Here is a 144,179-nt window from a genome sequence, read left to right on the forward strand (position 1 = left end):
TTTGTGTTATCCAAACCTCACTCTCTCACACACTTTCCAGTTGTTTGGTGCATTGCTTCTTCAACTAGTGCTCTGAAAAGAAGTTGGCCATTTTTGTAATGCCTAACATGGTAGGACTCTCAGAATTACCAGAACGTAAGCACTGAATAATAATAATAATGATCATGTGAAGTTAGAAACTGTCCTGAAGCTTTTTGATCTCTTACTAAATGAGGACACAGCTGTAAATGAAGTTGTCAGTTCTTTTTAGCATGGGCCAGGCTACACATAGTAAGTGAGTGTTAGTTTACTGCTGCTTTTAGAAGTAAATCTATGACTGATTTCTGTTCACATTTCTGCTGTTGAGAGGTGTGTTTTTCAAGTATCTAGGCAGATTGCTGGAGAACATTTGATGTAAGTAGTAAAATGGATCAGATTAATATTTCTGCAAAGATAAATATGTAGTCCCTGGTTTCTGTTGAAGTAGCTTTGTAACAATAAAGCAGTTTTGCCAGCTGACAGACAACAGAAATTTAGTGACTTCAACAATGCGATCTTTTATAATTATTCTTCTCCCTTAGTGGTACAATATAGGTTAGGTAGCTGAAAATCCAGACCAGTTGGCCAGCTGACTTTCCAGGCTCTCTTTCTCATGCCGTTAAAAAGTAACAAAATAGCCAGATTTATCTTAAGTGAATCAATAAAATGTTGACATAGTTGAAATTTTTTGACAGGTTTCTTGCTACAATCTAATTGCAGGAAAATTGGAGTCAATAGAATGACACTATGGGAATTGGGATAATAGTTACCTTTCTAGATACCTTCCTTGGCCATCAGTAACGGGATGAAGAATTCTTTACATTGGAGAAAAAGAAGTCTTTGTGTTAGAGATGATCTGTATTTAAGACATTGTGGCATAAGGGAAAAAATTGGGAAAAAAAGGTCTCACAGCTTTCCCAGCAGCTTCAAGGCAGTGAAAGTGGTGTGAAGGCTTTAAAGGCCCATCAGAGAACCATAAATGCCTCTTCCACCTGCTCTAGCCTTGTGGTTCTTTCCACAAGTTCCCCAAAAGGGAACACCGAGTTCTCCGCTGACTCCCTGCAGAGCATCCCTGGCATTATGCTGGTTTTGAGCTCCCACATTTGGCACAGAAATTGTGTCAGTAGGTGGAAGATCAGCAAAAGACCAAGCATATTTTTTAGGTTCTTCAGATGTATACCAGTCCTTTGCATTTGTCTGCACCCACAAAGATGGTGTATGTTTCTGCTACGGTTCTGCTGTCCTGTTACTCTTGTAAGCATATCAGAATGAAGAATTGGGCTGAAGAATGTTATTGACTGTCACATGTGTGTGGCTGGTTGCAGGAAAAAAAGATTAACATTAGTGAAAGTAGAAACTGGGAAATCTGCACAAAATTCTGGAGTAAAAAAGCTATGCTGCCAGACTGATGTTGTGATGGCAGATGCAGCTGGGATTTGTGTGGTGCCCTACAAAACTCAGCACTGCCCATAAGTTTGAGCTGAATTGGCCTTTATCCCACCTAACTGCAGTGGATAAACAATACTTGATTTTAGCCCTCAGTTAGCAACTTGGCAATTGTGTGTCCTTTCATTGAGAAAAGAGATAAAAGGCTCTGCTTACAGCCTTGATCTCCATAGAAGAAGTATGTTTTTCTTTAGTCATTCAATAAATGTGGTAATTTTTCACTTGGAAACAAATTTTTGTAGGTTCAGGAATTTGGGAATCTGTGAAATTTTATTTATGAGCAGGATTAGATGGTAATGATTTAATTGATGGTTGAGCATGCAGACTAACTATGCATACAAGATCTTTTTGATAATTATATCTTTTCACAGAGCTTAGGTCTCAGATAGTAATTACAAACCAGATGCTATTTTAGGCACAGACTGCAGCACACCCATGGTACTTATTTTGAAATTCAAAACAAACACAAAACCACTGTTGGAGCACTTAAGGCAGACAGATGAATTAAAGTCACTTAAGGTAATGTGGCATCATGCATAGATACATGAATTAGTATGAGAGTGCTATATATATTATTATAATAATCTCTACCTGGGTTCACTGTCATGGAGCATGCGGTGGTTTTGGTGGAATTATTTCTTTTAACTTTTGTGTTGAATCTTCCGGGTCAAACCCCTCAGGTTTCATTTGCAGACTGTGTTGCATAAAAATCACTGTGTGTCAGTATTTGGGGGCTTGGAAGAGTCAGGGTGAATTGTTTCCCAATAGAAATTGAGGCTTGTTAACACACTGCGAAAGCCATTCCTGTAATACTATGTTAGGAGAGTCTGTGTGAGACATAATGCAGTTTAGAATCGAGAGAATGTCATACTCTACCTCTGCTCCCCATGCTTCTGCCATATTCAAAGCAGACTGCATTCCCTGGAATAACGAAGGGTAATCAGTTGTCTATTAGACTGCTTCCTCATTTGTTGAGGCAGCAGGAAGGCTATGGTATATCAGGCTGGGAATGGTCCAAAGAGAAAGGAGGGTTTCCTGGCTGAAGGCAGTAACTTGGGTGCTCTGTGCCTGCTTTTCCCAAAGAGTTCCTATACAATGCTAAGCAAGTCATTGATGTTGCAAATTTCACGATTTATCATGTCTTGTATTGTGTCTGTGTCCAGAGTGCTTTCCTTAGAGGGAGCATACGGAATTCCTAGCATACCATCTGGGCTTGTTCAGAACTCTATTTTGAGGAAATATCCTGCTCCAAGATGCTTATTATTACAAACCCACACCCTTAAATTTTGAATTGGCACATGAATGAATATGTTAATATTATTTTCTCTGTGCTCCTGCACTCTGTATATAAAATGGAGATGATATACCAAGGTACTTTCATCCTTCCTCTATAGCAGCTCATTTATACCTAGTGCTTTGAGTGCAGGACAAGTAAAGTGAAATCTATGTTCTGGAGAGCAATGTAGGAGAATTCTCAGAATGTGCTATAGAAAATTGTTATGAACTTAAAAGGCAGGTTGTTTTTATGCTGTTGAGGCTGATCAGAGTCAGCTCATGCAGGAATGGCTTTAAATTTCTTTCCTTCTATTGGCTTATTCTACATGGGAAAGAATTGAGGAAAAGCTTATCCAACATGCCAGCCACTAAGGAGGTAGGAAGATTTTCTTCCACTCCTATATCCCGCTTGATTGTCATCTGCTGCTCTGAATGATGTAGAAAGAAACCACCAGGATGCATTTTTTCTTTATAGTAATACGTTTCTATCTGTAAAACAAAAGACTAAATGATAGGAGATGTAAGCAAAGGTCTGAAACTATATTTATATTCCAACAGGGAACCTATTCAGGAGAAAAGGGCAACAGTGGTTGTAAGCTGGTTTGCTGTTTCTCATTAAATACAGGAGGTATAGTTTTGTCAGTCTTCCTGACTTGGGGTTCCCTGGTTCTGTTTTCCAGGGCTTACTATGTACCCGAATATTTCTCCGATGTACATATGGGGTGTTCTTTTTGTATGGCATATGAGCGTGCATATTGCTGTTTCCATGCATGTTTTCAAGAAGTTATTCAGGGTATACCTAAAATGATGTGTAATGCAGTCTTGACAGCAGAACAGAAAATGAGCTAATTCTTTTACTTCTATGAGTAACTAGCAATCATTAGTACTAAATGCATGATGTTTTGCATTCCTCACACATTGAAGAGCTGCTGACTCGTCTTACCCCCTGAAATGGGCTTTTTACTCAAGCATCCCAAACAAATAATGATTTAGAGATTTCAGGCTTTTTTTGCTTTGTCTCATGTTATTACCCTTTTTGAAACAGTTCATTGAAGGTGCAGGATGTGGCAAAGGGGAAAGGAAATTAATATAGAGCAGTAAATCCAAATCTCCTTTCTTTAGAGGTCCTTTCTCTTAAGGACAGTAACATTAGAAGTTTGCTATGCCTTTGGTTTAAATAAAACTTCTAGAAGGTATTTCTCAATTAATTGTTATTTGGGCAGTTGGATAGCATAAGTATTATGTCAGTTCACCTGAATCCTGTGGTAACACCTTTTCTAAACACAGCTCACTCACCAGTCCGTTTGCTCTCTGTGCTCCTGAACATTACTTTGGACAAGCGTCAGAATGCTCTGACGTTTCAGGCAATGTTTTGGCCTGAAATATTTTATTAATGTACTTTTTCAGACTTCACATGTATTGACAAATGTTTGATGTCTTTAGGAACAGACACGAGTAGCTATTGATTTTGTGATTTGCTGTCACCTTGGATTTTGCAACATTCATCAGAAGCGGTTCAGGCCTGGCTGTTACTATTAACTCATTACATTTCAATCTGGCAATTTATCCTACCATGTTCTGACATTCTATAGCAGCCCTTATGTCCCTACACTTTTGGTCTGTTACCTGAAGACAAAATACACACCTTTCTAGAGAAAATGTTGTTGCTGTGGGTAATAGCAGATGAAACATGAGTAAAGGTTGAAACACCTCATTACCAGCCTTGTCTGTTGGACCTGGCCTCACTTGGAAAACTGCAGGAGAAATCAACGTGCTCAGGAAAGTTTTCTTATATATGAAGAATGAGAGTGATCGAAGCCATCTGTCTAGTAAGAAACACCGAGGGAAAGATGATGAGGGAAAGGTTTTGAGGAAAGAATAGGAGGAGAAGAAAAGGCAGATATCAGAAGTAAAAAAATAAATAAATTAAAAGCAGTAGACAATTAAAATTAAAAACTATTAGGCAGATATCTAGATGCAACTGAGATGTTATTTCTACTTGCAATGGAATTTCCAAGGCAAAGCATCTTAGATCGTGTCTGAAAAGCTCCAGACATTTTGAAGTTTTTGCTGAAATGTGCTGTTCTGCCTGAACAGGGTGAGACCGGAGAGGGGAGTGGGAGAGAATGGCACTCCAGTTCTGACAGATTGGAGGAAACGAAAACGCGATTCAGCAGAGGCCCACACGCAAACCTAAAGATGCTCCTGATGAAAGGAAGGAATTGTTTTTTTGAGTGAGCTCAACCTATTATTTGGCAGTGTTTGGAACAATGATTTTTCATTTGAAGTGGATTTAAAATAAGAGTAGGAGGAAATAGTTTCCTGTCCTTTCTCACGGGGAGGAGATTCAGCTCCAATGTAATACTGAGAATTCCTCCTTCTGTTTCAATCCATTTTAACTTTCAAAGTCATTCAAGTAGTACAGAAAGAGAAGAAGTCTTGGGACATTTACAAACAACTGGGTAAAGGTGCAAGAAATTAATTTGGGAAAATATGGCAGAAAACCTTATCTCCTGCTATCAATAACAAGAAAACCATCCATAGCAGTAAAATGTTTGTTCATGATTACTGCTGCTGGAACTCTGTGGTACTGAACAGAGTATAATCATCATCCCAGGTGTATAATAGGTTTCTGCAGTCTTTGATGCACAGTACCACTTTAGGGAGTCTTCTACCATTTATGATGGCCTAAACTTATTTATTGACCAAAAATGTACTTATGTTTCTAACTGGTGTAGCCATAAGACTTATGGGTGTTTGCAGTTCCTGTAGCTCCCAAATTCCTTTTCTATTAGATTTAAAAGATTTATTTATTTGTAAGATTTTAGTAATGAAATTCAAAATGAAGCAGAATATCTTGAAAAAGTTATTTGAACTTCCCAGTTATGTATGTTGTTGCATGACCTGCCTAAGCTAGAAGCTGGTGAGATTCCTCAAGGGTAACTGAGGTGAGGGGACCAGGGCCAGACTTAGCAAAGACTTTCTGAATACTTCATGTTCTTTTCCGGAAATGTGGTATGTATTAAAACACTTTGAACTGAAAGTAAAATGCCATCATATTTGGACAGCTGTGGTTTTGAAGTGAGGAAATAGCAGCAGTATTATCAAAAGATTGTTTTCTGGAGAAAGGAAGAGATATTTCTATTAGAACAGTAAATATTTGGAATTGAGTTTCACTAAGATACAAGAGCTGATTGATGAGGTTGGCAATGTTTTTTAAGCTAATTTATGTAATTAGTCATCAAATATTACTTAGTGATTTATTTTTTGATTTTATGTAGTGAACTATCACTTTAAAAAAAAAAAACAACAAAAAAACCTAAGGTCATTCAAAAGGTCCCAAACTGTTGCATTTTTAAAAGATGGTTTTTAAAATTAGATTTCATTTTTTGGAGTCCGAATGTAGCTGAATGCTATTAATCTATTGTTTTAAGAATGCTTTTCTGTCAGTTACCAAGATATAAATGATATGTTTATAGTAACATTCTAGAAACAGAATTCTGGCTGCTAAACTGGCTTATTGACATTTCTCAAACTTCTAAATGATTTTTTAATTTTAAAGGTGCTTTAGTTAGGCTCTTTGGACCAGACTGTCTGTTCAGGCACATCTAATGTTATGGAACATTTACAGATTTTTGTGCTTGTATTGGAACATAGATTCACTGAATGTTATTTGCAAGTTATTAAGTGGTTTAAGGCCATGACCTTTTAGATGATGTGGTGGATCAGATTGAAGTGTGTGGTTAATTAATTTGGAAATGATAAATGCATAAGTATAGTCAGCGAATTATTTGATGCTGTTTAAATGGCAATATTAGAATACTGATCAGGGTGATAAAAACAGTGGCCTGAAATAGACTTTGTTCTTGTCACTGCTAAGGGACAATTTTGGCTCTCAGTTCTGAGTGTTGGAACCTCCTATTTGCACAACCCATGCAAGGGAAGAATTCAACCCCGATCATATACTGATTTCTGTTTGAAGGCGGAGAGGTATTATTTATTTTGCTTAGAATTTATACCACAAGCCTTATAAAAATTTGCTTGTTGCTTATATTTGAAATCTCTGTTAGGGCCCACCATGATAAATTTCAGTGACAATACTGTTCAGATGTGAATGGAAGTAGTTTGAGGTACAAGACACTATGTGATTTCCTTCTCTGGAAATGTTACTTTTCGAGTCACGAAGTTTGCCAACTTGATCATGTCTTTAGATGCAGAGGCTTGGCCCTGTTCTGCGTCTCTGCTACTTTCTGAGTTACTGATTTCTTAGACAGCCCATGTCTTCGGCTCTTCAGGGACATCACTTTGCACTCGCGCTCCTGTTCCGTCACTTTAGGCGCTTTTTAGACTTTGTTGCATGTCCTCACCAGGATTCCCCCTGTGGAAAGTCATAGTCAGCTGCTAGTAAAGCTTGTGATTAATAAGGTATCTCCCTTAATTTTCATCTCACTGGATATTAGCTGTGCAGGATCACTAGGCTTTTCAGGTTTAACCTTATGTGGGATGTTTTATTTGCTATGGATTAGGCTTTTTCAGTGAGGATTCTCAACCTTTGGCTTCTCATTTTCAGTTCGTTAACAGGCCGTTGCAATCAGTCTTTCAGCTGTCCCAGTCTTAATGGAGTTTTGTTTCAAGTCTGTAGGCTACTTATAAAGACTTAAAGGATGATTCTGCTGGAAAAGTGTCTTGAAAGGAGAGATGTGTGGGCCTGTTTTGACAGAGCAAAAGGCAGAGAGGGATAATTAGCACTACATTCTTTGCCAGGGACAAAATGCCTATACATGTGTCCTTTGTTAATCTTCATCTCTCTTGTTATCCTAGCACACCAGCTGTCTGAAGCACCATTTACAGGTACCTGTATGTAATGCAGAAAAAAAGGACTCTATGCAGGCCTAAAGGTGTTACCATTATTAAGAATAATATCAACCACAGGCCTGTTCTCATTTGTTTTCTATGTGTCTGTGATATCAAATAGTCTCAAGAAGAGAACAGAACTATATTCAATTCTTTCTTAGTTGAATGAAATTATTGTTTTCTGCCACATTTTGTACACCAGCAGCCCTTTATTAATGCAGTATGTGCAAGTAGGCTAGATCTTCCAAATGAGAAGAGACTGAGCTTATCCCTAAAGAGACAGAGAAACTCTTACTTAATTAGATGTCATGCACAACCCTTGCTGATGGATATATAATTTCAGTTGATGTGAAAAAAAGACAAGAAAAAAGGACAAGAGTATCGCCTTCTCAGGTGTAGTTTGTGTGGTCATACCAGATACATCTGTGTTCTCTTTTCTGTTTGTTTCTGGGCTCCGTCAGGGGACCCCTGGGAATCTGCCTGAGCTACATGTCAGGTGTTGACAGGAGGATTGCTAATTTTGCTAGCCTGCCATGCTAAATACTAATTTTGATAATTTAACACACTGTCACTTGGTAGAAGCACTTCTGTAGCTTCTTTATTTTCTTCTTAATATTAAGTATAGATGATATTCATGTTTGATATCCCTCAAAATCTTTCTGTAATGATGATTGTGGCCATGAGGTGAAACAAGAGGATGTTTCAGTACCCAAACCCCCAAATTACGTTTGAGTACTGTAAAGTAACTGTCATTTTAACAGCTTTGTCTCTCTGGTCTCATTTATTTTATCAACACACAATATCTACGGAGAAAAATTGAGTTAAAACATTTCCAAAGTGTTTGCTGGCTTTCTGAATAATGAATTGAACTTTAATATATTAATACAAAATAGTAATAAATTACAATTGCACAGTTTCTTACAGAGTTTTTATTAAGATCAAAACTTATTTGTTCAGACTAGATTTATATAAATAAATCACAGTACATTTTTACTTGTGTTTAGAAGATTGTAATACGTATTATAAAATTAAGAAATTTTTTGTCCCTCAAACCATCACTGCAAAAGGAATCATGCATTAGTTCTACTAAACAAACAAAATGCCCACCTAATTGAGAGAGCCTTGATACAGGTATGGCTCTACTCTCCAAAATTAGACATGAAACATAGAGATACCAGGACTATTTATTGAACAAGAAATAATAAAGTATAGTACAATGTTCATGTGTTCTTAAAAACAAAAGAATACCAAAACAACACACCTCTCTTCACGCACCTTTGCAATGGGTATTAAAAATGACAGCTGGCCAGCATGCAACTGAATAAAACATTCCAGTTTTACAATGTCTACATCTGAGCAAAAGAAGAAGGAACTAAAAAACCCAGACAAAACAAACAAACAAACAAACAGCTCTGATGCTTACACATCCTCATGTCATCTTCCCCTCTGTGCCATGTGTGCTCTGTTCGGGCAGCAGTTGTGGTAGGTCCTGATGACACCTTTTCCGAATAGTGCCCATCACTGCCATCTGGATTAGTGCTCTTTACGGACCTTCAAGGAGATGGAGGTCCTTTCAGAGAACTGCAGGACCCTGGAGAATTTCCAGCTGTAGTTCCTTGCCCAACCCACTGTATTAGAAATTAACTGGAAATGCAGCTCTTGAAACTACTCAGCCTTGAATGTGCAGTGCCCTTACAAGATAATTCACACCTTGCGTAGCTTGGTTCACATATTCTAAGGCTGTCACTTCAGAACAGAATTATGGTTGCAAGCAAGGCCTGGCACTAATTATAGCAAGATTCAAGGTGATGCTGTTACAAAGTCTGGCCTGCTGCCATTCTTTTCCAGCACAGAGGGCTTCTATTAAATTCTACATTATTGTGGATTACATTCTCTATATACTTTTTTCTTTCTACATAAGAAAGCCATTGTTTTCTCACTCGATACCGAGATGTAATCATTTAACAATGCACTGTTCTAAAGGGAAGAAAGCATATAATTGAAGACACTTCAGATTGAGTTGCCTAGTCTGTTTTTTCACTTCTTTCTGTTCAAACAAAACGCATTAACAGTAAAGTAATTTCAGATAAATTTCTAACTGGGTCAAACAGATTTTTCAGCTGCATTTCCAGTCCTCTTTCTCCCTTCCCTTGTTTGTTTCTCCCTTGTTTGTTACTTTTAAACTAAAAGAGAGTTTGCAGCTTTTTTTTTTCAATGGCAAATAGGTCCCCTCAGTGCTTGAATGTTGCCAAGTCATAAACATGTAAATATGTCTCTTGTACTTCTAACTTTGCGTGCTCATGTTAATATAGCCACATGCCATGTTTGGTCCTTAAAAACACAGAAATGAAACCAAACCAAACAAAAAACCAAAGAGCAAAACCAACAAACACCCCCCCCCCCCCCCAACAATGACTATTCCCTGAAGCCAAGAAGGGTGAACTAAAATAACCTCTTATTTTTTACTCTTTTGCATTGTCCTTTCCTGTTGTCTCACTTTGAATTGAACCAGCTGTTTCCCTACTGGTAGTTAAATTGGACCTCTATATAACAAGTTTCTCATATGTACTGCTTTGATGTTTTATGGATCTGCTGGCATAGAAAGCTAAAATGTGCATCGACTGGTAGGAACAGTTTGAGCACTGGGGCTTTTATGCTACATGTTTGCTTTCTGTTCTGATAGTGCCTGCTTCCCCACATTGAGATGCATGTGTGTTTGTCCACTGCCAGGATTATTTACAGGGAAAAAGGAAACAAAAGAGAACAGAAATGCTTTTAATATCTTGTGATTTCAGTGGAAACAGATAAAGAAATATTTGAGCGCTCAACTGCAGAACGGTGGTGCTGTGAGTATTTTGGCATGGGAATATCACATAACTGCCCATTATACTCTGCCTCAGTGTCAGCAGCTTGGAAGGCTTTCCCATTGACACACTTCTTTTTCATTAAACAACATCTGAAATGGTGGCTTGTTATGGAATACTAAAAGTGACAGTTTAATAGCACATTGTTCATGAGTGAAGTGGGATTAAAATCTTGCTGAGATGCATTTCTAAGGGATTTCCTTTTCTATTTTAGAATTATGATACTTGTCATACAGTTTAATTATGTATTCTCAGGAAATAAGAAAACAAATGAGGGTTGCAGCTTTGAAATTATTCCTGTGAGCCTTCTACTAATTTACCTCTGAGAATCATATTTCAGAAAGAAAGGCTGAACAATATTGGGATCATAGTTTTCTCTGGGTCCTCAGGTGATTTTGTAGCAGTATATCCTCTGTTCCTTCCAATGTGCTTTTCTATTATTGTACTATGGTCCAAAGAGAGCAGCGGTCTACCGGCCCACCAGAACCATAACATGAAAATATTTCAGGTCTAGAGAATAGCATTGGTTAAGTGGAATATAAAGGTGATGAGTGAAGTATCCAAATACAGAGAGTAGCTATCATTCCGTATATGCTCTGCAGTGATAAGGCAGGTATTTGTAAAAGTCACATAGTAATGCCACAGCCTGAATAAACATTTGCAAGTCATGAGTCAGCAAGAATTAGGAGAATTTAATTAAAAATTAGCTTTTCTTCCTCATCCCTAAGCTTTTGAGGTGTGCTGGATTCCACTTTAAATGCTCACTGAACAGTTTTCTTTTCTTTTCTTTTCTTTTCTTTTCTTTTCTTTTCTTTTCTTTTCTTTTCTTTTCTTTTCTTTTCTTTTCTTTTCTTTTCTTTTCTTTTCTTTTTTTTTTTTTAATAGAGCTGTGTTCAAAATCATACTCTTGATGCCAGACCCTTGAGCAATAAATAAACTGAGTATGGTAATAAAATAAAAAAACCACTGGCAATTATAATGATACTACTTTTCAGTTGATGCCCCTTTGAGTTGCTAGAGACAAATCTTAGAAAGGCCTCTGCTCTCTTCCATGGACACAAAATGAGCCTTCTGCATAGGTGTTTTCCTCTTTACAGAAGTTACTGTTGCTAACATTGCAGTGGGAAAGCATGCAGCTGCCTGCTCTGCATTCCAGGCAGGGATGCATGTATAATGATTTGTCCAGGAAATCCAAGCACTCTATTCCAAAGGAAGAGGTCCTCCTTCTTTGCTTATGCCCATCTCCCCATGTGACTCATGGGAGATAAGCCTGGGTAAAGAGGGCAGGATTTTGCATGAAGTGAGGATCATGCATAAACAGGTATGAACGTTGTATCCTATCACTGGCCTGCTGATACAAAACTTCAGTTGAAAGTGTAGTGAAATAGTTTTGCCAGGGCAACCTTATATCCGTATTTTTCTTCTGAAAATGCCCAGTTACCCATCTGGAATTTTGCTCGGGCAAGTTTTGAAGAGTTGTTTAGTTTGCCAAGTGTATCCTTGTATGTGGTAGCTGTATTCTCCATAGCATGGCATGAGAGTTTTGAAAACCACTGTACTCACAGGACTTCTGCTTTATAACTGCAGCACACATTTACAACAGATCCAAGATCTCCTGCAAGTGCCAAGCTGTGCTTTACCCACTAACAATTCTGATTTTCTGGAATATCCTCAATTGATAGGTTATAAAACTAATTTTGCAGATTTTGGATCAAAATTTCAAATATTTTCTTCAATATTTGTGTCAGCAAAATTGCAAATCCAAAATGCTTGGTGAGCATTCAACACATACAAGACATGAAGCAATGTGTGTGCACATAAACTTATCTGACGTATATATAAAGATCAGGGCTCCCTATCTGTAAGTACATAGCAGGCAACTAGATTGTATAAAATACTCATACTTCGAATTTGCATTATTTGAATAAAAATCCCCATGTAAAAGCTTGAATCAAATTATCTCTAGGAAAGTTTGAAGGAAGAATGAACTCCATGCATGGCTAAGTAAGTGGAAAAAATTTATCCTGGGGGTCTTTTTTGGGGGGCATAGATATAATGTGAAAGAGTTCAGTATTTTGATTTTTTTTTTTTTTTTTTTTTTTTAATGGTCAGAATTTGACAGCATTTACAATATATCATGATGTAAAATAGCCCTGTTAATTCTACTACAAATAATAAAGAAAGTCTTCACAGGCACTATATATTTGGAACAGCATTTTAAAATGACATTGTGTGTGTATGTGCACATGCACGCACATGTGTGTGCTTGTTAGTATGATAGAGCATAGCCACCTGTGATATGCTTCCAACTTTTTGCAACAGCATGGACACAACTAAGAAACATTGACTGGAAAATCATCTACAAAGGTTGAGGACTAACAGCCTCCATGTTATACAGATGGTTATCTTCTTTCTAAAAGAACATACTGTCATTATAAATACCATATGTATCTTGTTCTCACCCAACAGAACTTTTTTTCAGTTTTTCAGATTTGAAGGATTTCTGCAAAGAACCATATTAATTTGTTTTCATGTAAGGTGAAAGGAGGCACCAATTGAGATGGAGGATGCAACTTGTCATCAAAAAATAAACGTCTGATGACAATAATTCTTGAAAAAAAAAAAGACTTAGAAAGCTATTGATTCACAATACTGCACCTTTTTTACAAATACAAGAACCATATTTGTTGTTGCTTCCCATATTTGTTGGTTTTCATTGCTATCATGTTGCTTGTAAAACCTGGGTTTTTCTAATGAACAGAAATTATGACTTGAATTTGGGTAATTCTTACAACCATACAAATAATCTATCAGTAGCAATAGTGTCAGCTGGAGAATTAATGCTACAAGTGGATAACATTACACTACTTGAAACCAAAAGCTCTTCACATAGTAGAAGACTGAGGGTCCTATTCAGCAAATATTCAGGTTCCTATGGCTGTGGCCACAGAGGTTCCAGAAGCTCTCGCTGAGTCTAATCCTGATTCAGGAACCAAAATGATATGCTGTGTATATATTTCTCTGCACAGCCTGGATGCGCTGGACACCCTCCCCCACTTGATTCCTGGGAAGGAAAAAAATATGTCTCTGTTTAGCTCAGTGACATGAAAAGCAATCCACAGTAATGAAATCTAAAGAAGTTAGCCAGGCATGTATGAAAAGAACAGGATGCCTGTAGGAAGGGAAGAGCTGTCAAAACCTAATTGTGGGCTCTGGCTGCAATAAAATTTATCAGAGGGAAGACAGGTTGGATATAAGGGTGTACACAACTTCTGCTAAGAGACACTTCTCGTATTCTGGGAAACAGTAACCATTACACTACTCCTCACGTGCTTTGTCAAGCCATTCCTATCACTGCTTGGCTACAGCTGAGAGCTGGGCGATGTGTTTTCTAAACCCAGCTCCCAAATGCCCAGGTAGTCATTTCAAGTGTGGCACTTCAGCCAGCAGCTAGCTTGTCACTGAAAGCACAAAAATATAGGCAGAGCTCCCCTACTTTGCTCAATCTTCTTTCATAACATACTTGCATGTTGGCAGCACCCATGCTCTGAAAAGGCATGGTGCATTCCGACTGCAACAGAGCCTGTGAACACTCAGAGGTCTCCCTGCTGAAACTTGTGCTGCTGTGGTCCCCATGCACTAGTAAATGTAATCACTTATGGACACAGGGAAAGACTGTGGTATTTTTGCCATTCTGTAGCATCTTCCTATTGCCCAACAATTATTTATGGAAATGCCTAGGGTTAGTGCTTACAACCAAGTAGATGAAGTCCTCAGTTGCATTCTAGTAACATGGCTGCACTCTGATGCATAAAGTATGCTCAGAGGCTGCAAACTGCCTGCCTCTATATATCAGGCGCTTATGGCATCATTTGTGGCTTCATGTGAATACTATGGTCTTTCCTGTCTTTCAGCATTGCGGGTAACATTGTGGCTGTTCATAAACATAGTAGTTTCTTTTGACTGGGATTACTGCCTGACTTTAGCCAGTGATAGCAATAATAAAAGTAAGTCATGGTAACTCTTAGGAAGCAATTTAGTTAGATCTTTGATGAATTTCTGTGTCTCATGAATCAGGGTTCGTATACCCTGTATTGGGGAGAGGATTAGACAGAGGGATTAAAAGGACATCTTTACCCCACTGGACTCTGTGGAATAGCCCCTGAGGATATGGCTAAGAAAGAGTTCAACAGGAATGCCAAATTTCTGCTGAATAGGTTAAAAGGGTGAGGAAGCCTCTTCGGCAGCCATCCAAGCGCAGAAGACCTGCATAACATTTCTGCTGAATAGGGCCCTAAAGACAAAAAACAAAACAAAACAAAACAAAAAAACCATAGGAACTTTGAAAAGCTTTTCTGATTGTGTCGCTTCTTATCAGCGCCTCAGATCTCCAGAGACACTTAAACATTTTTTTTTTTCAGTGCAGTTAGGCATCCCTTGAGATGTGCTAGTGACATGGATGTTATATTGTTACGAGAGAAGAAGTCAAATTAGGTTGTTATATATAAAAAAAATAGGTCTTGGTTGTTCTGTAAACAAGGTCCATTTCTTTATATCAATTATCAGTGAAAGTTACCCAAGATCTTATTTAAAAAACAAAACCAAACCCTTAATCCAGTGTATAATGTTTGGTGTTTTCATGTATATATTAAAGACATGAATTACTTTCTGTCTCCCTAAAATTGAAAGGAGCAGACTTGCGTGTTATGCTTGACTTTAATATCAGAGTTTCCAAGCCCTTTTGTAAGATTTAGTGCATGCATGTGGATCTTGGTTTTGTTCATAAAATTTTATCCAACGTCTAATGCCATATGGAAGGATATTCACAGTTATAGTAATGGAGAAGCAAGAAATAAAAGTCTTACCTCTGCAAGAGGGTGCCAGTGAGCAATGGGTTTCCGAGGGTATGAGAGCATTTCATTCCAGTGGTCGCGACCTAGACTTTCTGCATCGTTGCCTACTTGACATACTCCAATGACCTCATTGTGACCTACACTGTGAAAATGTTCCATAATATTTTTTTCTTAAAATTTTACCTTTAGAACCATAGCATTTACATATTTCATTAGAAACATTAATCATGGATTTTTAGAATTAATTCTTGCCTGAAAAATATAATGACCTATAAAATATGTAGGTTTGCTCTTTGCATTTCCCACTAGTCAGAATAATTTAGTATTTTCCCCATTATAGCATACACTGTGTGTCTGTGTGCATTTGTTAATTATTTTTGCACGAAGCATGTAAAAAGTTCTTTGCCTGTGTTCTGTAATTAGTTGCAATTACAAGTAAACTCTAAGCCACAATTTTAGAAATGGAGGCATGTGTCTAAGGGGTTAGCATACTTGTGCACAAACAGAACATCAGTGTGTGGACTGACTACATGTTCAGTTATTTCAGTTCTGGCAAACATACATCCAGCTTAGTTACGTCAGTTATGGATGCAAATCTATATTTTAAAATTTAGAAAGGAAATTCTGTCTTACAATCCAAGAAATTTTAGTCTTCTACCAAACTCAACATGACATTAATCTCCCATTTATTGGGAAAGAATGATAACTTTGTTTCTGGATGCAAATCTACTGTGCAAGATTTTATAAGCCAATAGATGATGTTATTTTACAGCTACAGGTATCTCACCGGTCATAATCCATAACAGCTATCGACAAGTTAATTTGGTCAATGTTTTCTGGAGGGACGTCAAAGACTATGGCTTCATTGTAAACGGGATTAAGGGTATTCCTCTTGGTGGAAGTTTTTCTTTTCTTTAGTCGCCTTCCTTCACACATTAAAGAAACCTTCACGTAGGGATCTGTGTGAATCATAAGAACAACGTTGGTTTTCTTTTGTTGTTTTTAAGCAAACATAAATGGAAAGTGAAGGGAGCAGTCTTCTTGTATGCCCATACCTGCTTGCAGAATTAGTCACCTGGACCTGACTGGAATTTGAGCTTCTTTTTTTACCATGGAATGCCTGGGAGGCAGTGCAGCTTTGAAAGCTTTACCTGGTTGACTGCTTATAATGAACAGTTTAGGTTCAAGAAGCTCCTTGTTGTGTACTGACTTCTCAAAGGGTATTAAAATATCCACCGAACCGTGTTATACATGACTGTTTTATACAACAGCCTGTGTATCAGCCTATTTATAACAGCCTAATTACTTGTACAGATTTGTAGGACAGAGAGAAGATGACAATATTCTACACAGTGGGATTTTCTGATGTATGGTTAAATATAATTCAAAGTGTAACAATTAGTGGCTTATATTTCTCAAGAGAATTATAATTATTTTAAACTCCTGAATGTAGTAAAACCAGCTATTTCTTTGTAGCTCCTTTCTGGGAGCTCTGCAGCTCCCTGTTAGTATTTAAAAGTCATCTATTAACTCTTATTTAAATTAGTTTCTGGGATTTGACAGTGCTGAATTCTGTGTCTCAGGAGGGAAATGGGACAGAAATCCACATTGAGCATTAAATTCATTCCTACCTGATGCTCCTGTGATATCCATTGCCTTTAAATTTCTTGCCTTTATTATTGTAATAGTTAGTCTACCAGCTGTTGGAAGGTAGCAGAGTGAAAACATCAGGTCACCAAGATCCACGTTATCCTGTTCCAAGGAAAAAGAGATAATGTGAAGCAATAATAACAATTTTGCCTACCCACAACAGGAGCTAAAGATTAAGATATACCTTTGGGGATCTACAGTTATGTAAGCAAAAGCTGAATTCTCATTCAGAAGCATATCTGAAAAAACAGATATCCATCTGCATACAAGGTTCAAGTCACTACATTTGCTGCTAGACCACCGAAGTTCTCAACTGTAAGTTGAGAAATAGTTTGTAGCACTCAGTCCTTGGAGATGAAACGCATTTAAGTGCTGAGGTACAGTGTGAGGCACTGGAACACCTGTGTTCTAATGTTTTGTAGTGATTTGCCTGTATCGTTGACAAGCTGCAACAGATCTCTGTGCCCTTCCTTCTGGTCTGCAGAAGGGTACCCATAGAGAGGTTCCTAGAAAAAAACATTGGTTGCGCAGGGCAAAGTTTTATGCAACTCTCAAGCTTGCATAAACTCAGGTGTGAGAGATGTGAAGTCGCTATGGTAATGGGGCAGTCTCCACCAGAATTAAAGACGTTGCTTCCTGTGCCACGTGCAGACAAGCTCCCTCAAGTAAGCTTATCCACCTGTTTCATTGATAGAATGATTTGCAACCCATTGCTGTGTCAATGGTGTCAGGGTTTCAGTTTCTTTGCAGTTACAAAGCATCTCTCTTTTTTTTTTTTAAAGAAATCCAGCTCTTTTACAAAAGAACATAGCAAATAAAGGATTGTATTAAATGATTTCTGGGATTTGATTTGCATTTTTTTGACTGAGCAGTGAACTGGTACTTTCATAGACCTATCTCCTGTAACCTAATATTTAATTCTTGATTGAAAAGTGTTATCCTGTCCAGTAAATTCAAGCTATGTTCTAGGTTTTATAGGGAAGGGAAATACAGCTGCTGTAGAATATGTGTATCTTGCCCACTTAGCTTTGTGCAATAGCTACTCTCCTTTCCCAGGTTGCCTCCTTCTGTGTCAGTCACAAAAAATGAAGGGTGGTGGATGACATAGAAGGTGAGTGAAAATACCTCAAACCAGCACCTAACAGGTTAGTGTTTGTCTCTGAACTAGCCACTGTATAGACCAATGCCCAGAGCCTATGCAGTCACTTTATGTAGCTTCATAAGTTAGCAGGGGAGACATGCAGGACAGAAAGAATTGCTGTCACAGAGTTGTAGAAAAATGTTATGTCGGAAGGGATTTCTAGAGGTCATTTGATCCGAGCCCTTGCTCAAGAGAGGCATCTTCGCTTTAGTTCTCCACTCATGCAAAGAAAAAAAAGTAATCACGTACATTCATTCAGAAATAGGTCCTTTCCTTGTGCTGTTATTGGAGAGACATGCTGTCAAGAAGGAAAAAGCTGATATTATGGGCCCTTTGTCAGTAATAACTAGCTTTTAACCCTGGCTTGACTTCAACTATCATCGTTTCCATTGTAAAGATCAGTGTTTCATGGTAGCCGTAAAGCTGATAAAGGTCGTGACAATATCAAGATAGCTGATATGACTCACCCTGTTTAGTGTCTCTTGATGGCTCATACTTGGAAGCAGACCTGCTGCAACAAACTCTGTGCCACTGACTCACTTTGACTGTGGGAGGATCAAAGTGCTGTTTGAGAAGGTGATGCTGTAAGAAGTCCTACAGGCTAAAGTGATGTCAGCACATCCAGGAGAAATTTCTCTTGGCTAACACCTGCACTTAACATTACAGGAGGAATAATTGATCTCTGAAATTTTCCCAGTGGTCAGCTGGAGCTTGATACCTATAACCTGGGGAACAGGAAGCAAAGAATTCACTTATCCTTCCGATTGTGAGGAAGAACAACTTCCAGCATTTAAGTGTACTTCCCCAGCACTGAGGTGCTGAGATTTGTAGCTGTGGAATTCTCTCCTGCGCTGCAACTCTGAGGGGAGCAGAATTTCATAAGCCATTTAAAGAAATTATTGAGTGAAGCCACCTTTTGGCAATTTGGGGAATTTGTCACTCTGGCAAATTTTGACTGAGAGGTTATTTTTCATGAATTGGTCAAAAACTTTTAGGAGAAGATAGCATTGTTGAATCACTCAGGTTTTCCCTGACCATTAAGCAGCCCACCAGGCATCTGCTGTTTTAACTATGTATCTTGGTATTCTTAGATACTGTCAACCATGGCAAAGCCATTCTGTATTCAACTCCAGTGCTCCACATGGTCACTAGGTAATTCATTATGTGAGTATTTAAATGTTTTACTGTTACTACCAAATACAAGAGTTTCCATTCCAGACTTGATCATCCTGAATGAATATTTTAAAACCTTTTATCAATTCTTATCAAGACGTTCATAGGTAAGTTAATTACCATACATTTGTTTCAGATGCAAATTCCAAGAAAAATGTTAACCCTCTGCATAAATGAACTGGTTAGGAAAGAACAGATCACATGTGTTGAATGCAGTATTAGGAATTATGCCATAATATACTTATCCACAAGCTTTGCCTTATGTTTGAAAAATAATCATCACCTACGCTGTGATGTATTTTTTAGCAAACGCTGCAATGGCAATAATACTTTGTTAATGCTTTTTCAAAAATTGCACTGGGCATTATACAGGAAAAACATTGTTAAACTGGAAATAGAGCCTGTAATTTCTTCAGTCTTTTCCAGTTCTAGTGGTTGTAAGTGTTGTAGCAATAGATCACAGATGATTTTGCGATTCAGTCTGTTGTACTTCTTGGCATGTAAATCCTTCTCTGAGTCTGAAAGAGAAGCCCTGCCTTCTCACATTTTCATTTTGATTTGTAGGGAATTAACTACTACTTCATAATACTTGTTACTTGTAAATATTTTCTTAATTTTGGAAAGACAGATTTTGTAACAGAGTGAGCCTTTCCCTGTGCCCTGGTTATTCCACCCTGCTTACCCCTATTTTCTGTAACAGAAGGGCAACATTTTTAATTGTTCCAAACATTGTAAATTTTGCTGTTGGAGCTTCAAGGTTCAACTTAATGAAAGAATGTTCTTCAAAGTGTACCACAAACTGTGACTGCACCACAGAATTTGCATGCGTGTGTTCATCTGTCTGGGTAACTGCAGTGGAACAGGCAACATGCTCTGACTGGAGATCAGCGGTGCCACAGGCATGAGCGTTACCATCCAGCAAACACAGGTCCTTACTATAAATTCAGTTTAACAGAACCAAGGCTATGTAAGAGAGCACAGAGAGGCTTTTTGCACATCTTCACTAGTTGAAAATCGCCGAGCCACGTGGCTTAAGCCATGGATTGTCACTAAAGGTGTACTGTATTGTCGAGAAATAGCTTTAGGGAACAGCACTAAAAAGCATAGAGGGTAGGATCTTCTGCAAGGATTATGCTTCTGTTTGAATTGAGTATTTACATGTTACTATGTATGCTTGACAAAATGTGGCGATATAAATATTACACTGCCAGAGACATATAAAAATTCCTGCTTAGGAAAAGATTTCTTAATATTGTAGGTTATCAAGTGATGCATTTTGTACATTCCAAATTTGTGTCTAACTTTTTTTAGTGTGGTAGTAATACCATACTGTGCATGTTACAGTGCAACCAGGACAGCCCTAATATAACCACACCAAAAGGCTGGTTAATAATGTTAATAACATAAAAGAAAATATTCAGAAGATAATTAATTTACAATAATAATTTCTTTATATGAGTATGGCCTATATTATTTTTCTTTTTGGTCCTGATCAGCAGGAGACATATTGTAAGAACTGAATAAATATGCTATAATAAACATACCTAAGGTCCAAGCTCCTCTCCCATTGTCCTCAAAAACTGTCCATGTTCAGAGGAAGGAAGCACTGCCTCCATTTTTAATCTATAACCTGCTCATTCCTGTATTCTAAAAAAGGTAGAACAAGATTGACGTCTGCTTTGCTTTTCCAGTGCCCCAGGCTTTGGCTTCAGGCTTGGGGTGACAGCTGAGTGCCTTGATGTTAGCTGTGAGCCACACAACCTGTCTGTTTCTGATAATCCTGTCTAGATTTGCCTCAGAGCCCTTGTTCTTTTAATGCAGTCCTTTATTCAACAGGGCAAGACCATGAAGTTTCTTCCTTAAAAAAATTGCCCAGCATTACCTGGGAGAGTTAGATGTATTCAATATTGGGTAAGCAGTCAGCTGGAGAGTTCAATGAGAGGTGTAAATCACAAGGTTTGCCTGAAAACTGTATCTTCACAAAGGGAACAAATCCCATACTGGAACCTCAAGATAAATAAGACCCTTTCATTGCTGCTAGGAGCACAGAGATACAACCTCACTCACATTATGCTTCCTCCTTCTTCAATTTCTAGTGGAAATACTTGATATATCATAAAAACCATATTATTTGAATCATTTTCAGTGGCTTCTACTGAAAGGTTTATTGTTCATGCTTTTCCCAGAAAATATTTCTGGTTTTCCCACTGTAAAATTAACACAAAATTAATATATCTTTTAAAATGCTGAATTCCAATAGTAATGTTAATAGCTTGTTAGTCTAGTCACACAGTATTTATAGATTTTAAAATTATTAATTTTGTTAGAGATTAGCCTGCAGGATAAATCACTCCCTAGTACTGTGTCAACAGCTCCATGCTGGTGCTTAGGTGAGTATAACTCAGCATATTAAACAGGGAGATGTTTAATCTTAAATAGGACTGCAACAATGGGCCCTTTAATGGCTTCACCTTTGATTCCTTGGAGGCTGTGTTAAGAAGCTCAGGCTGGGTCAAACCTTCCCAGTGAAACTGTAAGTTACCTGGTAGTTAGGCAGTTTCTGACAAATGGGGATGACATTTGGGATCAGGTTTCTCCTCTCCCTTCTCAGAAATACATTTGGGTGCAGAGAATGGGTGTGTAGAACCACGCAAAACAGGCAGAAAGCGGTGGAAGAAACAAGACAAATTACAGGTTACAGCTTTTGCCTCTGGTCTAGAGGAAGATATGCTGTCCTTGAGTTAGGCAATCATAAGTTTTGTGCCCGTTTCTTCTGAAACTTGCATTTTTTATTTCTGCAGCAGACAAGCTGTGATAGGCCTGCTATCACACAGTGCCTGTGCCACTCTAATTAAAGCATATGTCTCAATTATACCAGGTTCCTCTGTTCCCCATCTATAAAAAGACAGACACAATTTTTTACTTTTCTAGTGTGTTGCGAAAATAATGCTAATTATGGATCGTGAGATACTCAGATGTATTTTTATGCATCTCACCAACTTACCATTAATGGGAGCACATACAGGCAGTGATGCCCTTGCTTATTTCTTTTAAAGTTGCTAACTTTTGAAAGAGGTTTTCAAGGCACTAGTGATTTTAGAGATCTTATAAATTCTTATTACTATGTCAGAATGGTACAGCTCAGGCAATGGTAACTTTGCACACTACCTTCTTTAGCAGTTATACATGTATCTGCAAAGGTCACTGGAAAACAGAAAAATAGCAGAGGTTTCATGAAATGAGGTGATATCATTTGAGCTTTTGAAGCACAGAAAGGATTGATGACCAGTATTTAATTAAATTCTCTCTTTTATTTCCCTCCTAGCTAAGGAGTATTAGTTGTATTTTAAACAAACAAACAAAATCTTCCTACTTATTTCATAATCTTTCCTGGAATTAATGGAATTCTACTTCTGTAATGCAAGACAAATTTTACTGTACATCATTCTAATATTTGATAATGTGGGGTTTTGAATTTTGCAAGGATTTATTTTAGAGGAGGTTCACACTGCTAAGATGAGGATAGTTTATGTATACTAGGTATATGTGTTAAGTCTAAATGAATTAAAAATACTTTAAGAACTGCTATCTGCTTTTTGGGATATACATTTATTAAATTGTTCATCTGTGTTGAGAAGTCTGGATTCAGATTTGAGTAAGCTAAGATACTAATTCAGTTCAGGTACATGTCCAGGACACAAATATTATGCAAATATCATACTAAACAAATTTGAGACTCTAATCTGTTTGGGAATGATAGTAAATCTACAGTATCTAACATGATGAATTCATGAAGTTAGCTCTACAATTTTTTATTATTTCATCATAGAATTATTTTGAGTTATATCTATGAGAAAATATATCGAGAAAAACTCCTTAGAAATGTTGGTTTTAATTGAATTTGCATGTGACTAGAAGAGTGCCAGCTGCTTTCTCATTACACATTTTAAGATGAATAGAGAAGATATGACTGGAAAATTCTATTTTCATAACATCTTAAATCAAAGAAATGAACTCTAGTAAAGTAGATATTTATTAATGCCTCAATCAAACTATATCTATAAAGACATGATTAAGTAAAGTTTGTGGAAAATGGGAATGGCCTTTTACAATTATTCTTTCAATACATCAATGTCAGGCTGTATTTCATGTTTTAAGTTAATTTGCAAATTGTATTATTTTCTCAGTGTGATTCCATTTTTTGCATTTCATTGCCTTTATTTCTTTTATTCATGGTTTTCTTAAAAAATGAAAGCAAATAAATAAAGAAGCTTTTAGAGGTAGGTATGTGAAAATGAGTCTGATTTCACTTACTAGGAAAGAACATTTAAAAACAGTTCTGAAGCTTGATTTCACTATAGTGAAGGAATATAAGAAAGCTGAAATGTTTGCATGTCATTCACTCCGGATTTTATGCTGCTTTGGGTACACAATATAATTTTCATGTCAAGTCACAGACTGGCTATCAGCTTTTATGCCTATACGACTGTACAGAGCGTATATATAGAAGCTAGTCTGATGGGATGCACAAAAAGGCAGGATAAGAAAGGGCACCTTTGAATCCCTAGTACTCTCTCTATGGGCTTGTCTGTGGCACAGCATTTGCTACTTAGCACACATTGATCTAAATGCTGGACCTGAGAGATTCTTGCATGACTAATAAAGTGAAAGGTATCATCAGCTAAAGAATCTAAGCAAAAAACCCTTACAAGGGGGAAATAAAGCACTTAGGCCAGCCAGCCAACAGAAGGTGTTGCGTGTTCTAATTTAAAAAAAATGTCCTCCGACAGCTAAGTTTAACTTCAGCGTTGCTGCTTAACTAAGTACATAGCTTGATTCTTCTCTATTAGGATTTACATTAGTAATGCCACAACAGAGTTTCTGTTACCTTTTCTTGGAGGTATTCTGGAGCAACTTATAGTCAGACAGACATCTTGCCCGACAGACCAATTCTGAATACCACAACTTTGTGCTCTAATTTGTAGGGACTGAAGCAAGTAGGAATCCTTCCTGCAGATTGGGTCGTAGAGAGCCACTATGATTATCAGCTTAGGGAGTTTATGTTCTTATTTTAACTTACTCATAGTTTTGCCTAGCATCTTGGCAACTTCTATATAAAGACAGTATCAAAAGTAAAGGATCCAGCAGACAGCATATCCTCCGTCTCCACTTCAGAGCCTGAAGATCTTTTGATAAGGATTTTGGTGGTTTTTTTCCTCTCCTGTTTCCATCATCCTTGCGTCATGACTACTTTTCTTTAAGGCAGATCACTGCAGTCCACATAAGAAGGATCCTCCAGACATGATTTTGTGTTATGCCAGTCAGACAAGATATCTTAGAATATGGGTAGCTGGAGTCAAAGGATAAGCCTTTTGCCTTCATATACGTTTCAGAACAAACCCAGTTAATGCCTTTGAGAAGAACATACGTGTAACTTGCTCTTGCCAGAATGTCCTTAGTAAGTCAAGGACAGAGGCCTTTTTCTGTAGGCAGTCAATGTACTTTTCTCTCTAAAGACCCAACATCTCCATTGTCATAATTTATATCCTATAAATAGGATGGCAGTGATTTACTGAAACTGCCTTTCCAGTCAGTTAGCTGCATATTGTCCTCAGTTATCTGAATGCATTTACAGAATATATTTGTTCTTACTGAGTCATTTAAGACTTTATTGGTAAATTATTCTGTAATAAGTTCCTTACTTTAAAAAAACCTCTATTCAGTAAAGATAAACTTCATATACACACTTATTTTTAAACATACACTTAAATCCTATAGATTTTACTGGCTTTGAATCCTTTACATAGATTTTCAATTCCCAACAGCTAAAGTGCATTGCTGAATCTTGGCCTAGGACTGAATCTAATGAATTATCCTGTAGCTATTGAGATAATGTATTAATTTGTTCAAAACTAAATTGATGAACTGGGGAGATCGTCTGAATTGAGCTAATGAAAATTAGTAGAGACATGATTGGAAAAGCTGGAGTACTTGTCCTCCATGTTGATGTGTGTGTGGCCGTGTCAGAAATTGATTTCATAGGAAAAACAGAAATGAGGCATTCTGAAAATGAAACTTCTGTAGAAAGTTAATATAAGTAATTTTTAACTTCCTCATCAGTTATTAAGTGGAGGAAAGAGTGTGTACAGAGTTGTTTCTGAAGGCTTGCTAGATGGCATTGTTGGTCAGAGAAATAAGTTAATTAAAGTTTAAGTTTCTCCTTGCAAGTTAAACTGTTCCTCTGAAAACTATTTTGTTTTCTTGAATTGTTACTGCTTTTTGCAGTTCTTCTATGACTTGTTGCTTTCTACAAAATACAAAGTTCAGTATAGATTCAATAATACAAAAATGTCTGCCCTAACTCTTCTTTTCCAGGCATTGCAGGCTGCTTTTTAACATTTTGATTGTTACTGGGAGGCAGAGGGTGCATGTGTGTGTGTGCGTGGGGGTGGCGGAATAGGCAACACTTGAGAGCTAGAGAAGGTAATTGCGTCTTCCTGATCTAATATTTAAAAATGAAGATGTCATAACCTGTAAGATGCGAGTTTACAAGTGAGATGCTGTGGACAGATTTGCTCCTCCCTTTCTTCCAGTATATCCCACTTCAGTGTATCCCACCCTGTCAGTGTTAACAGGTTGCCACCTTTGTTATTGTGCTTCAAAAGTCTTTTGAAAGGGAAGCCTCTTGAGGGTGGGTTTGATTTCGCAATGCAAAGCTTTAAAGAAGAGTAGCACAGAGCTGACTCAAACCTTTCCCTCTGCAGAGAAGGCACTGATGCTTTGGAAATGTTGACAAGCTTGGGAACAGCAATGAAATGTAAATTGTTCTATATAGGAATAGATGTTTGGAGGGAAAGCATTTTCTTGAAAGGAAATGTAAGCGAGAGCTTCAGCTGGGAAATGTAAGAGTTTTGATGTTATGTGAAGATGGTAAAAATGGAAGGACAGGTAGGTCAGGCAGACAGGGCAAGCATCACAGGGGGAAGTTTCACAAAACAATCTAACAGTGCAATCTGGAAAATGGGTAATAGTTTCCCAAAGTGAGGACCAAAGCTTTTCATGAATGTCCATCAGTATCTGTCATATCAAATCCAATAATTTTTCAACAGGCTGTAATTAATTTGGATTAGACCTCAATTTTTTGTGAAATACGGAGGTTGAAAAAACAAAGAAAAACAGAGGTTAATGGCATTCTAGTGTGCAGTATCTTATCATACAAGCTAACCTGCGTGGGCCAACCTTGCTGACTTAAAAGAAAACTCTTGATGAACACCACACAGATGGAAAGAGACGAGAAAATAAACCCTCATGGTTTCAAGGCTAAATGGTAGCTTGTTGTAAGGAGGGGAGGCTAAATTACATGTTAAGTGTTCACTATCTCTAGGCAAACGTGATCTTGAGGAAAATGAAGCAGCAAATCCATTCTAAGGCATAAAATTATTTCTACCATGAATTATTTGCCAGTTACCTCTTGCTTCCATTCTGACATAAGTTGAAAGTAATGTTTAATTATCTCAATATCCCACTAATAATGAAAATCTCAAATACATCCAAGAAATACTGCAAGGGAGGAAGCTGGTTTTAAAAATCAGGTAACTAATCAAAATATTTTAATCCAAAATGTCTTGCCTGTTAATATTTTTTTTCCTGGAGCGTTAAAATGAAAATGTCAATTTAAACTAAATGTGTATGCAAATTAACAGATTGGCCTTTCGCTCCACCTTGAGCTACAATGGCTGCATGTGAACTTACAGCTTCACTGAAACATCAGAAGACGCTCTGCCTTCTAACCCCACTCAATCATCTGTTCACCTACAGGGACAGAACACAAGCGGGAGGTCAGGGCCCCAAGGGCATTAACAGGCCTGGCTGGCCCTGACCACCCCGCAGGGCTTCCCCCCACCACCCACGGCCTGGTCCCCACGTCGGCCCGGTCCCCATGTGGGCCCGGTCCCCACGTCAGTCCAGCCCCCACGTCGGCCCGGCCCGCGGCTGTCGGTCCCTGCCCCCGCGACGCCCCGGGGCGCTGCTCTCCAGCTCCCCACAGACTCGCCCTGCCCAGGCCCCACTGACGCGGGCCCACGGCCTGGCCTGGCGTGGCCCAGCCCCACGGAGCCGGCTGCCGCCGGGGGCTGCCCCCCGGTCCCCCGGCCTGCCCTGCTCCCTGGGTGGGGTGGTGGGACGGGACCGGCCCGGCGAGGTCCTGCCCGGCAGCGCCAGCGTCCCCCACTGCCCATGGGGTCTCAGCCCCAGGGAGCAGGCAGCCCTTGTGCCCTGCTCACGCAGCCTTAACGAAGGATAAAGTCTCGCAGAGCGGCCATTCTGCGTAAAAAAGCTAGTGGCAAACATGCTGCTGGAACGAGATATTGAAGCTTTGGCCCTACTAGCAGTCCCTCACCTTCCCTTAGCACCGAAAGCCGCTCTCAGGGCAGGTGTTTTGTGTTGCGTGAAGCAGCCGTCTTTCATATCGTGCATTCTGAGCACATCATTCTCAAAAGGAGAGAAACTAAGTATCCGGGTAGTGCTGAAAAAAGGTGGGGAGAGTCACAGTGTCAGGAAAATAAAAAAGATGTTCTTTTCAGTCCGTGTAAGCACCTGTAGTGTTTTCTGGACCTATTCATTATCCTCACATTAGGTCTTCTGTACTGACTTCCTTGCTACTCGGGCTTAGCACAGGTTGTGTGCAAAAAGGGTAATAAAGAAAGGCCATTTTTATAAATCTGAATCTACTTGTAGTCTAAGTAAAAGTTTGCTCTACAATTTTGTTTTTGAAGAAGTTGATATGAAAAAGAGAAGGGTCCAGATAATACAGTATGCTTGAAAAATAGAAAGCTAATGTCAAACTATGTTGCAGTAGCATGTCTTTCTTGCCATTCCAGAGCTTTTCTCCAAGATATGTTTAATTTTTATGGTTTTTTTTTTTTTTTTTTTTTTTTAATCGGATATATTTTGTTGGATTTTGCCATCTGCTGGGTAATTCCATCCCAGGTCTAATTTCAGTAGAGAAGATATGGTGGCCCGCTCTACCCTTTTCTGTGTACGTGCCCTGCAAAGGCCAGGAGGGGATCATTCTGCTCAGGACTCTAGTGTAATGAATGCAGAAGCTGGAGAAGCACATGTGGGTTGTTCATTGTAAACAGGCAGCGAAGAAGTGTTTTGGCCCTAGATTTCAACCACTTAAATATAATGGACTCCTTTCACAGACGACTAAAATAACTATTAGTGAACAGTGTACTGCCATTAATCCAAAATCTGCCTAATCATTTAAAAATTCTTGTGATATCTGGAAATCAAATCCAAGTTCAATGAAATCCCTGGTATGCCCTTCCTCTCTCTCCTTCTGATAATTTTTGGCTTGTCATCCCACTAAAAAGTACTAAAAGAATTATGACCTCTGTTAATAGGTATACCTACGGCAGACTTTTAAAAAATAATATTTTCTATGTGCCGCTCCCTTCAATTTCAGCATCCATTTAGCTGCTGGGGAAAGAAACATGGTTTTATGAATCTATTTCTCCTTTTTTTTTTTCCCTATGAGTTACACAGACATTTTCTTCATTGTGATTTAGATTAAAGTTACTTTTTCTTTCAAATAGGTACCTTTCCTGCGTTTCCTTCTGATTTTAAAGCCAAGGATCAAGTATCTTTCTGTTGAAGTTTCTTCATGTGTTTTGTTTCTCTAGAGACAATTCTGTCGTGTCATGTCATACACCCCCTCAGTGTCAGGAACCACTGAAAATACTTCATGTTTTTTCTGGTAAAAAGTAGGTTTTTTTCTAGAGCTCCCTGATGTGGAAATCATGTTACCTTTGAAGATGGCTTGATTACTATTAAGTGGTGCAACTAAATACAAAAAGTTGGCTTGTGATTTGTCACCTGTATAAACAATAACATGATGCCCTGCAAGACTCAAATGCACCATCCGCAGAAAGCATCAATAAAAGAGAGTGGGTGAAAAGGGATCATTATGGCTTAAAAACGTGTCTGAGAGCATTCCATGTAACCTTCCATTAGACTGAAAGCACAACTAAATTTCACAACAGGCATTTTACTAGTAACACTTCTTTATAAAATTACCCACTTTTAACAACAGAAAAGCAATTTCCGTAGAAGTTTCATTTACTTCTTAGTAATTTATTTAAATGGGTCATATAGAAAAGAAAATCACTGCAAATTTCAAAGCGACGCAGCCAGCATAAAGAGACTACTTCACTGCTACCCATATTCTGTTAATGGATTGGATGAAAAGGTATGCAGTTGTACTGCTCTGATTGTCCTTGCACAGCAATTCCATTTTAATTGCAAGTTAAATGGAAGAATATAATCATGGATGCTAAGGTTAATCCTACAAAACACATGTATTAAATATGTCAAAATAGACAAAACCGCTAAATCTTCAAAATTGTCTCATTTTACACCTTAGAATCTCTCTGGTTTTCAAATACAAAAGGAATTAAAATAATAGAGGGAGGAAGGAAGAATGAGAATGACAATAAAATTAATGATAACAAGACAGTGTCACTCCAGAAGTGTGAAAAAGAGGACTGCTTTCATCCTTTATTTCTTAAACCATGCTACAAAGAAAACTTCACATTGGAATCAGGAGAGAAATTGGGATTTTGGTTGGGTTTTTTTAAGGTTGGGGGGGAAACATGGGAGAGAAGGTTCTGTATCCCCCCAGAGATGCTACTGACAATTTCGTAACAGACTGCTGTGTAAAATTTGCTGACTGCGTAACATGCCAGTATGCTGTTGGTATATAACCCTCTAAGGGCAAACCTCCCTCCCACATCTCCTCAGTCAATGCTGTGGAAAATCTGTGGTGATCTGGCAACAAGGGGTTACCTTCCCCACTTCTCTTAGGCAATGCAGGAACATTTCAGTGTTTCTCAGTATCTTAATTGCTGATGCTGCCCCAAAGCTCATGCAAATCCTGCTACCCTCCTTTCTTCAGATACAGTCCTGGACTATAGCCATTAGGACACTTAGGCTATGTGGATGTGGTGAAGGAGAATTTATGCTGTTGCTGTGTATCATTCACCTACCTTGCAAATAAACAGAATATTTTAATCCTGAAGCTGCTGGGCAGTTTACCAATCCAGTACTACATCTACTTAGGAGTTGTACAGAAAAAACAGCTTTAAAATAAAACTAAAGACTGTGAGGAAGCTGAAGGAAGGGGAAGGAAGAAGACAGAAATACATTTTAGAAAATGCAGACTCTGAAATAAAGTGTATCATCCAGGTGTCTACAGTGTGAGCAGGGGAAGATGTGATTGTGTAGAGTGTGATAACAGTTCTTTTTCTGTAATACTTGTTCTCTATCAGATATGCTTCTGCCTCCCTATCATATTTAGATGTGTACTGTAGGCAATTTTAGGACCACTTTAGTAAGCATGTTTTCTCTCTTAAAGAATGCACAGAGGGTACTATAAGATGTGAGATAAAGAGAGCACTAAATATAGAAGTGCTCTAGTGCTTTAAGTCCATAAAAGTGAGTCAAAAGAACTTCCTCCTCTTAGAAGACTTTTCTTCTAACTTGTTTTACTTTACACGTGCTACATGTGAAATGTACCTAGAGAGGAAAATTATTTTTTTCTGTGGCTTGCTTTACTCTCTTCCTCATGGCATGATATGCATTTGTGTGAGGTGAGTCTGGTGAGCTGCCCAGACTTTTACCTGGTTATCAAAATAACTAGTGTTATTAAGTACATACCAGCCTATGGGTAGGAAAAAAAGTAGCAAAGTCTGTGAGTGACTTAGTGAACAGTATCTCGCAGTCACTTAGAGGCCTTCTCACATTTTTGGTTTAGTTTCTTACAATTTAAATAATTTGATAGTTTTGAAATGAAATCGAAGTTGTGAGTTGACTTGTTCTAAGTGGCATGTTCACTTTAGAACTCTTTGTTGCTTTGAGAATGATCAGTGATTCTGGGTACTCAATTTGACACCTTAAAAGGGTCTAACTTCAATTTTTTGGAAGGAAGTATGATTCTGAAAGAATTTAGTGTAGTTATCTCTGACCATCCTGACTCCTAATTTTGGAGCAAGACTGTCTGAAAAGAAGGATAGTATCCTTTTTTCTGTGTGCTGCTTTAGCACTGAAAGATTTCCTGAAATAAATGATTTTTGAGATGGACAAGAGAGTAGCTGGATGGGGGTGAGAAGAGTGCGCATTAACTGCTCTATCTACTGGTTTGTTTTTAAAAAATATATATATATTGATAAAAAAATTATTACAGTTATAGATAGGATGAAAAGCTTTTTATATGTTGTTTTACCATAAAAGCTTTGTGTTGAATGAAGTGTTTCTCGCTGCTTTCCCAAGAATGCTGGCACACTATACACTGATTAAAGTTAAGAATTTGGAAAAGGAGCTGGCAAATGAGAAATGCTGCTGAGCTACTGAAAAGAATGGGTCAGGGGTGCTCACTGCAGAAATCTTGAGAGAAAATAATCTATTCTGTTTTCATTCTATTAGGACTGCCGCAGCCACTCAAAAGTTGAAGATGTGGATGTAGAACTCAGGTCATTCCTGATGCAGAGATTTCTATCTGCTTTCTTCAGGACCAAATTTTATAGCTCACTCATATTTTAGCCATCAAATTTTGGGGGAGGGGGAGGAGAAGATTCAAATCTTTGTTGAGCAGGTCATTGTCACATATTTATTTTGCAGAGAGGAATAAAAGGATGGTAATTTTTTTGTTCTGCTGTTCTAGTGAATTTTCTGATGTACATCTCAAGTCATTTAGATTATTTCTTGTGGCTTTTTGTACTGTTTACAAGATACTATTCCCAAACTATAGCAAGAGGATATACAGGAAATCTGAGCTTCAGTGGGAATTCTTTCCCTGACTTTACAGTAGAGTCAAGAACTCATTCTGAGTACTACTCATTTCTACTTGCATAAAATGTTGCGGTCCCAACAGAGTGAAGTTTATTGTTAGATTAGCATTTACTGTAAGATTCTGTGCTCAGTGGAGTACAGACATTGAAAGGTTTTCATTATTTTAAAGTGATTCCTTTCTTCCTGATGATCATAAATAACTCTCTAGGGGGCTTGAAACCAAACTCTGCTGTTTTCTTCCTATCTTTTTTGTACACACTTTTGTTTCCCTTTACTGCATACATATTTATTTTATTGTTCGGGTTGTTTAGAAGAGTTATTGTAATGTAGATCAGATGGTTGATTAAACCACAGCTGGCTTTTAAAAATAATTATAAAACCCCAGCATGCTTTTAAAAAGAAAACACGTAAAGGGTTCTATGAATTCTGAAAACAAATATACAAAATACAGTATGGGGAATTGTTCTTTTCCTCTTCTGTTTTAACTTTCATAGTGTTTGAGTAGCAGTTTCTATATGAATAGAAAATATTAGATATTGTGTGATATTGCTAATCTCCTATTCACTACTCCTTTCAAAATAATTTTACTGCAGGAAATGGAAGAGGAAATGCTAGGTAGGAGGAGTGGTGGATTTCAATGACTCGTACTGTGGCTGTTAGTAGTTGGCTGCCTGGCAAACAAGGTTATGCTTTCTGATGTTGTGACAAACTGCTATTTTTAAGATGCTAGTTTTGGCCCAAGAATCTGTGTGGGGAATTTTATCCCAATAGTTCATATAATCGGCTGTGAAAACCTCCATCAGTTGTTTTCTATTCCCTGCCTATCACAAGCAAGATGCCAAAACTAGTTGGAAATCTTCTTCCAGACATTGTATGTAGCTTTAATGTTGAGTTTGTCTCATGAAAGGAGTAGTGAATGATTAAGCACTCACGAAGGTAAGCTGTAGCTTCTGACTACTGGTTTCTTGAGTAAATAGAGCAGGGTGTTTAATCAAGCAATGAAGTGCCAGAAACGTAGCTATACAAATCTCAAATGTCATGATACCACAGATGTTGCTAATGCAGCTCGTCATTTGAGCCTGTCACTTCACCAAAGTACATGGTGTGAAATACTCATTCTAATTCTCTGTTAGGGAGCCATGGGAAGGCTCAGACACTGCAAAAGACTATATGCTTCATTTACCCACATGAATACTTCCAGTGGCTTCAGTTGGAATAACTACAGAAGTTATTATATCTGTAATTCTACAATTTGAGTGTGCATTGCAAATTGCCTTTCAGTGTTTGTGAGGACGAGTGCAGAATTCAGAGGTTTGCATGTGTTTGTCATTTAATCCTACCCAGGCAAGCACAAAGTGATGTTGCAGTGGCCTGTTGTATTTTTTCAGGAAACACTATACTTTATACGTTGTTCCTCATACATGTATATCTTTCTGAATGTTTAGAGAAATGTATATGCACGAGGCGAATAAAATAGTGAGTTAAAATGAAGATCTCTGCTGTAAAAAGACTCTGCTTGGGACTAATAAATCTTGATATAAAGCTTTTAGTCAGATTATAGGTCCCCCAGTTTTGCCATTGTTTCTTTAGCCCTGCTCTCAGAAAAATAGCTCAATTGCCATGAAAGAATGACGTCTTTCTGTCCTTCTTCCCTTGGATAGTTTGGCTGACAAGTAATCTATTTTTTACAAACTGAAATAGTGGAAGAGCATAGCTATGTATCTTTCTGCAATAATCTGAGCAAGGTTCTCTACAGAGCCTCAGAAGTGGCCCTCATTTTCTAAGGCTGGGGACTGAAGAGAGAAAAGCTGTCATGTACATCTCTGAGCCCTTCCAGGGGCAATAAGGGCCCGTATAATATCTGGTAGTGTACTTGTTGACGATATAAAAAAAATCTTAGCAAAATGTAGTGTGTGTGTGTGTGTCTTTTAAAGTTTCTACTCTGATTTATGTCAGTTCAGTAGTTTGATCCTTTATTTCTTTCAAACTACATTATCAGCTGCTAAAAGTCTCTTAGACTTTTAAGAGAAAAGCTAGAATATATATATATATATATATATATGATATATTGTTCCCACAGTATGTCCTTCTCCACCAGTCAGCTCAAACCTCAGCTGCAACTCCTAGTGCTTTCCCCCCACAAAGACAGTGGGGAGGTCTGAAGAGAGCCCTTGTGTGATTATTTAGCAAATAGTATCATCTTTTCTTAATTTCAGCAAGCTCTATAATTTAGCCTATAAGCATAAAAATATGCCTCTGAAGCACTACAGTTATGGTCCAGTAATTCCTTCCTTCTGTACAGATGATGTTTTGTCCTCCGTAACAGGACTCTGGAAAGACCCTGGAATCCTGAATGGTTGAAGTGTGAGACAAGTTACACATCCTCTAAAGTGAGTTTGAAAGGGGACAGACAAATCTTTTGGTGAGAAGAGCCTGTTTGTAGTGGCACTTTAATTTTCTACCTATTTACCTGGGACACAGGTGTCCTAGAAAAGATGAAGTCAAGACTGTACCCCAGCAAGCCCACATTTTAGTTAATGTTAGGATGGCAGCCTGTCAGTTATGGTGTGCAGGAGGTGCTTCCCACGTAGCTAGGCTATCCCCTGCACAAATATCCAGCATGTCTTGGGGAGAGTTCAGAGCACAGTTATAGTTAATCCCTAAGTAAATAATACACGACAACAAAACAGTCCACTTACTGCTTAAATATAAGACCATGGGAAAATAACATGAGAACTCGATAAACAGACTATACACAGAGGAAAACTGCAAAACTCTGAAATACCCTGTTTGGTGGAGAAAGATGCCTGGTGGCTGTGGTATCTTGTGGGGAGTAAAGACTAAAAATGGCTTGAGGCTTTTCACATAAGTACAGTATGTTCAGAGGGAAGAATACTTTCAAGTTTGGCTCCGAATATTGAAACTAAATTTAAAGAGTAGGACTTTTCAGAAATTTTGACAAGTCCACAAGCTATTGAAATGCTTTCTGTGACCTCTAGTAGAAAAAAAGACAAAGTAAGCACTCCCCAAATTGTTCAATAATTAAATGCATGTTTGAAGTGATTTCTTCCCCTGCCTGGCTAAACGTATGTTTAAATTGAAAGTTATACAACCCTGTAGAAAAAAGGCTATGGCACAGTCTAATTGTGAATTATGTGCAAAATGGTTACAGCCAAGATCACCTTAATACAGCTATTTTAGCCTTAACGCTGTGCAGGTGGTCTTTGCTCATCTTGAAGAATTGCTGCCTATGAATTGTAAAATAGTAGAGCAATTTTCCTGTGTTTGCGGCTCCCACTAACAATTTTGGATGGTATAATTGAAGGACAGGCTTGGCTGACCGGGATCGCATTTTTGCTTTATGTGCAGTGTGTGTGTCACTGTGAGGTGTTTCACTGAAGGCTATCTCTGAGAGCCTTGTTTAGAGAGAGTTTTCTGGAAAAAACCAAAATGGCAGAGAATTGTGAGAAGAAAGGAGAAGGGGGATGTGTAGAACAGGGATAGTTACAGACTCTTCCACTAATCTAGAAAAACAGGAATTTAGGATTGGGTCTAACCTTTCTTAGCATGCAGCTAGTGTGTGGAGGAAAATGTTCTTCATACACTATTGCTGTTCTGGGGCTGTTGCACCAGGGAAACGTATGATATAAAGACAAAAGAGAGAACTCAAGAATATGCAGCATTGATGGTCAGGGTAAGAACCAGTGTGGAAACCAGGATTTTCATTTCATAAGGAATTTGGAGTTATTTCAGTTTTGAAGGAGAATATTCCTCGCTTGACTTGAAATATTTTGCTTTGATAAAAACCAGGATTTTTTGTTCCTATTTCAATCTTCAAAATATTTGAAAATATTGCAGTAGAAGGGCATTCCAAATGAGAAATCAAAACATCTTATTCTGAAATGTCAGTCTTCTCAAAACATTGACTTTAAAATTTTTTTTTTCTTATAAATTCTTTAACTGAAATGGTCCCATTTCTGCTACATGGTTGTTTTGGTTTGGTTTGGTTTGGTTTGGTTTTTTTTGTCTGCTTTAGTTTTGACTTTGTTTCTTTTGTTTGTGTGTTTATTTGTATGTATGTTTTTTTGTAGAGAAATATCCAGACTGAAAAAGCTCACTTGAAAACTCTGATGGCCATACTCCCGGGTTCTGTAAACTTCAAGTGGTATATACATATACGCACAATTCTCTGAACTATCATTTTCTTAAACTAGTCCCAAAACCCTAATAAATGTTAACTGAGGCTTCAGTGATATTACAAGATTCATCCTGTTTCTGACCATGCCTGTGGAGCTACAAGGCTGTTAGATAATCACTTGCACTGAATAGTCACCATTATTTTTAGAGCCAAGCTTGGAGTGCTTGCACCACTGACTCAGGACCAGCCTAGCTACATCTCATACCATTGCTCTTCGAGGCATTTGACTTTTTTTTACTTCCAACCCTTCCCAAGCTTTATTGAATATTATTCTTACAGTTACCCAGTTGCTCCAAACAGAATTAGGCATCTGCTGTCTTTAAGTTTTCTGACAATACATGTCACTATTCTATCTCTACCCCATACAGGTATAAAACTGTATCTGTCCTTTGTGTCTTTAGCCATGTTGAGTGCTGCCTCCTCATCATTTAAACGCATGTCATTTCTGACAAATCTTCTCCTACCAAGTAATTAGCAAAGTCATTAGATTAAAAAAGAAACGCAAAAAGACAAAAGGAAAAGCTCAGTTTTTAAAATGAATGCATTTAAATATATGGTTATGAAAAAATGTAAAAACCATAGGAAAAACACTGGCTGCAGCTGTTCTCCACTGTACAGTGACTACTATACCTGCTGTGCTGATGCTGAAGGCTAATTAATTTCTTTTTCATCCTTACTATGGGGTTCCTTAGAAATCCGAAAGATTAAAGATCTATGACTTTTCAGCTTTTTTTCGCTATGAAATGATTCATTACACATGGACTTTTATTTTTTTCTGTTCATTTGATTACATAAGAATAGTCAGAAAAAATCATGAAACAAAGAGTGGCCTTTGTGACTTAGGAGAAGATGAACAACCACTGATCTGCCTCTTATGCTTCCTGTATTCTTTTGAGTACCTCTGGGTTTGGATGGTTTTTGGGTTTTTTTAATAAATCTAAAATTTAAGTGAGGTGAATCTTACCTCTTGTGTTTACTGCCTTAATTTGTCTAGCCATTAAATAATTGTTGCTCCTTAAGCTTTTGGCATGCTTGAACATGGGCAAGATATATGGCTATGTAAATCTCTCTTCTAGAGAAACTTGCATTTGCAATTCAGTTAAATGGGTACATGCCCACATCAACAACTGATTGCCTCCTGATGCCAAAGCCTATGCATTTTAAAGAAATGGAACACAGGGTTATTACCAGATATGTCTTCTGTATTACAAAAGAAATCAACATTTACTGCTACTGTCCTAAAAAGTAGGCATGGCACTTAACACTGATGGTTTGAATTTTAATTCATATGTAGAGCCAGAGATTTTATTTGTTTCTGTTCCTTCTCAAACTGTTGAGTCCAAAAATTTTGTTAACCATTGTAAACATTTTAAATGTTTTTCTGAGATCTTGCTCAATGCCATTGCTTTTCTAAACCCAGCAACTTGCCAAAACAGGAATTTTATATACTGGCTAAAACATCTTGACAAGCTAAACATATTTTAAAAGCGGAGTAGGTGGACTTAGTTGACTTACTGCCAGCTGCAGTATCTCTACACTGCTGAAGAAAATAAGCAGTGCTACATAGAATGGATTAAGGCTGGTGCCAGGAATCTGCAGATTCTGGACCTGGTCTCATTTTGGCTATTAAGTAGTGTCGTGTCTTGAGCAAGTCACATCCTTTTTGTCTGTGTCTGTTCCCCTGTCCATGAATTAGCGACAGTATTTACCTACTTCTTTCAATGAAGGAAGTTTATTTTCCTCCAGTTTTGAGGGTGTAAGCCCTAAGGATTATGACCTGCACCTATGCATGTGCATTTGGCACACATTAAATTGCTCACAGCCTCTTAGCAGGAGTAGTCCAGAGGAATGCAACCTTTGGGGAAGATTTTTCAGTTTGAGGACAGAATAGAGTTTTGAACTGCAGAAGATCTGGTAGGCTTGGTCAGGTTTCAAAGTTTTAGACTTTTATTATGCTTTCTATAAGGAACTGACTGAAATACTTTAGTCTCTTTTTGTCTCTCTTCCACACATGCTGTGGTTGGCATTAACATCTCTGAAACAGGGAACTTGAAACTTCCTTCTGGTGATGTTACAATTCTAGCTGCACCTCAGTTATACAATATAAATGCCTAAAAATACAAATTCTCAAATCTTTCTTTCTTGGTCAAACTTGATAACAGCAGCAGTGAACAATTAGCATTTCTAGAATACACAGTTTCAAATACTGATAACCATCCTACTTTTTAATGCTCTCTTTGTCAAACCACTAGCATGTATACCAACATGCAACTTAAATTCATTAATTTTTTAAAATACGGTTTTGTTTACTGCTTCTGTGCAAAAGGAATTCAGCATTCTCTGACACAGTTTTATTCTTGACCACTACATATAACCTAAAAGAGCTTGACGATTCTTAAAAGCTGATGCAACCATTTTCTTGGCTTTGCAACTTCTAGCATATGCTGGCTCTTTCTGGATGTCAAACAACTTGATATATAGCTCATGTTTCTTTACAGCTTTGAACTCTCCATGATTATCTTTTGGATTCTCAGCAAACCATCCATGTTCCCTAAAGTCTGTGACATGTTACTTCTCAAATTCTGTATGTATTACCCAGGGTGTTCTTTCTGTAATGTCTTCTCTCTTTCTTTTGGAAATATTTTTCTTCTATATTTTCACTCTCCTTTTGTACCCTGATATATGTTTTTTTAAGTTTGGGGGCTGGATGCTACATTCATCAAGGCATAGCTAGAAACAAAAGCAGAAGTACTTCAAAATAGCTATATTCAGAACAGAGGAACCTTTTGAATCCTTTCTAGTACTCTGATTGTTTGCAGATAGAGAATAAACCGTGGTTTGAATCTGACCAACTGCTTTCACCTTTACCAGAGTTTCAATTTACTTCACACCTTCACAGGAGGGGGATACAGCAAAGAGCCTCAAAGGAACCACAAGATAAGGATAAATGGTAGCAGTCAATATGGCAGCTACTATTTATAGAATATTAGGTGCATAATCACTGCAAATCTTGTAAATATCCTTTGAGAATATAATGTTATAGAAAGATTCATGAAAACAGGTTAGTCTGGGATGTTCAACCTCAGGGTGAGATGAGAGAAAGTTGCCAATGGGGTGTTGTGAATAAGATTTTTTTTTTTTAAGTGTATGTATATAAGCTTAGACATTCAGAAAAAGAACAGTTTTCATTGTACCATGCCTAGATCTCAAGTATAACTATATTTGACAACAGAAAAGATAGCATCAATGTCAAAAGCTACATATACTATAAGACCAAAGTCACAAATTTGCCTCCTAGTAGTAGTTTTGGAAACTGCTGGCCCAGGTAAGAATGGAAACTTACATTGTTCTTTCTTACTCTGATTATCCCCCTGCTTTAAGTGGAGGCCACTTTTAAATACTCCTCTCGCCTAGAAAGATCACCTGCTTAGCAAGTGAAAAAGGCCAAGCATTTTGAGAATGCAAACAGCCAGTATGAACCAGAGCTAGGTTTCCAGTTCCCAGAAATCCTTCTCTGTGCCCTATAGCTGCCTGGTGATGTTTAACAAGCAATTCTCGAGAAAAGATTTTGCTTTCTGGGTGCAAGTTATGCAAGTGGTTACATAGCATCTTCTGAAAGAGAAGGTTCTCCTTTATCTGAAATGCACTGACAGCTTCCTGTCCTTCATAGTTGTTTATTTTATTTTGTGAAAAAGCCATGTATTTTTGCCTGATCACATTTGAGTTTGAAGACGGCAACCAAGGAAATATTAGCAACTCTTTCTCTTCAAAACATGTCACCAGTCTGTGAACATTACAAAAACCAAACAAAAAACCCCACTGAATATGTTTGAGAGGCTACTAAATAAAACATACCAACTACTGAAACCCAGACTAAAAACAAAGAGTATCATTTTTCTTGATGGGCCAGAAACCAGTGTAAACTGTCCGGTAGATATACAAACAGCTTATCTAGTTGATTTCATGTTCATCTGAAGTTGATCCACTTAATTATTTCTTACATTAAACAGCCCACTGCTGCTGTTTTCTGGTTAGAAAAAGTGTCAGTGTTACAGGAGAGGGATTTTATGCTCAGAGGACCTGGGATTAGAAGAACAATCATTTTGATATTGGAGATTTGTGTTTGGAGGCAGATCGCTTTTGAGTGTGTAGAAATTTTTTATGCTGACATGCATCTATGTTATGAAAATTTCAAACTCTGAGATGGTAGCAGATGTTATAGTCCAAAGAACCCAAACTGTTGGTTTTAGATAAAACTTCCAGTCTTATTAGAAAACAGAAGAAAGCACACGGCATAATAGGTCAATTTAACGGCATTGTTTGCAGTAAAGCTGACATTTCAGGCATAATCTGCAGTGCTCACTTGAAGTAGGCCATTTTGCTGGGCAAAGAAGGACTTGATACATTCTTTTATATTACTGTGTCAAATTGGATTAGAACATAATAAAATGGAGAATGTAAATAAAGGCCTTTGGGATCGCTGGTTATGCAGTGTAATAAGATGCACAAGGAATTAAAATGAATGTACTGTTCAGAAGTATGACAAACTTGTCGTGTAGTTGTGTGGACCTTCCCTTTTTCTAGTACGTGTGCTTGGCTTATCCCTCCTGAGTTGCACTCTTTGTTGATCTACATCGAGTGAATTTCCTTCAGTAAGCTTGCCTAGCATTTGTCTGTTTTGTAATTATTATTATTTGAGACAATAAGATGATTGAAAACCTGCTGCAGTTGATACAGTTTCTGTTTGTAACCATAAACTGCCCAACAGTGCTCAAAACTTTGCTAAAATTTATTTCAGAGATTCACTAATACTGCCTGCTGGTCTGGTTTGGAGTGCAGCCACAGGAGCATTCACTTCAGCAGCTTCACTGAGCAGCCTGTAGGATTCAGCTTCTGCTGTCAGTCTGGGAGATATCTAAGCTCCACAGACAAGAAAATGTGCTGAAACTTGGTTTCTTAAATGATGCTTGGAGGGTTTCTCATAACTTTATGGAGTAAGTTCTAACCTTTGAAATTTTGGAAATGTTAATTAGTAAGCTGAGTACTCCACACTTTCATTTATCTGATACTCTTATCTCAGAACTCCCATTAGCCAAAATTGGATTGTGTCTCCTATGTACCATGAGTCATTTGCTTTGAAAAGGTCTCTGTTAGCTGAAAACCCAATGACAAGTCGAGATGGCAGGTCATGTGTTCTGTTTGGATAAACAGGGTTACACTTCACACAGGAATGAATCTTAGTAGGAATTAATAAATGACTCATGTTTCGGTCCTGAATTTAATTTCAGAGATCACAGAAAATCTGAATACACACTATATGCTGCATTGCTTTTGAAATTTGGAACACGAAGTGATTAAAAAGAAAATACCAGAGCCAATCTTTTGCCTAAGTTAAAGCATGGAAGAAGGACTAGTACATATCAAAGTAACTCCAGTGTGCGCGTGCATTCAACTTTCAGTTAATCGTAAAAATGAAAAGTTGAGCTTGGGACACTTAATGCTGTACAAAGGCAGGCTGTCACTTGGAATGACAGTCATCTGCTCTCTTTCCCTCGTGGTTGAGGAGCAGTAACTTCTCACAGAAAAGCCAGGTTCATCCTCCTCTGACACTGAGCATCCACGCCCCTGCCTGTCCCTTGAGTGAGGGAACTGCTAGTGCTGCTGCTGCAGTTCCATTCTAGTGTGGAAGAGGATTGTGCAGCGGGTGCACAGCGTGTTCCACACACGAATATGGAACACTAAGAACACTGAGAAATCACCTTAGAACAAGAACAACATCGATTTTAAAAAAGAAATCCCCCCCCCCCCCCAAGGTTTTAATCAATTTGGTCTGTAATATGGGCATGCTACCAGATCACAGCGGTATAAGGTGAGAGTCTGAATTCACAAAAGTATTTGTCTCAGAACATCCTTTGCTTTTCAATGGCTTCTTACACTGAGATGAACATATGTTTACATGCTTTCCTGAACTGAGGTCTCACAAACTTACACTTTGATCTTACTGTTAAAGATGTTTGGTTTATTTGGCTCTAAAATGTGCACTCTGTTTGAGTACGGTTTGACATAGCAAATGAAATAGTTACTGACTCTTGGCACTAGTACCTTCACCTTTGTGGATTTCTGTAATGTATCATTCTCACTGAAAGTCTGTTCTCCATAGGATGAGCGTGATTAATTTCTAATAGTATTACAAGGAGGTTGGCTCATGTTTGAGAAGAAAGTTCTTTCGTTTCCAAAAGTATTTTTTGTGATTTTGTACCTAATCACTACTTGGATTCCTGCACAGAATTTGATACCAGAGACTTTGGGATAACAGAAATATAGACTTGCTTTCCAAGTTTCCCATTTCACTATGTACCAAAGTGATGCCAAACAAAGAGTTAAACCAAATCAGTGTGTTTCACTGCTTTAATGGAACAGCAGTCTGAACTCCATTTGCCTGGATTATGGATGTGGTGTTATCTCACTTTATGAGAATATAGTCTTTTGAAGGACTGAAGATCACTAGGTAAGAAATCTTGAATCTGCAGTTCTGGCTGATTAGTATGCTGTAATTTATGTGGCAAATTATACAATACACAGAAAGACAGGCAAAATAAGAAAAGTAGTATTTCCTTAAGTAAATTTTAGATTAAGTAAGATTAAGAGAAAAACATTGTCTAGCTTTTCTAACCTATCAGTAGGACAATGACTAAACCCACTATCTCCTGCATAAGACAATCTTTAATATATCCAAAGAATAAGAAATGAGGACTGAAAATGTACTGTCAATTTCCTTGGATTAAGGTCAAAACTTTGGAGAGAATAGAGTATTTTCCTTCATAAATTTATCAGACAATTTCAGTTACAATCAGATTAAGGAAATAAAATCAGAAACAAAAAAATTTCAAAAAGAAAAATTATAATACTTACATTGGTGACATATTCAATATCCTTCCAAATATTACATTCCCTGGGAAAATCTGCCAAATCTAAAAAATTATCCACTATCACTTGGCCAATCAAGTCATGCCTGGAGAATCTGTCAAAGTCATACACAGAGAAATGGAGTTTCCTTGTGTTCAGATCATTGTATGGGACAGTAAATAAAAAAACTTCATCAAATACTGGATTTAGGGTCTTTCTGTGCACTTTAGTCTGGTGTTTTGTTTTCCTGTCAGGAAGCAGATATATCTTCACATATGGGTCTGAAGTTCCAGAGAAGTCCTTTGCTGGCAGGTTGATGGCCTTGTGTATCTTCACTATCAGCTGCTCTAAATCACAATCATATTTCAGAATAAAGTTCAGTTTTCCACATGCCTTGCTATTACTTCTCCGGCTATCGTCTGTGTCCACTGATCTCTGTTTATACAGCTCTGGCTTAATGCGGCCAATCCCCGTCAGTTGCTCCTGTTTCTGAACCTGCTGGATGTTGAAGTCGGGGTTGGAGAGGTTGAGCTGTCTTCGGATTGAATTATGCCTTAAGTGAAAATGAAAGAATTGAAACAGATTGTGTTGAAGATGATAAGAATCCGTGCACACACACTAAAGATCCTGTTCTCATTTGATGTATTTTTGTAATGTACGGTGGGGCCAGATTTTTAGTCACATAAAGTAATAAAGCATGATACCCAACAGTTGTGAGAGCTCACCTTCAGCATTAGACTGCTAATATCACATAATCTTCTGTTGCTATGTCTCAAGCTAGTGGTATGCACTTTCCAAACCTGGCTGAAGAAAGCGACAAATGCAAATTCATGGCCACTGCAAATCCAAAGGATCTGCCTTATTGGCAAGGATAATGTGGTATGGTAAGAACTGTCGCTGTTCTTATCAGTTACCATTTTCAAGTGAATCCTTTGGATTAATGCCTATGAAATGAGTAACATTATGTAAGCGGCAGCAGGATCTGGCCTATTATGCCAGCTGAGCTTGCTGATTTTTGGTTCTAAAGTAAAGCTGGACAAAGGAGGATAATTCCTGACATCTCTGCATTTTAACTACTTGTTGATCCCTACAACTAACTTCACTTACAAGTGAGCTGTTCTGGTCTGAAATGGTTTGTTGAGCACCCCAACAATTGGTTTGTTTTTTCTCTCATACCTGGTGTAATAAGCTCTGTGGTACTTTGGCTGAAAAGCTCCTTTAGTTTCATTACTCTGAGGAGAGAAAGTTGCTTTTAGCTTCGGTCCAGTGAAATTTATTACCTGGAGTCACTCAGGTATTGTGATTGAAATTTCCACTTCATGAGACGGTAACAGAAATCAAATTTGCAAACCCCGTCAGGGTAGTGGGATGCGAAAGCTGGATTAGGCAAAATCCTAATCTTATATGAGTTGGATTCCACTTTGTTGTCCTATTCATATGCAGCAATCATTCAGTGTATTGGAGTACCACAAGTTGTGGTTGAACATAGAAAGAGCACATGGAAAATGCTGGCACAGGATTAGTCCAAAGCTATTTATGTTGAATATAATCAGCAATAATTCCTCTGCCATCATTGTTCATTCATTCCTTGTAAATATGAGTTTATGCGTGCTTGAAACAGGAACAGCCTCTTAAATACTACCCTGATTTTTTTCTCTTGTTGCATAATAAATACATTTTATAGCTATACGTTAGTCATTTCCACGATAAAATATTATCAAGTCACAAAAAAAGATTTTTATTGTTCAAAGCTTAAGCTCCTCATCGCAGCGGGAGGCGCAGAGTACCTTGGGGAGAAATAAAAAGTAAAGTACTGGAGAGATGGCTCAGTGAGGATTGTAGCAGGGGCAGGTGCCCGGTCTCTGTGGCCACACAGGAAAGCCCCAGCTGGCTACCCAGATATACCAGAAAGCAGCAGAGACAAAGGTAAACAAACAAAGGATGCAGTACAAGGAAGATGGGCCCCTCCCGTGCAGTGAAAAGAGTCTTCTGGAGAAGACCTGGGCAAAAGGGAGGGGCACTGAAAGAGAGGAGTAAAGAGCAAAGCCTGTATCAGCAAATGGTATAGGGTAGGGGTAGGAGCCGGACAAGTCATGCCCTTGTGGACAGAGAGCCAGGCTGGGAACAGCTGCCAGAAGAAAGACCTGCAGAGATTCACAGGAGTGAAGACGTTGTCCATGCACTCGGGGTGCTGAGGCAAGTTCTTTTACAGATTGGGATTGCTGCTGCTTCTTGTGAGATGACTATGCTGTGGTGCTACTGTGCATTTGTCATTTGATTAAGTATCAGAATTGCTGCCCCGTTGTAGCAGAGAAAGCCTGTATCTGACTCAGTACTTTCACAATACCGAAGACACACGAAGAGCTCTTGCTGTTAGATGTTGGATATGAAATCTTTTGTTGTTGATGAATGTCATGACATGCTTATTTCCCAGCAGTTTGAAAACACAGAGGCACCAGCCCTGTACTGTACTTCTGTGCTATTAGCCCTTAGCTGGAATTCAACCTTGCGTGTGGTAGGGTGCAAGCTTCAGTATCCATAATTACCGCTTTGACTTCCCCATAGATTCCTACAACAATACAAGCCCAAGCCATTCTTATGCTAATCTAAGGAGGAAGGGCTCCTGGAGCTTTTGCTGCATAGCATTAATAATATTCTGGGAACTTCTCAAATTCTTTCTGAGACACGTTTTGGACAACTGGCGATTACTGAACTGGCTGCTAGCTGCTGTCATCTTACCCATGTTCAGGTGTGCCTGCAGGCAAACCTTGGCTAAACTTGCTCTCCCAGGTGGCCAGAAAGGAGCCTAGCAAGAGCAACTGGGCTAGTGCTGTACCTTCTCCAGCTGAAGTGCATCTGCTTTGACTCAGAAATTTACTGTCTCTTCACATGCTGATCCTTCTTCTTACTGTGTGAAATATAATCCTTTTATCACCTGCCCCTGCACGCACTCCCACCCTCCTTCTTTCCTCTTCCCTCCTGTACTGGTTCTCCAGTTCCCCGGAGACATCACTGATTCTTGTTCAGTCACTTTTCCCCCCATGGTCATAACTGTGGCTAAAATATATCTTATTTCTAACTCTTGCAAGTGCTTCATTAGCTTGCCCTACTTTTCTTCTTTGGCCGTTTTAAAAATCATTGAGGAGATATTACGGAGTGTTCAGCATCAGCGCTAAATGCAAATGAATGTGCCTTACAAGTGAAATCTAGGCTGTTCTGGTGCTTTAAGGGACACACAGTGCTCCGTCTTGTCTAGCTTCTGGGGGAGAAGCACACATGAGACAGTATTTGATAGACGAGTGCAATAGCATTGTGATCCTGTCCTTTTAACCTAAGATGTTTGTGCATCTCGAAGAATAACTTTTGTGCATTTTTTTTTTTTTTTTTAAGAATGTGGCAAGTAAATTATGCATTTTTAATGGATTACTGTACTGGATAATCAAGCTGTGCTCTTTTGCTGTATCTGTATTCATTAATGTCAGAGAGAAATTGGAGTTACTGACCGAGCAGAAGAGGTTGGTTCAGTGATCTGACGATGCATTCGCACATTGTGTACGCAGTTCTCCTTCGTTCCCGCCTGAGCATCTAACGGAATATCAGGGGAGGTGTGGCTGATCTTCATGGAGGACTCCGGATAGGCTGTAGGCTGACCCAGATAATCCTCACTGTAGTCATGGTCATTGGTCTCTGTATCTGTGTAGTTCAGTGATTCTTGTTTGTTGTCTTTGTTCCCAAACGGCAAACCACGCTCTCGCCAAGGGATCCAACAAAGCTTCCAGGATACGAACAGAGAGACACCAAACAGAGCAAGACCACAGGCTGTGACAACTAAGGAGAGCAAGCTTATTGAGATATCTGCAAACAAGAAAAACACAGGCATGTCACATCTTTGTGCTCTTTGGAGCTCTGCATCTCCAAGGCATACAATATGTGAAGTAATCATCTCTGGATTGCACATCTACAAAAATTAAATTCTGGTCCCTGCAACAGACATGTAATAGAAACACATTAAATGTTCTCCTCTCCTCCTCCCCCCTCCCCCCAAGAAAAAAGATTAACCTTGTTTGGAATTCATTATAAGGCTTATCTTGACAGAACTTAGTTTATATTTTCCCTCCAAAAGCTGGGTGGGATGAAGGGTCATTCTAAGTAAGAAAAGGGCTGTTCATTTGTTCACCCAGCTTTCTACCGATGCAAGAGCAGTGCCTGCAGTACATTTGGTCTTTTATTTTCCTTTTATGTCATGCACTTTCCTCCACCTCCTTTGCCAGCTCTTACTATCTTCTCTTCCAGAGGCTGTATTATACTTAAACACCATGCAAATATGCACACATGCATGTACACAACATGGATTTTTTTTAGTTATTCAAATGAAGTGTCTTGTTTCATTATTTTAATTCCCTTCTAATCTTAGACTCATTCTTATGTTTGCAAATTATTTTGGACTATCAATACATGGCTTGCTAGTCATAATTTAGTTTAGGTACCAATATCTCTTTGAAGCTGAGATTTTTCTGGTTGTTAACTCCAAAGGCTTTTTTTTTTCTGTTTCCAAACTTCTGATATAAAAAGGAATGTGGAGATGAGTTTTCTGTTGTTTTTCCCCACATTCCTAGCATTATCCTACTCCATAAGCATATCAGCACAAATAAGCTACAACTGGGAGAGGCTTTTTCTCTGTTTTGCTTTGGTTTAAGTTGCACATTGGGAAAATGACTCAGTGGAACAGCTGTTTTTATGGTTACAGTGTTTTTGAAATGAGTTTCTCTGTGGATTACATAACACATCATGCCCTAAACACAATTAGTAAGAATTCTATTTTACTGCCTCAAATTATAAACACAACCTGATCAAAGCAATTTTTCACACTACGTGTAGGTTCAGAATGTCAGGCTGCATCTCTCTAGCTAACAGCTAGCCTGAATTTTCAAAGGATGGCATGAGGTTGAAATGTACTGCTCCTACTAGGACAATTATTTAAGAAGGACAATTCAGATGAAACAGCCTCAGCCACTTTGGAAAAAAAAAAAAAAAAAAAAAAGAATATTTTTCAAAAAAGTGGCAAAGTCAACACCTTCTGCCCCTGCTGTGAGTCTCATTCTCACTAGCCAGACAGATTAAATTTCTGCAGAGGGGTGAGTGCCACTACCATCAGTTTCACACAGGAGCTGTTCAGTTTGTTTTGCATGCTGAAAACGAATTTTAAACAATTTTAGCCAGCATGGCCCTTTCTGTCCTTCTTCCAGTCGTATGAAGACAAAGCTCATTAACAGTGGGGACAGCACAGCAGCTGTTTGGAACTATAGCAAAGAGTTTCAGAATGGAAATTAATTAAAGAAATTCCTCCCGTGCATAAAAGGCAATTTGGGAGAAAGCAGAATGGTGGTTCTTGATATTTTTGAAATATTTACTGGTAAACAAGCCTGGCAGTGGAGGCAGAGCACAACCTCTCAATTTGATTAAAAAGCAGAGGAACTGGGATGCGGTAGTGAAAGACCTTCAGAATAAAGCAATTTGTCTTGGATTCCCTGAAGGAGAAGGAAGATATACATCAGAGGTCTGCAAAAATGTCACTTTTTCAAAGAACCGAATCAAGTAAATGGTCCAGCATTGAAAGAAATGAGAAATTGGGAGTTGTCAGAACAAGCCAGAAGATTACAAGGTGAGAACTGGAGACTGCCTAATGCCAAGGATGCGTGAAGGTGAGGAACAATTGGAAAGGCAGACCAACATTCCCCTACCTTGAGGATGGCTTCAGTAGAGGACAGAGTCATCTAGAGAACTGACATCGTAAGAAATACATGAGTGCAATGCAAACTACTTTTCACTTGGAGAGCTTGAAGGGCTTTAATAACGTACCTCTGTATTTAACAGCATAACATTGAGAACCCTTATCTCACAGCTTACTTTCAGAGAAGCTGGGTAATAAACAGTTCAGGTAAGTTGCCAAGTCGCAGAATAAGAAGGGATTATTTTTCATTATCTTGGTTTTACTTCTTTCTCACTCCTTAGGAACCATTTTTGTGTGGAAGTTTTGTTTCTGTGGGTGGAAAAAGGACAATCACGTATCTGCCTTACTTCTATGAAAGACAGTGGGGCTAAAGGGCAGTGCTCTAAACTTTTATTGGACAGTAATTTTCATATACTGCACACCTGGCTGGCAATTTTCAGCAACTGGGCAGGGCCAATGTGAACAGCTGGGTTGAGTGCAGTCCCAAGTGAAGAGATTTTTGGCTGCATCCCGGAGCTGCTTTTACGTTAGCCATTTGCACTGTTACATACTGTATTTTCTGTACAGTTTTTACTCCCTCTTTCCAGATGTCTCAGTTTTTCCAAGCCTATTTGTCTGTATTCCCATGTGGTAGCAAGACACATCTGATGCCAGTGATGTTCTCTGCTTTGTAATGAGAGCAGGGTCAGTCTTTACCTGTTTCTCCTTACAAAAATCAGAGATCTGCAGCACAGAAAGTGTTCCTCAAAAATCCAGCTGCTTCTCAATTCACTCTGCTTTCACAAGAATTAGAGCAATGTGTTTTTCCAGAGCAGTATCTGATCTAAGCCTACACTGCAACTGTGAATCAAAGTGCAGGCAAGCACTATAGGCAAAGGCTGAGCAGTTTACAGCAGGCATGGGCTTTGGGAGCGGTGAGGAAAGGTGCTCACTATTTCAGAAGGAAGTTTTTTTTCAGTAGCATTGCAACATATAAATTCAGCGTGCATGTTTTGCCGTGTTTTTGATGGTCGTCTGTGCTTACTTTTAGTATTTGGCCAGTTCCATTAGTGGCTCACTGAAATACCTACTGTCTGTACCTACTCTGCATTGATGCGAGCTCTTGATGCTGTGCAACGGAGAACCTCGTGAACAGAAGGCAGCCCCTGTGCCACAGGTACTTGCATTGATCTCTTTCCTGGTGCAACCATGAAGCCAGCCAAGTGTCTTGAGGTGCTGATATGAATATAAGTTCAAATTTCATAACTAGAGCTTCTTGATCATGGCTGCAGAGTGACCTGAGCTCCCAAATTCCAGCAGGTCAGAATACCTGGCCAATATTCTGTGTTGATAATGGGTAATTTGTTCCATCAAAAGTAAGCCCAAATTTTTTGTTAAAAACACGGTCTTTTAAAATGGGTTAAAGGAACCAATCGATGCAATTGCATATACAAACAGTTAATTTTTATAAGCACATCCTCTGCGATGTGCTTTCATATACCAGTAGAGACAGCCTTTTGACAGACAGAAAACAAGAAGACAGATCTTACAGGCAGCCCCAGATTAAACACTCTTGAGACTAGAGAGCTTCATCTAATTTTTTGCTTATTAAGACTGTAACTTCATTGTTAGAGGACTTGGAAGACACTGCCATTATTTCCATGCAGTTGTAATAACTCAGGTACTCAGCTGTGGTTTGCAGTAAGGCCACAGACACATAGGTTCTCTGAATATCTTGCTCATGGCATGTCTTAAAGATATTCTGATGTACTAATCAATTTTTGACCAGGTTTTCATGTTTGAATCCTTTTTAATCGACTGACTTTCAAATTCTTATTAATCTCCTATACTTATCAGGATAATTAGTGCATTTGTTCATTTTTTGGTAGCAATCACAAGGTTAAAACCAATGCAGAAATAGCAAGTCAAATAATACAATTTTCTACCTATGGATCACATCATCAGTTATTATCACAGACTGGAGAGATGAGCATGGCCTTTGTCTCTGGGACAGATTTTATTACAATCAGTTTTATGACAGCTTTATCAAAAAGACCTAGTTTGGTTATTGAGTCATTGTTGGATCTTTTTTAAATTTTTTACATTTTAAAGTGGACCTGTTATACAAAAAAGAAAAATCCTACTCTTTATGTCAAGAGAATGGATGATAGGAATATAAATTCTCTTGTCTTCACATTACCCTGTTAAACAGAATCACAGAAGCACTGGGGAAGGGACCCTCCAGTTCGTCTAGTTCAACACCTTGCTCAAGCAAGATCACCTAAAGCAGGCTGCCCAGCACGATGCCCAGACAAAATCTCTCCAAAAATGGAAACTCCACAGCCTCCATGGGCAACCTATTCCAAAGTTTGACGACCCTCAAACAGGCTAATAATGTAATTTTATTTTGATAGGGATAAGATAGTAAGTGGGTAACATTTTTTTTAGATCACAATACAAAAATATCAATGAAGCTCTAAGATAAAGCTACACTTTGTAGATTATCTAATTAAAAAAAAAATAAATTTATGCCTCTATTTATAGTGCGCAGGTTTTTAGTACAGATCTACTGAACATAAGATTTTCTATTGACTTTGAATGAAATCATAGATTGTTCCAAAATAATTTTAGGTAGTGTTGAATTTATATATACATGCTGCATGTTTCTTGTTCAGTATTGGAGGTTGTAAGACCACAGGTAAATGTATAATGATTCTATTCAAATTCTGACAGTACAAAACCGCAGGCCTGTGCCTTGTTTTTTCTGGCACAAATGGTTGTGCCATAACCTCTAAAACTCTAATGTTGAAAAAACTTACGAAAAATTTAGACATGTGGAATACATAAATAATAGTGGTGGATTTGTTTGTTCATATGTGAAACAAGGAATGAAATAATTTTTTTTCCTTCTTGTGTTTAGTAAGTTACCATTTGGATTGCTAAATATTATACAAAATCCAAAGTTAGCCAAATATTATACAAATCTAAGTTAGCCAACAATGGGAGAGATCAATACCTAATGCAGATCAGTGCATATGTCCAGATATGCAATTGGAGTTACAGAGTCAAAAGGCACAAACTAAACTATTTGGATTCATCTGTCTCCAAAAGACGCAAATGAGAACAAACATATGAAGAGGAAAAAACTACCGGGGATTTCTGATCAACCAGGCATAGACAGAACATTCAATTAAAAGAATTGCTGATCATTAATATACTTATTTGGGTAATGAAGTTGTTGGTTGCCTGGATGTGACTGGTGTTCTATCAAATGAACTCCTTTCCCAACAAACTGGCTGTAAACAACTTGAAGATGAAAGAGTTTTACCAGAAATCCTAACTGGGAGAGTTCTTTTATACAAGTTCTTATTGAAATAAACCAAGCTTTCTTCTCTATGCTTATTTACTTTTCTATTAAAATGAGTATTCAGATATTCCAGCATTATTGTAATACAAACATTGATTTATTAGGTGAAGTTTGGCTAGTATGAAGTGAAAAAAAGCGCAGTAATTTAAAATCTTGCAATAGAAGCAATCTTTTCTGATTTAAAACCCAACAAATTTTGAAAGGCATTCGATTAAAATGGTAAAATTAACTTGTTCTGAATAATCACGTTACTAATCTTTAATATATTGGGACAGGTCACTCAATCTGTGAGTATGATTCTGTCCAAATTCAATGGTAATATCAAGCTGTTACTTCCTGAGAAAAAAAATGTTCCTCCTTTCATTAAGTTTTTGTTGCTTAGGGGGAGATTTTAAGGAATGGGAAGTGGTTAGACATCTAACTTCTTGAAAAACAATGGAAACATCAGTGCCTATTGTTTAAATCCTAGCTATGCTTTTGAAAAATCTAAATTGTCTTTCTTTCATGCAAATACATCTATGGAGGGTTAGCCATAATTCAGCTCAGTAATTGTGCTGTAAAAGTAACTTTTTTTTTTTTAAACCTAGAAGTCTAAGACCCTAACTTTTCCAGAGGAGATGTGTTGTTAGGATGAAATATCTGAAGTACTTACTGAAGCAGTTTTAACCTAATATTGCAGTGTAGTTTCATTTGTGCCTCACAAGTTTTTCTTAATTAACATAGCTGGCGCTTGTTCAGGATGAAAGGTGTCTCTTTGCAAAGACTCCTGAGACAAAGGAATAATTCGCAGCTAATATATTCTTCTCTGAAATATTCCTGAACAGTTAATTATCGTTAACACTGTGTTTAGAAACTTTCTGGAAAATTCTTTAAAGGCAGGCAGCTGAAAACCAAGGGGGTGAATCTCACATTATATTATTACACATACATACTCCAAGTCTTCTTACCGGTCTTAACCTGAAATTTATGAACATGGACCAACAAAACAGGCCTAAGTGAGATCAGTGACAGGGTTTCACATAGTAATAACATTTTCCATGGTCTAAAAAAGTATTTGTAACTGGGCTTTACCAGTATTTGAGACTGTCATTAGCTTTTAGATACTTTTTTTTCCAAGTTATGTGTTCTACATCTTATAGGTAGGCCTTAAGGTAGGTAAAGCTCTTGTGTTGGTTAAGACACTGTTCTAATTCTCTGAGTGTCTTGCATATGTTTTTATTTACAAATTTCAGTTTATCAGTGTATGCTTTCTCTTCATCTGCTTTGCTTGTGTTACAAATTTGTGTAATGTTTTTTCCAGGTATTGCTTAAAATTAACTAAGTTTCATAAATGAACTAGATCAATGAAATATAATCCTAAGACTTCACCAAGGTAATTATTAATTAGTTTAAATGTACATAAATTCCACAGCACAATTTCAATATGAAATCAGAATTACTAAATGGCCATACAAAATACTCACAACGAAAAGTGCATGAGCAATATAAGTTTGTTTACTCAGAATATTTTTCCAGCAGCAATTGCAGCGATATAGTTCAAAACTGACACAAGATTGACATAATAGTTTATTGGTAAGATCACTAAATTAGGGCTTTAAGCAAAAAAAAAATAATAAAAATAATTAAAGCAAATTGTTCATGGACATTCATAAACAGGAAAAAAGGACTCAAAAGATAGCAAAATAGTCTTTTTTTATTTTGTATCAGAAGATTTTAGTTTTGCTTATTAAGAAGGAAGGTTATGTAAGCAAAATGTTTTGTTTGTAATACAGGTAAGGTGACTTCATATTGAGAGAGTTTATTAACTGCAATCAAAATTGTATGTGAGCACAACACTCGAAAGTATACTTGCTGAAGAAAACTGATCGGTCTCTATGATAAAGCTTAACATCTGTAACCCAGTAAGTTAAACTTGTTATAAGAATTTCCTCGTTTGCACATCTATTTCCTCTTAATATATTTAGTCTGCATTAATGCACATTTCCTTGACAACTTAGCTGACGTAATATTCTGCTACAGTTTGTCAGTGACAAAAAATGTCCTTACTAATCAGACACCCGACTGAATGAGCTTTAAGTGATTCTTAAAGACACAGTTGAGAGGAGTCATATGTTCAAGGGCTTGCGTTTTTCTTTATGACATCTTGCAGTAGTACCTACTGACAAAGAATTATGTTGTTCCTCTTGTGAAAACTAAAGCTTCTGTTTCACAAGCAACATGGATACAAACAAAGCATAGCAGAAAACAAAATTTGTCATGACTGCATATACACAACTTTAATAAGATTTATCCAGGTTCCCAGGCCGCAGACTTGGTTCTTTTTGGTTATTACCACATTCTCTTTGAATACAAACTTTGCACAACTGATAACATATGCAAAATTACTGTATACATTTGGTCTTCTAATATCCAGTGAAAAATAGTATAATCTGGAAAAAATGCATAAATAATAATATAACAGAAGAGAGGACACCAGTTTTAAAGGTACCGTGCCAGATTGTCACGTACTCTATGTGTAACATGACATGGAGATGGCTTACATGGCTCTATTTCATCCTGTTAGGCAGAATCAGTTAGGGTGTTACATTTGTAGGACAGGAAATGTAGCTGGAGCAAATGAATATGAATCTTCTAAAAGCATTTGGCATTGTTAGGTTGTTAGCTAAAGGGAGAAGCTGGCGACTGGCTGAGTGGGAAAGACATTTTTTGGAGTATACGTTTATACTGCAAATTCATACGACCATCAGGCCTGTTAGGTCCTTCGTGCTGCAAAAACTGAGTAGCTGTGCTTTTTAAGAGTTACGGTTCCCATGACTGTAGTCAAGAGCTGTAATGCGTATTTCCACCCACTCACTTTCTCTGCTACTTCTTGGGATATGTTAAATAGAATCAGATTAATTATTTGCTTGGAATAAATAATATGATATAGTTAGACTTTTCTTTTTCTTGTAGGATCATTCACAAGGTGAACTGAGTTGCTAATTAATAATTTGCAAACGTTTATCCTGGGTTTTTTTTAGGGGATGAAAAATAGTAGTTCATAGGGTTATTGAAGAATTTAACTTCTCATCTAGTTGTAGAAAGTGGCTAGTCACTTTTGGCAAATACCATATATGTTCCCTCATTGGCACAATGAAAGGTTTTAATAGAGAAATGAATGATGAAGAATGAATAAAGAACAACCATGCTTTCTAGTAGAAAGTTTTGGACAAATTGTGTGTGTTAACAAGCATGAAACTTTCAAGATTTGTGAACATCTTCATGAATAAGCCATCAGAGCACACATTAATCTTGAATGTTATGACCCTATGAATAATAATGAAGAGAAATTGCCATTTATTTCTTCAATATACAGCCAGTAGCAGGAAGTCCCCAGGTTATGAAGAAGAGCAAACAGCTTATTTGAACCATGCCAATAAGCTTTAAACTCCATTATAGTCCTTGAAAGCCCAGTAAGTTGCAATAAATAGTAAAGAAGCATTTGAGAGCACTAAAAGAAATGAGAAGCATTTCATTTCCCACTTGTATGTATCTGTACAATAATTTTTGTACCAAAGTGCTCAAAAGAATAGTTACAGAGATATGTTATAAAAAATAATAACAAAGTGGCAACATTTCTGCAAATTTTTAACAAATTCATTTTAATTTTGATCCCCTTTAGGGCACAATCTTTCCTGGAGAAAAACAATAAAAACGTACTTACCCAAATGCTTCATTGAATGACTTTCTTTTGGTGGGAAAAATCTGTGGAATTAAATGACTTTAAAGGACCATGGGAGATGTGGACAGACCACTAAAGTCTTTAAAGGAGGTTTAGCAAAATTTAAGTTTCACATTAATATCTAAAGACATGTATATGTAAATATATATACAAACACATCTATAATGCGATGAATATGATGTAATATGAAAAAATATTTTCACAGAACTAGCCATAATGATTAATAGGAATTGCATCGCTCATATAGTTCTAAAACAAATCTATGGAACATATTTTTCTTTCAATTTTCCATTTTCTTTTCTATTGGAAGCACTGAATTTCATCTACCAGTTGGCTACTTGTCCCTTTAATTTTCTTAAGCCCAGTAGAAACCATTAGCCTTTCTAATTTTGAATAACCTAAAAAAAATTATCTATTTTTGAACCTTACTTTCTTAATTTGGGGTTTTTTTTTAGGAAATAAGTATGTAAGAAATAAGAAGAGTATTACTCTTCTGGGCAATTTATGTGGAATAAAAGTGCAAGCTTCTCTTTAAAGTCAGATTGCTTGGAATGGAAATGAGGTCAATTATTTCATTAGCTTGCTTTTCAGAATCAAATACTCTAAGCCTATATTATGGGAGTTTGGCACATCACAGTGGTTCAATATTTACCATCCTTCCTTTACATTTAAGGAAGAGCCAAAATTCATTTGCTTCCTGTATACTGGCAGATCATAAAAAGGTTGCCGCAAGAGTTGAAACCTCACAAGGGACTTCAGGAAAGTTGCCTGCATAAACTGATGTGGATAAAGAGGAAATTTATTACTTATCTTGACCTTCATGAAGCTAATGAGATGTTTATATCTGGTTTTCAGTTTGCCTGGTCTTTACATTTTTTTCCTGAATGACTGCACTCTCAGCTCTACACAATATCTAGACTAGAAAGATAGTTTACAATATTCTTAAACTGTTCTGGTTAGGACTTCTTCATACTAACTGATTGTCCTGGACCTGTTACACATTATTCTTCCTGCAAAGTAAACTATCATAAAACACTAGCATCTTAAACTGATTAAATAGCCTTATTTTTCCTTTAGGAGGGAGCTGTTGGCATAAGGAGAAATAAAGACAGCTTTGAAAGCATTTATCCTTCTCAGATGAGGAGCCAGATGCAGTGTAATGCTCACATTGACTTTTTAAGTATTTCAGAAAATCAGCCATGGTGAATGGATTATCTATCTGCTCCCATTTTATAAAATGAAGCTTTTTGGTCTGATCCAGACATATTAGGGTGTAATGGAAGTCTTACTGACAGGGACGTTTACTACTAGGAAAGATAATGAATTAGTAATTTACAATCAGATCAAGTTTACTATGAATTTACTGTTAGAAAAAAAATATGGACTGTACTTCTTTCCCATTCACACTCCAACTCCAGAGAGCAAAAGAAATGAGTTCAAGGCTTCTACAGACTTAGGAGTGGGTGGGTAATTCTGGAAATCCTGTCTGTCTAAAATACTGTCTAAGAGAAAATTGTAGAACAGATACAAAAACAGAGACATTGGGAGCAGAAATTCAAGAGAAATCTAAAGTGAAACAGCTTAAAAATGTAACAGCTAAAGAACAGAATTGAAAAACAGATTTGGTAAAAAAATATCATTCAGACTGCTCTTCTGCTTTTTCATTCCTAGAAAATGTTTACTTTAAAGTTGAGATGCTCTTGGAAGCCTTCCTAATTTGGCAAATCCAAATACAAAGGAGAACTTCAACTTGCTTATTTTTGCAAAGTGTATCCTAAATAATGTAAGCCTTGAGTAAGAATTGAACATATCTGGATTTCTGCTTTCCTGGGTGTAATTGTACAGTTGTGCAAGACATTCCTTATATTAAAAGGAATTTGTACAAAGAACTAGTAGCAACAATTCTTTGAAGTTTTCTTATGAACTACACAATTTCATGTTGTACTTAGCTGTGAATGTAAAATTGAAACTGGACAGCCTAAGGAGTTTTTCTTCTTGTATTTAACTATTGTTATGGAGAGCAAAGCTGATATACTCTAATTATGACCAACAAAGCAAATACTAAACACCACGTAGTAGTGACAGATGCCCACCCACCCCGGATTAACAGACCCACCCTGATCAATATTTGTTACCAAGAAGACACCAGTAGAGTCTTATCCTGTTGTTTCAGTGAGTGTACCCAAATTGCGCACTGGGTTACAGAAATGAATGCACTGAAGTTTGGATATTGAGAAGGATGGTAATAATCTTCATGCCCAACAGTTACTTTCTGAGGCTTGTCAGTATTTTTACTCCACATCATGCAGGAGGCATCCAAATATGCGGCTTTCTCACTGAGTAGCAAACCGGCAGGCAGCTTGCTGTCCTATAGTTGACCGCAGGGACAAGTTCAGGGGTTTACTCTCTACAGCTGCTGATCTAAGCACTTTTATTGAGCTATAACAGATTAAAAAAAGAAAAAATCAAGAAGATAATAAATCAGAACCGTGCATTTTTGGCATCAGTGAAGTAACTGAGGGATTGCTACTCTCTAAAATCTAGATGTCAGAGTTTATAGATGTGATGCGAACTGTTGTCAGTGACTGGTGAAGATTAATATGTTAATGTGCCCTTAAATTCCTTGAGTAAAATTGGGCCGAGTTATACCTGGAGAAACATGGCCCTACCACATGGTCAAAGGGGCACGCTCAACAGACCAGTTACTGTGAAAGGTCAGGAGTTTCTGAGAACCTGATGGATTCACAGGGAAAACAAATCTTTAGAAGGAGAGAGGTGGGGGACAAGGGACAAAGATGAAGGCTTGATATAACCTTCTGTGCCGTTAACTTCTAAATTTGCCAATCCCTCTTGTACCTTTCTGTCAACAATACCCATACCTGTGTACTATAGAAACAATCAGATTATAATAAAATATAAATGCCAAAGACCAGTATCAATAGCTAGTTCATTAAGGCTAGAAATTCTGGCAACTGTCAAGATTAAGATGTTTCCGCTTTTATGGAAAACAGCTTATTTTTGCCCTTACACCTATGTGTAAAAACAGAGACATTTTCTAACAAACACAATCCTTCAGAAAGGCCTGCTGAATCAGAAGTTAATTTGTTTTTCATTCATCTTACCACAGAGGTCAAGATACTAACACTTCAGTGTTTCAGGGTTTTAAGGCTGATAGTAACTTAACTGAATACATTAGCTTTGCATCTGTCTGGAGGTTTCAAAAGCTGTAAGGGGCTTCATGGTGCATTTTGCACCTAAGAAAAGCAGGAAGTGTTTTTATTTTTAAGAAACACTGTGAGCCTTTTTGCACAAATAAGGCAACATCCACTTGCAAGCACCAGAGACTCTAAGGTCAGTGGAAGGATCAGAAGCTCTTACATTTCATACAAGAAGTCATTTACAGCAATGACTCCCTGTTGAACCCTATTTACCAGTGTCAACCACTGTGAAGAAGTGCGTTATTTCAATGCATCTAAAAATGTTCAGCAATTAAAAATTAACAGTTAATACTTTAAAAGTGTCCTGAAGATTTTGATCTACTTCCCTCAATGATCATGAACAAAAGCAGTTCATACACTCCGTTTTTCAAACATTGCAGACTCAGGCAGATGGCTCCACACTGATTTACCTTGTTTTGTGTGTTCCAAGGTTTCTCCTTTGCTTTCTGTTCTTCTCCCTCACTCCATCCCTCCCCTCCGATACACACACTCCCACATATACATCCCATGTCTACGATATACCAGCGTGGGTGGAAAGCTAAGATCCTGAAGTATATATTAAATTTATAGAAAGTGACCACTGACATAAGCTTAATAAATGATGTTGCCTCTAGGGCTTTGGTGTTTTAAAAAATTACTAAGTTCTGATAAGTAAAATAGATATTAAGGGGCACGACTCCTCCCAGATCTGTAAGGCTGGAGCCACAGTCTACTGTAGGGACCTCGCTCCATTTTGACTGAGTTTTGATGAGTTGTATGAGAAAGCACTGCAAAACGCAAGCTTCCCTCCTTGATCATAGAGGTACTGAGTCACCATCCCTGGAGGTATTTAAAAGACGTGTAGACATGGCGCTTAGGGACATGGTTTAGTGGTGGACTTGGCAGTGTGAGGTTTATGGCTGGACTTCATGATCTCAAAGGTCTTTTCCAACCTAAATGATTCTATGAAAAAGCCATCAGTTGATGACTTAACACAGCGACCTCAGAATTACAAAAATAAATCCTCTGTGCACCAATGATACCCTGATTTTTACTACCAACTACATATAGGCTTAGTGTGTGCCCAGGAGTATAACTTTTCGGGAGTGATTAAGATAAGGGGTCATCTGACACCTTTCTTGTCAAAGTCTTCAGACTACCTCTCATGCATGATGTATTCATCATTACTGTCCATTAACTAACAGTATGCCTCCTGCCCTCCTGGATGATGACAAGAAGGTCATATGAATGGGAAAAAAAATGCAAATCCAGATTTTTAAGAGAAATATGTAATGTAAAAGATTAAGAGAAATTTGCAAGCTACCTTTTTTCAGATTTTGTCTTTATTTAACAGCTTAGTGACCTCTGCTACATATCTGAGAAATAAATGACAGTCTTCTGTCCTTATTTAACTAATTGGTTATGTTGCCATTGTTGATAGGATGAGTTTGTTGGTTTTGTTGTTTGGTTTTTTTTAATCAAGATTTATTCAGGAAAGCCCCTAGAAAGCATTAAAATTTTGCATGTGTTCTCTCCAAGTGTCTGGACATACACAGTTAAAACCATTGGGAGTAAATCTGGATCTGACAAATGTTAATGGAATGTAAACAAGGCAACAAATGTGTTCAGAAACCCTAATGGATATTTGACGAATTGTTTATAGTGTTTTTCTATCCACATTACCAAGTAGCTTTGGAACAAAGCTGTTAAATTATCACAAAGATTAACCTGTTTATCACTAAGTAGCTTTTTCCCTCCTTTTGTACATGTCAAAGTTATTGAAATGCCTTTTTACAAATAGGCAACAGAAAGCAAGATGCAGCACAGTTGGTCAAGGTGGAATTGGGTAAATCAGTTGAAAAGTTAAAAAAGGAACCCGGATCTTCTCACTTCTAATTTTGAGTCTAGCAACTTTCCAGTTGCTTCTAGTGAAACAGCATCAACTAAATAGAAGGGATGGAGAGGGTTTAGTAAGCATTGCTTAGCACGCAAGCAAGACTTTGACCACTAAACAGATGGTATGGCTTTTTCAAATAATCTAGTTATAAATGAGTTAATTAAATAATTGAGTTCTGAGAAAGCTGTCATCTCTCCAAATGCACCTGCTTTCTGTGAGACAGTAGGCATATTGCCAACACATAAAGTACCAACTGATACAATGAACAGATATTTGCAGAAAGAAAGTGGAACAGACAACTGAAAAGTCATGTCACCATACTCTGCAGCATAAAGGGACTGCTAAGCATCAATTCTTTGGTTGTAAACCAAAAGAATTTGTTTTTTTTTCAGAGCAGATTCCAGGAAGCCTGAAATACCACAAGAAGCAATTACAATCAACAGCTGTAGTAAAAAAAAAGAAACATAGGTTTTGATAAATGTAACAATGCTGGAAGATCTAAGCAGAAAATCCAGGCAATGGTATTTATGTACAATCCTAAACGATTCCTACAGTAAAGATTTGTAGTAGTCTTCTACACCCCATGTGATATAACACATCGTCTTTTGGTATATACATGTACATGTAATTGCCATCACAGTTAACAGCCTCTTTTAACTTGGAATTCTGCAGATTTCAGTCTTGCTATGCTTTCTTCTAAAGCAAACTCTGCAGTATTTCTTTTATAATCTTTTATTATCAAAACACTATTTTACATATATAAGAACTTTAATCAGATAATTAATTGAATGGAGAATAGCAAAATAATTAATTGGATTAAAAGTCAGCTCTAAAATAGTTTGAATGTGCTGGAAATCAGTCAATGACATTTAGGCTCGCCTTTCCACTTGCAGTAGGTAAAAAAATCAAATCAAATAGTCTGTTTTCATCCTGCATTCTGATAGAAGGTATTTGTAATATTTTAGATGTACAATTATTATCATTATTTGTCACAGCCAGAGTCTTGGGTATTTTGTGCTTGCAGCAAGTAGAATCTACAGTCTCATTCTACTGGATTTGCATTTTCTTTAATTAAGTTAATTTAGCTAGATCTGTATCTTATCTCCTGAAATTATTTTCTCCAGAAAAATTAGAACAGCTGGTTTCTTAATATGAGGAACTAAAGAGTATCTTCTGCTTTAACAAGGACAGCAAGGAAACTTATGATTAGCTGTTCCTTCAACAATTCACTATGAAATGAAAAGAGAAGGTGCTGTCAGCCTAAACTTGAAAAACAGACCTGTGCTCCAACATCCAAACCCTGGGTGGTATCAGCAGACAGTGTAGCTCTCCATTCCTGCAACGGAAAATTTGCAGATTCCTGCCCTTTATCTGTACAAAGTGCTTCACTATTTTTGCTGTCCTAGACTGCTTCTTGGCAAAGCTGTTTCTTTTATTGAGGTTTCTGGACAGTCCATGTGAATTCTGGAGCTTTGGCCATTTAAATAGAAAATATTGCCAGGCTAAACTGGCAGATGAATTCGTGGGAGCAATTCAGTGCTTCTTCCACCTTGTAACCCAGACTACGTGGAGGAGATATATTCCTTTCAAGAATTACTGTACAGTTCCACATGCAGAAAACAATTGCCCTGTCTTACAGGCAGCACAACAATTTGTTTCAGCATCTTTAGCTGGAGTCTTCCTGAACAACAGAGGATGTTTCCCATTAGGGATTTAGCATTGGAGGAGGGAGGGGGAAGGATTCTTTTTGCTGCAGCTTTGCCTCGTATCTCTGCTTGGAGCCTGGCAGTACTCACCTGAGTGAGACACACGGCTGGTGGGTGTGCTTGAAGTCGTTTTCCTCCTGGCGGAGCCAAGGCTGAAGCTAGACTCCAGGGTTGAGCAATGTGGACGCAGGGTCCTCCTGCAGTTAGTGTTCTAGGCTTGCCTGATGTGCGCCTTGAACCGGCAACTGGCTCAAGTTTCGCTGCTGGGAGCAGCACAACGGGGACATTCAGTCCTATAACCAGAATGGCGTGCAGCAATCAAACTCCTCTTGTTGTGCCACACAAGTTGGTAATATAGATCTACCTGTTGCGTCTTTATGCGCCAGCTACTCTCCCTGAAGTCAGTGAGATTTCAAGTACAGGAAGGCTATGAGTTTGGAACACAAACTACAGCAAAATCTTCGTAATTTTCTACTCTGAAAAAAAAATCCCTCACCACAAAGATCCCCTTATTTTGAACTGTATTTTTGTAAGCAATTAACTCCCCAATTTTGAGATCCAAACAACAAAATAGTCATGTATTGTGCACTTTAGAATAAATACAGTATAGCAATTACAGTTAATTGCATATGAGATTCTCAGTGAGTCCTAGGATGAAACAAAGGTGACAAGCAATTTACTAGACTGCACTTTCAGTGCCAAAATCAATTAGGACATTCCAAATCCTGTAAACATTAATAGTAATTAGTAAGCTACGTGTCAGTGTGCGTCTTTGACTGATGTCCAGCATGAACTGCCTTCTTGCGTTTAGCTACAGGGAAGAGTTACTGACAAATCTAAGAGACAGTCTACAGCATACATTTATAGAGGAGGAACAAAATATCCACAGGTATATATATATTGTTGCTGCCAGTGGCTGGAGCATGTTTAGGCCAGCCTCTGGATGTCATTGATAGCATAAATACAGAATAATAATTAATTACTAGGCAATGCTAACTACAACAGAATGAGGCTGAATATGAAGCTGCGTTCATAGCGCTGAGCTTATTATTCAATTTGGCTCACTATTAGATGATGTTAGTACCAGGGGATTACAAATTGCTTCAGGGGTTATTCTGCAGTGAAATACCACCAGTTGCACAGTATCTTACTTCTTCTAAAACATAATTTCAAATGTATTAGGTTCACTCAAGCAATAAATAAGAAAAAGAGGATAAACAACCTTACCAGAGAGAGAAATTATAATCACAGTATACAGCATCGGGGGTTTTTTAAGACTAGTTCAATTATAATCAGTAATACACCCTCCATGTTATACACTAGTCTCTCCAGGTGGGTGTACATGAACAAATGGGATGTAGAGAAGGGACCGTCAACTTTGCAACACCTTCTTGCAGACTCATGGCTGCTCTTCCTCAGGCCTGTTCCAAGGGGAGAACGACTGCTCTCCTCACCTCCCTCTCAGAATTACAAAGGGAGTGTAAAGCAGAAAATGGTGGCAGCAGCCCCTTGCTCCCAGAAACCATAATACCACAACAGTGGGACACTTAAGAAAACAGTGTGGAACACTGAGCCACAGCTTTTACGTCTTCTCTCCTCCCCCAAGAACTGCTCAGCTGCTTTGCTTTCAGATCTGGGGAATTCCTTGGACTTTGAAGAACTCCAAAGATTCTACTACTTCGAAGGGAAAAACAAACATACGTAACAGAGCAAACTGATAGTAAATTTCTAGCCACTGTTTTTTCATCTTCTCATCTCTACATTTTTTATTCTTGCCCAGAAAAAAAATGCAACTAAAAATAGTAATGGGGGTTTCTTCTCAGCTCCACAGAGACAGCTACAACCCACTTTCCTTGCTAAGTGGAATGCGCTGGGGGGATTTGCTAATTTTGCAGCTACTTCAGCTGAATCATTTTAGGATAATTTTTTTGAACACTTGGTACTTTTTTCTTTGTCATCCAACATCCTTAGGTGGGTAAGGTACCCACCAATTTCTACTGCTTATCCTGGTCCCACATGGCCCTCAAAAATAAAGAAAGAAAATGAGATTAAAAAAAACCAAAACAAAAATCACACTTCCAATAGTTTGACTATATTATGAAAAAAATATACCTCAAACTATATTACATGAACATTATTTTAAATCTTCTCTTTAGAACCAGGCGCTTGTATACATCCTTCTCTCAGGAACTGCCTGTGATCCTATTTCCTCCAATTTAACACTATTCCCACCATTGGGTTGACATTTAACACCCTATATTTGCCTCACTAAGTTAACGAAGATTGCCTTTCACACTGTAAATTTCTAACCTTTGCTGACAGTGCATAGCATTGAGTGGAAAATTGATTACATTCTTATATTTTTAAGGAAGAAGTTGTTAATTCTTGTAATGATGCTTGTTATAGCATACATTTATTATTCAAGTAAGACAAAATGGAATAAATGAGATCATTCAAAATGGATCACTATAATGCTGGGTTAAGTATTTTGAACAGAAGCAGTAATTTCTTATTTTATGCAACCACAAACTATAAGGGTTGGATTTTAAAAAATACGTGGAGGGCATATATATCAAATTTCCACTCAGTTTCAGTGGGGTACAAGTCATTTCACTCATGTACGTTTCTTTGAAAATTTTACTCTTGGAGATTATTTTGAGTGAAACTATTACTACAGAAATCATGAGGTCAGATTTAGTGGCTTTGGTTTAGCAGCTTTTGAAATCTGAATGAGAGCAGGATTGAGTTTTGCCCCGAAATTATAGAAACTCAGATGAATGTAGTAAAAAGGAACAATTTTTTGCATGACTAAAATGTGAATGTTAAGAAAACAGAAAACATTCCACTTTCAAGGATAAGATTACATTCACTTAAGAAAAAAGCCTGACAAAAAGGAACAAAAAGGGAAAGGCGAAAGGAAGAAGAAGGGAAAAGGACCACGCACTTCTAAGAACTGCATGTTCCAAAGTTCCAGACTTGTGAAAGTTGGGCTGTTAGTGGGTTATTGAGTAGAGTTACCTCACTGTTAAACAATTTCTGTAGGGGACTTTCATGTAAGGGGTGGGTGACTCATTTTATAAGTTTCCTAAACATGAGCAAAACAAGCATGTTGAGGTATACTGAAATTAATAAACAAATATATCTCCTTAATAACAAGTAAATTGAGTCAGTAAACCCACACTGTTTAATCCCAAGTGTGTGTGCGTGGGGGGGGCAAACTGGAGAATAGGGGAACATTAAAAAGGCTTCTCCCTCCAAGAAACATACTTTGTATTGTGCATTTACACTACAATAACGTGAACAAGATTACCATTACAGTAGTCCTTTTAGTGTCAGTCTCAAATGGTATCACGCTGAGATGTGCATTTGCAATCCAACACAGGCCATGAAAGAAATGTTTGAAACTTCTATGCTGAAAAAGGGGCAGTAAATGGCAAAATGCTGGGATGTGCAAAAGATAACTAAAAGTTACCCTGTTAGTACTGTTGCACAGTCAGATGCAGGCTAGAGTGTGTGGTGGGATTTAGGTCTGAAAACAGAAATCCAAGCTTGCAAACAGATATCATGAATAAATTCCATAGCTAAACATTTAGATTAAGCCTAGTACAGAAATAGGTTTTGAAATCCTCCTTGTGCTTTTATTTATTCCCATTTGAATGTGTATTCCATCAAATCTCTGCCTCTCAATTATGGCTTCCTTAATGATAAAAGAGGCACATTTCCATTTGCTAACCTACACAGGAGGAAAATATATTCTGTTTATTATTTATAAGAGTAAAGTGCTGAGAGGCCCCAACAACGCACAGGCTCTTGTTGCCTGTTCACTATGAAAACAGGGAGAGCCACATTCGGGAAGACTACTTTCCACCTAAGTCCTTGGGCCCGCTGTTTTCTCTTGGCTGCTTTTCAGGCAGTTTTCTGCTCAGTGCTTTACTGACATCACACTTGAGACGTGCCCTGTTTCCTCCACTGATTATAGACAGGAGATTAGCTGCAATTTTAACTGCGTATCAGTACTGAAAAGGCAACTGAAAGGTCAGGGAAAAAGCAGCACTGAGAGATTTCTCCAAGATAACACCCCAAGTGAGTGGCACAGTTAAGAGCCTTCGTTTTCACAGTCCCCAACTAGTAATCTATTCCAGCCAACTAAACCATACAGCTGTCTCTGAACAACATCCCTGAATGAAACAAGTTTGTATTAACGTATTGTAGAGTAATATTTCATTCACAGGATCTACGGCCTGACATCTCCTACACCGTTTTGTATGTTCACAGTCCTCCTTAGCTGGGGCTAAGTCTTCCCATTACCTTGAACCAAGTGTGTCAGCATCATTCCTTTCAGTCAATTGCTGAGTCAGGAAATACTCTGTAAAAGCTTGCTTTCCCCGCCCCCCCCTTCTTTTTTCCAAAGACTATTAGGTAAAAGAATAAACAACATTTGGATTTTCAAACTCAACAATATTTACCTCAGAAGTACTTAAGGATTTAGCATCTATTTGCTGTCATTTACTGTGAACAGTACTACTTGAAACATTGTAAAAGGGGTCCTCCCTTGTTAATGAAGGGCTAGTTATGCAAGACTTCTGTATGTAACATTTTTTTCTGCTTCTGTTCTAAGAAAACGATTTTTATTTATTCGCAACATTTTCAGATTTAATAACCCTGCCACGTGCTACGCTATTTACAATGAATCCAAGACGTTATGTGAATACCCACTTGGAGGTGATGTTTCTTTTAACATCAATGATGATATGATTGCAATAAATACACTGGGATGGCTGCCAACCATGTTTTAAACTGCTGGGACTGCTACAGAAAAGTAAGAATTGGTCCTCTTTTAGAGCTTTGGAGGTTTTATACTGTTGGGAGTCCAAGGACTTGTGTATTTCTCAGATGCAGCTGGCTGTTCTTGCTGTCATGCATTCCACTACACTCCATTACTGATTGCTTTATCACATCTCGTTTGCTCATCTATCTTTGAGATACCATTTTAAGGCACTAATTTTACAGCTTTCTGATCTGTTTTGCTTACTGAGAAAATAAAAAGGGATTTTTACATGGTAAACATACTAGGTCTTGATGCAGCAGTGATGATTTGAGAAAGGAAAATAGCAGAGGATGGAGGGACTACACAGCTTCTGTGCTCCTCCATCTCCTATACAGCATACGTCATACTAAATACCATTAACAGGGTTGGGGAGAAGCAACAGAGAGAGGATGGAGAAAGAAAAGCAAAGGGAAGAGAGGGGGCTGAACTCCTCTCTGTACACTGTTAAATTTACCCTTGGCAAAAACATCTCACAAAGTCAGCAAGACTGTCCTGAGAGGAAATTCAGTGTGGGAGACAATGAGGGATGCTGCTCAAGAGAAAAGGCCTGGTGAAATAAAAGGCAGTAGTGATTTGGGGCTTTGAATTCCCTAACTCCCCTCCCCTCCTCCCTGGCTCTCATGATTTTGAATGAAACATTAATACTGCTTCAGATGCTTCTTCCCTCCAAGGCCAATCAGCTGCTCGGCAGGGCGTGAAGCGGTTGTTCATATGAACAGCTAACGAGGGAGTGGAAGGACAGAGCTAATTCGAAGGCTTTTCCAGCCCTGCTGAAGCTCGCATTTGCCTTGACACACAGGGAATGACCTGAAGAGCCTCTCTCCGCTTTGGAATAAGGGAAGTGGTGCTGTATTAATTCTGCGTAAACAAGCCTGACTTGTCAGAAGAGATAATTTTTCACAATACGGCCATACACATAGTTTTAAGATTGGAGTAGACACCTTGTCCTGCTTAGTACCATGGCAACAACTATCACTGGAAATCTTCCTCATAAAGCGGGGTACAGAAAAAAAATAGGTAAAACAGCCAAACCACTGAGAATGTCAAATCCCAAGTCTTCCATTTTAACAAAACTTCTGTTCCTTCTTCTCTCGGTGCACAGAGCCTTTAGGATGAGAAGTGAATCCTGAGATTGAATTTTAGATGTTCTTGAAGGTGAAGAAATGCTTCCCCCCAATTTGGGAAGGAAAAAAAAACAGTTGAGGTGGCTGAAGGTGTTGCTGGTTCTGTTGCTACTAAGGTCTGTTCTGGTTTCCAGCTCCCAAGAAATACAGAAAAGAAGGAAGAAAAATACATCACAGGAAGAAAGAGCAGTTTTTGTTCACAGCGCTGGGCCTCACTTGTAACACTATACCACAGAAGGACAGATTCAGTAATTACTATCAAATCGCTCTGGCAAACCTATACCTGTACACCGCTATTTTGGGCACTGCTTTTAGCAATTCTATCGTCACTGGCTCATAGCAGCAGTATGAAAGAAATCGTCTTGACTAGTCAAATCACTCTTTATAACATAACAACAACAGAACAAGAGACAGGTAGAAAATGAATAAGGTAGGCAGGAACAAGACATTAACTTGAGAATGAAAGCAGATATAAAAACGTTACACCTTCTGCAGTTCAGAGAAGCTGGCAGGAACAGTGATGCTGCTGCATAGGAAAGAGCCGAGGTGACAGGTTTCCCTGACGAGATGAAGCCACGATGGCCAAGCTTTCTCTTTCCTGCTTAGCCATAGCCCTAATGTCGATGTCAAATCATGCGTTCTCACGCGTGCTTACCAAACTACGAACCCTCAAAAAAAAACCCCAACAAACAAAAAAGCAATAAGCATCTGATGGGACCCCAAGACAGCCAAAGCAGTTCGACAGATCTGCTTTTATCTTTTTCTACAGTGAACTCCCCAAAGAAGCTCAAAAGCCTTTTAAATTCAGAAAAAAAGGCAAATTTTAGCGTAATATAAAACAGAAAAATAACTTCTTACAAGAGAGGTATAACAAGGTATATCCACAACTTTTCCTGTCTACTACGTCCCTGTAGGCAGGTCCTCAAAATCCCAGGCTTCGACTCAGTTAACTCTAATTTCCAAGCGACAGCAAATCTGCATGGTGCTCTCTGGTCCCTTAGGAACATGAGTGAGGTCTCCCTCTTCAGAGGGTTGGCCGCCTGTTCTGTTCCTCACGTCCATCTCTCCTTACCAGCACAAGCAGCAGGCTTCATGCTCATGCCTGCTGCACCATGAGGTTTCACCCCTCTTTCTTTGTGGGACAGCTGTAAGTTTAGAAAAAAGTTTCAAGTTTAAGTTTCAAATGAAAAAAAATAGGTCAACCCCTCATCTTTCTGTTTACCAGCTAAGCCCAATTTCTAGTCTCCTTTTTTTTTTTTAACTCATTAATCATCATTAAGATTTATTAGATTATTTTTTTTTAAAAAAGAGGAAAGGTTTAAGTTAGACTTTCATTACCATGGATGCCTTAGTGGGACCTGCACAAATAGGAGCCTTTCCTGATGGCATGATGTACTGCAGAAGAGAGGACAATCATAGAATTAAACAAAATTGGAGCTATTAGTTTAGATTTGTGTCTTGTATTACCCCAAGCAAATTGGTAAAGCTTACAAAAAATAGTACTGATATGAGAATTTTCTCTTCAGAGCTTTCTGTATTTTTTCAAGCAATACCAGATCTGTTTTCTCTTGTATTTGGTTGCTAATGGACCTAAAAGCTCTTTTCAGCAGGTACGAATTGCCATAATGCCACTGCTACATATCCTACATCAGCCCTACTACTGGGAATAGAATGGCACTCAGCGAGAACCAACTCAGTACCTGCTTTATTTCCCTGTAGCCAGACTCAAGAAACACTCTCTTCCTTTATGCCGTGCAGAGAGACCTTGGCATAATGAATACTTGAGATCACCCCATTTATGGTAGGCTTCCCCCCAAAAGACAGAATAACTAGGCATTAATTTATCCATTAAACTTCTCTAGGGAGAAAAAAAATATAAAAAACCTCTTTTAAATGGGTAAAACATCTACTACAACTGGAAAGAGAAGATCCTAAGACTATTGGTCTCATTGATCATTTTCTAATTAGCATTCTATGCTCCTTTCTATATATTACAGTAGGATAATTCTTACTGATTTATATAACTTGATAGATGTGAGAAACACCTTTCATAATATCTTAATATTTATTAGCGAAACCATTAACTCCACAGGCATGAACCTCTTGCAAATTAAAAAATAAGTAGAAAGTTTTAAAAGGGAACTAAAGAGAACTTTATATGGATGTGGCCAGATGCCCTATGAGATAATCTGTGTGTAAGATGGGTCAAACATTATATATTGATTGATTAAACAGCAATACAATTACATTCTGAATGTGAGGAGAAAACAAACCATACTGTTGAGGTCAGAGAATTAAAACACAGATGAACTAAAAATATGAGAAATATGGGCAGTAAATAGAAGGAGATGCTGCTTGAGAAATGGACTGGGAACACCCAGATGAAAAAACATCTGAAACACAGGTATATAACACACACAATCTAGAAAACGAATGGAGAAACCAGACACAAAGTAACCTGGGTGGGAATGATGAAGACTGGTTTACAAGAAGAAATTTTAAGAGATAAATATTTAGTGTTTTGTATACACATAGAAAAGGCCCATCACATGGGGGAAGGAAACATTTGGGTAGTTTTGCAGACAGTAAGATAGAACTAAGACATTTTGAACAAACTTCCTGATGGAAACGTAGCAAACTGAGGAAACGTATTTCCATGGGAAGTCAGTAAGGCTTTCTTTCTGTGTGCATGTAAAACTAAACTTGGAAAAAAAAAAAAGTGAGAAAGTATACTTGAAGGAATGATCCTATTTCAAATCTGAATTCTTATTATTTTACATGACCTTTGAAAGTTTTAACTCCAAAATCATTAGTGCCTGACTTTTTTTGTTAGTATGGTGGATTTACATCAATAATCTAAAAGCTTTTTCTGACAGATTATATATTCTTGGACTCTTCCAACATTTATCTTTGGTAGACACACGTCAACTGTAAATCGGCTCAAGACATACAGATACATATGCCAGTTTTGACTGCATCCACTGTATTTCTGAATTCCAACTAACCATAAGAAGTATACAAGATAAAATCCTGTAGCGTACGTCTGCCAAAGGAAGCCAAACTAAAATCCCCCCAAAATGCAGCTGAACATATTGAGCAACTTAAAACACACTAGACTCAGTGTGATTACAATAGCTAATGTAACAAATGTGCAAACCTCCAGCTGTTACACATCACGTTTTCTTTATGTCAGAGAATTTTTTCTGTACTTTCCAAATAAATGTTTCAAGTACTCACTACTTAACAGTACTACAGAACATGCAAAAAAGATTTATCTTGTACGATGATGAACTTTAGGAACTACAGATTTTACAAGTTGCAACTGACAGCATTTTTATGAAAAATCCTTCCATCTGTAATTAATTATTCTAAATTCTTATCCCTTGAACTAAAATTTTGTTAACAATATGAAAGGGACATAAAGCTTTAGACCAAAATAATCTCTCTTTATCTCTTTGGTCTAAATAAAGCCACAAAAGAGCTTAAATTAATGACAAAATGTACCAAAAGATGCACAATACAATGTTCTTAAGTACAGCTTTGCACTAAATCAACGATGATCATTATTTTCATTGGTGGAAGAACTAAAACCTAGAAATGTGGTTTTAAACATAAATACATAAATTGCAGTTTATATTCAACCTCTACTTATTACACACCAAAGATGCTATAGTGCTGCACAGCCTCAAGACTGAATTTAACCGATCTGCTGTTATGACAGCAATAATTTTGGACTTACATTTCTAGGTCTCTGAATTGTCAGTGTAATTCAACTCTCACAAATTAGCTTGGAAAGGAAATTTCCAGAAAGCTATCTGGGGGGACATGTGGCCGATCATTTGTGCTTGGGTCACTAAACGTATGGATTACACAAAAATGTTAACAGTACATTGTCTCCAAATGTAAACTGTTGCCTGTGGAAAGTTTATGGATATTTCTTAGGAAATTATAAGTAGCAAATTCTTTCCCCTCTTCCCCCTACCTAGGGGGAATGTGCAAATCTCATTGAAATAAGATTTATGACAAATGCAGTGATAAAGTTTTAGTGGCAAGTACAGTCGTATGTACAAGGGCTAAATTTAGCCTACTATTTTTCATCAGCAAAACTGGCATTTAAGATGAGAATTCAGGTATAAGACAGACCGTATGCTATTTAGCCAACCTAATTTTTAAAAGGTTAATGTTTTTATCATTACTCTTTAGGTTATTTTCAACGATACATGTTTGTGTTACAATTCAAAATAACCATTCGCTTTAATGTTCACTGCACATTTGGAAGAGACTTGCATAAACTATAGAGATAACTGACTTCTGATTCAAATGGTATGTTATTCTAACTTTCAGGATTACTTCTCACATCTGCTTGCAATGACTTCAGTAAATAAGTATTATTTATATATATAGCTATACAATGAATATGGTATATGAGTAAACATACTTTTTTTTGTTAAATGCAAAGGGGCGTAGTTGGCATCAGCCTATTTAACACAAGCGTAACACCATGTTATGCTATAGTTTCAGTGCCTAAGTGCACTGTAAACAACGGATATTTGGTCTAAATCCCATATAAGTGACAAGTAAAACCAAAATGGAAACGGAAGCCCCAGAAAGCTCTTGCTTCCCACACCTATACTGAAGATGGATGCAGAGGCCAAGGGCTAGAAGCCACCTTCCTCTTGTCTTTTTCTCATACAGTTAAACTTGGTCTCCTCCACACAATGCCAGAGAGCAGCCACAGCTCAGCAGTGGCCTGAGTCTGGGTCAGAGGGACTACAGAAAACCCACGCATGTCTCTCTGTTCAAGTTAGAGGAAAGTACTACTACACAGAAGTTGCTCTGCACCACTGAAAAATGTAAAGTGATTTAGTAGTGCAAGGATCTGTCCTTTCATGTTGGAACAGTATTTCACATGACTACGCTCCAACCTGATCAAAGCTCAAGATCAGTTTTATTGTAAGAACGATCTTTGGGTCCTCCCTTTCTCTGGTTCCGAAGTATAAATTGTAACTTAAATACCTACACATCTTTAGATCACCTGTAAAAAGAACAAAAATCTGTTCTGGGAAAAAGTTATATACAGTTATATTAAAGTAAAATCTTTAATCTACTTTTATTTAAATTAATTTACTTTGATGGCAGCTTCAAACCGTTATTAAGCACACAGGTAGTCTCTTTTTTTTTTTTTTGACCATAATTTGCTCTTTTCTACACTTTGTTTCAAAGTTTAGTTATCTGTTTAAAACAGACTTCCCAGGAAAAAACAATACCGAACTCTTTCAGAATGACAGGAAGATCTCTGAGAGCCCATTTGTTTAAAGGGAATTAAACTAGCAGAGCATCTTAGAATACAAGCAACAGGAGATAATTATTTTTACCTCCTGCAAACTTGTTCCAGACTTTTCAAAAGAGAAAAAGAATACATATTTTTAGTCTAAAATACATAACATCACTGTATTATTTTTAAACTCTTGAAATAGCACTTTAGTTCTTGAAGAGCAAAGGAACTTGGGCTTCACACTTCTTCATTCATTTGACATCATGTCAGCGAACACAATGCATACTTGTCCTCTATCTTGCAAAGAGTTTTGCACTAGCACGACAAAGAGAATACTAGCAATTTGGAGTGGCAGCATTTTACATTCATTTTGCAGGAGGAAAAGAAAATTGAAAATATGGAAAGCAATGGCTCATAATGAGTAAAATAAAAATAAAAAACATACTGAAAGTTATTTCACCCACTCAAATCTTTTTCCAGTCTTTACAACTCGTAAATGCTTTCTGCATTTATCTAGATAAATCTAGATGTACTTAGCATCTTGATGGAACTCTGCAGCTTGATATGTTCCTGGAAGTTTGGGGGGGCAGGGATAAATCAGTAAGTCATTTGAATTACAAAAATTTAAAAATACCCTCTTAAGAAATTAAACTACTTTCTGAAGACAGGTTTTGTTTTTAAACTCAGTTCTGAATTAAAGGGAGGCTTGCTAGGATACTATTTAATTGCAAGTATTAGCTTCCTAGGGAATGACCAGTTTATTGGAATGATACTTTCCGCAGAAAACCTCGGCTCTCACATTCTACCGGTGGGCTGGGAGGCCACGTCGAAGCCACTTAGGCCTTTTTGTTTCTTTGTGCTTTTCCCTTTCCTGAAGTTGAAAGTATACATGAAAAAACAAAGTACTGATTAATAAGATTCTTAAATTCTACTGCAAGACCATAACTGCATGTTCTCATACATTGTGTCTTCAATATCCATCACATTTCCATGCCCGCATTTTTTAGTTTCTTGATTGTCAACTATCTTTACCTCCATCAAGTACTAAAATCTGACTTTCTGTCACTGTACAATATCGATCTCATATTTATGACCTGTAGCATACTTTATGCCTAACAGCCATCATTATACTCACAATATTCACAATGTATTTTGTTTTAGCCCCTATTAGTGAGTTTTAAAGCACATAATTAAGAACATTTTAAGACCTTACTTGCTCATACTTAAGATGTGCAATCCAACAGAAAAGGAGAGCAAACTTTACTTCTATTTCTATTCATTTTTCTGCTACAAAATTAATGAAAATTCATTACGATTAATGGACTAAGCTTTTTTTATATCCCTTACCTCCATATTTATCCAGTCCTCAGGTTCGTAACAGCTTTCTCTGACTTTTTTAAAACTTTTTATTCCAAGTTTTGCATACTTTTTAATTAAAGGAAAAAAATCCAATCTGTAGAATCTGCTAAGGAGATGAAGTTTTGTGTAAGGCAGTCTCGGTGTGCAACTCTTTTATACTCTTCTTTTATATAACTTAATTTTACTGATATTCAGCAAATGCCAGCAAACAGTAACTATGCATTAAGCACTTTGTTGCTATATCTAGCAGTCACTGGAAGGTATGCAGGCAGCACAACGTGCTGCAAAGTTGTCAAAACACTACAACAACAGGCAGTGCAGAAATTCATCAGGTCTACAAAGAGCAATGGCAGCCTACCACTGCCATCTCTGGGAAGCCGGTTTTTTAAAAACAAAGATTCCCTACAGAACGACAAAAAAAAAATCCCCCAAAGACCCAGAATCACCTACAACCAAGAACTACAACTAGTGGCAAAAGCTTTACAGTTGATTTTGAACTGTAGCTCTAAAGCAGTCAAATCAGCTACAATGGAAGCGTAATGCACAGTCACGTACCAGGTGGATTGAGAACAGGGCACTAGCTCCAGACACCAAAAGACTTTCTTCCTCTCTTCTATGCCAAACTCTAAACTATCCTAAATCAAAACCATGTAACTCTTCCTCTTGATTCCCACTCCCCTCCGAAGTGTCCGTCCTTTAAAGAGTCCAGTCACATGTACAAAAACATATACACGCTTTCTGGCAGCCTTGATTCATGCCACACCAAGTCTTTCAATTAAGAAGTTGCAAGGTAAATCTATTACAGAAATGGTCCACAAGGACACGCAACTTTTTTTGGTCTTAATGCCTCTTTTAATGGTCAGTCTCTCCATTAGAGATTTTCTGCCTTCATGGGTTTTTGTGTTTGGGTTTTTTGGTGGTTTTGGTTTTCTTACGCATTACTATAATTTTTCTAATCAAGCAACTTCCATTTCTCATCTACAATATTTGCTTTATCTGGTGTCATGGGGTGATACTACATGATCTTGAGTGATTGTTTTCAAATGCCCACATGACTAACACGGTTTTCACCTGATTATCTCCAAAAGGTCCATATGACTCTCCCTTACAAATGTATTACATACTTGGTGTGCTCAGACTTAGCAGTTTACCCTCATAAAACCCTTCTATGATAATATAAAATATTATCAACATTTTACAAATAGGGAATGGAGCAATGGACCAGAAAAAGACCCAGCTTATTAAGGTATCTAAATGCTTAAGGATGCCTGTTGGGATTTTCAAGGGTGCTCTGACATACAGCTCTTACTGAACTAATTGAAGATTTTTCACCAAATGCCTAATTTACATTTTTAGTTTTCTGAAAACCTTTAAAATCTGACTCACCCATGTCACCCTTTAAATCCAGCAGACCAGCGCGTTAAACCCAGAACTCATTAGCCCTTAAACTTATGCTCTGAGCACTGTACAGTACTCCCCCTAATAGGGTGAGTTACATGAAAAATAAAGATGCTGCGCATACCACAAGCATCCAGTCCCCTCCTGCCCTCCCAGTCTGAGTCACACACAAATACTCAGGCGGCGGAGAACCGCACGGCCACCTGCAGCAAACGTCAGGCACGAAAGAAGCGGATCTCCAGGGATCCGGCAGCTTAGTACTGGGACTGAGGGGTGCCAGGAGCCTGAGCTTGTAGACAAACCCCAGTATCAAGCTCAGCAGCCCCTCAGCTCCCTCCCTCCGTTAGGATTTGATTTTTCCAATAACTACTGCACCTGTACAGCTCCGCCCCCCCCCCCGCTCCTGTAACAGAGCCAACGTACACGAATGGCTCAAACCAAATGTGCTCTAAAATCATCCGTATCCACTCGGTTTAGGCAAGTAGTCACTTTATTGCAAAACTTCTATAAGCACGGGGAAATGCTTTCATTCCTGTACAAAAGCTAATCACGTATGTTTTCTAGCTGCACTTTTCTCAGCTGTAACAAAGTTGTACGCGTTTTTAGACAGCTCTTTTGGCTGGCCTAAGAGGACGTTGCTCAGTCTGGCTAATGCACATAACCTTCACACAGGGGGAGGGGAAAAAAAGTTATAACAAGGATACCTACCTTCATCTTTTGCCTAATTCTGCTAAGAAGATGCTGCTGTCTTTCAGTATAGGTTTTCTTCACACCCCTATGTTTAGACCACTAGTGGCTGGAAAGTGAATGGATCAGCTGTTGGGGCTTTTTAATGCCATTTTGCCATTGCTAAGTCAATGAAACTCACTACGTAAATCAAGCTGGTTTTGGTCAAGCTATCACCCTCCAATTGTGAATCGTATTACTTCTTTTTGGAGGTCATGTATGCTGTCTTCTTAAAGCCCATACCATCACATCCAAGGACCAGCCAGACAAACTACATGGGCAGCCAATGTACTGGGACAATATATGTATTTTAATCAAAGAAATATAGGAAAAGGTAATTAATAAATTCCTGCCATTGCTACCCTACAGAAGTGGTTTCCAAGTCAGGGCTTATGGATAACATGTTGCCTGCTAGACCCTCCGAGACTGGCTGCAGCTGCGAAAAATAAAAATGTTAAAATTGAGGCAAATAGGAAGATGCTGCCTGCAGTATAATTGCTGACTGTTGCTGCACATTGGCTGGCGAAGGTTAGGGACTGCTGCTTTGTGTAATTGAGCAGGTTTGCAACAATACCAGAAGGCTGTTGTCTAATAATGGTTTAAGCAAAACACGTAGAAATAAATATAGACTTTATTTTCTTTTATCTTTAGTTAGAGGTGATAAATTTTTACTGAGCACACCATATTTTAAAAATGCTCTCAAACAGACGCTAGGTACTCTTCTTGCCCGAGGCTGATGGAAAAAAAGCAGGTAGCTTCTGAAAGAAATCTGAAAAGCTGTTATCCAAGTAGCTGAGGCTAAAGTCTCCATATGCATTTCCAGTAAGTTAGTATTCAAAGTGAGCACTGATTTAAGTAGACATTTTTGGAATCATCACCTGATATACAAATATGTGATTGATCCCCTGGTAAATTGAAAATTACAGAAAATCACAGGTGTCTGTCACAAAAATTACTGCTTATATGAACAAAGCAATTAAATCTGCCTATATGAACAAAACAATTAAATTTGCCTAGCTTTAAAGAATCCTTATCAAACATTGCATGAATCACTTTAATTGGAATACTTTTAAGTGAGTGAAAAGCCAGAACGGATGCAAGTATCTTTGGATACAAGCGAACTGAATGTCAGAAAATTCCTTATTCAATTATTGTGATAGCAGATCTTTTTTTCCCCTGAAATTCTTCTCTCAGTTTTACCTGTTTCCTCCAGGTCTTTTAGCATATCCAAGTATTTGTCGGTAAGTTGTACTCTGAGTGTTACTTCAGACTCGCCAAATTACAAAAAAATATTTCAGAGTGTCATTAGACTGCCCTATGCTAAACAAACTGATTTATTTCAGAGAATATTAAAGAAATTAGTACTGTGCTGTGATGATCAGCTGCTATAACAGCAGGTCTTTCCAGTACTGCAAACGTTTATCAGCTTCTCTTTTAACTCTCTAAATTTCTCCTCTGACTGAGCAAACTCAACTCGATAGCGTAAAAATAAATATAATAAACTCCCACTTCAAATTGCAATTTGCCTTTCCCTTACGGCCAGAGATGTACCGAGCATCATCAATCTTTCAGCATTTTTGCGCAGCTGGAGCTCAGCTTCCTTATTAAAAAGCTCAAGTTAAAGTTTTAAAGTCAGTGTGTTACGCCGAGATAGGGAAAGGCGACCACAATCCAGACACACACACACACACACACACACACAACCACTCGGTGCGCGCCTTGTCTGACCTACAAGCCCCACAACCTGCTACAGAAACGCAAGAAACAGCCTTCGTAGCTTATGAAACGCAGATCCGGAAAGTTAGCTTAAATCCCGCTGCGTTGAAACTCAGCTAGGACCCCCTCCCTCGTCTCTACGATCAGACCCGGAGCGCCGGGGAGGCCCAGAGGAGGACGAGAACCGTCCCCCCGGGCTTGTGACACTGCACCAGGCGACCGAGGAGGCAGCGCCGGGCGGGGGAGGGCTCTGGACCCGCTCCGGGGCCGGGCGGAGCCGAGCCAGAAAGTTCCCCGCCAGCCCGCCCGCGCTGCCGGCGCTCGGGCAGCGGGCACCCACCCACCCACCCGGCTCCGGGCCGGCAGCGAGGGGGGGGAGACCTGCCAAACCCCGGGGGCAGCGGCGGCCAGCCGAGCCCGGACGAGCGTGCTCCCCCGGCCAGACCGGGGCAAATCTCCTCAGCCCCGGCCTACCTGGGAGCCGCCCCCCCCGGGCAGCCCCCGCCGCCCCGGCAGGCCTCTCCCCGCGGCACCCGGCCTCTGAGGGACGCCCGCGGATGTTCGCCCTTCTCCCGGAGCCCGGGGCCGGGGGAGGCCGCCGGTGCCCGCGCCCCAGCCCGCACACCTAACGGCGGTCGGCCGTACCTGAGTCGGTGAGGCGGGGCCGGGCTCTGTCCCGCAGGTAGTAGATGAAATCCCGGCAGTTCTCGTTCTCCACCGCCCCGACGGAGCACAGGTCGGCCAGCAGCTGCAGCGCTTTCTGGCAAATCTCGTCCTCCCTGTCGCCGGGCATCGCCCCCCCAGCATCCTCGGGAGCGGAGCGGAGCCCTGCGGTCAGGCGCCGCGCCGCTGCCCGCCGCCCGCCTGCAGCCGCCCGCGCCGCCGGGCCGCCGCCCGCATCCTCACAGACAGCGGCGCCCGCCGGGCCGGGCCGGGCCGGGCCGAGCCGAGCCGGGCCGGGCCGCCCGCCGCTCACCTCCCGCCCCCGCGGCCGGGCTTCGTCCCGCCGCCTCCTGCGCGCCGCTGCCGGGGGCGGAGGAGGAGGAGGAGGAGGAAGAAGGGGGGGGTCCCACCAGTTGAACGCGAGGGCGGGCCGGGCCGGCGCCGCGACCGCCCAGCCGCGCTGGCGCAGCTCTCCCCCGCGGCGGGAGCGGGCGGGGGGCCGGCTCTGCCTCCGGCCGGCCGGGCCGGGCCGGGCGCCGTTCTCGGCCTCTGGGGGAAGGGCTGGTCCCGGCCCGCGGAGCCCCGGTTCCCCCCCCCCCCGCCCCGAGGCGAGACCCGCGGCCGTGTGTGAGAAGGGGCGCGGGTGAAAACTTGAGAAGCGGCGTGGGGGCTGGCGAAGGACGGTCCCGAAGGCGGGTGCTGGGGGGCAGCTCCTCGTCGTCGTCGTCGTCGTCCTCCTCCTCCCTCCCTTCCTCCCTCCCTCCCCGGCCAGGCCCAGACCGCCTCTTGGCTGGCCCGCGTTTAATGTTAGCAAACACTCTGTTAAATGCCGGGTGCTTTTTTGCGTCTCGCCGCCCGCTCCTGTGGAGAAATTACTCCGTGCGCTCCGCCGATGGTCTTGAAATCACTCGCTGTGAACGATGCGCGCCCTCCCTGCCGGGAAGCCAGCGGAGGGGAGAGTGTCGGGGCTGTACTGGGGGCAGAACGGCGTTCTTCGGCGGGCCCCCGCCTGGGGGCGATGGGTCGGAGCAGCGAGAGCCGCGGTGGGGCATCTCCGGCACCAGGGGACCGGCCACACTCGAGGGGAGGGCAGGGGAGGGAGAGCCTTCCCCGGGGGGTGTGGAGGCTGAGGAGCCGTCTGCCATTAAGCGTGTTTATCCTGACGAGTAGGAGACTTGTAAGGTGCCGCTTCGCTTTCTGGGTTTGTAGGCGGGGAGGCTGGTGGGTGTCCTGAGGGGAGAAGCTGAGAACGGGCTGCTCCATTTAACTCAATTTATTTTCTCTCTCTCCCTTTTTATAATAGCTTAAGCAAATATCAGAGGCCATGACGAGCTTGGAAAGTTCAGGCCGGTGTGGATGTTCAGCCTACTGTTTGAAGGCTGGGGACGACGGTTCTAGAAATAGCGTAGACGGCAGCATCTTCTAGTGGGAGCTTTTTTCTTTTCTAAGGAAAAAAGTATGTCGTTGAAATTATAAAACGTATTCTGCAAATGGAGTGGTTGTTGACAACAAAAGTTGTTCGCTAGTATAACTTCTTGTCTCCTAGTGCTTTGGCAGGCTTGCTTATGTCTCAAAGGTATCACTTTTTTTCCCCTCGCTTTTAATAGAAGAATTATGTCTGTAAAACATAATTGTATAAGCCATCATATAAGGTATATATGGTATAATTCAATCAGTCAACAGGCAACTCTTTCACGCGGGCTTGTTGTTATTAGCAATTAATAACAGATAATAAAATGGTGTGTAGCTGTTATAGTTGTTGAGGTCATATTTTTGAAGCCCAGAGATTTTTATGACATATGTTTTCACATCTAAGCATGGGGAAACTTCCTACTAGTTTCAATAAATGCTGCACAGATCTTAACCTTAGTGCTGGAAATACCAACGCAATTGGCTTGTTTCTCCAAGCATGCAGGGCCGGGGTGGGGGGGAAGAGACACAATTCTGAAGAGGTCCTGTCAGTCACAGCTCGCTCGCTGAAACTAAGGACCAGGCTTTAGCAGTGCTGCTGCTCTTCCTACTTCAGTGAAGAAGGGGTAAAATTTAAAGAACTTGGTAGAAACAGAGATACCAGAATCCCTTTTTGGGAAAACCAGCTTCAAGAGGGCTAGTGAATTATTCATACGTACGTATGCTCCCTAGAGGTAGAAACTTTTCCATTTGTAACACAAAATCAAGTTCTGGCCAACGTTGGTGATATGTAATAAAGAGGAGGAAAGACAGAGGAGCTGTCAAAGACCACAGACAGAGACATCAGTGAAGTATGGTCCAAGCAGTCCAGTGATCACGTGTGACCAAATTTTGAATTACTGTACAATTTGTGCATTGTGACTCATTTAGGCAGATTATTTAGCTATATTTTGGTAGTTTGGCCCTGACCTAGATGGCTGTGCTGTTCTATAGCTTGTAGTCTGTCCAGGACAGACAAATATATCAACAGCAAAGTGATAGTAATGCATTTACTAGAGTGTGGTTTTTTACCCTGTGAGACCGCAAGCCCATCGCTAGCCTTGGATTCTAGCTTGCTGCAAAGTGAACTCTGGACAGCCTGGTGATGAAGTAATTTCTTTATCTTTCTCCTATAACTAAAATATCTTGCTTCATTTTGTAAATAGCAGCAGTTTGAAGGTGCTGAGATATTTGTAATGCAGGTGGTGAGGGTTGGAAATTTTTCAGTCTGGTGGAGGAAAGACCATGAAATTGTTTGGACATCACTGCTAGTAAACAAAGGCATCTATTCTCAAAAGCTCTGAGCACGTACTAAGTGCACGGTGTAAGCAAATGCCTGTGTCTCTCTCCGGTGATAACGGCAGTAAATGTAATCTGCTGTGTCTCAAAGCAAACACAACTTTGCCTTTCTGTGGTTGTTTGCAAAAACTGGATTATATCTGCCATTTTGCTGTCATTGATTGCATGTTTCTGTTCTTGCAGGCACCGTTAGCTGTGATGAGGTTACTCTCGTGTCAGCTGCAGATTTTGCCCATTCAGGGGATCGTGTTATGTTTGAGATCCCTGGTGAATGTTGTGCTGATTAACTTTGGTCCTAGAAGGGCATTGCATGATGCCGTGGGACACTCCTGTTAACCTTATCTTGAGAGTTGCAACTTGTACTCGCCATAAGTCTGTTTTTTTTCTGTTTAGCTCAGCGCTGCCCTCACACAATACAGTGTACTCAGAAAAAAAATCCCCAAGCCTGCTACACATGGAGTCAGAGTAAGTTTAACTGTTTGACCTACAACAGTTCTGTCATCATCAATTGACACGTTCTTCTTTCTTTTCTTGAAATAATGCTTTTCCCCAGTGTTCTGGCAGTAACACAAGGGTTGCTTGGCAATGAGATCATCTTCAAAGCGAAGGCATTCATGAAACGAATGCCTTTCTGGAAGAAAGTAAGGCAACTTGCATCAGAATTTTTATTATGGTTATGCTGCAACAAGAACTCATCAAGTATTTGTATCAAGTATTTATAATTGTTTTAATGACATTTGGCCACAAACAGGTGGATGTAGCTCATCATGTCAATACTTTTTTTCCTTAAGAAAAGGGAAGAAAGAAGCCATGTGTATTTCAGGAAATCAAGGAAACATGAAGAGCAGTAAACTTCTTTCCCCCCCCCCCCCCCCCCCAAAAAAGTCAAAGTGGGTGAACTTCTGTGATTAAAGAGCAGGAAGAAAAGACAGAGATCAAGGAGGACATGGCTGTGGTTAAAGGATGCCATTGCAATTAAAAGCAGTCACCTGAAGTCCAGGCTGGAGACGGGAAATGCCATTGCAGAATCAAAGATTGATACATCTACCAAATCTTTCTGCTACTGGCTGTGCCAGACTTTCTGCCTCACTCTCCCTCATATCTGCATATACTACTTAACTTCCGTTCTTAATGGATGTATCTTTTTATGCTACTGAGAAGTAGAAAATGCTTAGGTGAACATATAAGAAATAGGAACATGGGTAACTACTGCTGAGTTTTTGTGAGATGGGCAGCTTCATTCTTGAGATGTATTAGTTATTCTTCACAGAAGGTTTTAGGAATGCTTTTAGGGGGAGGGTAGTTAGAAAATAGGTATGCCCCTATTTGGGCTTTTTACTCATCATTGAGTGCTAGAGGTCATACAGAAACAGGTTAGTGTTAACTAAAAAGAAGGTGATATCATCATTTTGAGAATGTCTTATAAAACTTTGATAGCTGTTCGTGGGTACAGCTAATAATATGGAGACGTTTAAAGATTCTGAGATTAGTATTAAATAACTGTGATGAAGAAACATGAGACGGGATGGTGGTGTATTTTCATGATGGTATTTATAAAACCTTAAGGTTTTTTATGTGGAATCACATGGCATTTATTGACATCTGTTCAGATTTGTAAAACATAATGCATAAAACCAGTGTTAAACATGGGATAGTACAAATCTTTGTTCTTTCCTCTGCAGGAGGCCTGTAAGCTGTTTCTATGTCAGAATTAGTAAAATGTCATTTTGGAGTTTTCTGAGTGATGGTAGGTAGGTAGCTTGCTTTCTTACAGCAGGTCCTGAAGGAAGAGCAGAAGAAGAGAAGAAGAAAAGTATGTAAAATCTCTTAGATACCGTCAAGCGTCACTAGAAGCCGTATTAGAGCTGACAGCCAATGTCCTGATGCAACTGGGGCTCAGCTATGTTTTATGAAGTGAGTTGAAGAGGTCTACATAATGAATTTGTTGTTTGAATGAAGGTTATGAGAAAAAGCAAGACAGCTACTTTATAAGTCTGCTGTAGGAGTGGGATCTGGGGGAGGATGTGTGTGGGGGGGGTGTTTGTTTGGTTTTTTCCCATGTCGCCATTGGACAAAGCTGTACTGCCTAGGGAAGGGACACAGATGCAAGCTCAGAGCAGAAGATACTGCCCAGAAGACTGTGAACAGTGTAACATTTCAAGATGATGAATCACTTTCATGACCTCTTTATAGCAGATAACCATTTTTTTTCTTGATCTTCATACCCCCCATGTTGTTAATAGAGAGAATTCTTGGTGCCGTAGCTTGTCATCTGCTATTTTCATCTATCTTAAGAAAGCTTCCTCAAAACTGGAGAAAAAGGGAGGAAAACACCTCTTCTGACTTGACTTTAATTTGACAATCTCTTCCTTGACAGCTTTTGCAAACACTACTGGGGAAAAAAAAAAAAAGTTTACTGAATAATTCAGTCCCGAGAGTGAACTGAGCTTGAGGACAATTGTTGAATTCCCAAGTCTGTGGGAATCTTTTGTTACTGACTGCTCACATGGATTTAAAGTCCTGTCTCTGTAGTCAATGTTTTTTATCTCCCCTTCAGATGCCACAATTTTGTCTAGCTTTTCATACCTTAAAGCCAGCTCTCTGATCTTGCAGATAAACATATGAAGAACTGTCAAAGGACCTTCCCGCTACCAAGGGGAGCCATAGCTATCGTGCCACACCGAGCTCCTTTCTAGCTGAAGTTCTGCATATATATATGCAACTATAAGTCAGAATTTGACCATGGACCTGAGTGTTGAAGAGAGTCCAAGAAAAACTGGTGGAGTCAGCATGCTGAGTATGAAGCCATCTTTTCTGAATTCTGAGGTCTGGTGGGTTTTTTCCTGTTCTGTGGGGTATTATTTATGACACTTTCCCTTAATGTTTGCCTGTTAGTTGACACTGCTTTTATTGTTCAAGTTTTAATCTCACAGATAAACATGAAGGCATGGTGTGAAAGAAGGAAATTGATGTCCCAGGCATAAAAAATCAAATGAACACTTTAGTTTTACCTTGCAAGTAAAGGATGGTCCAATAACCAAATCATCATCTGTGATGTCTTTCTTTTACTGCTAAAGTGTGTTCCCTAAACTGCACTATAACTGTAGCTAGGTTGGAGGCACAAAACCGTCTTGCTCTGTAATAGCTGGAGTTATTCTCAGATAAAGAGCAGAAGTGTTGACCTTTACATTCCTTGGTGGATTATTGTTTAGAAAAAGGGAATATCCTGAAAAGAGTGTTCCTACATTAACCTGGACAACCATTGCGCTGTTCTTTTCTGAGGCACTGTTCCTAGTATCCTCCCCTCATGTGCTGAAGCATCCCAATTCTTAATGAAGATGAATGCTTGATATCAGAATAGAATCTCCTGAGGGTGGGGTGTCTTACTCATTCCAGATACTTACTAATTCCATGAAGTTTGTTATTTATATTAACATGCTAATGGGACCCAGACAAGTTAAGAGTTGGTCCTGTACTTTATGCACCTACAGTCAATAAGTAACAAAAAGAATAATCTTTATATCATTTGAGTATTTGTAAATGTGTAAAAAATAGACATCATTTTCTGCAAGGTGGAATGATGATGTGATAAATGTCACTGAAAGTAGCTTGTCCAGGAAACAAAAAAAATGATAAGAGTCTAGCTAATATTCAGGACTGTATATAAAACCTGAACCAGGCTTAGCAAACCTTAAAGCCAGTGAAGAAAGTAAATCTTATTACCTCTAAAGCATTTTTTTACGTAGTTCAAGAAGCAGAATCATCTGCGACAAAAATGAGTCTGAAAAGTGGTATCATACTGTCTAGTAGAACCTTTATATAATTAACTCTTACTGATGGTCTCACTCAGTGCTACAGTTCATATGAGTAAATATATAAGAGCTCAATTATAATGTGAACTATAGGAACGCTCTGCTAATGTATTTCCACTCAGCTGCTTACAGCTACATGTTACTATTTCCTAACCAAAAGAAGGAATAAAAATGTTTTGTGGTTTTATGGCTTATAGCTTGATGAAATTTGTAAAAGGATGCTAAGAAAGTAGCTTTTGATGAGGAGGATGTGGTCCCTTTTCTTTGAACCTTACAAGGTTACAGAACCTTCAACTAAACAAGAATTAAAAAACCCCAAACACCCAAAAGAAACCCCTTTTTTGATTTCTGGTAATTTAATGCATTTTAAATTATGGATATGACTAGTGTTTCTGTAGTCATGGCCTTCTTTGAAAGGTGGTTAGATCTAGAAAACATTTTTAATTAAGTGATAGATCACATGGGATCTGCTTGCAAGTAAAATAAATCCACAAGTCCCCTTGTGGACTGATGAAAAATTTTATTCCTTTTAGATTTATATTTAGTTCTGGTTAACATATAATCAGATAAGCTAGAGTCCATTGAGAAGTCAGTATTGGTTAACAATAGTCAATTAATTGCATCAAGAATATACTTTCTGCTAGTTATTCTTGAAATAGGAAGTGTAGACACAGTAACTGAAATAATAGAATAAATGAATTAATAATAGTGTGTTTTTGAGGATTCACTTGGACAGAAAGTTCAGCTTTTGTATTACGAGAATCTGAAAAGTCCAGGTACCCTCATTTGGCAGGTTCTGTTTCAGATCCACACTCTCTAGCTAATACACTCATGAGCAGACGTGGACTGATGTAATCTCTGGTAAAGAAAATACAGGGATAGAGAGGGCGAGTGTTGATCCATTCCTCTTCAGGTCTGTTGAAGAGCAGCAATTTCTTGCTCAAGTTGTTCCTGTGGCTTTATTTTAAACAGGAAAACTTGATGATGGTTTATTTTCAGTCTCATTGGAGTTCTTTTTTTTTGACATGCATTTGCTGCTTTCTTTCTATATTTTGTCTGACATACCTAAAAAGGGAAAATCTGGAAAAAGAGGAGAAGAGGAGAGGAAGTTCTGAATTTGGGTCCTGGCAGTAAATACCTATGTAACACTTGTACCTATTATTTTTATATGCTAACTAAATTTTGGAGAATAGGTGAACGCAGCATTAATGTTGCCGCAACTGTGGTGTTCCAGCAGGCATGTTGGACCTTTGGGATCAGGCCCTTATGCTGGAGGTCAGGGATAATTGACTGGTTTCTTGAAAAGGTTACTCAATATTCTTCTTTCATAATGAAAGACCAATATAAAGCAGAGCAGTAACATGGCTTTTGGCCACAATATAGATAGTATTGAATGCAAGCAAACATCTTACCTTCTCGAGAACCACTCTTAACTGTTCTAAGGGTAATGATGTTGGCCACAGCTTTCACAGCACTGAGGACAGAAGTTGGTGTGTATGGGTGTTTCAGAAAGGGAGGTGTTCTGCACCAGGGTGAGGAGGGAGCAAGAGGGTGCAGGGCTCTTTCTGGATCTCAGTAAGAAAAGACCAACAACAAATGGCTTAATAAGATAACCACTTTAATAGGACAGAATAAGAAGAGGGATATAGATAGTAAATCTTACATCCCTTTGTGCTGCAATGAAAGGAGGCTGGATGGATTTTCCTGCGGCGTGCTGCAGAAAAATCAGCAGCTCCTGTCCGTGGAAAGAAGCTCTCCCTTTTGGTCGTCTGAGCTATTATAGGATTTCCTTGCAAGGAAACAACTCTATTCCCAAAGGACGTTCCCATGAGAACTTGTCGCTGTGCTGGCAGATACAGGCAGGGCCAAGCGGTGGCACGGTCGCCAGTGCTGAGTGGGAGCTGCCCATGTCTCCTCTGCTGCGGTGAGCTGGCCGAGCCTGTCCGAGCCCAAGGAGCTGTGAGCGTCAAAAGCCTGATGGACTGCTGTACGCGTGGCGTCGGGCTGCCCAGCGCTGCCTGGGCACGCTCCCGTTAACCGTGATGTGCATCACTGACTCCTAAATGTGCAAAGGTCTCTTGGTCAGGAGGGGGACCGTACTACTGCTCTCCCCGTGTGTCTAACTTAAGCATGTGGATTAGTAAATGGCGACCGTCTCTAGTAGGGGACAGTATTTAGTTAAACTTTTCCTTTCTCCTGGGTATTCAAGGAATGTTTTCAAAGTGTGTGTGGCCCATGAGCTGATGGCGTGTGTGGAAGTGTAGGGACTGAAAGACCTCTTTTCACTTTTGATGCAACTTTATGCTGGTTTTTAGGAAAGGTTTTTGTCTTATATGTCCAGTTTTCTTCTTTTGGGAAGTTTCCTTGGCTTGACCTTTTTTTGTAATGCCTCTGGAGCACGTGTCACATCCTTTGCTGTTTAGGGCTCAAGGCAGAGTTTGGGTGTGTAATCCCTTTTCCCACAAGGGTGAATTCAAATCAGAGTTGAAGCACATCCCTGTACATTGCTTCAAGCACCAGAATACCTCTGGTTTTAATTAAATGGGACAACCCACGTCCCTAAAGTTAGCTGCTTCCCAACTATCACTCTGAATCAGGACTGCCTACGGTAATGCTCCCGGACTGTTTGTTTGAGTAAAGTTTGTAGGATCCTTTTCTCAAATCTCCGGCTAAAGATGAAAAACTTTATCCTGAAACTACCCAGCTTTTATAACAGCTAACTTGGTCAAAGCCTTGTTACTAAGCACACAAATGACAGAAATAACATTGTTCAGTTTCCTCTTCTCTTTTGCTTAACTCACCTGAAGAAGGAGATGAAGGAGCCCCAGCTGAACATGACGTTTTAGCCACAGTGTAACTTGCGGCGCCTCAATGCAATGGGTGCTGGCCGCCTGTTCTCGTGCAGTCACAGGACCCAGTGCTTGGCGTAGGTCTGACAGTGAGAGTTTTAGGAGTAGCTTGGACATCTCCCTTCCCAACAGACTAACAAACAACTTTGTTCTTCTATTGCAGTTGAAACATCGGGTGAATAAATGAGGTGTGCTGCTGTATGAGATACTTTTGAGGGCAAACCAGGTAAGCTGTTTCTTTGGCACAGGCCTAACTTAAACTTTTGACTGAGGCCCCATGTGTAAATGAGTTTCGTTGAGACTTACTGGCAACACAGTGATAATCACTTTGATTAGAAGAGTAGTGGGGTTTTTTATATGTATTTCTTTGTGATGCTGAGGCAACAGACTCTGCAGTTTGCTTTATTGGTTGTAATAATTACAACCTATACCTTAGAACAGTTTTTCTTCCACTTGCTGATCATCTCCCCAAACAGTTAAGAGCTATTTTTCCTTCTCTGAGGATGTTCTGATGAAGTTGATGCTACGTGGTAGGTCCTGGCCACCTGCTTTCCTTGCTCATGTGACTGCTTTCTTGAGTCATACTCCTGAAATATATTGTTGCCTAAATCTAGGGAAGACTGGCAATTGGTAGCAGCTGAACTTTCATATTACACCAGAGTTTATGTTAAAAATAAACTCTTACATATGATCAGCGTCTGGAAAACATATGGGTTGTTTGCTAAGAAACAAAGGGTGGTAAGCACCTAGTTTGCTGTGTGAGAAGGGTGTTCTCTTGCTATTAATTACTCCAGGAAGAAAAATCCACAGTAGACCACTACATAGGAAATTGAGATTCATTGTTCCATACTTTTCTTGTTAAATATTGAAGCTGTCACAGAAATGTTCCCCATCCTATGTCAGCTACTGTTAGCTTTAAGAGCCATGTTCATTCTTCTTCAGGCACTGTGCATTTTCAGTTCTTTTCAGCAGAGTAATATCTTTTCAGCCAGAAGGGTTAAGGTTGCTTTTAGCAAGGCAGAGGGCACAGGGTGTCTGTAAGTGCGCTGTTAAGTTGTTCTATGAGCCAGAACCCGTGGGCAAAAATCTCTTCTGCAAAGAATTGACTCCTGGTATTGCCTCTTTGGAATGTGATCCAAGTGAGATGCTGTTATACCAAGGTCCTGTCATTTTGTCTACTATGTCTTTTGATTTTAACCTCCTGGAAGAGTGTCTGTCTTTGGGAGAGGATTCTAAATGGTATTCCAGGTGGATGATGGGGACAGCCTTTCAGTTGGGAAGAAACAGAGGGAAAATGTAAAATATTGTGCTGGTCCCAGCATTCTTGGGCTGTCTCTGCAGTGGTGCTTGGAGTGCACTGACTCCAGCAAGCTCCTTGGTCAGTAACTGAGCTATTTTGAATTTTGTTGAGGCGCGCGCCTGTTCCCATGGATTATGTGTGAAAGTAGACGGGCCCTTTCCCCCATGTAAGAAAGTGGAAGGTGAAGAATGCATTATCTACCCTGTACTTGTGCTGTTTAGAATAACTGACTAAAGCAGGACTTGGAAAACAAATTTAGGGTCATAGGGAAAAACAAACAGTGAGTCAACAATGTGAAGCTATTGCAAAAAGGGGCAAATGTGATTTGCAGTTTATGATCAGGAATATTACATGGAAGACAAGGGACAGAATTATCCTGATTTGAAATTGCTGAGTCTTCATCTAATGCAAGTTTTGGATACTGCAATTTCAGATATAGACAAGCTGAAGAATCTTCAGAAAAGAGAAACAGAAAAAAAGTCTTAGAAAACAATGTTTTGTAAGCATGACCTGTGAGAAAATCCTAAAAGAAATAGTAGTTTTTATAAGCTTTTCTAAAGAAAGAGAATGATCTTTTGACTGTGGTAACGTTTGTTATGTTTTCTGGCTTCTTTAAATAGAAGATAGGTATGATTACAGAGAAGGGTGGGACAAAACATAATCGACTTGACAAACAGCAAAGAAAATGCAGTTTTCTGTGCAATAGAAGGCTATCTAACTGGATAGGGAAGAAATTCAAATGGGCAATGAATTTTTGTCTTTAATGCAAATTGTGCAAAAGCATTTTTTCTTGATACCTTAGAAGTGGTTTACTTTAGCAAAAATTTACTTTGATTTAAAATATTTTTTCTTGAGTAAATAAGCATACCTTTGCAGTTGGTGTTGAATATATATTAAGCTTAGACAAAACATAAAAGCTTGTCTTAATTGTTTCAAAAGCAGTCCATCTCAGACCATTTAACATCCAGTGCAATTCCTACCAAATTCGTTGTGAAGAGTATGGTGACTATCTTTGCACTGTATAACAGCCTTTACTCATAAGGTAAAAACAAAGTAATCTGTATGGGTGCTTTTATGTGATGTTATTTGGTGCAGTAGGAACTTTTCAGTAGATTGCAGCAGTCGGTTCTGAGATTTGTTTGTCTGTGTGTCGTCTGGTGATTTTAGTTCAAGGTAGATCTCATTTAGTTCTCTGGACCATAGATTTCCATTTGTAAATGCAGTTCACTCTATCACTCACAAAGCTGACCAATGAACTACTCATGGTTTCAAACTCCCACTGGGGGTGGAGAGCATTTAGTGAGTAGCTGGAGCATATTTCACTTCCCTCAGAAACAAATTTATTTCATTCACATCAGCTTTGAACTGTCCTGGTGTACAGTAAGCATGGATAATTAGGAGATTCACTTCAGTACTGCACTGTTGCATTGAACCAAAGGATTAGGAGATGAAACCTTTACAGTTCCTCCTTCTGAATCACACAGTGGACATTCTTAACTTATAACACTTTCTCTTTTGTTTTTACTTCAAAAATGCAAAATTCTTAAACCAGACAGATATGCCTACTTTTCAGTGTAGTATGTGGTATGTAGCCACACAGCAAGTAGTGGTATGATTTTTTTATTGGTAGTTCTCCTCAGTGAACTGTCAAAGGTGACTTAAATTTCTCTACTTAAAGAGGTTATTGGTAATAACTTTGCTTTTTCTTCACAGACATGCCAAATAGCAAAGGTACGGAAATTTAATCTCATTGATAGCATCTAGACATTTTTAAGATATTCATTAAAAGGATCTTTGAACTTTTTCTTTTATTGAACAACTTGATACTCATAAAACAAGGAGAAATTCTGATAAAATGTGAGCACCATCTTTTTTCCAAGTGCACATCTGTCTGTCACAGGAGTTCTTTAACATTTGATCAAAGTACCTAAAATCATATGTAAAGACCTCAGTAATTAACAGGTCAAGATTTGCGTTCAGTTATGTCTCACATAAGCCGTATTTGTGTGAATGTAGGAACAGAGTCTTCTGACTCGATTTGCTGCTTCTCATGTTGGGAACTAACATTGCTTAATAAATGTTAATTAACTTACTGTAGCCTTACATAATCGGAGTGTAACTTCTTAAGTTGACAGTTTCTGACCTTAAAGTTGTATTTATAGTTTGTATCTGAATCCAAACTTTCCTTCTGTTCATTACGGTACAACCAGAGTTGGAAGAGAAATGTCTTTCCAATTTTTTGAAATTTTGAGGAATTTCATGATAACTTGTGTTCCAGTGTGGGCAGAAAACATGCTTTTTTCAGAGTGTTTTGGCTTTTTTGGTTTTGCTAATAGAAATGGGACTGTCTTCATTTAGCCAAAGACTTTGGCGGGTGGAGCATATCCTGGGAAGAGAGCACCCTGTATCCAATGCCTGATACCGCCTTCTATGTGAATTTCCTCACGGCTAGTATTGTTATATCAGCTGAGAGGAAGGAAGGAAGACCTACCTTCTAAATTTTTTTCTTCCTCACTCTCTCAGAAAGTTTATTTTTCTTAACATTCCTACACCAGACAAACAGATTGACATACACTTACAGAAACTTGTTCAGTTAAAGCATTCCTGGTGATTTGTGTTGCAGTCTCTCAAAGGCTTTGGCAGAGTAAGAGGTGAGTGGGGCTTCTCTACTCTAGTCCCAGCTGCTGGATTCAGGTTGACTAGCAAGATTCTTCTTCCTCCCTCGAGACTTAAGATGACGTCCCATTTCTCTATCTTTTTTGTTGTTGTTGTTTTGTGTTTGGTTTTTTTCTCTTGTGCAGCTCATGAGGGTGGATTATCCGCTCTCCCCAGAAGTCTCAACTCTTCAGTCCTAGATTCCTTGTTGCGACTAGGTCTGCAGGGCTGATAGGAGCTTGCTTACTGCAGATTGGCTTCACCCAGTGCGTCCAGCCATTTTTCCCTCAAACCATGTGGAGAAGGAGAAATGATCCATAGCCAGCTATAGGCTTTGTTTTTTCCCTGCTGTTATGTTTCTGTTCATACACAGGCTTTTCAATTTCATGAAGCCAGCTTTACATGAAAGACGAAAAGTAATTGCATCCTCCTGAGTAAAATGGACAATTTCTGTGCCAACTGTGTTTTTAACTAAAAAGATTACAGCATTCATTCTGCTGCCTGCTTTCTCTGCCGATGAATCCCTTTGCTGATGTAAAGGGATTAAATAGTCGAAAACACCAGCCAGACCAATTCTTTGTAATTCCATAAGTGCACAGAATAACACCTTCGTTATTTTTGTCAGGGGAAGAAGTAAAACATAACAGGTAGGCCTCTTCCAATACACCTTGTTTTACTTTACCAAATACTAGTGAGGATTCAGTTCAGTATACGTCATGCTTACTGTTCCTCTCAGCTCTCTCTGTTAACTTACTTTAATTTTCTTGTGGAATTTGTGGCTTTTTGATATTCCTTGTAGATCTAAGGCGACATAATAAATATTGTGCAGTTTGCAGGTTTTTTGTTTATTTGTTTGTTTTAAACTGAAGATCTTAAGTGTGATAATATTTGTTTATGTCATGGAAAAAAGTTTTTAATAAGGGTGCATGGTTGCACACAGAGGAGTTTCAAATATATTTTTCCTCCCTTTTTATAGTTTGTAGCATTCTTTGTGTCGTTCATAATACCTTTACACGGCCTCAGGAAATGGGTGGCTTTTTCATTGATCGCATTTTGTAAGATTTCCAGGCTTACTCATGCATTTTATGCTTGCCTATGGACAGTCATAAAATAGTTTACTTATAGTTATGTTGTGAGCATAACAATGCCAATATATGTCACTTTCTTTGAATAGTGTACAGACTTCTCTTTTGTTGCAGACTTCCCTGAAAGAATACTTGATAGCAAGATTATGCAGTGTAGTTCTTGTTCCCAAAAATGTGCTTCTCCATCTCAAATCTGCGTAGTCCTTCCCTTAACATTGGCATTTATTCTTTGAAAGCCATCTCTGATATCCCCCAGATTGGTCCAAACCAGCTCAATGAATAGGAAAAATGGTACTCTAGCTGTTTTGAAAAAGGTTGTATTTGCAAAAGTGGGAGAGGTTCCTAAACTCAGGATGACCTGAACTCAAGAGGCTGGGCTATCTGGGATAAAATAGTTCTACTTTGGGCACAGCTAATTGGAAGTATAGTTAAACTGTTAAGACTTGTAGTCTCCTTCAGGAGGTGCTGAAGGGCTAATTCCAATTAATGTCCAGTTCAGCAGATGTTCTGTATCACGGGATGAAGGACGTGACAAGCTGCTTCTCCTTCAGTTATTGTCACAGCTACATCCATCCTAGCTACTGATTACAGCTCCTGCAGGAGACACTCAGTGGTGCCACGGCATTGAGTTTTTAGGCACTGTGTGTTCATCTCAGCCAAGGAACACAGCAATAACCAGGCAAGCCCTAAGGAAGTTTTAGAGCCTATGTCTATAAAGTAAGAATATGTTCTGAAAGCTGTTGAGCATCGCTCTGCATATAATCAGTAAGAACAGAGAGTGTGCAGGGCAACACAAAGCAATGCAAAGGAAGTACTGTTAGTCTAAGAGCATTGGAAGTATGAAAGAAACTGTTATGAAATTAAAAACAGTGAGTTGTGTGTAACTACACTCCAGTAGACTGGATTATAAACCAGTGTGAGCACTAGTACTTAGAGGCTTGGGAAAGGAAAAGGTGGGTAGATCAGAAGAACTGTAAATGCCAAGAGAAAAGACTAAAACATCATAATACTGTAATATCATCATGTGGGGTCAGATAAAAGAATGAAACTTTACAATGGGAATTGTCATCTGTGTATCTGCTTCTGTGTGTGGAAATCTAATGGATTCTGAAAGACTTCTTAATGTGCGCTTTTTGAGGAGATTCTTTAGCTCCTATTTTTTCCCCACTAAGAATAATAGAGATTTACTTGCTGAGATGTCAGGTGCTACAATTGCTGTGCTTTTTTTTTTTTTTTTTTTCATTAGGAAGCACAAAAAAAGGCCTATAGTGCATTTTCAGAGAACAGCTGGGTCTTTATAGTATGTTTTCTTACTGTTAACTTTACTAAATCATGAGGGATGTAACCATAACCACTAACCTGATTTTAGCCAAATTAAAGCTAACTTACTTTTCAGTCTCTACCTGAACAAAAGCATTCATCAGTTGTCTTCATGAGTTCACAGAATCCTAAGATTATAGGCAATTCTCATGTATTGTATAACCATTTGCAGATCTCAATGCCAGCCATCTTTTGGCAGTGTCTTCTGCCCAAAAGGAAAAATGGTTCAAAGCTGTTGTGGGAGAGGATGGAGTTTTTTCTCCCTTCTAAGGCAAAACTTGCCATTCTCCCTTCTTAGCACAAATCTGTAACTATTTCAACCTCACAAAGTCTGCCTTTCAAGAGATGCTTACAAATTATAGAGAGGTAGTACTTGAAATCTGAAGCCAATGTTTTTTTCTACCATCTACACTACTTAAGATATATTAAGTCATCTGTGAATTGGTAAAAGTGAGAGCACTTTATTGAAGGCTATTGATGATTACTTGATTTTTGAAGCACTGATTTTTTTTTGTGATATTCACGTACAGCATTACTTGAGTCTAAAGTTTCAGTCTTTTATGGCAGATGTTTCTGCCAGGCCTTTAGACCTTTCCCAGTCTAGTTGATCTTTGAGAAGGCAGAGCCTACCTATGCTGTTGGACAAATGCTACCAAACCAGCCCTGCGCCTTGCTTAGCCCCTGAGGAACAATATCAGCACTCTGTGGGGTCTTATTTCCCAAGATTGAATACTACTCTAAATCCAGTCTTATCCCTGGCATAAACTGGTATCTGTCTTATAAAGAGCAGTAGCTTAATTCCCTCTGCTTCCTCCAGCCCTCATTTTATCCCTGTGAGGTTTTAAAGAGTCACCATTAATTTCAGCTTTCCAGCTATCCATTCCCAACTATAAACCAGCCTAGCCTCTCCTCTGGATTGTTGCCAGAGGCTCTGTACCTGCTTTAGCAGGAGTAGTAACTCCTTTACGTTTTTTCCATGTGTCTTCATTTTAAATTATTCACGATCCATGACTAGTTTCACCTCTAGCGTTTCTCTTTTCCTGAGCAGTCACAGCCTAGGCTGTACCCATGAGTCTCATACCTGCTGTAGGAGTGGCGTTACATTTCTTCCTGTTTCTTCAAGCTCTTATTTTAGCCGTGTGAGCATGTCAAGATCTATCACTCAACTTCATATGCTCTTTTTTTCCAAGCTCTATCCTTAACCTAATCCCGTCTTTCAGCAATGCAGTGGGACTTGACCTACCTTACAGCCAGTGGCAGCATGTTTACACGGCTGTCCCACAGTCGCCACGTCACCCTGAAGGCTCTCAACCTGCAGCATTCATCCCGCTCCTGCTTCTCTACTTTCCTGAAATCTAACTCTAAATGTAGTCTTAGGGCTAGTTAGTACTTGCCTTAACTGGAGTGCCACTCATTTAGCCCTGCTTCCTCCAACTCTCATTTTGGGAGCATCTGCCTAACTGAAGGTAGTGCTGAATCTTGAAGGGCTCGTAGGGCTGAAGTGGACAGGAGAGGAAGATACAGTCCAGTTTGCAGGATTCGGGAGAGGGTGAAATGCATGCTGGATTTTTCAAGACCTACAGGGCTAAAATGGGGTAGGTATAAGTCGTATGTCTGGTATAGCTTCTAACCTTATTAATACATTTTTATCATTCTTTTACCTGTGGTCTTGTCTTTAGTGATCTAACGCCACTTCAGCTTTATAGGCTCTCCTTTCTTGAGCACTCCGTAACTACAGTCTAAGCCATGACTGTCAGGCTGTTATTTGTTTTCTCATGCTAGGAACTCTTTTCAAGATCTAGTGCTAAAGATTTTTTTCCCCTCATCCCTGAATATATCCCTGGCCATATGACTTGTGCTTCCCATTTAAATTATAAATCATTAACTTGTGCTTTCACCGTAAGTGTCTTAAATGGAAGAAAGCTATCTGTCTTACTCAGGTTGGAACTGGAATTAGAGTTACATTTTGTAATATTGTTCTCTGGAAGATGTCCAGCTGCAGCAGTGACCCTAGATTAAACATACACACCAAATTCCTACAACAAAGATAGCTTTTTTCTCATTTATTGTTGATAGCATCAATCATTATCTTGGCTCTTTAGTCCTTGCCTTCCTGATCCCTGTTCATAGTTTGGTCTGAGCCTTATTCCAAGTAATAAACATAGTCCAGTGATACCAACCTGATTCTCTAGGTAGCCAGCTAAGTAATTTTTGTCCAAAATAGAGGAGTAATCCAATAATAATTCTAGGTTTACAGCTCCTCCTATGCTGATCCATAACCTTGGTACTCATTAGTCCAGCTGCTCCAGTCCTCTTCCTAACTTTGAGGAAGTTGTGTACAGAGTACTGAATTTTAGTTATTTATTATGTTTTCTGGAACTGAAATCTTCTCCTTGACTTTCTAGCCTAGCAATATATAACTGTTACTTTCTACACTGTGTTTACTTTGGTAAACATATAAATTGAACTTATAACTAAGGAGTACAAATCACAACTAAAATTTTAATTGAAAAGCATGCGGAAATAATGTATTTACATAAACTCAATATACATATACACATTTTTACACTTAGAGATTACTATCTCTTTTACCGAAAGCTATCATATATACTAATAGGACTAACAAAAAGAAATATTTTGTTGTTTGTGGCCTATCCCTGTGCAATTACATTACATTTTCAGAGCACAAGGAAAAGGCTCAAACCCTCCACCCCCTCCCTTCCCTTAGGGCTAGATTTTTCCAAGAAGCTCCTCTCTTTAGGAGGAACACAGGGAGTACTTTGTGTGCTGTGCTCTCTTGAAAAATATGTCAATGTGCTATGATCTCTACATGGCAGCTGATCTTTTCGAAAATCTCGCTTTCATCCAAGTGAACCAGCATATACGTATGTCGTACAGCCTTCCTCAGTGGACACATGATGAGCTTATTAAAAAAGCTGTCTGCATACCGTGATTCTTCATATAGATTGAATTCAGTCTAAGCACATTTTCACTGATGCATTCAAAAATACTTCTCAAGAAGGGATGTTTCTAGGCAGCTGCTCAAGTATGTTTTTTCAACCATTTGAATTGTAGAATTTTTTAAATATTTAACCCTTTTGATGATGAAGTGTATTTATAAAATATATTCCATCTTGCAAAAACTAAGATTACTAATTTTGTGAAGGATTTGCTGTGAATAAGTGCAGTATCCTAGCTGTAAATAGTAGAATTTAGCTGGGAAGGTTAATGTTCTCAGAACAGATTAGGAGCAGAAAACCCAGATTAGAATTAATCTATAAACACTGTTTGTTAATACAACTTCTGTAGCGGGAAATCAGTTTTCAGATCTTGAGTTTTCAGACTGAATGAGATGTTAGCACACTTTAATGACCTACTGTTAGGTTAGATTTGTTTTATGAAGAGATTTCAGTAAATGATCTAAATCAAGTGAGCATACACAAGGCTAACTGCATACACATGGTTATTGTCAATTTTCAACTCTTTTCTAAAGGGGATGATCAGAAGCATAAAAGAAGACTGGCAATACCTAAGTTTCCTGGAGTGCTACAGATGTTCTGACTGCTACGGTCTTGCCAGCATCCTGCTGTCTTTAAAGATCATGAGGCTGGTGGCCAAAGATGATGATGTTCAGTGATGTTAAGCTAAGGAGTTGCACCCAGCAGCTGTGAATCCCTGGAAGACTGTATTGGGTTTGTGTGGTAAGGTTTTGGTAGCAGGGGAGCGTTACAGGGGTGGCTTCTGTGAGAAACTGCTGGAAGCTTCCCCCATGTCTGATGGAGCCAATGCCAGCCGGCTCCAAGACAGACCCGCCACTGGCCAAGGCCGAGCCCATCAGCGATGGTGGTAGTGCCTCTGGGAGAACGCATTTAAAAAAAAAAAAACAAACCCTGCACAACAGCAGCTGCAGCCGGAGAAGTAAGGAGTGAGAACATGTGAGAGAAACAGCCCTGCAGACCCCCAGGTCAGTGCAGAAGGAGGGCAGGAGGTGCTCCAGGCGCCGGAGCAGAGATTCCCCTGCAGCCCCTGGGGAAGACCACGGTGAGGCAGGCTGTCCCCCTGCAGCCCAGGGAGGTCCACGGGGGAGCAGATCTCCACCTGCAGCCCGGGAACAGAGGACCCCACGCCGGAGCAGGGGGATGCCCGAAGGAGGCTGTGACCCCGTGGGAAGCCCACGCTGGGCAGGCTCCTGGCAGGACCTGCGGCCCCGTGGAGAGAGGAGCCCAGGCTGGAGCAGGTTTTCTGGCAGGACTTGTGACCCCGTGGGGGACCCACGCTGGAGCAGGCTGTGCCCGAAGGACTGCAGCCCGTGGAAGAGACCCACGCTGGAGAAGTTTGTGGAGGACTGTCTCCTGTGGGAGGGACCCCACGCTGGAGCAGGGGAAGAGTGTGAGGAGTCCTGCCCCTGAGGAGGAAGGAGCGGCAGAGATAATGTGTGATGAACAGATCTCAACCCCCATTCTCCCTGTACCGCTGCAGGGGTAAGTAAGTAGAGAAAATAAGGAGTAAATTTAAGCCCAGGAAGAAGGAAGGGGTGGAGGGAAGGCGTTTTGAGATTTGATTTTATTTCTCACTACCCTACTCTGGTTGATTGGCAATAAACTAAGTTAATTTTCCCCAAGTTGAGTCTGTTTTGCCCATGACAGTAATTGCTGAGTGATCTCTCCTGTCCTTATCTCAACCCATGAGCCCTTTGTTATATTTTGTGTCCCCTGTCCAGCTGAGGAGGGGAGTGATAGAGCACCTTTGGTGGGCACCTGGTGTTCAGCCAGGGTTAACCCACCACAAAGACTTTCTGCAGCAGGGATCCTGTACTATCCTGGGATAAAGTAGAGATAACATAGCAAATTCCATAATACAGTTTACTGCAGGCAAAGAAGGTCTTTACTTCCCTTGGACTGAGATTGACATGTGGCTGCAAACATACCTCACCTGTTTATTGGTAAATCATAAAGGGCATGGACCTAAAGAGCTTTGATTATAGTGAAGAAAGAACCTCCCTCTTAGCCAAATTATACTGCAGCTTTTTGATTTATAGTACTGTGCTTTTAGTTTGAGGACTTTTGAACACAGGCAGATGCTTTGTTGCTTGCCAGTAGGAAAGAGAAGAGCCTTTTGTAAAAGCAGCAGTTTTAGCGAGAATTCCGTGGCTAAGGTTCATACTGGTCTGACCTTTCTTTAAACTGTATGCAGCAGTCTTCTTTTTATTTTTTATGAGATGAAAAGGATTGATAACCTTGCTTAGCCTTGCTCCATGCTATGTGATTCACCTTAATAAAACACCATTTTGCCTTGGGCTTTCTGCTGACTGTGCTGTAAGACTTGTACCCCAAAATGTATTTGGCAGTATGTGTCACATCTCTTCTTATCTAGCTTGGCCTATCTGCCTATTTATGTAACCTTCTGTATCATCAAATGCTTATCAACACAGGAATTCTGGAAAATGCCCTGTCACAGAGATAGCAGTGCAAGAATCCTGTGTTTCTCATCTTGTTTCTGTAATGATGCTGCACACCTGTGTCAGATTGTACCATTCAGCTGTGGGTCTCGTAATTAGGTGGGGTTGTGCTTCTAAGGAGAATTAAGAGTGAGCACAGGACTGTAAACACTCAACGTTTGATTTCTGATTTGCTTCATTTTCCTTTCTATCTGTGTAATGAGAGAGCTCACAGTAGCAAGGAGATGCTATATGAATGAGCTGTATAAATTTCTTAGGAAGCCTTGAGGATAAGGAAAAACTACAGTGGTAACTTCAGCACTTTTTCTCTAAAAATAAATTTCTGTGAGTAGTGGCTATTTGTCTGTCCTATACAAAATGAAAGAGTATCCTTTATGCAAAAAAATTGGAAAGGAGAGAATTACAAACCAAGTAAGAGTGTAAGGTATGCTTGACTGGTCAAGAGATAGAATTGGGTACTACAGTATGTATATGTCAACAAAAGGGTGTAAAAATGTGGAATTCTGTAGTGGAAAAAAAGTCTGATTACAGCTGGCTGGCTGTAAAACTCATCACGAATAGCAGGAAGTATATGATCCAAGTAGGTTGTGAGTAAAAGAACCTAAGTGATAATTCTGCTGTTGAGTTTGTAGTGGATCAAAGAAAGCTGCTCGATGGTAAAGGCTCTGCAAGCATTCGCTAGGCCACTTCAGTGTGTTGTGGTTTTTTTCCTGTTACTTTCTCTTGTGTTTGTTTTGTCAGCTGTGGGATCAAAGGGAATAGAATAACTAGGTATCTTTTTCAGTAAGATATCTTTATGATTGTCTATGCTGGGGTTTTGTGTGGTGTTGGTTTTTTGTGATTTTTTTTTTAAACTCTTTATTCTGTTTCATCACTAATTGTGCTTAATATCTGATCATTAGTCTTTGGAGATTAAACAAAACAGGTATTGAATGGGTTTAAGGTTTTTGCATTTTTTATTTCCCTTATTGGGGAAAACCTGGACTTGCATTTTTCTAGGTCTTTTTTTTTAATGTTTCTTATTGCTGTTTTTGTCTCTTCTGTAATCCATTTTGCACTGCAACCCCTGTTTCTGGAATTACATGCTGATGTTTTTCTCCTGTGTTTGTTAGCATTGCACTTCATTTAATGCATCTGTGAGCTTGACCTATAGCTCTCTTGTTACTGTTGAGCTTCTCTCACTTCTTACTTTCCTCAGAATCATGGGCTCTGCCTCTCATGATCTCACTCATAACACCTTCACACATTTGTATTCTCAAATGCTTTATTAGTCAAGTCCAAAATAACTGTCTCTTCCAGCTTTTTTTTCTGTCTCCTGAAACAAAACTTTCTCAGCATATTTCATGAATTTTCTCCTTAGCCTGTGGCCAGATACATGTTTAGGATGCAGGACTTATCATCAACAGTTGTGAATCTTTGAAAACTACTTTCCCCAACCTACCACACAGGTAGTACAGGGCTCTAAAGCTAATCTTGGAAACACCACAAAGAGCCTCTTCATCTGCTACACAATTACAAAGTAGAACTGTTATCTAGGGCTTTCATGTATTTTGATGATCTCTTGGTTTCCTTTTATTACTGTCAGCTGTGAGAGATTAGGACAGGCTGAACTTAGTCCTAATTTAGCCCAGGTTTGCTGTTTGCATGTTGTGTTCTCACAGTAGCACACCAGAGTCCTGCAGTTCACCATCTCCATCTCTGTGTTACTGTAGCATTCTGCCTGAAATGAATAGGTGGAAGAAAGACAGCAGGAAAATGAGCAGTGAGGGACACAAGGAGGTTAAAATGTGTGCAGATGCCTGGAAATGGATGGTAAACTTTAAGTGGAGAAACTTGATGTAGTTTTTCCAAGAAAAAGCTAGGTCAGTTTTTACCTCTTATGTTGTGAATGTGTGAGTGATACTTGATAGGGAAGTGGGGGAAGACAGAGAATCTCTTTAACTGTATGCTTTGCCAAAATAAATCTGCTTTTTGTAGATTAGAAGGGTATTGAAAATATGATTATATGTATGTACTGTGGGCTCCAGTAAGTTTCCTGAGCTTGGCTGAGGAAGAAAGCATAATCCTCCTGAGATTCTGGAAGACTAAAATAGAGAATTGCTGATACAACGTAAATGTTTGCTTCAAAGACTTGCTGATGGACTGAGAATGGATGGATTCCAGATCACAGGAAGTTTTGTCCCATGTGTGCTAAAGTTAGATTACTGCCTGGATCATTTGTTAGTTTTAGTATACTATCTGTGCTTCCATATTGGAGCCTTTCTTTCCTGTGTTTTCCCATCTTTAAGACAAAGATTGGCAATATCTATTATAATGAATGCTCTGTTAAGAGGAAGCTTGTGAACTGACACCAGTAGTGAAGCTGTATTGGTAAACACACTACCCAAGCTGTTATGCTTCAGACTAACTTCAGTTTTGAGGAGGTGATTGCCTCTGTAGCATTGAGCTTCTTTCCTATGGTTTTTATGGCTTTACTTGCTACGATATGACTTTGATACGCTTGTTAGGAGAAGCATATAGAGGTCACTTGTCTCCCTGGAAACCAGAAGATAAAATTACTCTAGTTGTATCTGTTGCCTGTATTTTGATATAAATAATTTTTTGTTTCCCCAAAGGAGAGCTGCCTAGACACTGAGGCATTAACCATTTTGTAATGACTTTCTGTCTTCTGCAAAGGCAAGGGTGTCTTAACAGTGGAAGAACAGTAACAGCACTCTTAATTGACCAGCTCAGATATGCTATTTGCCTCAAGCAGCTTGCATTCTAATTAGAAATCAAAGCATTACAAGGTGTTCCCTGCGCCTCCTGACAGTTTGTGGAGTGTCTCTGCCTTTCGTCCAGGCTTCTCTTCAGCGCAAGGTTGTTTCTATGCAAATATTTTAAATAAAAGCCTCGTAGAATATGTTCTTTCTATAAAACTTAGACTGCTAATGGTAAAGAGCTCATTTATAATATATGACACTGAGGTAGTTGTTATTCCCATGGAGATACTAATGCTGCACTGCAAGAAGAATGAACATGGGAAGGTGCAAAAAGCCTGGTAACTGTCGGTCAGAAACACTTTAGCAGGTGTAAAAGAAGAGCTATGTTCTCTTTAAAAGATAGATATGGTGTGACAAGGGATGTTTACTAATAGTGCTGTGGTAACAAGCGGCAACTAGACAGATGTGGTCTTGGGAGTTTTTTGTCTCTAAGCATCTTTATTTACTAGAATATTTCTTGTACATTGCAATGTTTAACACAGGGAAAAATGACCACCTGCAGTGGGGCTGTTTGGGTTTGAACTGTATCACAACCACCGACCTTGTGTCTTATTTTTAGGCATTAGAAAGATGATGGTGTACTAGGCATGTTCTCCAGTATAATATGTATGTGTAATACATGTACTCTAAGATAATAAAATTGTTCCTGCAATACAGAAAAATTCATTATTTCATCCTTTGATCTATCTTTGATTCCTCTCCAGATGCTACCTATGATGTGTTACGTAAGTAACAGCAAAGACCTGAGCTTCTTAACTCTTAATGTCCTTTATATCATCCTTTGCTTACAAAGGGAAACCACAAGGTTTGCTTCAGTGCAAGACTTTTAAGAGAACTAGAACAAATCCATTTCCAAGACTGAACAAAGCAGCGTGTTGATATGGGTTTTGACTTGCGAAAATTCCAGGTGAACAAAAATTTAATTTAAGTTGGTCAGAAGAATCGCATGCTAAGACAGTCTGAAAATGCTCTGGCTGAACAAACTAGCACGGAATCTGTGTATCTCTGTGGAGGAGGATTTTGTTTTTTTCTTCAAACAAATTGCTAAACATTTTCTATAGAAATAGCTGGTTTCATTGCCAGGAGTGCATTGCACCATTCTAGAACAGCAGCTATGCTGTCCCGTGTGCCTCTAGAGCTGACTTTATTTTACATGTTGCATTTTATTGTGGGCTAAGGCTGTCCAACTGGCAGATCATTCCTCTAGTACTAGTAACAATTTTGTAATTAGTATAGCATGACAATCCATATTGTTTCTTGTGGAACATGCAGTCTCCAAGGCTGCTATATTAAATTTCCAAGCTACTAAAAAATTAGGAAGGATTGCCCTGTTGGCAAAATGGGCATCTCCTTTCCACTCGTTGTGTGCCGTAGTTTTTATTGGGTTCTTGGAGGCTGTTGGTGATGATGGAGTCGGAGCACACTGCTTCCAGCGGCATTCTGACTCACTCTCAGGATTTTTCCTGGTCAGCAGGCTTTCTCCTATCACCATGCCAAACAACTGCAGTTTGTCACCAAAGATCTTGTGACTGTGTCCACTGAATGATGATTTTGGAAGATCAGATTTTGCATTGTTGGGTTCTGCTTTGGGCAGGTTGCTGTAGAGCTAGTAGTGGTTTGACTGAAAACAGTCGGTGGATCTGAAAAATGAAGTTGAGTGCTTGGGTGAGTTGTGTGGCAGATGTTAGGTGGCAAGAAATTGCAATAGTATTAGAATAGTTTGCATACATGTTGTTTCTGTGACTTTCCAGCTCAGGACCTGATTTTTGGTTACTTTCATGTTCATATGTCCTGATAAACAATGTCTGGAGCCTAGCTTTCAGTGCTGTGTTGATACTCCTGAAGGGAAGCTTATTGTAATCTGCAACAAAAAATAGGAAGTAAGCTACTTGGTGTCAGTGCAAAGTTTGTTAAGGGGTTCAAATTAAATTATCCATGGAGAAATGGACACCAGTCCCTATTAGCATTTAACGTTTTGCAGTACTTTTCTGTGGTTAACCATTAGTAACTTTGAAAGTGACAGCAATGTGCATGATGACTAAATTGTGCACAGTGGTGGTCTTTTATCACTTATAAGAAAAAGTTACTACTGTTTCTTTTTCCTGACTGCTAATATAACAAGAAATAACAAATTGCGTAGCACTAAATGTAGAAAAAGATATGCCTGTCTAAACTATTTCTTAATTTTTATTCTTTTAGCCTCATATGACTAGGAGTTTTTTTAGGGGGCTCTTACATTAAAACCTGCCTGTTTATACTCTTCTTTGATGTTTTCCTGGGTTTTGTACTAGGAATCTGGGAAATTTATTTTATTAAAACGTGTCTGCTGGAAATACAACCACAGAGGAACCGTAGGTGTAAGGATGCAGTCCTGGTAATAGTGTCAGTGTTTAGCTTAGTTTCTTTAGCTTCAAAAAAAAAAAAAAAAAATATCCTTAAGAGTCTAAGGGAGTCTGGAGGTATGAGTGTTTTGGAGTAATTTGACAGTTTTAGTATGACAGAGAACCTTCTCAAAGTAAAATGATCCTGCATTACGAATGATTGCAGAAGATATCTACAAACATTACTCATTGTCTATATTGTACTTCCCATTCATTTAAAGTTTTTCTGACTTTATCATAAGCTTGTAACACTCACCAAAACAAAAAACACTTCAATGAGAAAAGCAGGTAATCTGTTTGAGGGCTAACACAGCTTAATGTTTGTAATATAAATTACAAACTTAATATTATATTGTAATGCAGCTAGCCAGCAGTAACTAAAAAATGCAAAACAATTCACCATTTCAGAGAATTACATTCTAATAAATGTAAGGTTGATATGGCTGCTGTGGTACAAAGAAAATCTCAAATCACTCTGTAAATTTCTGTTTGAAACAAGTACTTTTGATTTTCAGTGAATTAATGACAAGTATAGTAGTATACTAGAAAAAACTGAAATAATGAACAGAATTATCCAGATCAAAATTCTTCCATTTCTGGGTAACTAATCATAGTGTATATTTCTGATGAAGCTTTGATAAGCATCTTCTGTTGGCTAATTTGTTTAATGTGGTAATAAAAGGCCAAGTTATATATGGGTAAACTTGGATGAAAATTAATAGGTAGACTGTCATTGGACCTTAGCTTATTCCATATGTTCTTGGTACCATCTGTGAGCTATTTTTTTTTCTGTTCTGTAAGCTGGACTGTATTTAGCTACTGTAAGTATTTTATAGGAAAACCACTAAAATTTTGTGGTTTTATAGGACCTAAAGCAGAGACAATTTGTCAAGCATACTCAGCGCAGTGCACTAAGGCTAAGGAAGAATGCTGAAGTTTTGCAATTTCTTGGAAACATTAGATTGACCTTGCTTGTTGGTTTAGAAAGAAAATTAAGGATGGTATATTTGCTGTGTTAGGATATTGAGGCTGTTTGCTAGAATCCATTTTGGGGCAATAACAAAAGTGCTAGATTAAGTTGCAATGTAAGAAGAAATGGAAGTGCTGATTCTACTTGTAGAAGTATTTTTTCAGGGAAAAGATACAACAGATGTGTTCAAGAGAATGTTGGGAAACAGCCAGCGTGTTAACATATCACACAGCTTCTTCTTTTGCCTTGCCACATGGAAATAAACATGGTAACAGTTGCTATTATTTTTGCCATGGAACTCCAGTCTCCTGGAGTAAGTATGCTTGTGACTTCCTATAACTTATCATGACTAGTCAGAAATCATTAGATAAGAAATTATAACTGGATTTTACTTAGACCAAATCTAAGTCATGCATTCCTGGAATATGACAGAAGACACCTAGTAGTGCTCTTATATGCATATAAACCAACATCCGATAAACATAAACATGAAAAGTAATCAAATATTAGAGCCGTTGCTGAAGAGTCAGGGAAAAGATCTTAAAGACTTGGATAATTTCCTGTAATTATTTTTTTTTGATGGATAAAAATGGACCTTCATTACTTTAAGGTATGCTGTATATCTAAATGAAACCTCCCTATGCAGGCTGTTGGATGCAATAGGCAGTAAATTGGTAGTAAGAGCTGATAGTCATCAGATTAAAGTGCTGCTCTCCATTACAAGGAAATTAGTCTCTTTTTTTTCTTCTTTTTTTTTCTTTTTTTTTTTTCTTTAAGGCAATTTCTGAGCCAAACAGAAGTGGCTGCTGTCAGACATTCAGAAAGCAGGATTTAAGAAATAGCATATGATAGCTATGTTGGCTTCAAAGTACAGGAAGTTTTTGGAAAAATTCCTTCTTACCTAATTCCCTTTGTAGCTGGTGGCAGCAGCTGTGTGGGATACAAGTTGTAAAACTCTACTGGGAGATAAGTACTCAGATGCTAGAGCTTTTGTTAACTTCAGTTTTCTCTTTCTTTATATTGCTATCAATTCTGTCCTTTGCAATCAGTACTGCAATGTATTGCATCACAGAGTGAGAAGAAAGGTGAAGGTCCTTAACAGTTTCTAAGTGTGTCAGTTTTTTGAATAAAGCAGTGCTGTGCTGGGCACTACTGTTACGTGTTTTAAGAGCAGACGTAATTTGAGTGCATGTGAGCAAGAAATTGCATTGACATCAAAATTTAAAAAGAGCAGAATTTTTGGGCCCTAGCTACAAAACTTCTAGCTCTGTATAAAGTAATTTATTAAGGGATGGATGGAGCCTTTTGACTTCATTGCAATTTGAAATGCTTTTCCCCTCCAAGAGGTCTGAGAAGAGGTTGCTCCTCCAGGACACAAACTCTTCCTTCCTCTTTGTCCTCTAGACCTCCTGTGTTAAGAGTGTCTTTGATGTGAGATAAAAGGGGTAACTTCTAAAGTGCTGCAAAACTTATCCTGCATGCTTAGCTGTGTTTTCTCCCATTCCTCACCACCTCCTCAGCAAACCTAGTCATGTAGACCCTGCTTTCCACATGCATACTGAGAGCCAAGCAGGTCCTGAGTGGGAACAGCCAATATGTTATATTTCTCCAGATGCTCATCGTAAGGTGTGGCATGGTGGAAAGTTATCTCTGCATGCTTTTTCTTTCTTCAAGATAGTAAGATCCAGCACAAGTCAGAGTTACAGTACTGAAAAGATGATGCTACTAGTAATTGAACTGGAGGCTTTAAATTGGGGAGTAAGTAGCACAAATGATCTGGTTTTGATGTTGTGATTAAGACCACCTGGGAGAGGAGTAGAGTTCTGTTAAGCTGTAGAAGTAGAAAAGTGCAGCTCAACAGGTATCAACTGTGCCCAGAGCAGAGTTGACAAAGATTGCTCTTCCCTTGCACCTGCATGGGAGGAGTGGCTATGACTTTCACAGTTGGGTCTCTGTAGACTGGGGAGCAGGCTGGTTTGGAAAGTGAATTTTTCTTTTGGTAGCTGGTTTGACAAGGCTTAATACTTCCAGTGCTGTCTGTCTGCTGCATGAGGCTATGAAAAAGTTGAACTATGTAGATGTGCAGTGTTAATGTGGAACATAACCAAGCCTGTCAGAGTTCAAGGAGCATCTGGGTGATCATTTTAGTCGTACGGTTTAGTTTTAGGTAGTTCTGCGAGGAGCAGTGAGTTGGACTTTATGATCCTTTTAGGTCCCTTCCAACTTCAGATATTTTGTGATTGTATGGTAACTTCTATTTGTAATCTTTTTTTTCTGTTTGGGAATGCTGCTTTCTTCTATGGTTGTATGATAACTTCCATTTGTAATCTTTTTTTTTTTTTTTCTTTCTGGCAATGCTGCTTTTCCTGGGACTTTGATAGGAAGTTCCTGGGCAATACGGTTACAACAAAGGTTTGGAGCTTTTGAGGTTGTTCTGTTTTGGTTTGTCTTTAAAATAGTTAATTAAATTGTGGGATTTACTGTTGCAGGATGCAACAGAGGGCTAAACTAAGAGTTCAGAATGTAATTTGATATACTTGCGGAGAGAAAAAAAAAAAAAAAAGAGCCAGAGTGTCCAGTAGCGTGGTCATCTGAGGTTCAGGAGGGTTCCAAAACAGCAGATTTCCAGAAGCAAGTAGGGTATACAAGACGACCTGCCTTATTTCCTTATTTCTTGTACTTCCCCCCCAAGATGCCCTTGGTCTTTGTCAGAGAGTAGCTGATGAAAATAGCTATATGTCTGTGCTGAGGCATTTATCTGTTCCTATGTCCAGTCTCAGCTGGGCTGCCAGGCTAGGTCTGAACGTCCTCTTTCCAGCAGCAAACTTGAGACCTGAATCTACTGGATTTGGATGTGGAAGGTATAAACAGAAAAGGATGGCAGGGGAGAGGAAATAATGGTCATCGGCATCCTTAGTGCCACACCTTCCAAGGCTGTCCTCTCTAGATGAAGCCATCTATCTGGCAGGCTCCAGACATTCTGCGTCCTGCCATCTGCCACAACTTGTAAAGTTAGAACAGTTTGTCCACTGATATGTCTTATTTTGAAACATACTGATGTGTTTATGAGATAATTTGCATAAAATGACATCCATGTACCAAACTTGGTAGCTCTGAGCCAGATGCTTTTCAAAGTTATTTACGTAATATTTGCTGAATAATTTTGGCGAGGGAATTTCTGTATGACCTGCTTGTAAATAACTCATGATGGTACTTCTCATTGAAAATTTGAACTATTTGGGTTAGAAAGCATTAAAATCATGTATTGTTCCTCCTTGATAGGATAATGCATAACTTAATAATTGCAAACATGAGGTAGCGTTGCTTGATTGCTACCATTTTAAGACTGTTGCTTGCACATATGCACAGCATTTCCATATTTTCGGTGGTTAAGTCATGATTCTGCACCCCCTGCCTTCAAAAATACAGTAATACTGATGTTAATAATTCATCTTATGAAAGAACACTGAAATATGGAATGTATGGAAACATTTCTTGTGATGTGTACTGCCTTTGTAATTTTATTATCACCCTGAATATAAATACCTATATTATTTCTGAGCAACTATAATTAGAAGTATGTAATGGAGTCTTGTTAGGGGGAAAAAAAACCCCCTGCTGCTTTTCTTCTCCTATTCTACATTGTCAGCTTCTTTCTCTTCTTACACCACACTTCTGAAACTACTTTCTCTTCCTATGGTGCACGTGCAAGAAATGTTTAGGAAATCTTTGCCTTTGAGGCTGACTTGCACAGGAATCTTCAGTGTCCATCTTTAGAGTTCAGAGGTGACTACCTGCTTAGACCATCAAAAGCCATCAAAACATGCTTCCAGGTGAGCAATGCTATGTCACCTGGCTAGGAATAATTTAGTAACCCATATTTTCTGTACATCTTTCCTTGGCTTGTATGCAGCCGACATTTATTAGCACTGGAACTGGTGAAGACGCTGGGCCCGTGTGTCTCTAAAATGTCAGTTTGTGGAAAAAGGAAAGTTGTTATGTTCAGCAAATATTAAGTGGTGTTAAGCTTCTGTGTTCTAAGGTGTTCTAAGCTGCTTCTGTCTTAAGGTAGTAAAACATTCTCTGAGGCATGTGTGAATTCCCCCTTAGGTTGGACAACTATTGTGGAAACTAATTATCTTTCAAACCACTTTGAATCAGTGATGCTAATAAGAACATAAAAGCTTCTACCAACATTAACACAGGCAGGAATTTCAACAAGGGAGATGAGAGAATAATGCACAGAGCATCTTGTTCTAGTCCTCGATTCTGGTTCTCTCAAAACTTAAAGGCATCTGTTAAATGCTGGATAAAGCGATGAATTCTTTGGAAATGCTCTTTTCTTTGTTTTCAAGACACTATCATCCTAAATTTCCTGGACGTATGTTCTGTTTGTCCTGATGGCAGAACTTCAGAGAATGATTGACTGAATCTGTCACTGAAGACTACACCCAAGGGGAAAACGCTGCTCAATCTTTTGTCTGTTGGATTTTATTAATTTCCTTCTATATATTTTTATTAATATTAACTGCTAATATTAATTACAACCTGTAGCTATATTTCAAACAATGCATTTTTGAAGGTTTAGCAACAATTTGTCTGTTTGTGGTGTAGTACTGCTGTAGGATCCTAACTATATGTTGTAGTTTCTTTCTGTTGTGCAACTGCATCCTGGGCTATATTAATGACAGTGAAGCTGACACTCGTTCCACCCTGCCCCTCTGTTCAGTGCTTGTAAGACATGTGGAGTACTGTATCGAGTTTTGGGCTGAGGAGGGGGCTGGAGGCCAGGCACATGAGGAGAGGTGGAGGGCAGTGCCTGTGCCCGAGGGGCAGCAGAAGGGCACAGGGGAGCGATCCCCAGGAAAGGGTCCCTCAGCCCCGCGACCCTCCTCCTCCTCCCACGTGAGGCCACCTTTCAGGCCACAGGCCCCCCAGCTCCCAGAACAGCCCTATTTGGCCACATGTTGACACCACAGTGGCCTCCTGATGTCAGGAGGTACCTCACTGCCCATTGTTCTGGACCCTATAAATACGGGGATTCCGGCAGCTGGCCCACAGTTCGCTGAGCTCCGAGGCACTCAGATTCCGATCATGAGCGGAAGAAAGAGGACCCACAGCAGCGAGGCGAGTGGCTGCCCTCATCTGCGCCGGAAGGCGGAGAGGTGGCTGCAGGAGGGGTGGAGGAAGAGGAGGAAGCGTGGGAGGGGGGACACCATCAGCCGCATGGTAGCGGTGGCCGTTGCTCATGTGGCTGATGGTGTGGAGCCCATGGAGGTGGATCCACCGGAAGACCAAGAAGAACCGATGGAAGTGGATCCACCTCCAGCATGGCTCCCCTGGCACCACTACACCGTGCCAGGGCTCCCCTCCATGACGCCGTGGCAGCGGCGGCGCAGGAACACCCGGCCAGCGCCCTACCATCGGCCCAGCCACCGCCGTTAGCCGGGAGGCCCAGCCTCCACGCGTGGCCATCCAGTGGGCTCACCCATTCCATCTCCCAGCACCGACAATTACTTTGTTGAGTGCCATGGGTGGGGTGAGCCCTTCTTTCCCCCTCCGCCCCTCACCCCTGCCCCTCCTGAAGGGCTGCCATCCATCTCCTCTGCTCTGAGCCCCACCAAAAAGGGGATGAGATGACCTGGCTTCCACCAGGCTGCTGTGCCAGAGCGACAGGAGTTGTCCCTCAGAGGGCCACCGAGATCCCTGCGGCCCGGAGGTGGGGTTTCTTCAGTCTGAAGATGAGGACGTTGCCTGATGGGTGGTTGAAGATGAAGCCAGACCCTCTGCGGCGGTGCACAAAGAATAGCAACAGATCAAGCAAAGGAGTTGGACAACCGTTCCTTTGGAGAAGCAGAAGACTGCAGCCCTGCCAGGAAGAAGTGCTGGCCTTCAGCATGAAGGTCCCTTCTAGGTGCTTCAACAGGAGCTCCTTTCAAGGTTGGGCAGTAAACAATTTTAAACAAACAAACCCGAAAGAATAAACTGAGCAAATAACAGTAAAAATGCTTTCCTCCTCTCGTGTGGTACTTTGGTGACTGCATCTGGATTCCTCTGTCCCCTCCTGGCCTGGTCTCCTCAGACCAGCAAAGACACTGATGCGTGGGGTGTGGGCCCAGCCCAGGGCCTTCGAGATGGTGAGGGGCTGGGGCACACGGCACACAAAGGCAGGCTGGGGGTGGGGAGACACTGGAGCACGTTGCCCAGAGAAGGTGTGGATGCCCCATCCCTGGCAGTGTTCCAGGCCAGGTTGGCCAGGGCTTTGGGAAACCTGATCTGTTGAAAGATAGCTGCCAGCCTCCTCTCTGTGCCTGGGAAGATCATGGAACAGATCTTCCTAGAAGCTATGGCACTTGGAGGACAGGGAGGGGAATTGAGAGAGCCAGCATGGCTTCACCAAGGGCAAGTCTTGCCTGACCAACCTAGTGGCCTTCTATGATGGAGTGACTGCATCAGTGGACAAGGAAGGAGCTACAGATGTCATCTATCTGGACTTCTGTAAGGCCTTTGACATGGTCCCCCTCAAGGTCCTTCTCTCTCAATTGGAGAGATACGGATTTGATGGATGGACTGTTTGGTGGATAAGGAATTGGCTGGATGGTTGCATTGAGAGCAGTGGTCAACAGCTCAGTTTCTGGATGGAGACCAGTGGTGAGTGGTGTTGCCTCAGGGGTCTGTACTGGGACCAGTACTGTTTAATACCTTTGTCAGTGACATAGACAGTGGGATCGAGTGCACCCTCAGCAAGTCTGCAGAGGAGTCCAAGCTGAGTGGTGCAGCTGACACACCTGAGAGACAGGATGCTATTCAGAGGGACCTGGACAAGCTGGAGAAGTGGGCCCATGTGGACCCATGTGAGCCTTGTGAGGTTCAACAAGAGCAAGTGCAAGGTCCTGCACCTGGGTCAGGGCAACCCTTGGTATCAATACAGGTTGGGGGATGAAGGGATTGAGAGCAGCCCAGTGGAGAAGGATTTGAGGGTACTGGTGGGTGAAAGACTGGACATGAGGTGGCCATGGGCGCTCACAGCCCAGAAAGCCAGCAGTATCCTGGGTTGGATCACAAGAAGCGTGGCCAATGGGTTGAAGGGGGGGATTCTGCCCCTCTACTCTGTTCCGATGAGACCCCACCTGCAGTACTGTGTCCAGCTCTGGAGTCCTCGGTACAGGAAAGACATGGACCTGTTGGAGCAGGTACAGAGCAGGGCCACAAAAATGAGCAGAGGGCTGGAACACCTTTCCTGTGAGTGCAGGCTGATAGGGTTGGGGTTGTTCAGCCTGGAGAAGAGAAGGCTCTGGGGAGACCTTATCGTGGCCGTTCGATACTTAAAGGGGGCTTATAAGAAAGACGGGGACAGACTTTTTAGTAGGGCCTGTAGAAATAGGACAAGGGGTAATGGTTTTAAACTAAAAGAGGGTGGATTCAGACTCGATAAAAGGAAGAACTTTTTTATGAGGTGGGTGGTGAAACACTGGTACGGATTGCCCAGAGAGGTTGTAGATGCCCCATCCCTGGAAACATTCAAGGTCGGGTTGGGTGGGGCTCTGAGCAACCTGATCTAGTTGAAGATGTTCCTGCTTATTGCAGGGGGGTTGGTCTGGGTGGTCTTTAAAGGTTCCTTCTAACCCAAGCCATTCTATGATAAATGGTGGTTCTGTGAGACTATGATTCTAAAAACTGGCTAGAAATGTTGTAGCTCTAAAACGTAAATACAACCCAAAAGTCTGCTAACAAGGATTGTTGGGATTTGTTGCCATTCTTGGATGGCGTGAAGCAGGACAGCTGATAGTGGTTTCTAGCTGAGTGTTATCCTGAACTTGGGGCATCTTGGAGTGCTTTGAGTCATAGGAGAATGATCAGGATCATGCTAAGTGTACACTGTAGCCTGGTAAACTCAATACCTTTGGGACTTTAATCAGCTGAGCTGGGTCAGACAAGGCCTTATGGCTAGTCCAAATAATTTGGAAGAAATCACAACCCCATTGCAAACCTCTGCTGTGTTGCGTTGTGTTTTGGTTTTTTACCCTTCCATTTACCTAATTAACTGAGGTCACTGCTTTGAAAGCAGATGTGTGTTATTAGAATGAATTAATAATACAGTTGCTTTTTGCTATGTTTAAAAGAGTCTGATTTATACTAACAGAAGGACCATTTGATTCTAAACCTGGATAGCTTAAAAATAGACGTGGATGATCGATTCTGTTGTAGCAATATAACATCAAAACATATTAGCTGAAGAAAGGACAAATAAACTAAAATGTTGACTGCATCTTGTAAAACTGTCTTGGTGGAACTCTGATGGCTTTTTCAGTGCAAGCTTAGTTCAGCTTAATGTTCTGTGCTTTAAAAGGCAAAGACGTTCAAGATGACAAACCTATTTAAAAGCATGTATCGTTGTACTCTGCCAGGGAAGAGTCAAACATGGCAAAAATGTTCACCAGCAGTCTTTCAAAAGAAGTTTTGTAAACGGGGTGTATGGTCAATGTCTAAAGTCTTCCAGAAAGATTATCCACAATAAAACTAATCTCACTACATTGCTAAGAGCTACTGTTGGAAGACAGGCTTTAGGACTTTGAAGAGTATCCATTGTATTTTGATGGGTGGCTTAAAAAGGCAACCAAAAGGAATCAGAATAAAACTGAAATACCATATCAAAGTTTCATAAACCAAAATGAGTATATAAAGGAGAGCTCTGAAATATCCTAATTCTTCCAAACCTTCATTTAAGTCCTTGTTAGCTTCCTTGAAAATTCTGGAGTTAGCAAAGGAGACATAGCCATTAAGCTAGGAACAAAGCTGTGTTATTTCAATTCATGTTTCTGTAAGTAGCATACCCACAGTACAGTATATGGAAAGGGTTAGTACTTAAATGACTCACAAAATATTAGTTAATTTACCTTGAGTTGTACTTTTTCAAAACTGCTATATAGTATTATGCAGATACAATAGGAGCGGTTTCTAAGGCAATCTCCGCTCTTCTGAGACCCCACCTGCAGTACTGTGTTCAGCTCTGGGCCCCCCAACATAAGAAGGACATGGACATCACAGCATCACAGAGTGAGAAGAAAGGTGAAGGTCCTTAACAGTTTCTAAGTGTGTCAGTTTTTTGAATAAAGCAGTGCTGTGCTGGGCACTACTGTTACGTGTTTTAAGAGCAGACGTAATTTGAGTGCATGTGAGCAAGAAATTGCATTGACATCAAAATTTAAAAAGAGCAGAATTTTTGGGCCCTAGCTACAAAACTTCTAGCTCTGTATAAAGTAATTTATTAAGGGATGGATGGAGCCTTTTGACTTCATTGCAATTTGAAATGCTTTTCCCCTCCAAGAGGTCTGAGAAGAGGTTGCTCCTCCAGGACACAAACTCTTCCTTCCTCTTTGTCCTCTAGACCTCCTGTGTTAAGAGTGTCTTTGATGTGAGATAAAAGGGGTAACTTCTAAAGTGCTGCAAAACTTATCCTGCGTGCTTAGCTGTGTTTTCTCCCATTCCTCACCACCTCCTCAGCAAACCTAGTCATGTAGACCCTGCTCTCCACATGCATACTGAGAGCCAAGCAGGTCCTGAGTGGGAACAGCCAATATGTTATATTTCTCCAGATGCTCATCGTAAGGTATGGCATGGTGGAAAGTTATCTCTGCATGCTTTTTCTTTCTTCAAGATAGTAAGATCCAGCACAAGTCAGAATTACAGTACTGAAAAGATGATGCTACTAGTAATTGAACTGGAGGCTTTAAATTGGGGAGTAAGTAGCACAAATGATCTGGTTTTGATGTTGTGATTAAGACCACCTGGGAGAGGAGTAGAGTTCTGTTAAGCTGTAGAAGTAGAAAAGTGCAGCTCAACAGGTATCAACTGTGCCCAGAGCAGAGTTGACAAAGATTGCTCTTCCCTTGCACCTGCATGGGAGGAGTGGCTATGACTTTCACAGTTGGGTCTCTGTAGACTGGGGAGCAGGCTGGTTTGGAAAGTGAATTTTTCTTTTGGTAGCTGGTTTGACAAGGCTTAATACTTCCAGTGCTGGCTGTCTGCTGCATGAGGCTATGAAAAAATTGAACTATGTAGATGTGCAGTGTTAATGTGGAACATAACCAAGCCTGTCAGAGTTCAAGGAGCATCTGGGTGATCATTTTAGTCGTACGGTTTAGTTTTAGGTAGTTCTGCGAGGAGCAGTGAGTTGGACTTTATGATCCTTTTAGGTCCCTTCCAACTTCAGATATTTTGTGATTGTATGGTAACTTCTATTTGTAATCTTTTTTTTCTGTTTGGGAATGCTGCTTTCTTCTATGGTTGTATGATAACTTCCATTTGTAATCTTTTTTTTTTTTTTTTTTTCTTTCTGGCAATGCTGCTTTTCCTGGGACTTTGATAGGAAGTTCCTGGGCAATACGGTTACAACAAAGGTTTGGAGCTTTTGAGGTTGTTCTGTTTTGGTTTGTCTTTAAAATAGTTAATTAAATTGTGGGATTTACTGTTGCAGGATGCAACAGAGGGCTAAACTAAGAGTTCAGAATGTAATTTGATATACTTGCGGAGAGAAAAAAAAAAAAAAAAAAGAGCCAGAGTGTCCAGTAGCGTGGTCATCTGAGGTTCAGGAGGGTTCCAAAACAGCAGATTTCCAGAAGCAAGTAGGGTATACAAGACGACCTGCCTTATTTCCTTATTTCTTGTACTTCCCCCCCAAGATGCCCTTGGTCTTTGTCAGAGAGTAGCTGATGAAAATAGCTATATGTCTGTGCTGAGGCATTTATCTGTTCCTATGTCCAGTCTCAGCTGGGCTGCCAGGCTAGGTCTGAACGTCCTCTTTCCAGCAGCAAACTTGAGACCTGAATCTACTGGATTTGGATGTGGAAGGTATAAACAGAAAAGGATGGCAGGGGAGAGGAAATAATGGTCATCGGCATCCTTAGTGCCACACCTTCCAAGGCTGTCCTCTCTAGATGAAGCCATCTATCTGGCAGGCTCCAGACATTCTGCGTCCTGCCATCTGCCACAACTTGTAAAGTTAGAACAGTTTGTCCACTGATATGTCTTATTTTGAAACATACTGATGTGTTTATGAGATAATTTGCATAAAATGACATCCATGTACCAAACTTGGTAGCTCTGAGCCAGATGCTTTTCAAAGTTATTTACGTAATATTTGCTGAATAATTTTGGCGAGGGAATTTCTGTATGACCTGCTTGTAAATAACTCATGATGGTACTTCTCATTGAAAATTTGAACTATTTGGGTTAGAAAGCATTAAAATCATGTATTGTTCCTCCTTGATAGGATAATGCATAACTTAATAATTGCAAACATGAGGTAGCGTTGCTTGATTGCTACCATTTTAAGACTGTTGCTTGCACATATGCACAGCATTTCCATATTTTCGGTGGTTAAGTCATGATTCTGCACCCCCTGCCTTCAAAAATACAGTAATACTGATGTTAATAATTCATCTTATGAAAGAACACTGAAATATGGAATGTATGGAAACATTTCTTGTGATGTGTACTGCCTTTGTAATTTTATTATCACCCTGAATATAAATACCTATATTATTTCTGAGCAACTATAATTAGAAGTATGTAATGGAGTCTTGTTAGGGGGAAAAAAAACCCCCTGCTGCTTTTCTTCTCCTATTCTACATTGTCAGCTTCTTTCTCTTCTTACACCACACTTCTGAAACTACTTTCTCTTCCTATGGTGCACGTGCAAGAAATGTTTAGGAAATCTTTGCCTTTGAGGCTGACTTGCACAGGAATCTTCAGTGTCCATCTTTAGAGTTCAGAGGTGACTACCTGCTTAGACCATCAAAAGCCATCAAAACATGCTTCCAGGTGAGCAATGCTATGTCACCTGGCTAGGAATAATTTAGTAACCCATATTTTCTGTACATCTTTCCTTGGCTTGTATGCAGCCGACATTTATTAGCACTGGAACTGGTGAAGACGCTGGGCCCGTGTGTCTCTAAAATGTCAGTTTGTGGAAAAAGGAAAGTTGTTATGTTCAGCAAATATTAAGTGGTGTTAAGCTTCTGTGTTCTAAGGTGTTCTAAGCTGCTTCTGTCTTAAGGTAGTAAAACATTCTCTGAGGCATGTGTGAATTCCCCCTTAGGTTGGACAACTATTGTGGAAACTAATTATCTTTCAAACCACTTTGAATCAGTGATGCTAATAAGAACATAAAAGCTTCTACCAACATTAACACAGGCAGGAATTTCAACAAGGGAGATGAGAGAATAATGCACAGAGCATCTTGTTCTAGTCCTCGATTCTGGTTCTCTCAAAACTTAAAGGCATCTGTTAAATGCTGGATAAAGCGATGAATTCTTTGGAAATGCTCTTTTCTTTGTTTTCAAGACACTATCATCCTAAATTTCCTGGACGTATGTTCTGTTTGTCCTGATGGCAGAACTTCAGAGAATGATTGACTGAATCTGTCACTGAAGACTACACCCAAGGGGAAAACGCTGCTCAATCTTTTGTCTGTTGGATTTTATTAATTTCCTTCTATATATTTTTATTAATATTAACTGCTAATATTAATTACAACCTGTAGCTATATTTCAAACAATGCATTTTTGAAGGTTTAGCAACAATTTGTCTGTTTGTGGTGTAGTACTGCTGTAGGATCCTAACTATATGTTGTAGTTTCTTTCTGTTGTGCAACTGCATCCTGGGCTATATTAATGACAGTGAAGCTGACACTCGTTCCACCCTGCCCCTCTGTTCAGTGCTTGTAAGACATGTGGAGTACTGTATCGAGTTTTGGGCTGAGGAGGGGGCTGGAGGCCAGGCACATGAGGAGAGGTGGAGGGCAGTGCCTGTGCCCGAGGGGCAGCAGAAGGGCACAGGGGAGCGATCCCCAGGAAAGGGTCCCTCAGCCCCGCGACCCTCCTCCTCCTCCCACGTGAGGCCACCTTTCAGGCCACAGGCCCCCCAGCTCCCAGAACAGCCCTATTTGGCCACATGTTGACACCACAGTGGCCTCCTGATGTCAGGAGGTACCTCACTGCCCATTGTTCTGGACCCTATAAATACGGGGATTCCGGCAGCTGGCCCACAGTTCGCTGAGCTCCGAGGCACTCAGATTCCGATCATGAGCGGAAGAAAGAGGACCCACAGCAGCGAGGCGAGTGGCTGCCCTCATCTGCGCCGGAAGGCGGAGAGGTGGCTGCAGGAGGGGTGGAGGAAGAGGAGGAAGCGTGGGAGGGGGGACACCATCAGCCGCATGGTAGCGGTGGCCGTTGCTCATGTGGCTGATGGTGTGGAGCCCATGGAGGTGGATCCACCGGAAGACCAAGAAGAACCGATGGAAGTGGATCCACCTCCAGCATGGCTCCCCTGGCACCACTACACCGTGCCAGGGCTCCCCTCCATGACGCCGTGGCAGCGGCGGCGCAGGAACACCCGGCCAGCGCCCTACCATCGGCCCAGCCACCGCCGTTAGCCGGGAGGCCCAGCCTCCACGCGTGGCCATCCAGTGGGCTCACCCATTCCATCTCCCAGCACCGACAATTACTTTGTTGAGTGCCATGGGTGGGGTGAGCCCTTCTTTCCCCCTCCGCCCCTCACCCCTGCCCCTCCTGAAGGGCTGCCATCCATCTCCTCTGCTCTGAGCCCCACCAAAAAGGGGATGAGATGACCTGGCTTCCACCAGGCTGCTGTGCCAGAGCGACAGGAGTTGTCCCTCAGAGGGCCACCGAGATCCCTGCGGCCCGGAGGTGGGGTTTCTTCAGTCTGAAGATGAGGACGTTGCCTGATGGGTGGTTGAAGATGAAGCCAGACCCTCTGCGGCGGTGCACAAAGAATAGCAACAGATCAAGCAAAGGAGTTGGACAACCGTTCCTTTGGAGAAGCAGAAGACTGCAGCCCTGCCAGGAAGAAGTGCTGGCCTTCAGCATGAAGGTCCCTTCTAGGTGCTTCAACAGGAGCTCCTTTCAAGGTTGGGCAGTAAACAATTTTAAACAAACAAACCCGAAAGAATAAACTGAGCAAATAACAGTAAAAATGCTTTCCTCCTCTCGTGTGGTACTTTGGTGACTGCATCTGGATTCCTCTGTCCCCTCCTGGCCTGGTCTCCTCAGACCAGCAAAGACACTGATGCGTGGGGTGTGGGCCCAGCCCAGGGCCTTCGAGATGGTGAGGGGCTGGGGCACACGGCACACAAAGGCAGGCTGGGGGTGGGGAGACACTGGAGCACGTTGCCCAGAGAAGGTGTGGATGCCCCATCCCTGGCAGTGTTCCAGGCCAGGTTGGCCAGGGCTTTGGGAAACCTGATCTGTTGAAAGATAGCTGCCAGCCTCCTCTCTGTGCCTGGGAAGATCATGGAACAGATCTTCCTAGAAGCTATGGCACTTGGAGGACAGGGAGGGGAATTGAGAGAGCCAGCATGGCTTCACCAAGGGCAAGTCTTGCCTGACCAACCTAGTGGCCTTCTATGATGGAGTGACTGCATCAGTGGACAAGGAAGGAGCTACAGATGTCATCTATCTGGACTTCTGTAAGGCCTTTGACATGGTCCCCCTCAAGGTCCTTCTCTCTCAATTGGAGAGATACGGATTTGATGGATGGACTGTTTGGTGGATAAGGAATTGGCTGGATGGTTGCATTGAGAGCAGTGGTCAACAGCTCAGTTTCTGGATGGAGACCAGTGGTGAGTGGTGTTGCCTCAGGGGTCTGTACTGGGACCAGTACTGTTTAATACCTTTGTCAGTGACATAGACAGTGGGATCGAGTGCACCCTCAGCAAGTCTGCAGAGGAGTCCAAGCTGAGTGGTGCAGCTGACACACCTGAGAGACAGGATGCTATTCAGAGGGACCTGGACAAGCTGGAGAAGTGGGCCCATGTGGACCCATGTGAGCCTTGTGAGGTTCAACAAGAGCAAGTGCAAGGTCCTGCACCTGGGTCAGGGCAACCCTTGGTATCAATACAGGTTGGGGGATGAAGGGATTGAGAGCAGCCCAGTGGAGAAGGATTTGAGGGTACTGGTGGGTGAAAGACTGGACATGAGGTGGCCATGGGCGCTCACAGCCCAGAAAGCCAGCAGTATCCTGGGTTGGATCACAAGAAGCGTGGCCAATGGGTTGAAGGGGGGGATTCTGCCCCTCTACTCTGTTCCGATGAGACCCCACCTGCAGTACTGTGTCCAGCTCTGGAGTCCTCGGTACAGGAAAGACATGGACCTGTTGGAGCAGGTACAGAGCAGGGCCACAAAAATGAGCAGAGGGCTGGAACACCTTTCCTGTGAGTGCAGGCTGATAGGGTTGGGGTTGTTCAGCCTGGAGAAGAGAAGGCTCTGGGGAGACCTTATCGTGGCCGTTCGATACTTAAAGGGGGCTTATAAGAAAGACGGGGACAGACTTTTTAGTAGGGCCTGTAGAAATAGGACAAGGGGTAATGGTTTTAAACTAAAAGAGGGTGGATTCAGACTCGATAAAAGGAAGAACTTTTTTATGAGGTGGGTGGTGAAACACTGGTACGGATTGCCCAGAGAGGTTGTAGATGCCCCATCCCTGGAAACATTCAAGGTCGGGTTGGGTGGGGCTCTGAGCAACCTGATCTAGTTGAAGATGTTCCTGCTTATTGCAGGGGGGTTGGTCTGGGTGGTCTTTAAAGGTTCCTTCTAACCCAAGCCATTCTATGATAAATGGTGGTTCTGTGAGACTATGATTCTAAAAACTGGCTAGAAATGTTGTAGCTCTAAAACGTAAATACAACCCAAAAGTCTGCTAACAAGGATTGTTGGGATTTGTTGCCATTCTTGGATGGCGTGAAGCAGGACAGCTGATAGTGGTTTCTAGCTGAGTGTTATCCTGAACTTGGGGCATCTTGGAGTGCTTTGAGTCATAGGAGAATGATCAGGATCATGCTAAGTGTACACTGTAGCCTGGTAAACTCAATACCTTTGGGACTTTAATCAGCTGAGCTGGGTCAGACAAGGCCTTATGGCTAGTCCAAATAATTTGGAAGAAATCACAACCCCATTGCAAACCTCTGCTGTGTTGCGTTGTGTTTTGGTTTTTTACCCTTCCATTTACCTAATTAACTGAGGTCACTGCTTTGAAAGCAGATGTGTGTTATTAGAATGAATTAATAATACAGTTGCTTTTTGCTATGTTTAAAAGAGTCTGATTTATACTAACAGAAGGACCATTTGATTCTAAACCTGGATAGCTTAAAAATAGACGTGGATGATCGATTCTGTTGTAGCAATATAACATCAAAACATATTAGCTGAAGAAAGGACAAATAAACTAAAATGTTGACTGCATCTTGTAAAACTGTCTTGGTGGAACTCTGATGGCTTTTTCAGTGCAAGCTTAGTTCAGCTTAATGTTCTGTGCTTTAAAAGGCAAAGACGTTCAAGATGACAAACCTATTTAAAAGCATGTATCGTTGTACTCTGCCAGGGAAGAGTCAAACATGGCAAAAATGTTCACCAGCAGTCTTTCAAAAGAAGTTTTGTAAACGGGGTGTATGGTCAATGTCTAAAGTCTTCCAGAAAGATTATCCACAATAAAACTAATCTCACTACATTGCTAAGAGCTACTGTTGGAAGACAGGCTTTAGGACTTTGAAGAGTATCCATTGTATTTTGATGGGTGGCTTAAAAAGGCAACCAAAAGGAATCAGAATAAAACTGAAATACCATATCAAAGTTTCATAAACCAAAATGAGTATATAAAGGAGAGCTCTGAAATATCCTAATTCTTCCAAACCTTCATTTAAGTCCTTGTTAGCTTCCTTGAAAATTCTGGAGTTAGCAAAGGAGACATAGCCATTAAGCTAGGAACAAAGCTGTGTTATTTCAATTCATGTTTCTGTAAGTAGCATACCCACAGTACAGTATATGGAAAGGGTTAGTACTTAAATGACTCACAAAATATTAGTTAATTTACCTTGAGTTGTACTTTTTCAAAACTGCTATATAGTATTATGCAGATACAATAGGAGCGGTTTCTAAGGCAATCTCCGCTCTTCTGAGACCCCACCTGCAGTACTGTGTTCAGCTCTGGGCCCCCCAACATAAGAAGGACATGGACATCACAGCATCACAGAGTGAGAAGAAAGGTGAAGGTCCTTAACAGTTTCTAAGTGTGTCAGTTTTTTGAATAAAGCAGTGCTGTGCTGGGCACTACTGTTACGTGTTTTAAGAGCAGACGTAATTTGAGTGCATGTGAGCAAGAAATTGCATTGACATCAAAATTTAAAAAGAGCAGAATTTTTGGGCCCTAGCTACAAAACTTCTAGCTCTGTATAAAGTAATTTATTAAGGGATGGATGGAGCCTTTTGACTTCATTGCAATTTGAAATGCTTTTCCCCTCCAAGAGGTCTGAGAAGAGGTTGCTCCTCCAGGACACAAACTCTTCCTTCCTCTTTGTCCTCTAGACCTCCTGTGTTAAGAGTGTCTTTGATGTGAGATAAAAGGGGTAACTTCTAAAGTGCTGCAAAACTTATCCTGCGTGCTTAGCTGTGTTTTCTCCCATTCCTCACCACCTCCTCAGCAAACCTAGTCATGTAGACCCTGCTCTCCACATGCATACTGAGAGCCAAGCAGGTCCTGAGTGGGAACAGCCAATATGTTATATTTCTCCAGATGCTCATCGTAAGGTATGGCATGGTGGAAAGTTATCTCTGCATGCTTTTTCTTTCTTCAAGATAGTAAGATCCAGCACAAGTCAGAATTACAGTACTGAAAAGATGATGCTACTAGTAATTGAACTGGAGGCTTTAAATTGGGGAGTAAGTAGCACAAATGATCTGGTTTTGATGTTGTGATTAAGACCACCTGGGAGAGGAGTAGAGTTCTGTTAAGCTGTAGAAGTAGAAAAGTGCAGCTCAACAGGTATCAACTGTGCCCAGAGCAGAGTTGACAAAGATTGCTCTTCCCTTGCACCTGCATGGGAGGAGTGGCTATGACTTTCACAGTTGGGTCTCTGTAGACTGGGGAGCAGGCTGGTTTGGAAAGTGAATTTTTCTTTTGGTAGCTGGTTTGACAAGGCTTAATACTTCCAGTGCTGGCTGTCTGCTGCATGAGGCTATGAAAAAATTGAACTATGTAGATGTGCAGTGTTAATGTGGAACATAACCAAGCCTGTCAGAGTTCAAGGAGCATCTGGGTGATCATTTTAGTCGTACGGTTTAGTTTTAGGTAGTTCTGCGAGGAGCAGTGAGTTGGACTTTATGATCCTTTTAGGTCCCTTCCAACTTCAGATATTTTGTGATTGTATGGTAACTTCTATTTGTAATCTTTTTTTTCTGTTTGGGAATGCTGCTTTCTTCTATGGTTGTATGATAACTTCCATTTGTAATCTTTTTTTTTTTTTTTTTTTCTTTCTGGCAATGCTGCTTTTCCTGGGACTTTGATAGGAAGTTCCTGGGCAATACGGTTACAACAAAGGTTTGGAGCTTTTGAGGTTGTTCTGTTTTGGTTTGTCTTTAAAATAGTTAATTAAATTGTGGGATTTACTGTTGCAGGATGCAACAGAGGGCTAAACTAAGAGTTCAGAATGTAATTTGATATACTTGCGGAGAGAAAAAAAAAAAAAAAAAAGAGCCAGAGTGTCCAGTAGCGTGGTCATCTGAGGTTCAGGAGGGTTCCAAAACAGCAGATTTCCAGAAGCAAGTAGGGTATACAAGACGACCTGCCTTATTTCCTTATTTCTTGTACTTCCCCCCCAAGATGCCCTTGGTCTTTGTCAGAGAGTAGCTGATGAAAATAGCTATATGTCTGTGCTGAGGCATTTATCTGTTCCTATGTCCAGTCTCAGCTGGGCTGCCAGGCTAGGTCTGAACGTCCTCTTTCCAGCAGCAAACTTGAGACCTGAATCTACTGGATTTGGATGTGGAAGGTATAAACAGAAAAGGATGGCAGGGGAGAGGAAATAATGGTCATCGGCATCCTTAGTGCCACACCTTCCAAGGCTGTCCTCTCTAGATGAAGCCATCTATCTGGCAGGCTCCAGACATTCTGCGTCCTGCCATCTGCCACAACTTGTAAAGTTAGAACAGTTTGTCCACTGATATGTCTTATTTTGAAACATACTGATGTGTTTATGAGATAATTTGCATAAAATGACATCCATGTACCAAACTTGGTAGCTCTGAGCCAGATGCTTTTCAAAGTTATTTACGTAATATTTGCTGAATAATTTTGGCGAGGGAATTTCTGTATGACCTGCTTGTAAATAACTCATGATGGTACTTCTCATTGAAAATTTGAACTATTTGGGTTAGAAAGCATTAAAATCATGTATTGTTCCTCCTTGATAGGATAATGCATAACTTAATAATTGCAAACATGAGGTAGCGTTGCTTGATTGCTACCATTTTAAGACTGTTGCTTGCACATATGCACAGCATTTCCATATTTTCGGTGGTTAAGTCATGATTCTGCACCCCCTGCCTTCAAAAATACAGTAATACTGATGTTAATAATTCATCTTATGAAAGAACACTGAAATAGCTATGGAAACATTTCTTGTGATGTGTACTGCCTTTGTAATTTTATTATCACCCTGAATATAAATACCTATATTATTTCTGAGCAAATATAATTAGAAGTATGTAATGGAGTCTTGTTAGGGGGAAAAAAAAAACCCTGCTGCTTTTCTTCTCCTATTCTACATTGTCAGCTTCTTTCTCTTCTTACACCACACTTCTGAAACTACTTTCTCTTCCTATGGTGCACGTGCAAGAAATGTTTAGGAAATCTTTGCCTTTGAGGCTGACTTGCACAGGAATCTTCAGTGTCCATCTTTAGAGTTCAGAGGTGACTACCTGCTTAGACCATCAAAAGCCATCAAAACATGCTTCCAGGTGAGCAATGCTATGTCACCTGGCTAGGAATAATTTAGTAACCCATATTTTCTGTACATCTTTCCTTGGCTTGTATGCAGCCGACATTTATTAGCACTGGAACTGGTGAAGACGCTGGGCCCGTGTGTCTCTAAAATGTCAGTTTGTGGAAAAAGGAAAGTTGTTATGTTCAGCAAATATTAAGCGGTGTTAAGCTTCTGTGTTCTAAGGTGTTCTAAGCTGCTTCTGTCTTAAGGTAGTAAAACATTCTCTGAGGCATGTGTGAATTCCCCCTTAGGTTGGACAACTATTGTGGAAACTAATTATCTTTCAAACCACTTTGAATCAGTGATGCTAATAAGAACATAAAAGCTTCTACCAACATTAACACAGGCAGGAATTTCAACAAGGGAGATGAGAGAATAATGCACAGAGCATCTTGTTCTAGTCCTCGATTCTGGTTCTCTCAAAACTTAAAGGCATCTGTTAAATGCTGGATAAAGCGATGAATTCTTTGGAAATGCTCTTTTCTTTGTTTTCAAGACACTATCATCCTAAATTTCCTGGACGTATGTTCTGTTTGTCCTGATGGCAGAACTTCAGAGAATGATTGACTGAATCTGTCACTGAAGACTACACCCAAGGGGAAAACGCTGCTCAATCTTTTGTCTGTTGGATTTTATTAATTTCCTTCTATATATTTTTATTAATATTAACTGCTAATATTAATTACAACCTGTAGCTATATTTCAAACAATGCATTTTTGAAGGTTTAGCAACAATTTGTCTGTTTGTGGTGTAGTACTGCTGTAGGATCCTAACTATATGTTGTAGTTTCTTTCTGTTGTGCAACTGCATCCTGGGCTATATTAATGACAGTGAAGCTGACACTCGTTCCACCCTGCCCCTCTGTTCAGTGCTTGTAAGACATGTGGAGTACTGTATCGAGTTTTGGGCTGAGGAGGGGGCTGGAGGCCAGGCACATGAGGAGAGGTGGAGGGCAGTGCCTGTGCCCGAGGGGCAGCAGAAGGGCACAGGGGAGCGATCCCCAGGAAAGGGTCCCTCAGCCCCGCGACCCTCCTCCTCCTCCCACGTGAGGCCACCTTTCAGGCCACAGGCCCCCCAGCTCCCAGAACAGCCCTATTTGGCCACATGTTGACACCACAGTGGCCTCCTGATGTCAGGAGGTACCTCACTGCCCATTGTTCTGGACCCTATAAATACGGGGATTCCGGCAGCTGGCCCACAGTTCGCTGAGCTCCGAGGCACTCAGATTCCGATCATGAGCGGAAGAAAGAGGACCCACAGCAGCGAGGCGAGTGGCTGCCCTCATCTGCGCCGGAAGGCGGAGAGGTGGCTGCAGGAGGGGTGGAGGAAGAGGAGGAAGCGTGGGAGGGGGGACACCATCAGCCGCATGGTAGCGGTGGCCGTTGCTCATGTGGCTGATGGTGTGGAGCCCATGGAGGTGGATCCACCGGAAGACCAAGAAGAACCGATGGAAGTGGATCCACCTCCAGCATGGCTCCCCTGGCACCACTACACCGTGCCAGGGCTCCCCTCCATGACGCCGTGGCAGCGGCGGCGCAGGAACACCCGGCCAGCGCCCTACCATCGGCCCAGCCACCGCCGTTAGCCGGGAGGCCCAGCCTCCACGCGTGGCCATCCAGTGGGCTCACCCATTCCATCTCCCAGCACCGACAATTACTTTGTTGAGTGCCATGGGTGGGGTGAGCCCTTCTTTCCCCCTCCACCCCTCACCCCTGCCCCTCCTGAAGGGCTGCCATCCATCTCCTCTGCTCTGAGCCCCACCAAAAAGGGGATGAGATGACCTGGCTTCCACCAGGCTGCTGTGCCAGAGCGACAGGAGTTGTCCCTCAGAGGGCCACCGAGATCCCTGCGGCCCGGAGGTGGGGTTTCTTCAGTCTGAAGATGAGGACGTTGCCTGATGGGTGGTTGAAGATGAAGCCAGACCCTCTGCGGCGGTGCACAAAGAATAGCAACAGATCAAGCAAAGGAGTTGGACAACCGTTCCTTTGGAGAAGCAGAAGACTGCAGCCCTGCCAGGAAGAAGTGCTGGCCTTCAGCATGAAGGTCCCTTCTAGGTGCTTCAACAGGAGCTCCTTTCAAGGTTGGGCAGTAAACAATTTTAAACAAACAAACCCGAAACAATAAACTTAGAAAATAACAGTAAAAATGCTTTCCTCCTCTCGTGTGGTACTTTGGTGACTGCATCTGGATTCCTCTGTCCCCTCCTGGCCTGGTCTCCTCAGACCAGCAAAGACACTGATGCGTGGGGTGTGGGCCCAGCCCAGGGCCTTCGAGATGGTGAGGGGCTGGGGCACACGGCACACAAAGGCAGGCTGGGGGTGGGGAGACACTGGAGCACGTTGCCCAGAGAAGGTGTGGATGCCCCATCCCTGGCAGTGTTCCAGGCCAGGTTGGCCAGGGCTTTGGGAAACCAGATCTGTTGAAAGATAGCTGCCAGCCTCCTCTCTGTGCCTGGGAAGATCATGGAACAGATCTTCCTAGAAGCTATGGCACTTGGAGGACAGGGAGGGGAATTGAGAGAGCCAGCATGGCTTCACCAAGGGCAAGTCTTGCCTGACCAACCTAGTGGCCTTCTATGATGGAGTGACTGCATCAGTGGACAAGGAAGGAGCTACAGATGTCATCTATCTGGACTTCTGTAAGGCCTTTGACATGGTCCCCCTCAAGGTCCTTCTCTCTCAATTGGAGAGATACGGATTTGATGGATGGACTGTTTGGTGGATAAGGAATTGGCTGGATGGTTGCATTGAGAGCAGTGGTCAACAGCTCAGTTTCTGGATGGAGACCAGTGGTGAGTGGTGTTCCCTCAGGGGTCTGTACTGGGACAAGTACTGTTTAATACCTTTGTCAGTGACATAGACAGTGGGATCGAGTGCACCCTCAGCAAGTCTGCAGAGGAGTCCAAGCTGAGTGGTGCAGCTGACACACCTGAGAGACAGGATGCTATTCAGAGGGACCTGGACAAGCTGGAGAAGTGGGCCCATGTGGACCCATGTGAGCCTTGTGAGGTTCAACAAGAGCAAGTGCAAGGTCCTGCACCTGGGTCAGGGCAACCCTTGGTATCAATACAGGTTGGGGGATGAAGGGATTGAGAGCAGCCCAGTGGAGAAGGATTTGAGGGTACTGGTGGGTGAAAGACTGGACATGAGGTGGCCATGGGCGCTCACAGCCCAGAAAGCCAGCAGTATCCTGGGTTGGATCACAAGAAGCGTGGCCAATGGGTTGAAGGGGGGGATTCTGCCCCTCTACTCTGTTCCGATGAGACCCCACCTGCAGTACTGTGTCCAGCTCTGGAGTCCTCGGTACAGGAAAGACATGGACCTGTTGGAGCAGGTACAGAGCAGGGCCACAAAAATGAGCAGAGGGCTGGAACACCTTTCCTGTGAGTGCAGGCTGATAGGGTTGGGGTTGTTCAGCCTGGAGAAGAGAAGGCTCTGGGGAGACCTTATCGTGGCCTTTCGATACTTAAAGGGGGCTTATAAGAAAGACGGAAACAGACTTTTTAGTAGGGCCTGTAGAAATAGGACAAGGGGTAATGGTTTTAAACTAAAAGAGGGTGGATTCAGACTCGATAAAAGGAAGAACTTTTTTATGAGGTGGGTGGTGAAACACTGGTACAGATTGCCCAGAGAGGTTGTAGATGCCCCATCCCTGGAAACATTCAAGGTCGGGTTGGGTGGGGCTCTGAGCAACCTGATCTAGTTGAAGATGTTCCTGCTTATTGCAGGGGGGTTGGTCTGGGTGGTCTTTAAAGGTTCCTTCCAACCCAAGCCATTCTATGATAAATGGTGGTTCTGTGAGACTATGATTCTAAAAACTGGCTAGAAATGTTGTAGCTCTAAAACGTAAATACAACCCAAAAGTCTGCTAACAAGGATTGTTGGGATTTGTTGCCATTCTTGGATGGCGTGAAGCAGGACAGCTGATAGTGGTTTCTAGCTGAGTGTTATCCTGAACTTGGGGCATCTTGGAGTGCTTTGAGTCATAGGAGAATGATCAGGATCATGCTAAGTGTACACTGTAGCCTGGTAAACTCAATACCTTTGGGACTTTAATCAGCTGAGCTGGGTCAGACAAGGCCTTATGGCTAGTCCAAATAATTTGGAAGAAATCACAACCCCATTGCAAACCTCTGCTGTGTTGCGTTGTGTTTTGGTTTTTTACCCTTCCATTTACCTAATTAACTGAGGTCACTGCTTTGAAAGCAGATGTGTGTTATTAGAATGAATTAATAATACAGTTGCTTTTTGCTATGTTTAAAAGAGTCTGATTTATACTAACAGAAGGACCATTTGATTCTAAACCTGGATAGCTTAAAAATAGACGTGGATGATCGATTCTGTTGTAGCAATATAACATCAAAACATATTAGCTGAAGAAAGGACAAATAAACTAAAATGTTGACTGCATCTTGTAAAACTGTCTTGGTGGAACTCTGATGGCTTTTTCAGTGCAAGCTTAGTTCAGCTTAATGTTCTGTGCTTTAAAAGGCAAAGACGTTCAAGATGACAAACCTATTTAAAAGCATGTATCGTTGTACTCTGCCAGGGAAGAGTCAAACATGGCAAAAATGTTCACCAGCAGTCTTTCAAAAGAGGTTTTGTAAACGGGGTGTATGGTCAATGTCTAAAGTCTTCCAGAAAGATTATCCACAATAAAACTAATCTCACTACATTGCTAAGAGCTACTGTTGGAAGACAGGCTTTAGGACTTTGAAGAGTATCCATTGTATTTTGATGGGTGGCTTAAAAAGGCAACCAAAAGGAATCAGAATAAAACTGAAATACCATATCAAAGTTTCATAAACCAAAATGAGTATATAAAGGAGAGCTCTGAAATATCCTAATTCTTCCAAACCTTCATTTAAGTCCTTGTTAGCTTCCTTGAAAATTCTGGAGTTAGCAAAGGAGACATAGCCATTAAGCTAGGAACAAAGCTGTGTTATTTCAATTCATGTTTCTGTAAGTAGCATACCCACAGTACAGTATATGGAAAGGGTTAGTACTTAAATGACTCACAAAATATTAGTTAATTTACCTTGAGTTGTACTTTTTCAAAACTGCTATATAGTATTATGCAGATACAATAGGAGCGGTTTCTAAGGCAATCTCCGCTCTTCTGAGACCCCACCTGCAGTACTGTGTTCAGCTCTGGGACCCCCAACATAAGAAGGACATGGACCTGTTGGAGCAGGTCCCGAGGAGGGCCACGAAGATGATCCGAGGGCTGGAGCACCTCCCTTATGAAGATGGGCTGAGACTTGGGGTTGTTCAGCCTGGAGAAGAGAAGGCTCCGGGGAGACCTTATAGGGGCCTTCTAGTACCTGAAGGGGCCTACAGGAAAGCCAGAGAGGGACTTTTTACAAGGGCATGTAGCGATAGGACAAGGGGTAATGGCTTTAAACTGAAAGAGGGTAGATTTAAATTAGATGTAAGGAAGACGGTCTTCGCTGAGAGGGTGGTGAGGCACTGGAACAGGCTGCCCAGAGAGGCTGTGGATGCCCCATCCCTGGACGTGTTCAAGGCCAGGCTGGATGGGGCTTTGAGCAAGCTGGTCTAGTGGAAGGTGTCCCTGCCCATGGCAGGGGGGTTGGAACGAGATGGTCTTTAAGGTCCCTTCCAACCCAAACCATTCTATGATTCTATATGTTTGCTGATTAGTTACTATACCAACACAACAGTTTTGGGGGAAATACTGTCCAATACTGAGCCAGAACTTTTAGAACTTAAATATTCATTTCTTACTGTTGTGTTGTGTTTTTTTTTTTTTTAACTCAAGACATCTACTAAATGCATGATATGTGTAGAGGCTCAAAGGAAAGTTAAATGATTGTGGAAAACCACCCACCTGACGAGAGGTAAATGAAAACAATGTTTTGGAAAATGGGTTATGTTTGGTGGAGAGAGAACTGACCTGGGAGAAACTGGAAATTAGTTGTATTAAAATTTCCTGCACATAGCATCCGCTTAAGCACAAAAATTTTCCTTTGCCTCTATTTTGCAATAATTTCTTTAGCTACCCTAGCTCTTGCTCTTAATAGCCAGCAGTGTTATGTTATCAGAGATTGGGACTGTTACATTAATATCCTGTGACAGTGTGTATATTTAAAAGATGGAGCACATTGTTAGCTGGAAATGTTGCTTAGCAGTTTCTCTCAAAGGACAGATTTTGCTTCAAGTTATTGTACAGTTGTAAGAAAGTTAACTGCAAGTTAAGAACTAGCAAGGAGAGTAAATTTTCTACCTACACTCTAGTGGCTTTCATGCTTTCTTTATTATTTATACCCCATGAATATTCCAATGCAAGTAAAGCCTGCTTATGAGGATACGGGTGGGAAAGATAGATGTTAGAATAAAGAAGATTTTATACACTGTCTCATGCATATAATTTTTCAAAGGACAATGGTTTTGCATAGAAGAGGTTTTAATAAGGACTTTAAGCCTAATAATAAGCAAAAATGAAGATGGAGGTAATAATCAAATGGCAAACAAATCCTGTCAGCTTCTTTTTTTGCAAAAAATAATACAAAGAAGTTTGAAAATATGATCAAGATGTATGGCCCAGCCTTTTTCAACAGTACTGTTGACAGTGTCCATCAAGAGCGTTTGTTTACTGTGGAAATCCTTTGCAAAAATAAATTACCAAAAAATCCAGATGATGTTTTTGCTGAATATGCTACAAGTTCACTGTAGCCGTCTTAGTACTTAACTTGGGACAGACACAGTTTATCTTATCAGCCACTTCTTTCTTTCTGGGTCAGAGCCCATCGTCTGATGCGCAGCCATGCAATTCCTGTAGCGCGTGACGTGCTCATCGAGGGAGAATGAACTGTGGGAAACGTCACCCCTCCGAGGTGGCTGAGGAAAAGGGAAACCTAGGGGAGCTGAACCCTTGCTGCCGTAAAGTACTGTTGAGGCATTTCAAACTAGTGGTATTCTAGATTTTTAGAACTCCCAAATGATATATTCTGTGTGAGTAAAATAGCATTTGTTTTCTATATCCCATTTTGCAATGGTTGTAAGGGCTAGAATTGCTGTGACTAATGTCATATAAAATGAACCTATTTTTGGCTTTAAAAATCTCATTACTTTAAACCTGTGTTTGAGACCCGACTTATGCACATCATTGTTTTCAGTCCTGCAAGAGATAAAATTGGACTGATAATACTGCTGTCTGGTGCTACAGTCCTGACTGACAAATCTTTGTTTGAATCCCTTTGTTTTACCTGTCTGGTACAGATTGTAATGCAGATGTTTAAAATCAAGGACGCTTCAAGTTGCTGGGGTTTTTTTGTTATTTTTTTTCTGTGGTAAGAAAACCCATTGCAGTATTTCTGAAATCTCTACTTAGTTTTGCACCTCCACAGGATCTTTGTTCTCTCTTCCTGCTGGCCCTGTGGAGCATGGTGCCTTCTGGGGGAGGGGTGGTGGTTAGTACTTCCATGATAGAAGGAAGCCACTGGCTTGGACAAAAATGAGGAATGTACATTAAGCTAATTTTTCTAAGGAGTAAAAAAAATGCAGTAAAAAAACTCCAGTAAAGTTTGTCACAGTAGAAATTGACTTTTGTCACCTGCTAAGTTCTTCAGCCCTTGCTAGGCACTTGTGCACTCGTACCAACACCCTTTAATGGACTGAATATTTTCTTGTTATATGCTGAGTAAAGAAAAAGAAGAAAATGTGTGAAAGTTAACCTTGCTTAATGTAAGGCATTGGATTAGCTGAACTCCAAAGGTCCCTTTCAACCTTAAAATTATTCTGTGATTTTTGCTGTTGGTTGGATACATTAACTGAAAGAAATGCCAGCTGTAATAATCTGCATGTCCACAGGCTTTCCATAGCATTTTGGGGATTTATATGCTTTCTGAGAGGCATCTAACATCTATCAGCAAGCAAAAATTACTTACCAGGGCCTTTTACCCCCTAATGCAAAACACTTATTTGAGAATTCAAAAGCCAGTTCAAAATCAAATCAAACCAGTTCTGCCACAGATCATCACGTCAGATCATTAGCTTGCTTAATCATAGGCTTCTACACAGGACTCTGCAGCTCCGTCTCTAATGTCTTTGCACTACTTGTGAGCATCAAGATGAAGCGACTCCTGAATGATCATCCATCCAGCTGCCAGATAGGTTTGGAAAAGGGCTTTTTAAAAACGATTGTGTTCTTTGTTTAGGGATAGAAACAGGCATGCATCTTTTTGCATTAGTCTGCACTGCATGGTTTTAATTTCTCTGTCAGTTGAGTCCAGGAGGGCGGTTGTCTGCAGCTGCATCGTGCAAGATAGTCCTCTTTTTATTAAGCTGCTCTGTGATGCAAAGGCACTGCTTAGTGAGATTCACTGGTAAGAAATATGCTGTGAAGCTAGTTCCCTTTCCATGCGGTGCAGAAAGAAGCGTGTGCGTTTCGTCTAATGCCTCATCCTAATGACTGTCTGAGCGAGGCTGCTGTGGTCAGCCCTTCGGGAATCCTTCAGGAGGAATGTCTGCTCATGATTTCCAGAGCTGGGGCTACTATATGGTGCTGCAGCAGTGCAAAGTAATTGGTAATGTTTACACAGTGCTACAAGCGCTTTGAAAGTAGTATTCCTTGGGGTAAGAACGAGAAATAACCAACAGAGAGAGGAGAACAGGTAATCATCTGCTAAGCTGTCATTTGGCAGTTGGAAAGCACACTAAACCTTCAAAATATTTAAGAGACGCTGTAAAAACAGTTAATGCTATAAAATACTTTGGTTAGATGAAGTGAAAGTAGTACCACATGTTTGAAATCTGTTAGCACTGCCAACGGTACCAAGCTCTCCTTTCTATATTTATGATAGTTCAGAGACCATACTTTTCTGTTTGTTTTTTTTTTTAACTTATGCTTCTCTCTTTGTGAGATTGATATGCACAAATAGAAAAAAATATTCTAAGCCACATAACGGTTTTGTAATAGATAAGCAGTTTAGTGCTATAGGCAAGAAAGAAGACAGGTAAAATAACTTATGTTTTAATGGTTAGTTATTTCCTGTCACTTCTGCCAGGCTGCACTGAGAGTCAAGGAAAACCCTTTGGGTATAAACTTTGGGAAGCAGCTCCTGTCTCAGAGAAAGAGACCTAATTGGTATCTGACATTGTTCCGAAAGGGAGAAAGAAATTAGCACTGGTAAAATGCTGACTGCATATATCCTCACCACGTGGCAGTGTGGGATGTGCAGCCTTTCATAAACGTTATCCATATACGTGATCAAATTAGAAAAAGGTGTGTTTCATTTCTGAATGTGTGTACAGTGATTCTGGAAAAAGAAAGAATTTGTGAATTAAGTTTAGCATTACGTGATGACATATTTCTGGTTGTGAAATCCTTGTGCCTTACACTACAAAAAGCAATGGCCGGTTGTAGACTCAAATAAAAACTTTTGACTGTAAATGACAAATATTTTTTAATTTTTCAGCATCTAATTTTTGTTAAACTTGAAATCTACAGAAAGGGAACTTTCAAGGAAAATTACATTTATTTTGGAATCACTAGTTTTTAGTTTACTTTTGCTCCTCTCCATATTTTGAGAAGCATTATAAAAAGGAACACAGTGTACCAAAAACAACTGGATATGCAGTCCTTTCCAGATGTAAAACCTAGGTATCTTCTTGTCTGATACAGTCAGTCAAACTCACTTTCTCATTTTGGCAAGCATCCCTGTTTTCAGGAGTATATTTTTGGTGCAGGAGGACACCTACTTGTTTCCCAGTGGGCAGTACCCACCACAAGTGTCATTTCCCAGAGCAGCACTGAGCCCTCATCCCGCGGGAGAGGAGCAAAATGGGTTTGCTGTATGGGATTGCTGAACGTGCCTCTTCTTCAGCAGAACTGTTGCTGGTAGTTTAGAGGTGAAAACAACCAACAGCGTACTTCTTATCCCTCCATTTCACCCATGTCAGCAGGTGGAGCTTGGTCTGTGGGAACCCTATGTTTGCACCACAGCTTGTATTTCTTTGTGTTACAGCTGGTTGCTGAATTAGCCGTTGGTGCAGGCATGAGAGCCGCTGGCTCCTTCCCATGCTTGCTGTGGTTCCTCTTGCTCAAGCAAAGGGCGCTTGCTCTTTTTGCTCAATAACTGTGGCTCCTCCTCTGCCTCAGCCAGGTCCTTCCCTGGCTGCACTGCTTGCCTTAAATCCCAGAAACCATCTGTTTAGCAGTTTGGTTGGATGTCATTTGAGTTCTTTACGAAAGGACTCTTCATTTGGTCTGGTATCTTCATTTTCATGGTTGTGCAGCTTACATTGCGTCTTATGTTTGTTCCCTTTCTTCTGATGTCTTTATACTGTAAGTTTTGACACCAGTATAGACTAATATTTTGAATTTTATGTCATGAATCTGAGGTTTTGTTCTAAATTGAAGAACCTAGCCTGTGAGCAGTTTGGCCTTCGATAAACTAGTTAAAAAAGAGTTAACAAGTGGGTTGAGCTTCCCTCTTGTGGCTATGCTATGTAACTAAACACTTTCTATAAAACATCTGAGCTTGATCCTGAGAATTTTTTTCATGGAGGAAAGCTCCTCTGTGACTTCCCTTAAGTTTGCTTGGCATTTGCTGGTTTTGAAGGCCCTAGTTATTGTTCTCTTAAGGCATGTCCTATAAGTTATAGTTAGTGTTCAGTTACAGTTAACCTATACTTTACATGAAACGAAAAAAACCCTAAGAAAGACTAAGAAAATTAAGGGTGACAAGGAGCAACAAGTAGTGATAAGTAGCAAACTTTATTTTCTCCTTCTGACACTTGGCAAAAAATCCCACTTACATTGCTGAGGGATTTGGTCTCAGGGCTCCTCTGTGCCAACTCTCTTCACTCAAGGAGGCAATTTGGTATGAATGAATAAACTGTTGATCATTTCTATATTGATTAATAGCATTTACCCTTAATTCTTCCGGTTTCATATTTGCTGTAGCAGAAAGATGTTGGGGTTTTTTAATTATATTTTTTAAATGCTGCACCCTAAATGACCTCTGTTAACTGTTTATAATAGTCATCACAATGTTATTTTTGGACATATTCGTCCAAGAGGGATGTCTGCCGTTAGGTGTGTTGCATGCACAGCTGGGATGCTTCCTCCCAGTGCAGGAGTCTGCAGTTACTTGGTAGGGAGTAGAGTGCTGACAGTGGAATGATTGGCACCCTAAGCAATTCATAACTAGAAACTACTTCCAAATCTTGTGCACGTGGAGATTACATGGTATTATAGAAGATAATGCAATGATGAGATTATATTTATTCCTCCTGTCTTGGTGTTAACCTTGAAAGACCATGTGTAACTTCTTCCTCTTGTTGCTTTTTTGTTGTCTAGGGTAGCTTCAGCCTTTGCAGTAGCAGCAGATCCTATTTCTCCAGCTGAAAGGGAATCTTTATTAATTTTCAGGAGATACTACAGTGATTAGAAAGCTTTACATGGAGTTTTTGCAGTCCTTTCTGCTATGTCATATCTGGTCATTTGGTCAGGACCATGCTGCATGCATTTGGAGGATGTAATAATGCATACAGTAAATAGAATATTTTGAGAGAATTGAAAAATTCAACTGACAGTGCTAACAATGAACCCCAACTGAAGGTTAAAAGCCTCTTGAAAACATGATACTTAGTGGAGTTTGAATGCAAACAGAAAAAAAGTGTGATTTTCCTCTTATTGATCATTAAGTTTCAAGAAAATTTTTTACCTTAATAACCACTTTCCTGGTTTAGCTGTAATACAGATGGCAAAATAGAAGTCCACATTAAAAGTGATGCTGAGGTGAAAGCATGCTAAGATTCTTTGCACAGTGGGGAAATTGTCTCAAGATGTCACAAGACATTTATTGTACCTAATAAACTTATAGATGAAAGTTAAAGGATTATAATTGCTCACCTGGAAGAAATTTTTGTAGAAAAATAGCTACAGTATGTAGAATATTTTTATAAGTCAATTAACTTCTTCATTTTTTCTTTTAATTTATAGTATGTTTTTCTCCACATTGTTCTACTTCATTCTCTAACCCAACACTTTACTATATCAATTCAGTTAACCAATTGGAAAATCAATGTATGATCTTAATCAATATTAGTAAGGAGATGTAATTTGTTGGTTAGTATGCAAGACTTGACCCCTTGGGAGTATTGTGGATCAAAAATTGTCTTATAACATGAACTATTTTTATCTTTTTGAAAGCACATTCAAGTAAAAGCATTTCTCTCTATTCACAGAATATTAAAAAATGCACTGCAGCCTGAAAGGAGAGAGAAAATCAGAATCATGGTGTGGATCCTGGGGACAGAAGTTACTGAAACAAGTTCTGAAAAAAGCCTTGTGTTTTTTCTTGGTAAGATTTTGATCCCATATCTTAAAATACTCCTCATTATGTTAGCTTGGAATTACACGTTTTCATTTTCTGAAACACTTGATTCTAAAATGTCTATTTAAAGTAAATGTTTAGCTTATATTATTAAATCTATGCATTTTCTCATTTAATAATTAATGTTTATGACCAGCAGCATAATGTCAGTAGTCAGTATTTGACAACTTTATTATGTTAACATAATATGGTGTGTATGGTTTTCCTTATTCCATTGCGATATAACCTGAAAGGTCTATGTTAGTCTTTGAAGGATGAAGAGACTAAGGATGATGTTTATAGGATAAAGGAGGTATTAGTAATTGTTTATCTTTATAAGTGGATTAGAAAAAGCAGGTTTAATGGTGCTTTATTTTAGGGCTGTTTAATATGGTGAAGAAGAGGTGCATGTGTGTGTGAGCATCATTAAAATTCATGTTCTTTCTATTGCTTTTGGGGTAGACTTGATGTGTTTCTGACTGTGGAACCATAAGTGGTACTGAACCTATATGAGGAATTGTTTTTTTTCTTTCTGAGTATCAGAGTGCATAATGTAAAACCAAGGGCAAGGTTATACTGGTAAGGTCCTCTATTACATCCTTTTGCTTTGGTGGGAGGTAAACAGGTTTCTTGGTAAGCTTTGGCTTTGGGGCACACTGAAAGAGCCCTGTTCTCTCCCAGCATGTGTTGGCTAGTAGTGGCAGGATGAACATTTTATTCTATTTTTAGTATTTTTAGGTTACTTGGTTTTATAAAAGGTAACGATTATATCTAATTTTTGGCAAGTGTTCATGATGCCCAAGATCGGTCTGCTTTTCTCTTTCTGAAGTAGAAAATAGCCCAATGGTATTTTGGGTCATGTAATAAATGTTATCTTGGTACCTCTAGTTTAGTATGGGTGACTTTTTAAAAGATTACTGTTGCAGGTATATTATACCATGAATGGCCAGATGATAAAATGAAAGGCTTTGATTCTTAGCTATTATATGCCTTGAAATAGGGGGCGAGGAAAGCGAACTAACAAGTGCAGTCATATTTAGAGCTCAAGTGGGGATATATAAACCATCAGATCTCTGATCATCTATGTGTTTAACTATGACTTCCCCCCCCCCTTTTGTTACTTCAGCTGTTTATATAGAGAAATATATGTCACAACACTGTGATTAACAGCTGAGTTATTGAAGCTATGGCAAGGATTAAGGACGATTTTGTTCTCAGTGTTGAAAAGTAACGTCTCTTCAGAATTGCAGCACTGATTTGATGGATATTAAATGTATTTTCTGAAAAATATTCATTGACATCTGTAGATTTATAATTTAATGTGTATCCTAAGTCATCACGGGAGATTCTCTTCATACTTTGGACATAGCCATAACTAACTGCAATCTCAAATATATCCCATATTTAAAGGTACTTCTGAGGCTTATTATTGAACTTCGGCTTTATTATAGCCAGAAACACATTTCACATGAGCGTACACTGAAATTCCATCCTCTGGTAAATTTATAAAAATCTTCATACCAAGTTGACTGGCAGGCTTTCATATGTTCATGTAGTCTGGTTTTTGAGGACTGGTAGACAAGCAGTGTTTCTTTTAGTTGTTCCTCATTCTTCCAGGCTCCTATGATTCTCTTTTGTACTGTGAGAGGCTAATAATTCACCTCTCATCATTCAGTTACTTAGATTTTCAAGTCACAGAGGATTTTTAAAGTCCTGAGATTCCCTGAAAGAATATCAAATGCAACTGCAACTACAGAGTACTCTGGTGGTACTGTAAAATTTCTGGTTCTGTAAAAGTGAAGAGCCTTGAAACAGGAGCTTTTTAGATGTCAAGAACTGTAATTTCTCTCCTCCAGACACTGATGATCTTCAGGGGATCTCTGCTTCAGTTCTGCAGAGTCTCTCAGGAGTCATTCTGGAGAGAGAAGAAAGACAGAAAAGTGATGGGGTAGCTGATAAAAGGGTCAGGCTGCATCACAGAAAGCAAAAAGGAATTAGACTGGAGAGCAAATCAGTAGATTTAAGGATGAAAAGCTAAATTCTGTGATAGAGGAGATAATGTAGGCATCTAGGAGAAGAGTAAATACAGCGATGTGATATTAGGGTGAAAATGAAGAGAATATAAACCACAAAAGAAATCAAACAAAATGAAGGATATTTAAAGAAATCACCTGAAAGCTGGGAGAAGGAAACTAAAGGAAGGTGGCACCGTGTTAGGCATCAAAATGAGCTGTAGGAATCTGGGCGCATAAATTTATCCTTTAAAATAAAGGAATCAAGACCATTAAAAAAACTGGTTGTGGTGCGTATAACACTCTGAAAAGTGAAAAGTGGATAGCTTACAGTTCAGTCTGCATGTTTTCCTGAACTAGTGACCTCATTGCTTATACTTTCCTGTAAGCTCTTTGCTTAAAGCCATCATGTTTAGAATTCATTCCAACAAGGATGACCTCTTTTGTTACATATTGCATATATTCTTATAAGTCGTGTGTAGCTGCAGTTTTTCCCCTCGTCAGTTTGTTCTTTTTGTCCTCTAAATATAGCTTTTATTCCCTTGAACATACATTACTGGCCTGACATACTGTCAATAGTAAGAAATATATTGGTACATAAAGAAACCATCAAGACTCAGAAAACCACTAATGTTTCCCAGGTTAATTGTGTGAGAGAGAGTGAACAAAATATAGTGGCTAGTCTAAAGGAATGTTTTTAGGAATCCATTTTTATTTTGTATTCTGAATAACCCTGCAGTAAATGTTCTTGTCTTCAGATACAGTGGTCATTTATTTTTCCATATTAAGGTACTGATACTGATGAGCATTTTTGTGTTATTAAATAAGTCCTCTTTGTAGAAGTCATGGGATTTCTTTGAATGTAATCAATTCATATTGAATGTTAGTGCAGATATATTTAATTGGTTTTCTCATTTGTAGTCCTTTTTAGAGGTGATCCCTAAGTTTTATTAATTAATTAAATACTGGTTAGCTATTAGAACTGCTGCTTGCACAGGCAAACCTCTTGTGTTTGAAGTTAATGCCTCAGTCTTTCTCTATTGCTATGCTAGACTACTTAAGTACACAGACTAGTTTAGGCAACTTTCCCCCCGGATGCAGTTTGTGGCAGAGACGTATCTGCTCAATGTAGGGCTGAATATACCTTAACCAAAAACTGCAGATGAAGAGCTGGCATTGCAAGTGCTCTTTGGCAACTAATAGAAGTCAGCAGATGTTTCTGAACATTATTAATCATTTGAAATTGATATTGATAGGTCTAGAAGGCAGCTTTGAAGTGAGGTAGAGGTCTTCTGAAACTAAGTGGTAATACAATTTTAGTCTGTTAGAATATAAGACATTCTATGGGAATGTTATAAAAACTGTGATTCTTACAGCCCTAATTATGCTCACAGCTAGAACTGTTTTCTCTGAAGCCAATTCTTTACTGGTTGAAATGGAAACAGCGCTTTGAAAATCTCAGTAAGGATGTTAATAAATTCAGTTTCCAAAGACATTTCAGCTTGGGACAACCTTTTCTTTTGTGAAATAGGACCATGCTGCATGTCACTTTGCTGCCTTCTTTGAATTAAGGCTGCTGTCTACAGCAGAGAAGGTTTGATATGAGGTATCAGAGTTAGAAGCATCACATTTAGACTCCGATATCCAGATCCTGAGAGGATAATGTGAACTGTGCATCTTGTCTAGTAACATCCATGAATCAGCATGCACTCCAATTAAAATAAATTTAAGAAGCTGCTTCCATCAGTTCTGATGAAGTTTTGGCTTCATTTTCCCATTGTGTTGATGGTGTGTGCCTGTATGTGAGGGCGTGTTTCTGACTTTTGAGGGTTTGAGGATAAACTGGAGGGATTTTTGTTTGTATTAGTCTGTGACAGAAGTTGTTCACTCTTCTCAAAGAGAAATTTGGAGGAAACCCATTCTTCCAGTTATATATATATATATATTTTTTTTTTTAATAGCAAAGAAATTCTTTGGTGAAGAGCATATCCAGCTGTTTATGAAATACACTGGCATTTTTTCTCCAGGGATGACTTTGGAATTGTGTAGGTCCCTGAATGCCTCGTTGAACTAAGCATGTATTTTCTTCCATGTGGTAAAATTACATGATGTGTCAGTGCTACTCTTTTGTTCAAGTATTAGCTAGGGCTGTTTGCAAAGATGCAAGGGTGAGCCTTCCTCTGAAACAGCATTGAAACACATTTAGTGCTTGTGGATGGGGTTGGTTAAGGAGCTTTGGAGGCAGAAATCCTCTGCTTATCCAGAGAGCACGTGGTGGAAGCAGTCTAAGCTCCTAATGGTCCATGTAAAATTTTGATCTGGAGAGCTTAGTAAAAGTGATAGTTCATTTGGGTTCACCTTTGCACTCAGTCAGCATGTAGCCTTTATAAGGAAATTTTTGACAGTTCACATTCAATTAGGACCAGAAATCCGACAGCTAAGAACAGAATGGAAAACACGAGTGCTGCTCAGCTAGCCAGCCAGTATGCTTTCAGATAATGGCTTTCAGGTAATCCCTCGAGTTGGTAATGAAGGCTGTATTTCAATTGCTGGCGAAGCAGTAAAAGATGTGAAGCCACTTAAGCGTGATGCCACTTAAGCACTCATCTGATGATGAAAACTTTAAAAAAAATTTAGAAACACAAGTCACTCCTTAATAGGTAGAACTTATATGTGAAAACTAAACTCATTCTGCAGCCTTCCTTGCCATCAGTGGGGACTGCAAGGGCCTCTCTCCCTGA

General features: G+C 40.0%; 1 protein-coding gene across 4 annotated transcripts; it reads right to left on the minus strand.

The window, feature by feature from the left end:
- Positions 1-8,524: 8,524 nt before the first annotated feature.
- On the minus strand, positions 8,525-80,153 carry SYT9 (synaptotagmin 9). Of its 4 annotated transcripts, XM_049820504.1 has the most exons (8): positions 79,894-80,153; positions 46,728-47,079; positions 43,231-43,777; positions 16,942-17,062; positions 16,098-16,269; positions 15,323-15,452; positions 14,595-14,751; positions 13,422-13,521 (listed from the first exon to the last, which is right to left on the minus strand). In XM_049820504.1, the coding sequence occupies exons 1-7, from the start codon at positions 80,039-80,041 to the stop codon at positions 14,644-14,646; spliced, it is 1,578 nt and encodes a 525-aa protein (XP_049676461.1). In that variant the 5' UTR covers positions 80,042-80,153; the 3' UTR covers positions 13,422-13,521; positions 14,595-14,643. The 4 variants fall into 4 exon arrangements, with proteins under 4 accessions (XP_049676463.1, XP_049676462.1, XP_049676461.1 ...); XM_049820506.1 differs by lacking the exons at positions 13,422-13,521; positions 14,595-14,751 and adding an exon at positions 8,525-9,144; XM_049820505.1 differs by lacking the exon at positions 14,595-14,751 and having other exon boundaries at positions 11,301-13,521.
- Between the last annotated feature and the right edge of the window lie 64,026 nt (positions 80,154-144,179).

Source organism: Accipiter gentilis, chromosome 17 (genome assembly GCF_929443795.1).
Source record: "Accipiter gentilis chromosome 17, bAccGen1.1, whole genome shotgun sequence".
NCBI classification, from domain to species: Eukaryota; Metazoa; Chordata; class Aves; order Accipitriformes; family Accipitridae; genus Astur; species Astur gentilis.

Excerpts from the sequence above, each read along its gene's own strand:
- SYT9 (XM_049820504.1), bottom strand. The coding sequence starts at position 80,041 with ATGCCCGGCGACAGGGAGGACGAGATTTGCCAGAAAGCGCTGCAGCTG. Across the intron at positions 43,778-46,727 it reads GAACCAACCTCTTCTGCTCG|GCATAATTCAATCCGAAGAC; the intron begins GTCAGTAACTCC and ends TTTTCACTTAAG. Across the intron at positions 15,453-16,097 it reads GCTGTTATGGATTATGACCG|TGTAGGTCACAATGAGGTCA; the intron begins GTGAGATACCTG and ends ACATTTTCACAG.